A 144,179-nucleotide genomic window follows, 5' to 3' on the forward strand; every position below is an offset into this window, starting at 1 on the left:
AACTTGATAATATGTGATTCCTGGCCGGATTTCTAGAATCCTGTAATTACTAGAGTGAAAACTTCCACCAGCAAACAGATAATGCTTACGAGTTAGTGGATCTGCGTTTTTATTTTCATACCTAATCTCCCTTGGAAAGTAAATTGCTCTGCAACAATTTACACATAAAGAAAAATCCAACTGACAATAACAAACCATAAAATACACAGGAATACACTTAAAAAGAATTTTGCTAAGAATAATAAATATTTGAATTCAACATACATATGGCCTAGACTTTTTTAAATTTAAGTATTATAAATTAGTTCTTTCCTAATTTATCAATTTAACATTATTTCAATAAAAATCTCAAAGAACTTCCTTTTCAAAAACCTGAAAAATGCATCTAAATTTCATTTACAGATTTAAGACTATAAAATGTGGAAAACACCCTAATAACAGTAGCCAACATTTATTGACTCTTACCATTGCCAGGCACTGTTACTTTTGTGTGCGACGGGCATTATCACCACCCCATATAGTGGAAATGCTAACCACTGCTCCTCATGTCCACGGTGGGGGCTGGGAACTGATAGCATGACCGTAACACTGGATGCAGGCAGACAGGGGCAGTCACACGTAACTCAGTATAACCAGTAACCAGCAGTACAGGATTCCCAGCACCTTAAAACAAATGGCAGTAATAACACACACAAAAGTACATTTTAACTTCTGTGGTTAAAAATACTAGTAACTTACTTTTATTAAGTCAATAAAAAAGAACAAAGGGCCAATTTAAAAGCAATATTTTTTAAACAAACATTATGACAAAAAAGTCCTTGTTGCTAGACAGGTATAGAAAAATTGTGAATTAGTTTCAAAGAAAGCTTTCAGAACCAGTTTAATTTGACTTCAATATCTTAAGATTAGAGCGAACAGTCACCCTCTTTCACCAGTAGATTATTATTCAAAATTGACGACCACGGCATGGGTTTAACAAATACACAGGAGGATGGTGAGTCTCCTTAAATACCCAATTGGAGAGATATTATAAATGTAAAAATTTAACAACAAAAACACAGATACAGCTTGTATTTTAAAATACTTGTTTAAAAATTTTTTTAAATTATATGCTTGGAAAAAAACAGGATATAAAAATATTTCAATCAAAATTAATCTCACAGAATTTCACAAAATGAAAATAGCCAATTATCACGTGGTTCCTAAAAATGTTTTAAATAGTGCTTTACTTTCTTCAGATAGTGTTACAGTCACTAAAGAAGACAGGGCTAGAATACCCAACATTGTGACTTACAACTTACAACCACAGCAAGGTTTTTTAAAGTAAATGCCCAAATGGCATGATTTTTCTTAAGCAACCATTTACATTACAATGTATGTATGTATCAATACAAGGTAGTCTCATCTATTTTGAACTTCAAAATGTAGAAGAAAACTTGGCTTTCAGCATGATCATTTAGTGAGATGCTTTAAAAGCATCCTAGTGCAGTAACAGGGAGCAGATAACTGCATGTATGTGTGCTGGGGAAGCAGGTGGGGGGAAGGGGACCTGGAAATGCAGGACTCCAACCACCTGATTCTCCAACATCACTTTCTTCTTTGCTGGTTCTAATTTTTAAGTTACACATCCTGTTGACTTAAAAAGTCAGATATCTCTTTAAAACTTATGAAAAACAGCAATCCCTCCAGTCTCCGTGCCCTACCTCCAATTTGCCCTCCCCTGAAGCAATGATTTTTTTCAGAACTTACGTATCTGTATAAGCCTATGTTGCTACTTCTTGCTTTTGTAATTTTAGGCATTACTGATTTTCCACTGCCTTTCCAGCCTGCCCTCAAACCCTGAGTTCTTACTGCCAACATGCTCTCAAAAGGTCTACTGTTAGTGCTTGGCTTAATAGTCAAGGTTGACAACAGCACACTTAGGTGAACACTAGTCACAGCTTGGCCAAGGAGCATGTTATGAATACCTTTCCTTCCCTGATAAATTTATCATTGCTTGGTTTTTTCATCTGCCTGCTTCTCTGTCATGACTCAACCTCAAACTCTTGGCCAGTAGTCTAAATCTTTCCATACGTCCTGACCCATCAGGTCATCTACAAATGTCATCTTCTTCCAAGGCTTCTGTCCCAGTCCAGTCTGGCAGGAGTAGAGGGGGTGGTGGCTGCTACCCACTGGGGGAGCGTGGACTGCCGTGAAGACAGAACTGCAGGAGCAGGCATGAGCTCCACAGGGCCCTGAGCTGAACCATTCCAGGCGCTCCTGGGCTGCTTCTCCAGAGAAGCAAGCGGACCTTCAGCAAAGAGACAGTGAATTATGCAGAGTTCACTATGAATACATGCTGTCACATACATGGTTATTCTCCGAGGACAAACCTAAGGGCAATTACAGAAGCCTAACAGCTCAAGAAAACAGACTGAGGCTGCCTAAGAACTCCAGGAGAGCTTTGCATAGAAGTCTGCAGTCGTCAGCAGGTGCAGGTTCTAGGACAGGAGCAAAATCTACAACCACCCTGCAAATTTCTTCTTTGGTGACACAAGCCATCCTGAGCAAGAGAAGCCGAGATGGCTGGAAGTGCCCTCAGTCATCTTAAACAGCAGGTCATTCCACAGAGATACTGTGCTATGGTCCTCCACAAACAAGAGACACACTCCCTTCAGTCACACCCTCTCCAGTACCTGCTGAGGAGGGAAATGTGAACCAACGCTCACCACCGATTTCCTTACCTGCTCAGGGGACGTTCCTGCATCTACTGATGAGACTTCTATTTTCTTCTCTATTATATTCGGTGTTTTCCCAAATCCCTACCGTGGCATGTACTACTTTTTCTAACCTATAAAATAATCCTAAACTTTAAAAAAGTCAGTAACTACTAGTAACATAAAAATCTACCTGATCAATCTTTTACTCAATACAGCCATGGCATCACAATCTTTATTTTTAAAAAACAAAACAAGTCTCTTGACTGAGGCCTCAGAGGCATAAGAGGTGAGCCACTGTCATATTCAAAATAATGCATTTATTCAAGGCAAATCTGAATTTTCTTGTCTTCTTCAGAAGAGCTGCAACAATGCCTGAAAGACTGGAGGTGATGTCCGTTTAAAGCACCTTTACTGAAACTTGATTCCTTGGGCCAGGGGAAGGTCCTTACTGTAGTTGATGGTACTAAAAGAGAAAAAAATGAACAAAATTAAATGAAGGATAGCATATACATAATATAGGATATCTTATCCCAGTAAAAAAGTGTAGCAGAACTGTATATATTAACAAGGTGAAATGTCCAAGTTCTAAATTGGTGAAGAAAAAAAAAAATTAAGATAAAAACCATGTTAGTATAGATCCAGTTTTGTAAAGGAAAATAAAATGAGAGAGAAACCCAAAAGTCTGGAAAGACACAGAGCATAACTAAGTCCCTCTTAGTCAGCCATCTGGTTTTTCTCCTGAGAGAGAGGTGTCCCCATTGAATGGGTTCGAGAAAGGCCACAGCTACACACTTACCCCTCTGGATCTCAAGTGCACGAGAAAAGTAAAAGGGACATAACTGATTTCAAAGAATGGGAATCGGGCAAAGGGAGTGCATGCGTCTGAGACTAAACAAGCCATAGCCAAAGACCTCACAAGTTCCTGACATAGACTTAAAATTTGCTGAGAGTAGATCTTAAGCATTCTTACACACACACACACACACACACACACCCCCGTGGTGAGGTGAAGGGTGTGCTAACCTGACTGTGGAATCTTTTCACAATGTATGCCTATGTCAAATCATCAGGTTGCTGACTTTCAATATATTACAATTTTATTTATCAATTATACCTCAATAAAGCTGGAGGGGAAAAAAAATTCCTGGCAGATGTGAAGTTGCTGAGGGGATAGGAGCCAAGGTGGAGAAATCCACCCGAGGTTCCACAGCCAGTGAGAAGTAGGAAATAGGACTAAGACGGTGTCCTGGGTTCCGCACTCCGTGCTCTTTCTACAACATACCACCACACGGGCCTGACCCCACGTACCATTTATTGCACTTGGATAAAGCTACTTCTACCCAACAGGGAGGGACAACAGAACACAGGTCAAAGAAAATACTTCCAGTCAAAACCTCCCAGCTACGCCTGTGCTGGGTGAACATGCTACTCTACTTCCAAGGCTCGTTCGTGCTCACTATTCCCAGAGCTGTGACCCCCAGCTTGTGAGCCAGGCCCACAGGCCACCTGCCCACGTCCATGTCCTACTGCCTCTGCAGTCTGCAGGGCTGGTAACCGCACCTAAGGGGAAAACTCAAAGGACAGCCTCTTCCACTTTCTCCTGCTGGTGGACCCAAGCGTCCTGCTCCTGCCCTGTCTCTAGACAGAAACCACCCCAGGATGGTTTCACCATCTGACGCTGGGCACTAGCTGAAGCTGGACAAAGAAGGGTAGGGAATTATCAGTATCAAATGGATGCTTTGGGAAGAAAGAACTGTGGAATGTTAGAAACAAAATCAAGTCAAACTGCATGAAGACAGAGCACAAAGTCCAAGAGTGTAAAAGCACGTTCCAGAAGCTTTAAGGCTGAACCCATTTTCCCAAAGCCTTTTCTTACCAAGTAGATCTTCTCATGTACTGTTTCCAGGCATCACTACCGGACTCCCTGCCACCGCCAGTGTGCTTTTCTCCTCCTAGAGAAACACAGAAGCAGCTCATGAATCTTGGGTGGCGTCTCTGTGGGGGCTCCTAGTCAGTATCACCGAAACGAAGATACCAGAAGGAGACCAGAGCTAGCTGGCCAGTCACTTTACATGTAGCCAGAGTATCTCCCCTGCAAACAAATATAAGACAGACACCAAAACAAACAGGAAAAAGGAAACTAAGAGGGGAAATTAAAGGAATTAAGAAACAGATATGGCAGGAAGCAGAAGAAAACCTTAAAAAAACCTTACCATTAGACCAAGGTGTTAGGAGTGGATAGGAGAAATGTAACTTTATTTTCTTATTTATGCTTATGTATATATAATTTTCTACAATATACATAAGCTGATTTTATATTAAGTATTTTTAAGTGTTATATTACTATCTTTAAAGAGGTTATAGAAGATAACGATTCCATAAAACAAGAAAAGAAGTGTGCCATCAATGCTCACTTCATACCATTTTTTTTGTTGTTGCTTTTTTTTCAATAGAGGTGCTGGGAATTGAACCTGGGACTTCATGCATGCTTAGCATGTGCTCTACCATTGAGTTATATCCACCCCCTGATACTGTGTTCCGTAAAAGAAGAGGCAAAAAAAACTTAATAGAAGGATTAGAAGCTTGAGGAAATGTCCCACATAAAAAAAAAAAGATTTTTAAAAAAAATTTTTAAAAGGCAAATAAGAGGAAAAAAATAACAAAATTAGGTAAGTCTTCCAGAGATAACATTCAAATAATAGGAGTTCTAGAAATTAAAACAGACAAAAATTAAAGAGAAAAAATTGTCAAAGAAACACTAGGAAAACAAAACAAAACTATCAAAAACTTCCCAGAACTGAAAACCCTAAGCCCTAATATTCTAAGGCCAATTACTGGCCCACTGACTGTTAAACAAAACTTTTTATGAAGATCTCCACTGAGGCATATTATAATGGAATTTGAGAATACGAGATGTAAATAATGGACACAAAAATTTTTGAAAGAGGGTAAAAAAGCATCAGCTATCAAAGTGGATTATGCTTTTCAACCACAGTACTAGAAGTCAGAAGATAGGCAATACCTCCAAAAGTCTGAGAAAAATTACAAACTGTGCAGAAAAGGCATAACAGGAACCCCTAGAATGTTGCTGGCATTTGGGGACTTGTCCGAACAGTTCCCTACACTGTCTCAATGAGCCTAAACTGGTTTTGAACAAAATATGTGGTTTATGATAAAAGCCCACTTTCCTTTTGGGAGCCTGAAATTTGGATATGTGCTAGGCAGAGGGTGCCTGCGTGACCAGCCCCACAGAAAAGCCTTGGGCACCGAGTCTCTGCTTTCCTGGGAAACAGCATCTCACATACGTTGTCACAGTCTGATGCTGGAAGAATTAAGCACAGCTTGTGTGACTCCACTGGGCCAAGACTTAGAACCTGGCACCTGGTCTCCTCTAGACCTCACCCTGTGCAATAACATCTTTCTTACCAGTAGGGAAAGAGTCAAGAGGGGTTTAAGAAGCTTAAGCTACAGTAACAGAGGGTCAGTACACATCTAAAGTTGTGAAAGAGAGAGCAGTTAAAGCACATTACTTTAAATTCAGTTTTTCCTTTTTCCTTTAGTAAGAAACTCACAGGAAAAGAAGGAGGAAGAGGAAAATGTGGGGCACATCTGCTCTTCTCCAATAGAAGACTTTAAAACTTTAAAAGTTAACTGTCAAAGCTGAACTCAAGAGTCAGCTGGAGAGAGAAGAAATGGGTGGAAACAGGGACTTGAAGGCATACAGAAGGAGCAGACGCTCACTCAGCAGTGCAGGGCGGAGGTGAAGGGCCGAACTGAAACCAGGAACTTTTACCAAAGTCTGAGCCCAATACTAATTGTAGTACTTGCTCCAAAATGTGTACAAGAATGCAAATGATTTAAACTTCTATAGGTATCAATTTATGTTGTTTTGCTTGTGTGTGTGTATGTGAGTATATATATATATATATATATATATATATATATATATATGGCAATATGTTTTTACTATACTTTGCATTTTTTTTGAGGTATAGATTATGTACAATATTACAAGTTACAAGCATACAATATAATGATCCACACTATTTAAAGGTTATACTCCATTTATAGTCATTATAAATTATTGGCCATATGCCCTGTGTTGTATATCCTCGTAGCTTGCTTATTTTATACATAATAGTTTGTATCTCTCAACCCGATACCCCACCTTGCCTCTCCCCTCTTCCCTCTCTCCTAAAATAACCACTAATTTGTTTTCTGTACCTGTGAGTCTGTTTCCTGTTTGTTAATATTCACTAGTTTGTTTTACTTTTTAGATTCCACATGTAAGTGATATCACACAGTATTTGTCTTTCTGATTTATTGCATTTAGCATAATACCCTCCAATTCTACCCATCCTGTTGCAAATGGGAGGTTTTCATTCTTTTTATGGCTAAGTAATATTCCATTGTATACATGTACATCATCTTTATCCTTTCATCTGTTGATGGACACTTAGGTTGCTTCCTTATCTTGACAATTGTAAATAATGCTGTTGTGAACAATGGGGTGCATGCATCTTTTTAAATCAGTGCTTTCTGTTTTTTTCAGTGTTTGGGATTATTTTTAGTAAGTAAAAGTTAATACATGATTGTTGGCAAAAGCTTTTGTAAAAAAAAAATACTATTAGTATTGAGTTGAAGCATTAAGAGCTCGACGCTTATTAAAAGAGGAACAAGGCCTGATGAAAAGAAACAACCTGGCATTTTTTTCTAAGACAAATGATAATGTATAATATTTACTAAACCCACTTTGCAAATTTTTCATGTGAAATTTTCTGGCTTTAAAGCAGGGGGCTCTTAAGCTCTTTTTGGGTCTTGGATCCTCTCCCAAGAAAGCATGCCCCCATTTCAGGGGTTCACATATCTCAGGTTGGGAGCCCTGCTCTAACATGACGCTGCACCTGAGAATGAAACAGAGGACCGTGGACAGTGACTCTGAATATGGAGCACAAGCTCTCTCACGCATGTTAGACCAGATATTATATAATAATGAAATATTATTTCATTTCTTGGTCAAAGTTTTCTAAAAGCTACTACTACTTTTTCTTTGCTGCCTGTTATGACTAAATTGTGTGTCCTCCCTGCCCACAATTTCATAGGTTGAAGGCCTAACCTCCAAATACCTTAGAATGTGGCTATACTTGGCAACAGGGCCTTTAAGGAGGTAATTAAGGTTAAATGAAGTCTTTAGGGTAGGGTTTTAAACCAACAGGACTAATGTCCTTATAAGAAGAAAAAGACACACCAGGGGTGTGTGTGCCCAGAGAGAAGGCCATATGAGGACATGGGAGGAAGCAGCCACTTACAAGGCAGGAACAGAGGCCTCAGGAGGAACCAAACCTGCCAACACCTTGATCTTGGACTTCCAGCCTCCATAACTGGGAGATAATACATTTCTGTCGTTTAAGCCACTGGTATGTTGTTGCAGCAGCCCTAACAGACTATACACCTAGCAGACTAATACACCGCCCAACGTGGGAAAGGAGAAGCAATTCTCTACATACCAAATGCACCTCCAATCTCAGCCCCACTTGTTGGAATGTTGACGTTTACAATGCCACAGTCTGATCCTTTTGGTCTGTGTGTAAAAAGCGAGGCACAGTGAGAGCAAAGTATAGGAAAGTAAAAAAATACAAAAATATATAAAAATGAATAATCCAAACAAACCTCTAGGACTCTTAATGTTGAAAAATAGATTTTCACCTAAGTGGTTTCATTTTCTTTTTTAAAGTCCAATCAACACAGAAAACAGACTTATGTAAGTTTTCAAAATACACAAAGTTATACCCAAGCCAGCGGAAGATTCTGCCCAAATCCTTGGTAAAGATGCTACTTGAAAGTCCCTGTTTGACTTCATTATTCCACACAAAGACCTCATCTTCATTCTAAAAGGACAGACATTGGAAGCTGTTAGATGATACACAGTGTTCAGGTCCAAGTTCACTAAAGGTAAACTCATTTTGTGAGACTTAGCAGTATGATTTCAGTGCACAAAAGGAAACTAAAGAGTGAACACCTTCCTAATTCTGTTTCTCTTACACAGTGCTTTGTGGGATTTTCCCTTTATGTGAACTTTGAGTAAAACATCTGAGTCCATTCTTTCATTCAGGCCACTACTTGTAAGAGCTAATATCTACTGAGCTCTTACTATGTACAGCACACTGACCTAGACACTTAGCCTGCATTTAGTTATTTAATCCTCACCCAATGACAAGGGTTCTACATTATCCCCGGTTGACAGACTAGGTAAGAGAGGCTAAATATTCTGCTCAGGAACTCAGTCAAACACAGACACGTTACAAAACATGAAATTATATTCTCTAGTCACATGTAAAACAATGATAGACAATTTAAAGCAAGATTTTAATCAATGCAATCATATAATTGCAACAAGGTGTTTTTTAAGTCTCATTATCTCTTAACTGTTAATCATGGTGCAGTCAGGCCTTGATTCAATCTCTAAGTATCTGCTGGTAATGACAAGGGCCTGTCACATGCTGGGAGGGAGACCCTCTAGGTACCTTTATCTGTTAAAACCTCCGCAGCCTGTCCTCTGACAGGTTGTAACTGTAGATCTGTTGATTGCCCCTGTATCTCCTCATTTTCTGCACTGCTACTGAGCACTCAGACTATCAAACTATCTGATTCCTTTTGTGAAGAAGCTGACTTCATAGCCCACACAACTCAGCATCATGTGACACAGGGGATGAGGGCCACACCCACCATAAATTCCAACGCTGGCTCTCTGCTTGTCTCAATTCCCCTGGCAGCTGGCTTGACAGGCTCTACTGTTTAAAGTGTTCATCTCATGATGGTTTTTCTTTAACCTTCAAAAATCTCTACTAACCCGAGTGATTTTCTCAAACCTCCTTAATGGCTAATTGAGTGAAATTTAATACATCTTCATTTTCTCCTAGTCTTCTCATTTGCTTCAACATTAAACTAGAGGAAAGAGAGACAGAATCCGTTTTTTACCTTGAATTTAAACACATAAAGAATCGGGGCAAAAGTCTCTGTGTGTGCAATGGGCGCACTGTGGTCAAGACCTGTCACAATTGTTGGCTCTACATAGTTTCCAGGGCGGTCCATAACCTGCAGTAGGGAAAGGAAATAAAACCAGTGAGGGCGTCTGTCTCCTGGCACTTGGGGTCAGAGGATACAATCTCTGCCTATACCTTCGAGAAACAAATAAACACCATTTACATGTGAACTATTTCTAACAAATAACTTCCCAACATCAGTGAAGATTTTCTCTGCCTCCTATTGGTTCTAACCTAGTTGGTCAGAAAAAAGCTGAAATAAGGAGACAAGGATAGAGATCTGTGTCATGTGCTATGACCAAGTTACACTGAAGAAAGTTACAGGCAGTTATTTTTAAATCTACATAATTTAAAAAGAGGTAATCTATACTTACTGCGTTACAGACTGTATTGTGCCCAGACCACCCCTCCCCCACCAAATTTATATACTGAAGCCTTAACACACTGCCACCCCTCCCACCCTATCCCGTATGACTCAGTTTGGAGACAGAACCTTTAAGGAGGTGATCAAAGTTAAACGAGGTCATGTGGGTAGGGCCCTATCAGACAGAACCCATGTCTTCACAAGAAGAGAAAGAGCCCCAGAGACACTGGGGCTCTCTCTCCGTGCTGGGAGGAAAGACCATGTCAGGACACTAAGAGAAGGTGGTCGTCTGCAAGCCAGGGAGAGATGTCTCACCAGGAACCAACTCCGCCAGCACCCTGATTTCTGACTCAGGCTCCAAACAGTGAGGCAATAAACTTCTGTTGTTTAAGCCACCCAGTCTGTGATATTTTGTTATGACAGCTCTAGCAAACTAATATGCATTAATATAGAAATCAAAAGCTCCACACTTCTAACTAACCTCCACATAACCAAATTACTAGTTCACCTCCACTTAACTAACACGCACTTTTCCTTCTAAAAAATATTCTGCCGCCTGCCTGCAGCAAACTGCTTAGCTGGTGGTCAACTCTCCAGCATGCTGTGAAATCCTGCTCCCACCCTCTGAGCTGTAATATTTACCAAGAGTCATCTGTACTTATTATAATACTGTATTGTATTATGTAAATAAGTAAATATTACACAAAGAGCTACTTCTGAAGATTATGTTAAATACTTAAAAAAAAACTCGGTTTAAGTAACAAAAAATACAAATACGCATATACAACTCTATCCAATGAGATGTGGGTGTGTCATTGTTAAGAGACGAGGGAGAAGGATTCTGCCCTCAAAGAGCTTTGCAAGAGACTCAGTTCTCAGCGATTTTTAAAGAAAGTGAAAATAAAATGTAGATAATAAATTACAAGCATAGCTTATTCAAGGATGAAGATTAGTTCCTACCATACATGAAGAAAACACCTTGGAACTACATCTGAAGACTCAAACAAATATAGTGTGAAATAAAATTCATATTTTATGGCAAGACAAGAAAAATTAAAAAAAAAAAAAATCTCTCCGCCCTTTGGCCTCCTCTCTCCCCTCACTGTGCGTTGTGTGTCTGCATCACCCATCGACCAAACCTCCCCTGTGGGCAGAACAGCCGCTCAACCATAAAAAGCAACACTCTCCTACCATCAACAAGACAACTCCTTAGAAGATAACATTCCTTCTTGATCTTTAAGAGGCCATGATGACACTTAGATCTGGATTGTGTAACCTGTCAATAATTTGCCATTTAATGCACAGCCCTCTGTCTCAAAAAACTTATAAAACTGTGCCTTGACTCCCAACAGATGGAATGGTTCTCAGAGCCTTCTGAGATGCTGTTCCCACGTTATAATCCTCAAATGTGACTCGAATAAAATTTTCCATTTCTTTCTTAGATAGACAGATTAATTTTCATCAATAATAGTAATATGTGTTAAATTAAAATGTTTGGGGTATATATTTTTTTGATTCTCTGCCTTAGATGACTTTTATAAATCATAACTAAATATGGATTTTTTAAATTGCCCTAAATACAGTCTTCTACTGACCATGAAAAGGAGGTCTCCCTTCCATTCAAATTCCCAGGGACTGAATACAAAGGCAACTAGACTTTCAGTGTGTGTCCTTCAGTAATGTTCCAGGCATTTTATGTTGCCATTCTTTAAAACATGTACTTTCCCATTATAAAAGGGATGGAGGAAATCAAAATGACAGTTGGGGACCCTTCACCAGTTTACCCAGAGCCCTGCTTGTGTGAAAGGGAAAGTAAAAGCTGTCACTCCCGATCTCAAGTTGACATTACCTTGCCACCATAGACCACTGTGCCACCTTCTTTCTTTGCTTCCTCCACTGCTCCAAGAAACATGCTCACTGCCTGTTTGGTGTGGAGCGGCCCATAGAGAACATTAGCTGGAGAGAAAAAGGAATGCTCTTCACTTCACCATAAACGGCATCATTTTATTACTATAACAGCTTTCCCAATGAACAGACCAGTCCCTCATATATCCTCTTATGTTTAGAGAAGTCAGCACCCTTTCCCTGCAAAGAGCCAGATAGGAAATATTTAATGCTTTGCATAACATATGTGGTCTCTGCCACGACCACTCAACTCTGCCAATGCGGTACAAAAGCAGCCACAGAAGACACAAAAAAGCTGGTGTGGCTGTGTCCTGATACAAAAACAGGGAGGGCCAAATCCAGGGAAAGGGCCAGCAATTCATCAGAGCATTGCAGTAAAAACATAGGCCCTGCTTATCATTACAGGGGTGCTCATTCACCAAGACTTCACAGGCTCAGCAGTCAGTGCACAATTTAAGGGGAGGAGGATAAGGCTGCCCTCTGTGGCGGCCAGAAGCAGAGCATGAAAAAGGACAGAGGAAGAAGGAACATAGGTAGGCCTCAGTGACGAGGTGGGAACTGCTGGACAAAGAGCACCCCCAGCAGGGCAGAGCCTGGAACGCTCAAGCACTGAAAGAAGGTTGGAGAAGCTGGTGCTCAGGGAGCAACAGGGCAAATGGTACACAGACGGTAGGCGGTTGGGGAGGCAGCTGAGGTCAGATCATGGAAGATTGTGCATTTGCTAAGGGGCTCAGGAGAAATCCAGGTTTTAACTGAAGAGCAATGAGAAGTCACTGGAGTGCTTTAAACAGGAGAGTGAATTATCAAATTACATTTTAAAGAATCATTTTGGTTACTGTGAATGGCAGAAGTGGAAGGAAGGGGAAGCAGAAGTCAGGCAGGTGACTCCTGCAGCCTTGCCTCGGGCAAGATGGTGGTGCTTGGACGAGGGGAAAAGCTCGTCAAACCCAACCCATCTCAACACCATCCCCCAGGCTCACCCACCAGCCCACATCAAGCACTGATATCCTAACCTAAAAGTAGACATGACTCCCCAGATGCCCAACATCCTGCTTTATTCCTTCCGGCCTCTCAGTAAAGGGGAGAAAAACAGAAGCAGAAAATCAGGAACACTTATAACACCAGCTGTCAAAAAGGAACATCTCTGAAATCGACCAGACACTCACAGTCCCATGGGTTCCCGACACGGATCTGTGCGTAGGCCTTTTTAAGTCTATTAACAACTTCATCATGGATGCTTTCTTGTAAAAACTAAATGAAAAAAGAAACATTCAAGGGATTACTGCATATAAATGTACTATAAATACTACATATAAACATACAAAATTAACAATGTACAATTTTTCTTAATAGTACTGATTTATACAGTTGACCCTTGAACAACATAGGTCTGAACTACATGGGTCTACCTGTATAAAAATATTTCTGAAGAGTAAATGCTACAGTACTACACGGTTCCCAGTTGGCTAAACCTGCTGACATTGGAAGAACCATGGATACGGAGGGCCAACTACCAATCACGGAGAGGTCCGTAGCACCAGAATGGGTTTCCCCCTATAACACTACTGTCCCTGCAGAAACTGATCTGGGCCATGACTAATAGTATCCCCTAATACTGAACACTAAATACAAAGCATGGCTATGTGTATTTGTTCCAGGACACAAAGGAAAAATAAAAGTTGACCAAATAAAGAAATGTTTGATTTTTATGTCATTTCATAGTTTACCATGTAATTAAGATTATAATCTTTTGGAGTACCCCGTTTCCTTCTTAGCATTAATGGAATAAATGTTAAGGTGAACAAATTTAATAAATTATAAATACTTTATGGAGCCTGTAACTTAGATTTTTTTTTTTGAGAACTTCAACTGATAGAACAAAGGAAAGACTGATGTTCATTCATTGTAAAATATAGGAAAATGTGAATGTGAAAAGTTATGTGCAAATTAAAGACAACTTCCCTTTACCACTTACCTTATTTTAATTAATTTAGACTATGTCAACCATAGTAAAAATTTGTTCTTACTCATTGTGGGTGACAGGAAAAACCCAAAGACAATTCCTCTATAATTCAATTGTAAAATGTGTTTTTAATTACAGGAGGAAAACTCAACAATAATAATTTTTAAAAAGGCGAACATAGCCAAATTTTTGATCAAAACTTGTTTGTAGTTCACATAGTTTTCCAGTAGCATAAGAGACATGAAATTCAAGGTTGTATCCTACACAAAAACTAAAATCCAACTCAAATCTAAATGTGGAGATTAACATCCCAAACCCCAAACGCTGATGCTAAATCACTCTCATCATATGCACTCAATATTAACGCATCCTCTGTATATGGGTACAGACTATACATTTATAGAGAGAACACACATACATTTACTTTTCAATAAATCATGTCACATCAAGTCAAATTAAGACTTGACTTATAAACCAAAAATCAAAATTTTTAAAATATTTTACTACTTAATATGGTTTTACAAAAAAGCCAAGACTGCCTATCCAATAGCTAATTGTTTTGAATTTTTCAAATTTTTAGCTTGTTTTATTCTAAGTGACGTGGGACTTTGTCCACCTTGTTGTAGGTATAAGGCTGACAATACATCTCATCTCCCAAGTCCAACTCCAGTCAGTGAGGACGGGACAACTTTCAGCTTGGGGCGGAGGTAGGGCAGAGTCCCAGCTGACCAGCAGTGCCCGCCCTGAGCACAGGACAGAGCAGCAGGGCCACATACATGCCAACCACGTCCAGGGAATACATGTTTCCAGCAGCGTTTCTACGACATCTCTGTAACAGTACGATGCCTTAAAAAGTGGTGTTTGAAGAGGACAGCGTGCCCACGCAGCCACACTCACCAGGCGCCTCGCAGTGGTACACCTCTGGCCGGCTGTCCCCACGGCCGCAAACAGAGCTGAGGGAACGACTAAGCTGAGGTCCGCATCCTCAAAAGCTTAGGGAAGCACAAACACACTCATCAGTGTCATGAAGTAGGCAGACAAGGCACCCTTCTAACTGCTCTAAGATGACGCCTTTGGCAAGTGCAGTGAGAGAACATCAGAAGTATCCTGTAAAATAAGCAGGTTCACACCGCAGAGGCAACTCTTCTCCCAGGGGAAATGATGAGAACAGAGCAATGAGCTCTCCCTCCTCTGGCCTCCTCTTCTTTCCTGTCTCCAAGTGTCTGATACTCACTAAGCTTCTGCTGCACCCTCCTGTGGTCTCTTCTCAAAGACCACCATGTCTCTGGCAGTTTCACTTGCTTTCCACCTCAACCCCATGGCCCATTTAGATGGCAGCTTCCTGGGGCCCACAGAGAGCAATGGGACCCTTCTGATTTATCACTGCCGTCAAACCAAGCTCTCTAACAACATCAACACCCTCACCTGCATAATCCATTCCCTTCAATGCCTCCTGCTGCCCCCTCTCCAGAAGCTTCTTCCAATCTCTGAAACCCTTCAAGCTCTCTACTACTGCACCAGATGACCTCACCCTCTACTTTGTGGAAAATCTCAAAGTGATCACACACAAGGCCCTTTTCTGCTTCCTCTGCAATTATGAAGAGATCAATGCAAACATCGCTTTCAGATTCCTCTCTACTTTGGTCTATTCCTTCTTTCTCCTCTTCTGCCCACTGAAGAAAAAACTAGCACAGTGTTTACAAGGTTAACCTTTCCACTGATCCACTGTATGATTTCTAACGCTTCCTATCCCTTCCAGAAGCGTACAGTCCCAGTTCCCTCTTACATCTTCCATTTTCCCCTGTTTAATCTAACAGCATTCTCAGACCAGTATGATGGTTAAGAAGGTGGTTTGTACAACAGACTAGGGTTCTTATCCATCCCCACCACTTTTTAGTTGTGTTATTTTACCTTTTTAAGCCTCAAGTTTTCTTATCCGTAAAATGGGATAATATCTGGGGGTATTAATGGATGGCAGTAAGGAGTCAGGGAAAGAGCTGTGCTCTGCGGTCTGATGACCAGGATGCAAATGCCGGCTCTGTCACTTGCTAGCCTGTCACTTCAGGTCCATATCATTTTAAACTTCAGAGTGTAACCTTTAAATGAGATTATTAATGGTATCTGCTTCATAGGATTTTTGTGGGGATACACTGCATATGAAACAGCTGAGCACAGTACCTGGCAATTACCCACTGATCAGTAAATATGAAGTGTATTTTCTAAATCAACTCTCTCTTCCACAAGATTAGAAGTTCATCCAAAACAAACCCTTCATTGTGCACTCTTTAAAATTTCTGGTGATACTGATGGCAATATACAACTAACAAGTTTTTCCCTTTTTTTTAATTTAAAAAAAATTTTAAATTTAATTAATTTATTTTATTTGGGGGGGTAGTTAGTTTTACTTATTTATTTTTAGAGGAAGTACTGGGGATTAAACCCAGGATCTTGTGTATGCTAAGCATGAGCTCTACCACTTGAGCTACACCCTCCCCCCACCAAGTTTTTCTTTTTTACTACAAAATCCACAATTATATGAAGTCTCAACCAACTGGTGTTCACTATATTATCCAGAAGCTTTGCTGGTAGACTATTTCCTTTTGTGCCAAACAACTGAAAAAGAGAATGAAATAATCTCCAAGACTATAGGTAGATGATAAAATGCCTTAAGGAAGTGTTGTTTTCCAATATAAAAGTACTCAATACTCTACTAAAGACAAACTAATATTTTTGGAAATAGCAGGTCGTGTAAGAGTTATTTATTCTAAACACGTGGCCAGTTTTCAAAAAATAGGAGAAGGAAAAACAAGAAACAATGCCACACTAGAAAGTCTCATACACAAGTTTTAAGCCCCAGGTAACAGTTTCCAAACATGACCACCTTTCCCTCCAAGTTGTCTCTGCTTCAAACCACTGTGTCCTGTTCCACAGGAATGAGATCTCAAAGACAACATCAAAGGGATGAGTTCTTACACAAGTTCTAAATATTCAGAATGGCTACTAAAGAGATTCCGAACAGAAAACAAACAAAAAAGAAAGGGCGGCCTTACCTATGATGGCATTGTTTCCTCCAAGTTCTAACAAACTTCTCCCTTTAAAAACATAATAAGCCCAAATGAATGCCTATTTCAGTGTTTAATGCACACAGCTAGATGGCCTCAAATCAGCTCATCCCAATTGCTTTTACTCTCTGATTTAAAACATAGCATGAGCATAAGTCAAATGTACCTCAATAAAAAAATTTTTTCAAGACAAAAAACATAGTATGAGCATTACATTCATGTCCAGTTTCCTGATTTTAGTAATTGCATCATGGTTATATGACAGAATATCCTCGTTCTTAGGAAATACACCAACATATTTAGTGGTAAAGAAACACAATGTCTTCAACTTTCTCAAAAGGTTCAAAAATATTATGCTCTCACAATAAATATGTATATATACGTGTGTATGTTGCTTGAGAGAGAAAAAATGATTTTTAAAATGGGGCAAAATGTAAGCAATTGGTGAATCTCTTTAAAGGGTATACGGGAATTCCTCCTGTTAGTCTTAAAATTTCTCTCAGTTTGAAATTATATCCCCCTAAACTTGAAACACTTAGTGTAAAAGAGTGTAGTCACTGTGGAAAGCTGTGCGACAATTTCCCAAGAAATTAAACACAGAATAACATAAGATCTAGCAATTCCACCCCTGGGTACTTAAGCCAAAAGAAGTGAAAGCAGGGACTCGAACGTCAGTATTTGTAGCAGCATTATTCACAACAGCTAAAAGGTAGAAGCACTCCAAGTGTCTTATTAACAAATGCATGGGTTAACAAATAGTGGTATATCCACACTATGGAATATTTTTCAGCCTTGAAAAGGAAGGAAGTTTAACACATGCTACAACATGGGTGAAGCTTGAAGACATTTTCCTAAGTGAAATAAGCCAGTCACAAAAAGACAACTACTGTATGGTTCTACTTTATGAGGTTCTTAGAATAGTCAAATGCAGAGAGACAGAAAGTAAAATGCTGGTTGCCAAGGGCTAGGAGAAGGAAGAAATAGGGAGTTAGTTTTTAAAGGGTAGAGAGTTGAGAAGATAAAAAAGTTCTGGAAATGAATGGTGGTGATCGTTTCACAACAATGTCAGTGTAAACCTACACAATGCCATAGAACTGCAGTTAAAAATGAGATGCTTATAATCTACATAAAACAAAATATTAAGTTTTATGTTATACATATATTTACCACAAAAAAAGTTTAAAAATTAATGTTTATTGTAGAAAATTATTTTTCACAAGAAAAGCAAAAACAATCAAGCAGGCAAAAAGCTACAGCCCACAGGCGACCCTGAAATCTCTCCTTGTATATTGGTATAGTGCCTTCCAATCTATTTCCTATAGATTTATATTTAGTTGAGATCATACTAATTAATTTTGCTTTGTTTTCTGATTAATAACTTCTACCTTTTCCCTAAGTTATTAAGACCTTTTTTCTTAAATCAGTGCATAGTATTCCAAATCAGTGATGTGCAAACTTTTATTTAGCTACTTCTCTAGTGTTGAATATATTGGTTTTTGATTAGCTACCTCTTGATTGTCTACTTAGATTGGGGCCAAAAGGCGTGACTATCAGAGCTCCTGATACACACTGCCAACTTACATTCCAGGAAAGGTACACAGCAGGCGGAGTGCCATTCTAATACTCCCTAGCATAAAGGTTTGAGATTCATTTGCCTCAATTTAGAGCTGTGTTTACTACTGATCTTTTAAGTATAAATTTATCTTGCCTGAACTGCACTTTAAAATCAGCTTCTATGTAAGTAGCTTTTATTTATTTGTGGTATCAGGAACATATGTGACAGCAGGAGAATATGTTCTCCCCTCCACCACTCTGAAACAGTTAAGCATCAAGTGGGTATTAAATTATAAGGGGAGACGTGGCTGTCATTGCCCAAAGGCACTGAGGGCTGCGTCAGCTCTAGTCTCAGCTCTAACAGTCGATTTAATGACAGCTTGTTGGCTGAGCACTGTGCCTCAGTGCTAAGAAAAAGAAAGAAATAGAAGTATCTACACATAACACCAACTCCTCCTGCTTGGCTTCAAATAATATGTAGCAGAAGAGACAGGACCTACACCTTCTATATCCTCCCAATTCTCTATGTGCTCCCTAACCACATTCAAAACCACTAACCCTCTCCAGGAAAAGCACCTAGAACTTAAGACAGACAGGTACATCATTTTAAAATTATAATCCTACTAATGGTACTCTTTATGAGAGAACAACAAACCACAGCTTTGAATAAGAAGGGCAAGGAAGGAAGATTATTTATCTGCTAGTGGGAGAAGCAGGATTAATGATCTTGAGCACCACTGCACATACTTAATAGCCATTTGTTTTATCTTTGACCATTTTTTAATTGGATTGCCTTTAATATTACTGAATTTTAAGAGTTCTTTATGTATTCTAGATACAAAACCCTTATCAGAAACGGATTTCCAAATATTTTCTCCCATACTGTAGGTGGTTCTTCATTTTGGTGGTGTCCTTTGAAATAAAGCTTTTAATTCTGATAACGTTTAACTTATCTATTCTTCTGTTGCTTCTGCTTTAGGTGTCATATCTAAGAAACCACTGTCTAATCTAAGGTCATGAAGACCTATTCCTATATTGTCTTCTAAGAGTTCTGTTTTATAATTCTAGCTCTTATATTTAGGTCTTTGATACACTTTGAGCTAATTTTTGTGTATACGGTAGGGAGGGGTCCAACTTGATACACCTGTATTTGGATATCTAGTTGTCCCAGCACTATCTGTTGAAGACCGCTTTTCCCCAGTGACATGTCTTGGCACCCTTGACCATAAGCATAAGGGTACATTTCTGGACTCTCAATTCTAGAGCACTGATTCTTCCATCTTTGTGCCAGTACACATAGTTTGGATAATTATAGCTTTGTAGTAAGTTCTGAAATTGGGAAGTGTGAGTTGTCTCACTTTATTCTTCTTTTTCAAGATTGTTTCGGCTATTTGGGGCCCTTTGCACGTCTTATGAATTTTAGGATCAGCTTATCATTTCTATAAAGAAGCCAAGCAAAATTTAAAAGGGATTGCATTCAATCTGCAGATCACTTGGGCAGTTCTGATCTTGGGCAGTAATACTATTAAATTGTTTCCAAAAAGCGAAAATGGAAGGTCTTTACACTTATTTAGGTCTTTTAGAATTTCTTTCAATGATGTTTTGTTGTACTCTGCATGAAAGACTTGAACTTCTTTTCTTAAATTTATTTCTAAGAATTTAATTTTTGATGCTGCTGTAAACAAAAAGGTTTTCTGAATTTCACTTTTAGATTGTTCATTGTTAATCTACAGAAATACAAGTGATCTTTGCACACTGATTTGTATCCTGCAACCCTGCCGACCTGGTTTATTAGCTCTAATAGTCCGTTAATGTCTTCTTTAAAGGCAGTGCCCATGTAGCAAAGTAGCTGACAGATTAACTATTCAAGTCTCATCTTCTGCTAGGCTAGAGTCTAAATTCAGCAAAATAGCCAAAAAATGACAGTCAACATTATCTTAGAAAACCTATTTCATGAGCCATAGTGCAGCATACAAAGTTACATCTTACAACCCTTTTCAGTCATACATGCATGAAAATATAAATCAAAGAACAGGTGTAAGTCTTTTATGCCACATTCACTCTAGGTACTGCACTCACTGGTCCTATTAAAACTGCAAGTTTTCTTTTTTTTTATTTGTCAAGCAGGTCTGAGAGAAACTGATAAATATTTTTGGTATGATTCTACTATGGTCATTTAGAGGAAAAAATGACATCCTTTTCCAAATTACGCTATTAAATTTGCTATCTCCCTAATAGTAACCCACTCATAACTGTACCCTTCCTTTTACTTGGACACCGAAATAAACATGGCTGGTGTCTCCATGAAAAAACCCAATCTCTAGGTTTCACATGCATGTCTGAGGGAATTAAAATCCTCATTAGAAAGCCAACACTTACCAAACCTCTCCTGCACCATAAGGGCCACCTGTTTTCCCACCTGGGTGCTCCCGGTGAAGGACAGCAGGTTCACCCGCTCATCTTTGGCCATTGCTGTGCTGCAGAGGAACAGACACGGTCACCCAAGCAGAGAGACCCAGCAATGTCAGCACCTGACGGTACCAGCCAGAAAACTATGACATGGCCCTTGTCAGGGAAAGGCGGTCAGTCAAGGACACAAGGATCCGTCCCAAGGGAAGGTCTTCATGAAAACGAATTAGATTTTCACAAGAACCATACAGTGGAACAAGCTAACCCGTTCTGCAAGCTCTCCATAAACAGCAATCACCTCAAGGATGCTGTTAAGGAAGACGTTCCTTTCTGTACTGATAGGTCACTGGTCAGTATGACTTCAGCAATTCCTTGATGAGCATCCCAGTTACTTTGCAGACTCTTAAAACTAATTCCTAAAGTTAAAGACTGTAGGGAAATATCCTAAGTAACCTTCACGGAAGCTGACTTACAAAAGCTGTGCTAGGATTTCCAGTTGTTTCTAAGGAATGGAGACCAGACACTACTGATCTGAGCCTCCTTGCTCACAGTCCAGTGCTTCAAAGGGCTTGGGGTGGGCCAAGCAAGGCAGCCACAGCATTAGAGTAATGGAGGGCTGGAAATGCGGGGTGAGACTACGCAGGTAGTCCTCCCCAAGTCATCCCAGCACACATGAGCACTGACGCTCAAGGTGGCTGCTGTGTACAGCACTCCTGCACACACTGCTATTACCTGAGCTATTCCAAGGCCAACACGAAGGACTGGATGCCCGAAGTACAAGAGCAGAGTGGGTCAAGGATTAGACCGTGTTTTAAATGACATTCAGATAATACTTCACTATGCACTCTTTATGTGGGAGCTATATTTTCTATTTTCTCATTTATCTAAAAAAAAAAAAAAAACAAAGAACAAAAAGGAGCCATTTATTACTCCTTTTTGAGATTGCCCAGTAAGTACAATAGTATGGTACAAGTGCTGGAGAGAGACTTAACACTTTAACCACACCAGTAAGAGTTCTAAGACCTGAATCCTATGAAATGTCACCCAATCAAAGTCCAGGCTGGCAGAACCAGCTTTCACCACAGTTCAGAGAAATTACAGTCCGTTCCAGCTTAAAAAAGGTTGTGACATTTTGCAAAATGAAAGAAGCTAGACACAAGGGTCACATGTTATATGATTCCATTTATATTGAAATATCCTGAATAGGAAAATCCATAAAGATACAAAGGGGATTCCTGGTTGCCAGAAGTGGGGGGAGGGGGAGGGACTGCTAAGAGGTACAAGGTTCCTTTTGGAGGTAATGACAATGTTTTGGGATAAGGTAATGATGATAGTTGCACAACACTGTGACTATTTTAAAAACCACTGAATTGTACTTTTTTTTTAATTTTGAGAATTTAAAAAAATTTTATTATTGAAATACAGTCTGTTTACAATATTGCGTCAATTTCTGCTGTTTAATTATACATTTTTTAAGAGAGAACTTTATGGTATGTGAATTACATGGCAATTTTTAAAAAACAAATATAACTTAGAAGCTGTGTTTCCAGGGTTCTCTTTTTTGGTCAGTTGAAGAACCCAGAGAATAGGCTAGGTTCTTGGTGGAGAGTGAGCCACCAGAGCACAATTCCACAGCTTTGCTTTGTAAGTGAGCACATTTATAAATCAAGCATCAGGAAGCCAGGGACTGCCCACAGGCATAGCAGGTTGTCATTTTAGGATATAAACACATTATGATAGTAGTTCTGGGCAATGAAAAAGACAGTTCTTACTCATGCTCCAACAGAGGCTACACACCAATTAAGCCTAATGAGATCCACAAAATAACAATTACAAAAACTGTTCTCACCTCCTTAGCTATATGGGGTTTTGAAATTCTAGTAAAGATGATTGTAGTTGATCAACCCAGGTCCCTGACCTACCCGATATCTGCTCCACCACAAGTCAAGGAACAAATCGCACCAGGCAGCTCGTTGTCCTCCAGAACCTTGGCTATTATCCTAGGAAAGAAATAGCAATCAAGGAAGGGAGCTATTTAATTTCTTATCACTTTTTGAAAACAGCAATAAATTCCAACCACCTGACTTTTGTTTCTCAACTTTCTCTCTCATCCCTCAAATAGGCAGGCCTGGATTTCACCTCAAAATAAGAGATGAGGTTTTCCAACACTAAAAAGGAGAACCTTTTTTTTCCTTCCCCCAAAAAATCTTAAGAAGAAGAAAATGACGTGCAAAACAAATGACAGAGGTATGAAACGTGCTCATCTTATGCGTCTGAATTTTAGTTGAATTTAAGAACTCCCAGTGGACACTGAAGCACTCTTGGTTAATTCTGGCACAATTTAGCGTTATTTTACTTACTATCTTTCATTACAGTACCAGATAATATTCTAAATTACCTAAAGATTCAGCCATGTTCCTATATGAATGCCTCAGGCCCTTCAAAGGTTTAAAGCAAATAAATATTTAAAAGCTCAAACTTTAGAACATTTGAAACAGAATCAAAAGTAACAATAACTGAACCAGTTATTGAAAAGCAATTGGCAAGTCAGTTCACTACATCCACAGTTCTTTGAAAGGCTTATTTTTAAAAACCGCCTGTGGAATCTTATCATTTTCATGTGTTTTGTTTATCAGAGATCTACTTAATATTTAATTTGAACACCTCTGCCTTGAAGGATATTGTTTTCTCAACGTCACGTATCCTTTCAATTAACTACTAACATATATTACTCTCTTCTTCAGCCGAATTTCAATTCGTCAGTCAGTATTCCTAAATGATCTCCCAACATTAAGGAGCTTCTTACATATGGACTCCATCACAAGCTCTCTACTAATGACTGTTAAATCAGAGAATGCAGCTCACGCAACCAATGGAATATCAGGGCCCCTCATCACCCTACATGGAAAGGCACCCTCTTCTAAACATTGTCTAAATTCTGGAATGATAAATTAATAACACTGATTTTATGACCTAAAGAGTTGTCAAGTTCCCAAATATGAATAAACAATAATTTTTTAACCAAAAGATGAAGTGCATTTCAGAGTGTTAGAAGAATTAGTGGAACAGTATAAAACAATTTCTCTCTGTTTTGCTGGCTATTAAACAAAAGTAATAAATGTATCAGATGAGCAGAACCACTAACATACTCAATAGTTATAGCATATAGCCCCTAAATTGTAAAACTATTTCCTGTCTACTGGATTTGTTTTTATTTTCCAAGTGACAAAAAATGTTTTAAGAGTTCAGGTTCAACATTTGTATCAATATCTAGCATATTTCCCAAGACTTAAATGATATGGTTCTGAAAAAGTTCTATAAACTGCATAATGATACAAAAATGTTGTTACAACCAAAAGTTTGTCAAAAACCCATGCTAAAATAAAAATGACACTTCTGCGTCAGATTAAAAATCCAGTGCCTATCAGTCACCCTTTTCAGATTCTTCCCTACCCACAAAAAAAAAAAAAAAAAAAAAAAAAAAAGCCACATATACTTACTTTGTAACGGCTACACTAATGAGGGAAGTTGTTGGAGCTCCTTTCCTTGTAAGGGTCAAAAAAAAAAAAAAAAAAAGGCAGCTTAATTTGGCGGAAATCATCAATACCTTTTATCTTCAAGCAGAAGCAAAAAACTTTGTGAGAACAAGTTCCTTCAAATTAAGCAACTGAGCCTAGTTACTTAAGTAGAAATCTATCCTTCAGCTTGGTGTCTCTGGGACCCACGGGGCTGTAAAACTTTCAAATATAAAAATGGCATCAAACAATTTCGAACCTGCTTGCTGCACCAATCACAGGAGCTGTTACATTAACGTCTGCCACTGATGGGAACTGAGTGAAACAGAAATCAATCAACACAAACTTTCAGGGGAAGGCTCAGAGGGCTGAGGAAAATTGTACAACTAGCCTTTGGAAACATGGTGCCAAATCATTAACCCTCCCAACTATGCCTTGCTTTTTGAGTACCTTCAACTGAGTACAGCCTTGAGACCAGTACATATTAGTGTGACAGACGCAAAATGGGCAGACAACTCTCCTGGTTTTCCTAATCTACGTTCCCTTACCGAACACGAAAGCTAAAAGCAAACAACTGTTTTGTCATCTGTAAAACACTGACATCTTCCCAGCTAACTTTTACTATCATATATTTTACAGAGATGTAACATTTAATATATCAATGGGAACATTGGCCAAGTGCCTCAGAATCACTTGGGAATTCACTATCAAATTTTTATTGAACTTAAAAAAAAAGAATCAAATTTTAAAAAGAAGGTTGTGACTTGTATCACAAGTTCTTCTTTTCCTCTTACTTGTTCACTTAGTTTCCTGTTTGTGAAGTGTATTATAATAAAGAATGTTATCTGAATCGTCGCTCCCAGTTTCTGGCACATAACATGAAAACCCCTCAAATTTCCTGACAGAAGGGTTTTTGTTATGCTAAGGAGGTCACTAGTGGGTCAGGATGAGGACTGGTCACTAGAAAGATCAACCATGGAGATAGGAGGGGAGAAGGGATGGAGACTGAGTTCAATCACATATATAATAATTTAATCAATCATGCCTATGTAATAAAACCCCATAAAAACTGTGGACACCAAAGCTCAGTGGAGCTTCCTGGTTGGGAAGGGGATGTGTGCTGACCTCACAGAGGGCAGGAAGCTCTGCGTCTGAGACCCTTCTAGACCATGCTCTATGTGTCCTTCATAATGAAACTGCAGTCATTAAGTACTGTGCTTTCTTGAGTTCTGTGCATAATGCTAATGGATTACTGAAACAGGGGTTCACAGGAACTTCCTCATCTGCAGATTGCTGGTCAGAACTACAGATGTCCTGGAGACCTGAGGACACTGGCAGTTTGCATCTAACGTGGGGGCAGTCTTGTGAAGGACTGAGCCCTTAAACAGGTGGAGCCTGACGCTAAGACCAGGCAGTTAGTGTCAGAACTGAATTACAGTAACCAGCTTGCGGTAAAAACAACTGGGAGGGATAGGGGACAAGGCTGTGTTAAAAAACAAGTCAAAAAAATAAATTTTACCAATAACAAAATATCTAATAATTTAAAATCTACATTTCACAACTAGCAGGTGTTGACTTAATATGGAAGAGCAGAGTAGTAGAAAACACTTCGAATACATTTACAGTATTTTGAGCAGTACCTGAAAACGGCTACCTTTACCATCTAACTGCTGGATAAGACAGTGAGCCGTTCTTACCAAAGGCAGGCATTCCCACAGATCATGGCGATGGCGTTGTTCCAGCCGTACACCGCCACAGGGAAGTTGAACGCAGAGATGACTCCGACCAGGCCTACAGGGTTCCACTGTTCAACGAGCACGTGGCCGGGTCCTGAGGATAGGGAAAGCGTGGAACATTCTTAAGCACGTTACTTTAATGCCTGTCAGCTAAGTAAGCACTAAGTCTGGACCCTCATTTTCAGTCCAAAGGGGTATCAGACCAAGTGGGGACTTGTAGCTGATTATTCCACATAGCTGTGGGATACTGGTGCATTAATTAGCACACAACCAAAGCTGTTATCACCACAGTCTCATAAACCATAATGATATCCATGAGGCCTCTGCTCCTCATAGGAGCTCCGTGTGGATCAGAGAAATTTTTGGAGCTCTCTGTATCAGAATACAAAACTCTTAGCTGAACTGACTTCCTTGCTTACTTTCAGACGGCAGGATGGGTCCCCCGATCATCCGTGATAAGCCCACGGCATAATCACAAATATCCACGTACTCCTGAACTTCTCCCACACCTTCCACTAAGATCTTCCCCATCTCCAATGACACCTAAAAACACAAAAGACCAAGCAGCTTTTTTTCCAACAGAATTCATGCTTTACACATTAAATTTATGGTGGGGAAAGCAACACATTTGTTTCTGCTTTGTGAAGGTAATAAATATACTTCAGAAAGTCTGTTCATATTTTTCTAAAAGAATTTTAAAACCCAAGAATTGTCTTCACTTTTTTATGTTCATCTTTTTAATCTTTCCTCTAAAGATTTTTGCAATATATAAATTACTTTTCTTAAAAATCACAATCTTATACACAGAAGTACAAGATAGCCTCATTCCCCACTCAAAGGATTTTATGGACATAAAGTACAAAATGCTTTACCAAGCTTCCTAGTACTTGGATCTTCTCCCGCAAGGCATCACCAATCTGTCTCACTACTTCTCCTCGCTTTGGAGCAGGAATCTAAGAAAAGAATGGAATTTTAGTGTCTGATTCAAAGTGTAAACCTGCACGTGTAACACAGTATTAGATAAATGTGCTGTAAAAGAACAGTACAAGCACTTCAAAGACACCTGCTTTGATCCCAACAACAGGGTGACGTGGCAGGCCCTAAAATCCATACGGCAGACCTGGAAAATATTCAGATGATACTTTTTTTTTGTGAGCAACGGACTGTGCCAAGTACAGAGAGAAATTCAGATTGAACACAACTTTTTGGAGTGATTCCAGAAAGCTCAGAATACCTTACATACCTGTAAGCCTTTATGATTGCCAGTGATGTTTTCATATGGGTCAAACTGATTTCATGTCCAAACAATACACTGTTTACTTATAAAGCTGGTATTCCATAATCCATTCAAATCATACCATTCACTCACCAAATACTTTCTGAGAACAACAGTACTGCCACACACTGGGGCTAAAATAAGTGAGGCATTTGTGAAGCTAGTAATTATTCTCTAGCAGCATTCGTGGCACTAATAAGAGGGGAAAAGGACAACAAAGAATTACAAATTGCCACAAGGGTTATAAAGACCAAGGAAATAAACATGGTTCTGAGGCAGAGAGAATAGCAGGCTTGGAGAATAATTGGGTATGTTAACTTTATCTTCAACCATAGGAATATTCTACACCAGGGGCAAAAACAGTCTAAGAGATCCATGGAAAATAAACGCTTGTCATATTTGAGGAGCTGATTGGGAAGGACACCATGCCCACAGCTAGGAGGAGCTTTAAAGAGTCTGGATCTTATTCCAGGTACAATGCTAAATCTTATAGTTTTTAAGAAGCAAAGTAAGATGACTTGCTTGACCTTATTTTATAAGATCACTGCCTAATGTGTGGAGAATAAACTGGAGGAGAAAAGAGTAGAAGCAGGAAGACCAACTAAGGACACATTCTAGTAACCGAGGCAAAAGATAATGGTGACTTGGCCTTAAGATTGAAGCAAGAGAGACAAAAAGTAGATTCAGGATCTATTTTGTTGGTAGGACAGAACTCACTAAGGAACAGGTATGGGAAATGAAAGAATTAAGGATGACTCCCAGATCTCTGGCTTGAATAGCTAGGTAGATGGAAGTAGAATCACAGGGATGAAGATGACTTGGAAGATGAGTCCAGATTTTTTTGGAGGTGGAGAGTACAGGTTGGGCCATATTAAGTTTGAGATGTGATGAAAGAATGGAGACATACTTTCACCAACTATGCTATCACCCCTTTTTGCCTTTGCAGCTCTTCCTTTAATTCCACCTTTCTCTCAGAAAGCAACTAACAATACCATTCCTACTCCCGAGGCTGGAGCCTGTCCCCCACCCCCAACCCCCTCACAGAGAGGGGCTCCCAGAGCTTGACTGGGGGCTCAGGGCTCTTCTTGGCTCTCCTTCTCAAATACATCTCAAATGTCTTAGGATGGCTTTTCTGGAGGGTAGCTTAGCATTCTATTTACATTTAAAATGCCCCTACCCTTTGAATAGGCAGTTCTACTTCTGGAAATTGAGCATATATGTAAGTGTGCAAAAGTATAGGCTCAGCAGCATTTACTGTAGGGCTGTTTCCAGCGGAGAAAAAGAGAAACCATTTAAATGTCCATCAGTCTATGATTGGTTAATTACAGGATAGCCATAAAATGGAATACCTGACACTCTCTAAAAAGAGTAAGATAGATTTATAAGGAAAAACGTTTAAGAAATATAACAGGTCAACAAAAAGTAATAAAATAATGCATACTGTAAACAAACTTTTGCTTAAAATTAAAGGAATATACCAGATATTAACAGCTGTAATTTCTGGGAAATGGAATTATAACAGACTTGCATTCCCCACATTTTATGTCTGCAACATTTGCCATTTTTATGATCAATAAAAATTGTAACATTAAATGATGCAGTGCAGATCTTATACATTTTCTAATGCATGGAATGGGTTTAATAATGTTTCAGTTGAATTTAGCCCATCCATTTAAAAGCTTAGCAAATTGGTTAATTTCAACTGAGAATGGCCAATACAGCACACATGGCCTTTAACCTCCCATCCCGAATAGATTTATTCTATTAGTCTTTCTACCAACACTTACTGCACACTTTCTATGCATCAGATATCATGCTAATCCCAGGGACACAAAGGAAACAAGGCAGCTACAATTCACGCCCCATGGAGCTGACAGTCCAGTGGGGGTGGCAGAGCCACGACACAGGAGACTATGATCTCGGGTGGTAAGCGCCGTGATGGAGGAGCCAGACTGTACAACTGGACCACCTGCGAGTGCTAATCTGGCATTACCTGGGGGCAAGGAGGTGAGGAGGAAGGAGGCTTTTTAAAGAAGTTTAGAGTTGAGACCTAAGACCTAAAGCAGGATTGGTGTTTGCCAGCTGAAAAGGTAGAGAAAGTAGAAGAAAATTACAGGATCAGGGAGTAAAACACATGCAAAGGCTAAAAGTCAAGAGCATGCGGTGAGTTTGGAAAACTATAAAGCTTAAAGAGGCAGAGAAGAAAGCAGGGGCCACAATGCAAAGGACCATGTAAAGGATTCAAAGAGCAGTGGGGAAATCACTAAAAGGTTTTATATAGTGAAGAGAAAATCACAGACTGCATTTTAAAATACCACTCTAGATGTGGTATAGAAAATGGATCAGATGGAGAAAAGACTCAGGCAGGAAAACCATCAGGCCAGACAAGAGATGGTAGCTGTCTGGAGCACAAAAATAGCAAGAGATAAATATAATTCAAAATGTTCAAGACTTGGTAATTGATTGAGTCTTAGCTCTGACTATACATTAGAATCACCACTCAACATCCCACACCACTCCAACCCGGCATTTTATTTTCCTCCAGCTTCCAAGATGACTAGTAGGAGGAGCCATAGATAAGAAAGCCAGGATTAGGTATGAGGCAAAAGATATGAAGGGGGAGCAGGACACCGGGAAGACAGCCACATTCTCCATGTGGGCTTGATCAGTTCCAGCATGACAGGGCATCAGTAACCTCAGACCCCCCTGAGATGGGCAACGAGAGACCTTGCATTCATCCCTGCACAATTCCCCCTGAAATTTGGTCTGGAATAAGCATCAAATACTAGCCACGAGGAGGGAACCATGAGTCCTTGGGGAACTATTACAAAGATACCTATGTCAGAGAGCTACCAGGGTTCTGGTATTCCTCTGTTCAGCCACAGAGGGCCCATTCGCAGTTCCCTGCCATCAAGAGAGGAAAGAAAGCCTAGCTCTTCCTCACCAGAAATGGAGAGGAAAAATGATGACACACAGAGGATGCAGAGGGGCGGAAACAGGTACCACACTAATGCAGGGTGTTATTAATAAGGGAAACTTGTAAGACTGATGGAGAGTACAGAACGCTTTTCGTGGATGGGGTTCACAATAAGCCACCTCAGAATGTGCCAGTTTCGCATGTTCTTTGGTGTTATTTTGAGCTAAAGGCAATCAAGGCCCAGCAGCATCAGGGAAGCTTTCTAACTCCTCCTTAATAGCCTAAAAGAACTCAGAAAGGGACCTGTACCAGGACAGAGCTATCACCAGAGATAACTTCTTATATCATTATTTCCTTTGTTCAAGAATATTTTTGATTGTATATAATGGAACCTAACTTACAGCCAGAATTAGTGAAAGTAAAGATGTTCTTCCAGCTTTGCACAGGGGGAAACATCTTGGCAGATAACTCTGCATCCAACCCCGGGCTCTCCTGGAGTGTCTACCCCTCCTCAAGTCCCATAGCAATCACCGAATCAGAGAAAACACTGTGGGTCAGCAGTCCCAAACCCGCCAGCGTGTGGTTTTACATAACAAACTCACAGGTACTGAGGTTTGCCCCTGCCTGATTCACCTGTAAGCACTTTAAATGCACTCATTTAACCCTCAGGTCAACTGAGAGGTAAGCACATCCGGTCTCCCCATTTTACAAGACAAAGCACTCTAAAGTGAATCAATCTACCCAGGGGCAGAGCTGGGTTAACCATCCAGGGTATTCCTACAGCCTCAGGCTTAGTTAGAATCTTTGGTAGGAGATCTGAAACTCAGGGTGGGGGAGGTAAGGGGAGACTGGGAGATCCAGACTAAGCCAGTTCTTTATTCTCCCTTCCTCCAGAGCCTGGCCCTCCAGTGCCAGCTCAGCATGGCCCAGCCCAACTCCAGAAACAGTTCCTACACTTTCATTCATAACCCTTGTTGGAAACAGAGACAGAGAAGACAGAATCTGCCTCAAAGCCTCATCCGACTGTGGAGGAACTGGAGCCTTCGCCCTGTGAAAGAGCTGCCGCTGCCTGCACTGCCCTTTGAACCAGGAATGTCGACATACCACTAAAATCCCCTCCCCTCCTCCCCCCAGTAACACTGGCAGGGGGAGGGAGATGGCGCAGATGGGTATTTTTAGCATAGATATTCCTTCCTCTTTTCTAATTATAAATTCAAGTAACTCCAGTTGGAGAATAGAGTGCTCATAGACTGAGTTTATGTTACCTTAGCAGAGAGTTCTATTCCATTTAAAATTACCCAGTTACTGAGGGCCAAATATGGAAAAGGGACAATTTAGGACTACAGCAGAGGAGATGGTCTGAGCCCCCAAGGAGACTTTTCAGCACAGGGGCACTGGCCTAATCATCAGATGTCTCTGTGTCTCATGGTAATTACAGGAGGTAATCGTGCCCTGGCCTCCATACTTACATCTGCCCAGATTCTCCATGCTTCTCTTGCTTTCTTTACAGTTTCTTCGTAGTCAGCCATGCTGGCCTAAGTAAAGATTTAGAGGAAGACAAAGAGAAAAGGAAAGGGCAGTAATGATCTCCTTCTAACAACATAGAGATTATTTTTGGAAAAGAATTGAACAATCTCCAGGTGACCCTAGGATTCATGGTTTAGAATGATTTTCACAGCTTATGCTTCCAAAAACTTGCTGAACTCAGTAAGTTAGAACCTGTGCTTTTGTAAGAAATTGCTTCTCAAAGCAAAGTCCCTGAGCTTCATCGGGGAGCAATACCTAAGGTGCATTAGAAATTCAGAACATCAGGCTCCAACCCAGATTTGAGAGGTCAGACAGAAATCCCCAGGTGATCCAGAAGCATGGCCTTCAATGGATCCCTCCCTGGTCCCCTCTAGGGTTCTCCTTTTCAAGTGCATCTCCTCCCACAATGAGTGGAAAGTCTCTCTCTGACATTCTTAATGTTAAATTAAAAAGAAACATTCTTTGAGTTTGTATCACTCATGATCACTAGCACAAACTCCCTGTGGACAGTTTGCTTGCATTAAAAACAAAAACAAAAACAAAACAAAAAAAACCTTACCTGTCTGACTCTTGCTATCGGCTCATTGTTAGCAGGACAATAGGTGGTGATAACCTTAAAACAAAAAAGATGACCACCATAAATAAAAAATGTAATCCCAAATTCGGTGAGCAGAACAAATGGGGGAAGAAAAAAAGGAGCGGGGGTGGGGGGGAGATTAAGATACAATACCTAAGCTTGGAACCTTTACATTAACTTGTTACAAATAAGCAAGTCTACAGAGCTCTTTCATTTCTGACCTGAACATCCAGAACCACCTATTCTACAAAGCTCACCTTTGCCATCTAAGTATTAGATACAAACAAAAGCCTAAATGTAACCTGTTGTTTTGCCTCTTTTTCCATTAAAAACAGACCAAAGTTGTGAGTTTAACTTACTCTGTCTCTTACTCTACCCACCTCTGGTCAGAGGTGAAATGGCCAAGGCCAGACAATTATGGGAAAGACCTGTGGTTTTGTTTGTTTTTAAGTTAAACATCCATATGAATTTATTAAGTCCAGACTTTATTAATAAAGTGCAGCAGTCTGGGAGGAGGGGGGAGGTGGAGCATTGAGGGACAATATGATGGATGGCCATGGGGGTCCCACAGAGGGGCCCTGGCCCCTCCCCCACCTGTCCACACAAACTGGAGAGGTCAATTAGAAAGAAAAAGTCCAGGTGTAGCTTTAAAAAGATCTTCAGGAGAGGTACCCATGAACCTAAGGATTGATGCCACAGGAAAAACAAGATGAAACCACTAATGAGGGAGGCAGAAATTTGGGAAACAATGAAAAACCACTTGCATCTCCTGCAATCACAGATAACCGAAAGATGTGTTTCTTCTAACAAGGCAGGTGCATTCAAGAAAATGTTCGGTATTACATAACATTTTCTCATCAAAAGCTTTCTTCTGTATGCGGCTCCCAAAAAATCTCGGCGATAAAAACCTTACCTTTCCACTGTATTCTATAAAACATCTTACTGAACATTTACTGGGTGTCAGGCATGGAGTGAGGCTCTGGAAATAGAGAAATGCTGAAAACCTGGCCCTCAGAGAAGCTGAGCTCAACGAAAACATGACACAATTTCATCAAATCCGAACTTGCACTCCAAAGGATTTCAGAAAATATGTAAAACTATCCACGTCACATATAAGGAGCCATAGTCAAGCACAAAATTCAGGTAATTTCCACCGCTAAGCGTGTGGCATTTCTCACCATAGACAGAGTGTTTAACTATGCCATACGGTTTTTTTAAGTATGCGGAGGAAGTTTAACCCCAACCAGCTCCAAAGTGACTGATACTCCACAGCCCACGGGCCCTAAAATCTAACGGTATTTTAAAGACAGTATACATGAGAAAACTTCTGCTGTACAGCTTCAAAGCTTCCCACTCAGTACCACCGCCGACAGCCTGCGAGGGGACTGGAGCGGGGCAGTGCCCGGCCGGCCTCCCGGAGAGAAGTGAGGCCGCAGAGATTTCCCGGGACGCCCGCATACCTCTCCCCGGCCTCCCCAGCTGCCATTATACACGCCGTCGTTTTCCTCGCGGAGCCCCAGCTCCTTCAGCCAAGCATACTGGGGCTGATTGATGAGCAGAGTGGACATGAAGGCGGCAGGCCCGTTCCAAGGTCCGGAGAGCTTGCTCCTCCTTGCAACGCGCACGCACAGCAGACCGGGAACGCGCCACATACTAAGCCAGGGGAGCGCACCGCGCCTGCGGCCCGAGGCGCGGCTGAAATAGAGCCCCGCCCCCCGCCCGGGAGAGCCCATTGGGCAGACCCGCCCCCACCGTAGCCCTGCCCACCCGGATCTGGGGCCGGGGCTTAACTCCGGCCTGGACGAGGGGGCTGAAACCCAGAGGAAGTGAGAGGGCTACTGACCCCTGGTGAAGACGCCAGAAACGGCGGCACCAGCTAGGACTTTTGTTCAGCAAAATATTGGCTCTAAAATACAATGGGTTAGAGCAGGGCTTCTCAGACTGTAACGTGCACGTAGTCACCTGGCCATCACGTTAAGTGCACATTTTGATTCGGTGGGTCTGGACTGGGGTCTAAAAGTCGGCTTTTCTAGCCAGTTCCCGAGTGATGGTGACACCTGCTGTTTGGTGGAGTAGCTAAAGGAGGGTTTTTTTCCGGAGGGGAGAGGGTTGTATGTTTTCATTATTTGTTAAATTAATTACAAATTAGAGTTTTCTAATTAATGAAAAATGTTAAATTGTGGTACTTCCTTCTAAATATCCTTCTAAATATATCCTTGCTTTTGAAGAACAAAGACAGTTTTGAGCAATTTCCTTCATTCTCCATTTCTTGTACCTTCCTGCAATATCTTCCCCCCACCCCCCCTCCACCACCCATCTCCCATTTAATTCCACAATCGGCCTACCCTATAGTAAGGGAATTACTAACATCACAGTCAACATGATTGGGGCATTATTTAAAAATAAATACATACTTTCAAATCAGTTGAATTAATTCAGGTGTCTCAATGATTCCCAACCTACTTTTCCAAAATACTACTTCTCACTACTTGCTTTATGGCCTTCCACATTGCCACCAAAGTCACTTTATGTTTTTATACAAAGCCTGTATTTTCCTCTCACTGTGTCTTTGCCCTTGCTGTTCTTTCCACCTGTAAAACCCTTTCTTCCATTTCTGTATTTAAGCTTGAGCTTTATCTGTTCCATCCTTACCACACAAATGATTTCAACAAATTATGTTGAGATCAGCATGTATCAAGCACCTACCAGAAACTGTAGTTACAAGCACGAGAGATACATGAATGATACTTTCATTTGTAAATGTTATATTTTTCCCCATTAAGGCAAGGACCATCTCTGACTTGCCCTTGTATGGCTCCACAATTCCCAGCATTGTACCAAGCTCACATCAATTTACTTCCATAAACAAATGAACACACCTCAGGAGTAGTAAGCATGGATACCCTGTCCAGGACTGGTAATCACCTTCAATAACCCAGCTACTATCTTCTATCCACCCTAGGACTGAGGCACTAACTTCCTTCATTTTAATTCTCATACATTTTAACAGAGAACTGAATTCTCCTTACTTTCTGGCCAAAAGTAAGAGTCTTTGTACGTGTATCCCAGCATTGTATATTTCCCTTCTCTTACCCTCCATTTGATTCAAAGAATGAAAAGACATTTACAGATGCACTAAATTTTAGGAGCAACACGTAATGTTCCCAAGGATTGTCAAATTCCTTCTCCACTAAATCAAGGAGATAGATTCATGGCTGTCTCTCTAAACCACTTCTAGGGTGACAGACACCAGCAACTGCCTGTATGGAAGATAGGGACTGCATCTCTCTTTCATCTTCTTTTTTCAAAACTCACTTCTTAGCCTGCCAATATAATGTCAGGAAAAATCACCAACAATGAATTTTGATGGGGCAGAGAATGAACAGATAGAATTAAATGAATCCTATGAAAGTACATTTTACACATGAAAAAGAATTAAATGGATCATATATGAAAGCATATATAAAAACTGCAAAGACTTATAGAAATTTAAATGTACTGACTGAATTCAGGACGCCTTGAACCAATTCTGTATTGAAAAGTGGAAGAGTTAGCAAATGGCAAATTCTGCTTTTCAAATGATTTATCAAAGGCTTCACAGGGTGGTGATTCAAGCAAAGGCTCTGGAGTCACAGTATAAGTACAAATGATCCATGCTTGGGAAGTCCTCAGTGAACGCTAGTGGTCTTCATTTTCCAAGACAGCTGGCCAAAAGGTGGCGGGATGTGACCTGAGTATGCATGCTGGCCCCAAGGCAGCAGTAAACTGGAGAAATCACCACCACCCAGGATACAATTTCATTATTGCAAATTCAGAATCTGACTTAGAGTATGAGTGAGTGACACTAACTATTGCTCTAGGGAAACATATTAATCAAGCTCACACAAAAAAAATGATGCTGCAACTAAAATGCCGGCTTATTATTTTACAGCAAAAATTATTTTCAGAAAGGACTAAACATTCACATCCTCTAATTACTGCATTCTCTCCCAGGGTACATACTACGTATCTAGTGGTTTAATGAGCCCAGAGTCAGAAGAAGAGTTATTAATTAACAATATATGATTTCAAATAAACAAACAAAATATATGATTTCAGGGGGATGGGGGTACAGCTCAGTGGTAGAGCATATGCTTAGCATTCACAGAGGTCCTGTGTTAAATTCCCAGTACCTCCATTTTAAAAAAAAAAAAAAACCAAACAACATATGATTTCAGCATTCAATGGCATCAGGCTACAATAGTCTCCCCAATGTCCAAATTAACCTATAGATTCAGTGCAATCCAATCAAAATGATAGAATTGGCAAGCAGAGTTTAAAGTTTAAATGTAAATGCAAAGGATCCAGAATCGCCAAAACAATTTTGGAAAAAAGGAACAAATCTATATTACCTAATTTTAACAATTATTATAACAATTTTACAGTTATTATAAAGCTATAGTAATCAAGAAGCTGTCACATTGGTGTAAAGATAGACATAAAGATTAGAAAAGAATAGGGCACTCAGAAACAGACCTTCATATATACAGTCAATTTTCAATGGAGGTGTCAAAGAAATCCAAGGGAGAAAAGAGTCTTTTCAACAAATAGTGCTATATTATTTGGATATTCAGGTGCAAAAAAAAAGTGAACCTTGATTTTTACTTCACACTATATACAAGAATTAATTCAAAATAGACCACAGACCTAAAGCTTAGAACTGAAACTCTAAAACTAGCGGAAAACACTGGAGAAAGTCTTTAACGTGAGGGGCTGTTCTATGCATTATATGATATTTAGCTGCATCCCATGAAATGTTAATAGCATGAAAATATACTCCTACCTTACACCATACACAAGACTCAGTTCCAGGGGGATTGTAATTCGATGCAGAAAAGGTAATACAATAAAGTTTTCTAAGAATTAGTAGCCATGCAGTCAAGACTCAGGTCATCAATAGCTTAGCTGTGTAATCTCTTCATTTACCAAAATCAATTGGACCACGTGATTTCTAAATTCCTTTATAGGTCTTAAATTCACATTTCAAAAATCTTTATCATTCTTTTCCATACAGTCTACAGTCGTATCCTAAGGAAATACTAAAACAAGTTTGTAAAGAGACATGTAATTGCAAAACCGGTTACACCATCAATGTACACCATCAGAGACTAAATAAATGATGGTACCTCCATGCAATGAAAACTCGGAGTCATTAAAAAGAACGAGCTAGATCTTTATATTTCTGTATGGAAAGGAAAGGTGTCCAGGATAAACTGCTACACCGTTTCTTTTTTAAAGTACATCACTGAACAGTAAAAAGTAAAAGTAACAAGATCCCCTTCATGTAAAAAAAAAAATCAGTATGTATTTCTTGACCATCTTTATAAACAAGTCACTGGACTGGACACTGGTGGAAACAGCAGTGAATAAAACAGATATGTTAGTGGGAATTAAGACAAAAACTAAAGCAAATACATCTGTGATTATTGACCCCATGAAGAAAACAAAAGGGGTTGCGAGTGACTTTAGAGGACCCTATTTTAGTTAGAGCGATCGAAAAAGACCTCTCTGAGAAGGTGGCATTTTCTCCGACTCCTGAATCATGTGAGAGAACCTGTGGGAAAATTGGGTCGGGGTGTTAGAGGGGTCTGCCAGGCAGAGGGAACAGCAACTGCAAAGGCCTTTGGCTGGTAAAGGAGAAAGGGTGCCTGAGGAACAAGTGCGTGGCTGGAAAGTCAGGGAGGGACAACAGACCCGCAGCCTTGCTGACCGTGCTGGGAACTCAGGCCTTATCGTGAGGAGGAAAGCCCAGGTCTGAGCAGGGTGGCGACCTCCCATCCTGCCTGGAAGGCTCCCCGGGAAGCTACCTGCAGGGTGGACTGCAGAGGAGCGAGAATGGAAGCAGGAAGACCTGCCTCGAGCATCCAGGAGGGGATGGTGATGCCAAGGCAGGAATCCTCTACGGCTGCCATTCATGCACATCTTTAGGTATGAAGAAAACAGTTCGGAAGAAAAGGCGCCAGCGTGTCGGGGCAGTAGGGGATTCATTTTCCCCCGAGTAGCTTAAGTGAGCAGTTTGCAATGACGACGCACCATCTGTTAGTCTCCACGCAGGCGTCGGGGCCAGCCCCCTCCCGCCGCCGCCGCGGCAGCCCCCGCCCGTCGGCCCCGCCCGCCGCCCCGCCGGAAGTGCTTGTCCGGCTCGCCGCGCCGCGCCGCGCCGCGGGAAGATGGCGCAGGAGGCCGGCGATATGGAAGATGGGCAGCTTTCTGACTCGGACTCCGACATGACGGTGGCACCCAGCGACAGGCCGCTGCAGGTGCCGGTGAGTGCGGAGGGCGGGCGGGTGCTTCTGGGCTGGGAGCGCGGAGCCCGCGCTGTGACGAGGGGCGCGCGAGCCGGCGCGGCGGGGAGGGTGAGGGGCGGGCGGGCGTCCCCGGCCTGGCGCGCGGAGCCGTGGGCCGTACGAACCTGGCCCGGCATCTCGCTGCGAGGCGGGGCCCGCGAGGCGTGCGGCCTCCCGGAGGCGGGCGTGCAGCTGTCTCTTCCCCGCCTCCGGCGCTCCGCTCCTCGTTTTCTCAACCTACAGGCACCGCTAAGTTGTCCCGTAAGGACGGATTTTTGAGGAAGATGCAGAACCTGAGACTATCGGCCCGCAGACAGCATGGCGCTCATTGTCGCCCTGAAGAGATAGTGAGTGAGGACTAGGGATTAAGTTCATCAGTTGCTCAGGGGCCTGGTCTTCCATTTTCCTACGGAACCGAGCTTCGTCATGCCACAATGTGGCACCGGGTTTTGTGTTAGCCTCCCAGTTTTCTAAGTCGGAGTTTGTCTGGGCTGCCGTGCTGAGTAGCAAGCTCTTTTGAGAGGGCTTTACTGTCAGGCTGCCCGCGTTCGAATCCTGGCGCCGCCACTGTGTGACCGCTGACAGGGTATCTAGCCTTGCGCCCCTGTCTTTAGAACAGGAATGGTAGTAGGACGCCCCTGATAGGGTGGCTCTAAGGCTTCAGTGGATCCTGAGTAATGGCTGACTAGTGGTAGCTGCCATTATTATTTCAAGATACAAAGACTTACCTTCTTGACTTAACGTCACCCCACCCCCATTCCTAGTGCATAATAGGAACTCAACAAATACTTTGTTTAATGTTTGTTGAAAAAAGCAAAGGTGATTCCTTTTGCATAGAAATGTCTTAGGAAATCGGTTCCAATTTATTTTGTTTTTCAGTCTCTTTCAGTTTGTTTTCCTTAGATTGACCCATGACTTGGTCAATTTAATGCTATGAACTCTGCAGTTTTAAAAGCAATTTGTCGGAGATTCCTACCCAAAGGAGTACTGTCTAGTCTAAAAGGAATATAGTCACAAAACCACGTGAAGTTAGTTGATGTGTCCAAACGCATGACACGCATCTTTGGAAAGAAAGAAAACATTGTTTTAACTGCTAGTAACAGTTATTTTGTATGTCATTGTCAAACATTCTGACAGTAACTGAAGAAAATCTTCTAAAGGTGAGAATTAAGAGCTTTGGTAATTTTTTAGAAAGAGACCTTAGAACTAAGTGCTACATTAGCTATATAGAAATAAGAATCTATGGCTTTAAAATTGGAAATTCCATATGGATCTTTAGAAATACAAGAATTGGATTGGATTGTCTTTGAAGATCATTTCTGCTTCAAAATGGTCCAGCTGAATCCCTAAATAATTTTTTAAAATAGCACATGGTGGCTGGAGTTAATGTGTTTTGTGGAATTGATTGTATTTTCTTTCACTTGCAGAAAGCCCTAGGTGGGGACTGTGCAGTGAGGCCCTTCCAGGGCACTGCAACCACTTGTGCGCCAGTATCACATTATCGGACTGTTAAAAGTGTGGATTCAAGTGAAGAGAGTTTTTCTGATTCTGACGATGACAGCTCTCTTTGGAAACGCAAGCGACAGAAATGTTTTAACCCTCCTCCCAAACCAGAGCCTTTTCAGTTTGGCCAGAGCAGCCAGAAGCCCCCTTTTCCCGGAGGGAAGAAGGTTAACAACATATGGGGTGCTGTGCTCCAGGAACAGAATCAAGATGCAGTGGCCACTGAACTTGGTATCTTGGGAATGGAGGGCACTATTGACAGAAGCAGACAATCCGAGACCTACAATTATTTGCTTGCTAAGAAACTTAAGAGGGAATCTCAAGAACATACAAAAGAATTAGACAAAGAGCTAGATGAATATATGCATGGTGGCAAAAAAACGGAATCAAAGGAGGAGGAAAATGGGCAAGGTCACCTCAAAAGGAAACGACCTGTCAAAGACAGAATAGGGGACAGACTAGAAATGAATTATAAAGGCCGATATGAGATTACAGAAGATGATTCTCAAGAGAAAGTGGCTGATGAAATTTCTTTCAGGTGAGCATTTAAATTTGTCCTACAAGTGATCACTTGACCAACTGTCTTCCATTTGTAGGAAATAAAATAGATTCCAGATACATTAATGATGATGTTCCTTTCTGAGATTTTTAAATTTAAGGCACAAACTCTGGGCTTATGTGGTTATATGTATATATCTGGGTGTTCTTAAATTTGAACAGACTTGATTGAATAATTTTGTAGATTTTTATGAACTTTTAAGCAGCTCTTTGCACTTAGTGCTATAGAATTCTTTAGATAAAAAGGTCTTTTTAAAATCACGTGAATTTTTTGAGTGTTTTCAAGCATTCATGACTTTTTTCTTTTTACAACTTTAGTGAGGCATGTTATACATATGATAAAATTCACCCATTTTAGGTGTTGATTTTTCAGTAAATTTCCCAGTTGTCCAACCACCAGCATGAAGCATTTTTAAAATATTTCCATCACCCTTTAAGATCGCTCATACCCATGTGCCCATTTAAAGTTAGTTCCTGTTCCCATTCCCAGATAACTGCTAATCTACTTTTTACTGGTATCAGTTTGCATTGATACCACACACACACACATCCATATTGGCTAATACACTTTGGCAATTATGAATAATGCTGTTATGAACTTTCACATGCACATCTCTGGACATGTATTTTCATTTCTTTTCAATAAACAGAAGTAGAATTGCTTGATGTTTGGTAAATTTACATTTTGTGTATTTTTAACATGAAATTTTAAAGGTTGAAATTTTGTTTACTTTTTAGTAGCTCTAAATCACTAATGAACAGTGTCACAAATTTGAAAACAGATATGTTCAAGAGTAATATAGCTAGGAGGAAAACAAGTGTTTACTAGTACCAGATTTTTTAAATACTGAGAGAATTTGGAATTTGAGTGCTGGAAAGGAACTTAGAGATTTTGTAAACCAAAGCCCTCGCTTACAAATATGAACCAGTAGTTGTGTGGCTTGCTCAGAGTCAAACCTGGAACTAAATTCTAGCCCCTTGTTCCTAGTCTAGAGCTCTTTTCTCAATAGATAAGAAAGGAGCCAGGTCTGGTTAGGGAACACCTAAGACTTCTTCATCTTTATGAAGTATGGCTTCTGATATTAGAAGTGCTGCTTACTTAGGCTCCCTATGCTTTTACCTCTCAATGGTAAAATAAAAATAATAAAACCCACTTCATAAAGTTGTTAGGATTGTACTTATCCCATAATAAGCCTTTAGTAAATATTAGCTTTATCCTTTGTTCTGAGGCAGTGAGACTGTAAGGGGAAAATCCAATCCATTTTAAAGTTCCCAGACAGCTCTGGAGTTAGAACAACTAACTTTTAGGCATCGTAATTTAAAAGCATGGTGTATGTTTATTTGTTTTGATGAGAGTGGACTGGTTTTATCTTCTTTTGCTTTTAGGCTTGCATTCCCCTTGCTGTGTGCATGTCTTTTGAAATCTGCCATGATCCAATAAGGCAAAGTGAAGAGGCCAGTTATTAAGACCTGAGATGGAACCCTGAGATTACTGTCTCCTTGAGTGACCCCAGATAGGAATGTTTCCATGTCAGTGATTCCAACATTATATTGAAGGTTTCGAAAAACAAATGTTATTAGAATGAGATTTTAATTATAGTTGGGGACTGATTACAGACTAAAGGTAGATTTCCTCAACTACACAACAAATAAAGAGATTAATATTATTTTATTTGTTCCTTATCAGGTTGCAGGAACCAAAGAAAGATTTGATAGCCCGAGTAGTGAGAATAATTGGGAACAAAAAGGCAATTGAACTTCTGATGGAAACTGCTGAAGTTGAACAAAATGGTGGCCTCTTTATAATGGTAAGACTAACTGCTTCGTTGTTTCTGGTTTTGCATTGTATTATGTGATTTTTTTATACAATGAACTTGTCTTTGTTGGATTTCTTATTTGTGAATCATTACAGTGTGTTTCAGATTTTTTAAAACTTCATTAATAATGAAAACTGAATTTAAAAGTTCAGTATAGTCAGTTTTTGTAATTAATACTTCCTTACAAAAAAGCATACATAAATTGTAGCCTGTTAGTGTGCAGTCAACAACAAATCTCTTACAGGATTCATTAAAAGTAGGGGCTGAAATTTTAAGAGAAAACTTTGATGAGAACCTGGAAGCTCAGATTTTGAGAATATAAGTTTTGGCATTTGAGGTGCCTTGTTTTGATTTTGGGTCTGCAACTTACTAGGTATGAGATTTGGCTAAATTATTTGACTTCTCAGACTTCAGTCTTTCTTGTAAAATGGTTTCAATCCCATATTATAAGGATTAGATAAGATAATGTATATGAAGTAATTATCACAGTGCCCAATACTTAGCTACGGTGAACAGAAGTTACTTTTGGTTCATTTAATTCATACATTCTTGAAGATTGGTTCTTGGGGACACACAAAAATAAATCTTATCATTTAAAAAGCACAGATAGATATAAAGTATATCTGAATGTTAAAATTTCATGAGTGGTGGGGGTGAACAGAAAAGAAAATGTCTAAAGAGGCTTCTGGCATTGGGGAAGCAAAAATGAAAAAAGGGTTAAAAAACCACTTTATTGTTCCAGAATGGCAGGAAGATCAGTTCGCTGGCTGGGGCAAGATCACAAGCGGTAGCATTTTATGCCATATAATGAATTGTTTTGCGGATCTCATTTAATTCACTTTTCACCACAGGATGAGGATGAAGTTTGAGTGGCTTTCTTGTTTATTCCTCATGGATTTGAATAGTAACATCACAAGAGACCAAATTAATATTATGCTGTGGAAATGGAGAGAAAAGAAACCAGTTAGAATCCATAGCACTGGCTGTGGAAATAGCCTGTGAACATAGATTATGGAAGTTAACGAAACAAATTATAATAATCATGAATGTACTGGCACCCCTATTTGTGTCACTGTTTAAGTGACAATTTTCATTCAGCTGTGAATGAAGGTAAAGATTTTATCAATATTTTAGGACTGTAATAATAAAAGCAGTGAGTTAATGGAAATCTACTGAATGTTGGGAAAACACAAGTCCCCATTCACTTTTTTGATTCCTTCTTTCCTTGTGCAATTTATTGTTGTGTGTTATGGTCTAGACTCAGGAAGCTTATGTTGTAGTTGGGGATGAGGGAAATAGTCCATAAAGAATAAACACAGTATCTTCAAGTGTGCTAAAAAGTGATACATGCTATGGGGAAAAGAATAGATCAAATGAAGTATGGAGAGGAGAGAACACTGCGGTTAAACAGGAGTGGTCGCCGCTGACCTTGATCTCTCCTTAGGAATGCCTCTGAAAGTTGCTTTGGCCATTCATGGGAAGAGTCTACACAGGGTAATTTTTTCGGTTCCTTTTTGTAGAATGGTAGTCGAAGAAGAACTCCAGGTGGAGTTTTCCTGAATCTCCTGAAGAATACTCCTAGTATCAGTGAAGAACAAATTAAGGTAAAAATAATAGTGACCATGACTTTAAAGATCAGTCATAAGTTGACTTCCACTCAGCCTCTAGCTTCATATTCTACTAGTGTCCATTACCTGCTCTGCCTTAAATTGACCAGTTTTGTCATTGCCTCTCTTCAAGTAAAACTTGTGCTTTTTGTAAAGCTTTGCTTCCTCTTTTTCTCCCCTTTCAGAGCTAAGATCAAGATTTCTTTTATGGCAATTTTCCTGGTCTCTTAGCACATAACTATTTTTTCTACCCTCCTACAACTTTTATTAATGAAACATTTTACACATGCTGAATAGATGAAAAAATAATAGGATAAATATGCATATATCCTTCAGCTAGATTCAGGGGTGGTTATTATTTTGACATTCTTATTTTACCTATACAATTTATTTCCTGTACCATTTGCAAACATCTTGATACTCAGCCCAGTAATAAGGATAATATCCTACATAGTCACACCTAAGAGCAATGAAAACAGTGTCATAGCATTATCTATCTGGACCTGACTGCAATTGCCTAAATTGTCCCAAGAATGTATTTTTGAGCTTTTTTCCTCCCCCAAACCAGGATCCTATCTAGATTTCCACATGCCATTTGTTACATCTCTTTTGATCTTTTTAATCCCACGTTTTCCTCTGATTTAGACCTTTTGAAGAGTCCAAGGTCATTATCTTATAGAATGTACCACATTCTGATGATGGCCTCCTCATGCATTTGTTTTGTTCATTCCTCTATCTGTTGTTTCTTATATATTGGAATCTAGGCACTTTAGTATTCTTAGTCATTTTGTATTACTCGAATGCCGTATGGGAAATCTTATATAGTGTGGGTTTTTCACAGCTAAAAATTTGGTATCTTTTGATTTGTTAATCAAGGAACATGATTTACATTTAGCAGATATGATCAGAATTGAGAACTGGCTTCTTAAACAGGAAGGAGATGGCACATGTGTAACACAGTTACAATACTGGAGAAGTTTTGTATTCTCTTTATTATCACACTGGGTGATAAGGGTGATAGGATGTGCTTTAGCTGTACTAGTATAATGTTAGTGGTAACAGATAAATAAAAGCCATTTCTCTTGAGCTGATACTCCATGTGAGCATATTTTGCATCTATTCAGTGTTTCTTTTTTATTTTTTTCTATCTATTCACTTTCAGTTTTTTGAAATGTTATTAAAATTCTTATAGAAAATGTTACTGTTGTTGCACATTTGAAATCTCTATTCCATAACTACTTTTTCCCTCTTTGGAACAATTATTTTGATAGCATAAATTTGTAATGACATAGATTTCCTTGGAAACACACCTTTAAGTGATAGAACACAGTTTATACCTTAATGCTCTCCCTCCTCTCCCACTATAATCCCTGACCAAAAGTGTGTACTTAGAAGGAACACTCTTCTTGGGTTTTTGTTTGATTGTAATATGTTACTCTTTTCAAAGAAATAGCATGATGTGATGAAAAGAATTCTTTTAAGATTTAAAATCTGGGCTTTAATCTTATTTTTGCCATTTAATGATTATATGAGTATGAGCAGATTATTTACTCTTCCTCAGCCTTAATTTTATCACATAAAAAGTGGGGACTTGAAATATCTCCTGCCTATTTAGTAGTGCTATAAAAGAGTTAAATAAAAATGATGTCTAGAAAACCTTTTTGTTAGTAACTAAACCTGAACAATTCCTAGGAATAGGAGAGAAGAAAATGACATTTATTTACCACTCACCTGGCGGTGGACCAAATGTTTCTGACTTAATCTTTATCACAGTCTATTAGTGGGTATTACCTCCTTTGCAAATGAAGAGCAATAAAAAGAATATTTAATTTTAATTTGAGATCACATAGACCACTGACCGCAAACCTGTGTTGCTCTCACTGAATTACTGTCTTTGAAAGGGATTTCTTCTAACTCATTGTGGAGAAAGGGATTTAATGTTAGTAGTTTTTTAACCTTAAACTGCCAGAAACATTGCATTATAATAAAAGAAATGTTTAAAAGATAAACAAATGGGATCTAATTAAATAAGCTTTTACACAGCAAAGGAAACTGTAAGCAAAACAAAACGACATCCTGCGGAATGGGAGAAAATATTTGCAAATGATGAGACTGACAGAGGTTTAATTTCCAGAATATATAAACAGCTCATACAACTTCATAGCAAATAAATAAATAAATAAATAAATAAATAAATAAATAAATAAATAAATAAATAAATAAATAAATAAAAAGCAACCCAATCCAAAAATGGGCAGAACACCTAAACAAGCAATTCTCCAGTGAAGATACACAAATGGCCAATAGGCACATGAAAAAATGCCCAGTAGCATTTATCAGAGAAATGCAAATCAAAACTACAGTGAGGTACCACCTCACACCACTCAGAATGTCCATCGGTAAAAAGTCCACATACGATAAATGCTGGAGAAAGTGTCGAGAAAAGGGAACCCTCCTACACTGCTGGTGGGAATGTAGTTTGGTGCAGCCATTATGGAAAACAGTATGGAGATTCCTCAAAAAATTAAAAATAGACCTACCATATGATCCAGCAATCCCACTCCTGGGCATATATCAGAGGGAACTCTAATTTGAAAAGATACATGCACCCCAATGTTCATCGAAGCACTGTATACAATAGCCAAGACATGGATGCAACCTACATGTCCATTGACAGATGGCTGGATAAAGAAGTTTTGGTATATGTATACAAATTTTAAAAAAAAGAATAAAATAATGCCATTTGCAGTAACATGGTTGGACCTGGAGATTGTCATTCTAAGTGAAGTAGGCCAGAAAGAGAAAGAAAAATACCACATGATATCACTTATATGTGGAATCTAAAAGAAGAAGAAGAAGAAAGAAGACACTAATGAACTCATCTATAAAACAGAAACAGACTCACAGACATAGTGAACAATCTTATGGTTCCTGGGGAAAGGGGATGGGAGGGGATAAATTTGGGAGTTTGAGATTTGCAAATGTTAACTGCTATATATAAAAACAGATTTAAAAAACAATTTCTTCTGTATAGCCCAGGGAACTGTATTCAATATCTCGTAATAACCTTTAATGAAAAAGAATATGAAAATGGAACATATGTATATATATGCATGACTGGAACATTAGGCTGTACACCAGAAGTTGACACATTGTAACTGACTATACTTCAATTAAAAAAAAAACTAAAAAAAAAAGAAGAAAAGAAACATTTGTAATACCTAATAATAGGGGAATGTTGGCTTATAGGGACATTCTTAAAAAGACTGTTCTGTAAGCCTGTATCTTTATGAAGCAATTTTAAGAAAATTAGAAAATGCATTAATAACTGAATTTTTTTAAAGGCAAAGTACACATTTATAAAGAAAGTGGGGCAGGGGACAATAGATTGGTAGGTAAAACACCAAAATGTTACCAACGATTTGGTCTGTTTTGAGGGGCTATAAATGTTTTGACTTTTACGATTTTTCTGCATGTGTATGAATTGACTTGTTATTAGAGGGAAAACCCTGAAGGCAAATAGAATTTTATTATAGGTAATTTCATATGCCATTCAAATAAGGATGTTATAACTATTCTTTTAATTACTACATTGCTAACAATCACAGTCTGTAGAACTTGGAAGCCAGAACTGAACTGAGTGAGCTTCTTTTCAATTGTTATTCATTTGATTTTGGTTTGGTATGTAGCCTTATTTAAGTTTTGTTTTAGAAAATAAAAAATTTGTGAAGAAAACAAGGAAGAATAGTTAGAAGTTGATTTGCTGTATTTTTTAAAAAGCGCAACTATAATTGTCTCCCTCTGCAAATAGTATACGGTTTAGGTTCTTAACTTACACAGTTAATTATAGAGATGTGGATGGAAGGGGGAAAAATGCTCTCAGATTATCTGTTGTCTGCATTTGTTGTTAACATTAACAGTATGCTACAAAGACATGTCTTCGGGCCATTCCCCAGTTTGTTCTATTTAAATTCATAACTCATGGGAATGACATTCCTTTTTAATAAGGCTTGCCATATTTGGAGGGACAAGGGGCACTTCATAATTTTATTTAGTGTTGCAAAGCATTGTACTAGTTAGAATTGTTCTTATCAAGATATTTGGATGTGCTCCCTTAGAAAATGAAAATACCTCTGCTATCTCTCCACTTGAAAATACATAGACCCTTGAAAAAACTGTAAATTATCACACTTTGGGAAGGCCACATAATAAGGTTTCAGAATATGGATTTGGAGAAACCATGCATGACTTTAGACTTTATGCCTTAATGTGATACATCTAATCTTGTGCATTACTTTCCCCACTGAAAACAAAGATAATCCCCACCTTTTAAGGTTCTTGTGCGAATGAAGAGTTCAGACATGTGTAAAGTTCTTAGCATAATGCCTGGCTCATAAAAGTGCTCATTCAGGAAGTGATATCTGGCCTCTTTTTCCTCTGAATTAACCTTTTTTGTCCTTCCTGCGCTGTTTTCTCCCATATGTATCTTCCTCCTTCACCCCAGTCCTTCCTCATTTCTTAGCAAATACTTTTTTTCCTTCTCTTCATCAGAGCCCTCCTTTTCTGAAGGTTTCCCATATCGCCTTCATTTTAGGGTTCCTTACTCCTTTCCTTCCGTGTGCTGCTTATAATCACTTAGCGAAGGAGAGGACGCCCTTTATCTCACCATCCTCCATGTTGCTTTTTGTAAATAAGAAGGGATTTGCACTGTGTGCACTTAAAGAATATAATAGGGACTGGCTTGGCTAGTTATTAAGAGTCCCTTTCTAAGGAGGGAGGGTATAGCTCAAGCAGTAGAGCACATGCTTAGCATGCATGAGGTCCTGGGTTCAATCCCTGACATTTCCTCTAAAAATAAATAAGTAAACCTAATTACTGCCCCCTGCCAAAAAAAAAAAAAAAGTCCCTTTCTAGAACAGAAGAGGGTGTCAAAGTGTGTCCTGCCTATACTAGCTTCTTTTGTAAGCCTTTGAACCTTTTCTGTATTAGCACTGTCATTTTGGCCTTCTCTTTGGATCCCTGACCTACTGTTTTTTCTCTGCACTCTAAAATTACACTCACTTACCTGTATCAAGTTTCCCAGAAGTTATTTTATGTTTTTCCATGTAATGCTTCAGTGGACATGTACTTTCTACTTGAACAGTTCTCATATGCTCACGATTTTACCTCCATTTGGCAATGTTTGGAGATTTTTGGTTGTTACAATTTAGGGGTGGGGTGGGTATGTGCTAGTGGGTAGAAGCCAGGTATGCTGGTGAACACCCTACAAGGCATACAACAGACTGCCACACAAAGAATTACTTGGCTTGAAATGTGCAATAGTTGAGAATACATATACTTAACAAGATTCTCATACTTTCATGCTATGAAGTCCCTTTTCTGACATCCTGGAATGGATCCCAGTTCTGACTATATTATTTTTATGCCTTGTGATTAAAGTTTTTGACAGAGATTTACATTGTCACATGTTAACTACAGTAATGCTTCAGGGATGGAATTTTTCTTACATTGTGTTAGTTACATGATCATACTTAAATCACACAGTTCAGGCATGGCTCAGTTTCTTAATATGTGCAATCACATATAGTTATGATGACATTTCAAAATTAGTAAATTATTATACCAGAGACTTTGGTAAAATGCCTTCCTATTTGTGATAAATTATATTTTATTTAAATTTTAAATAGTATGATTTTCTACTTTATCTTTACATTTAAAAAACCTTTAACTGTAGATTAATATGTTATGGTAGGGTAAACATTGACCTTAGACCTAACACTAGGTTGAGTTTGAAACATAGCTTTATCCTCAACTTGCAATGAAGATGTATCTAATATCGTGGACTCTGTGTCTATCAGTCTAATGCTGATTTTTTTGTGAGAAATTGAGTATTTTGGATATCATGAATGTAAAGGGTCTGCCTTGTAACAGACTTTTAATAAATGGTAGTTCTTATTTACTACAGTTGTTCCTTTATTGTAGGACATTTTCTACATTGAAAATCAAAAGGAATATGAAAATAAAAAAGCTGCTAGGAAGAGAAGAACGCAAGTGTTGGGAAAAAAGATGAAACAAGCTATTAAAAGTCTGAATTTTCAAGAAGAAGATGATACATCACGAGAGACTTTTGCAAGTGACACAAATGAGGCCCTGGCCTCTCTTGATGAATCACAGGAGGGACATGGAGAAACAAAGTTGGATGCAGAGGAAGCCATTGAAGTTGATCATTCTCATGATCTGGACATCTTTTAGTACAGTTTGAGGAATAAGCCTTTCTAAAATAACATTGTAATAAGCCATTTCTACTGAGATTGTTTTCTTTTACTTTGCACTGATAAGCAGAAATCTGGAGAGAACTGTTTTCTTGTTTTCAATAAAACTGAATATGTGGGGAAATGAATGCGATCAATAGAAACATTGTAAAATTTCTCATGTCTGATAAAATACATAAAAATACATAGCAGAGGATTTAATTTCTCAATCTGTTGCATGTGTTAATTATTACTAGTTGATAGTTTTGTCCAGGTTATAACTGGCCATTCAAAGTTTGTTTTCTTTTTATAATTTATCTTTGCAATGAATTATGATTGGTTTCAAAACATTCCATTAAATATCCTAATAATATTGTTAAGCTATTACAGATGCATTCAAGTTTAGTTCTTCTATGATCTTAGAACTCTTAGGCAGTTTTAATGACAGAGACTAAAATTAAAATAGGTTTTTACTAGTGGTTCTTTCTACTTATTTGTCTGTCCAGAAGTAAATAAACATCAGAAGCTTTTCAAAGAAGTATTGGTTCTTAACTTTGTTTATGACTTCTTATTAGTTACCTTAGTCACATGCTAAATATTGAGTATGATCTATACCTGCATAATTACCATGACATTTAAAAAGTTCCTGGGGGTGGCCTGCCTAAGATTTTTTTACCTTATGTTAAGGAGTCTAGGTATTGAAAATGTTTCATCTGCATGATGTTTCAAATTACTCATTTTTATTTAAGGAAGTAAAGATAGTTTACTTAAGATGCTCCAAGAGTTGACTATAGTTTACAAAATAGATTAAGCAAAAATATTTAGGAAGCAATTATAAAGTATTCTTTACAGCAGTGTACTTGAAGTCTTTCAGTAGTTCCTAAAATACATGGTCATTGAAGTTGGATCTAAGGGTCTAAGCAGAGAAAAAAGAGAAAAATGGTTATTGGTTGCTTTTTATTATTAAAGAATGCAAAAATAAAATTAGAGTTTTGGCGGTCCTTAATGAGTTTCAAGTGACTTTATTTTTTAATCTCAAATATTCTTTCATAAAATTGTTATAACCAAGGAAAGATACATATTTTAAATAGGTAACTGGATATTGTCCCTGAGATTTTTTTTTAACTTTATTTTGGTGATTTTTTTTAATTGAAGTGTAATTGACTTAAAATAATATATTAGTTTCAGGTGTACAACATAGTGATTCAGTTTTCTTACACATTGCAAAATGATCACCGTGGTTCCTGAGATTATTTATTTTATGTGCGGTGATTTTAAAGATACACTATATTAGGAAAAATAAGCAACATTCAGAAATCTAGATGCCACATATCCATGTAAATACTGCTCATTTTTCTGGTGAAACTTACAGTTTTTGAACGACGTTAATGCCTGAGGCTACTTTATCGTCATTAAATGGATTGCTGCTCCCCACCACCTTTCTGGCTTGTTATCATCAACAGTTGTTTTTTTAATTTTTGCAGACTACACAGATTTCTGGCTTGTACTGTATCCTATGTTATATATAAAAAACAGTTCAATTTTTAAGGTTCTTTAAAGTTTTGTATATTAAAATTACTCTTCTCTAGATCTTTCTGATGATCCAGATCTAGGAATGTCTATCCAAAACTTGCCAGACATGTGTTCAGTTAATACTCTCACCAAATCAGTATACTTTGCAGTCATTCTTCCGGCTCAGCCTAACATTTTCCCTACTAGCTGGCTAGTAGGATTGACAATAATAACCTTCCACATCTCTGGCCTAGTAGTTGAGGTGCTCATCCTCACTCATAACCTTACTTTATTAAAATGAGCTTTGTAATCAGAAATACTCTGCGATGTAACTCAAATCCTAGGGGATAAAGTGGATTGGGTTGGTTTGGGTTTAGGCAAGTTAGGCAAGTAACGGTGAAACATAAACGGGACACGTATCGGCCATGTGCAGTATTTAAGGAGGAAAATCAACTAAGAAATAGTGTTCATATGAAGTGATTATTTGTGAATACTTGTTTAGTTCAATATATTTTTAATATCTTTGTCAACTTTGTAGTATGTCTGCAAGCATCCTCATTTTTTAATTATTCTTGATAAGAATGATGTACTCAAGAAAGAGTATTAACACTGAAAATAGCTGTATGCTCTGCACTCTTAAACTGCTGATGTAACTGCTGCAGGTTGCCATGAAGTTAGCAAAACATTGTTACATCTGAAGCAGCAATGTCATCACAATTAGATCCAGTAGGATAGTGACGTTCTGGATGAGAATTCCTGTCACTACTGGCAGTGATGGCTTCAGGCAAAGACACTTGTCCTATTCTACCTAAACTTACCAACAACTATTCTGATGCGAATTCACATAAGCCTGCTAACAAGTGAGGTCTCAAGGGTTCTGGGTTTTTGGGTGGGTTTTTCTGTTTTTTGTTTTTGTTTGTTTGGATTTTTTTCTTGTTTTCCAATCTGGGAGCTAGAAAGGTGAAGACAATAATTCTGTCCTTCCCCCGGCATCTATACAGAAAGCTTTATGTTCCAGAATGAAACTGTGTGTATACCAAGAAAGCAAGTCTGACCTGTGCACAAAATTCAGAAGCTAAATTAGTTGTTCTTTTTTTTTTGTGACTGGCCAGGGATTCCTTCAGGCGATGAGTGGGCCTGGGGCAAATGATAGTGTACTGCCTTCCCCCTTAAAATCAGGCCAAAATGAACATCATGAGCAAATTGTAAAGGACAGCATGCGGTTAGAGGTACAGATACCCCAGATTCCCAGCCCCGACTCTCAATCTTGGGGATTTAATGGCTGGTTATCTGTTAGGTGAGCCTCAAATGGCAAAGCTCTATCCTGCAGCTGTGGGGGTCCAAACCTCACAGATGCAACAAAACTGCCTCCATTTGCTCAAATGATGCTAAAATGACTCTATTTAACTCACAAGATATCCTTTCTTCTTGCTTTCCTAATATTCAGGTGTGATGAGATTCATTTGCCTCGGTTTTCATTAAAGCAAGGGATGATCCCAAGACGTTACGTAATGCCTTGGAAAGAAAACATAAAATTCAGGAGTGTGAACCTGAAGGTATTTTCCTATAAGTATTAATAATTTAAAAACTTGTACTGTTTAATATATCTGTGAATAGACATACATAACTATGAACATAGGTCCTTAGAACTTATTCTTAAAACTGAAGGTTTGTACCCTTTATTTCCTCATTTCTCCCTCCCCACAGGCCCTAGCAACCACCATTCTATTCTGATAAAAACTGATGCACTTTCACATAAACTTGCAAGTAAAACTTACACAGCAATACCTATTCAAATAACCCAGTTGCAATCTTAGATAAACTGAAACATTTCACAACTATATGTTCACCTTTTTCTCTACATAATGCCAACTCACAGGTTCATCAGAAGTAGGCGCCATTAATATTAAAGCTACAGTACAGTGTGTATTTTTAAAGTTGTACTGTATACTCAGGTTGAGAGCTATGGGAACAGTTAGGCTAGATTTACAGATAAGACTCCTTGCCCATTCAATGCTCCTATTCAGTAGTGAATAGTTTCAAAACATTTTCCAAATTTATATTGATGATTCACTTGTGAAAAGCTAAGTTGTTTCTTTAAACGAAAATAGAATATTTTGTAATAAACTGTAAGAGGAGATTTCAGGCTAGGATTCCTAGAAGGAAATGTGTTTATGTAACTAATTTGCAAATTTTTAATGGATAAGCAATTAATGTTGAATAAGAATATACTTTGCCAAGACAGAGATGATAGTACAAAATATAATTATTACATGATATATAAAGTCTGAAAATATGGTTCAATTTTCTTACAAAATACACAATACAGTATAATAAATAAAACTACCATTTGCCTTGAGATGATTATTTGATATGTATTTTTAGCTGATATTTTGAAAACAAATGTAAAACTAAGTATATCAAGACGTATAACAGACTTAAACATAAAATTTATATGGTTAGTAAGACTTTCTAAAATCTTAATATTGGGCTTATTTCGTGTAACAGTGTCTTATCAAGTCATTTTCAGTTTCCTAAGTAGGTTTAGCATGGTGACAGTATTACTACTGACTTTATCTTTTTCATTTACTAGAACTATAGGAACTACAGGGTATAAACTGAGTTGAAGTCAATAACGAAGAACTGTTTTGAATGCATTATTCTTGACCTTACTCTTTGAAACTGTAATTTGGCATGAGTTTCACATATTTATTACACTTCTGCCATTTAGTTGACAATGTTCCTAACAATTTTTAAAAGATAGTTAGTGACTAGGGTATGGAACATTCTACCTTACAGAGTAAAAATGAAAATTAAATGAGAATATTTTTAAGAGAAAGCAAGTTTATTTAGAGAGATACACACTCCATAGACAGAGTGCGGGGCATCTCCAAAGGTGACAGGCGAGAGCCAGCCCCAGAGCATGAGGTTGTCTAAGAAAGGGAGATTAGCCCAAATGAGAATTAAATGAAGCGAATGAACACTAAGTAAATGCTAGGTATGCTTTCCTTCCATTTTACCATTTTTCCTATAGGAAGTGATACAGCTATTTAACAACATAAAAATAAGAACACAGCATAGAAGAGATGGGGCACCCTAAGACCAGGCCAGACTACTATTCAGTAGTATCAAAGAATCAGAAATAGATGTACAGTTAAGACAGTAACCTCAAGTAACTCTTGTTTATCCAGCAGCAGTTGCAGTAGCAGCCACGTACTGTATGGCTATTTAACTTAGTACTCAGCACAATTTATTCACTCACATATGATGTTTTATTCAACACTCAAAGAATCCTTTAATAGTTCCCACTTTATGTTTGAGGAAACAGAGTCTCATGGTGGTTAAGTGATTTGTACAAGGTCACATAATTATCCAAACTAAAGTTCAGCGAGCTAACTCTTAAGTCTATAGTACTCACTCCACATCACTCGCTCTTCCTGGTAGTGAGAAGACCAATGAGGGAGCACTGCTCTTTAAAAAAGGATGTTGCTCTGCCCCCAGACCTACCTTCTCGGCAGGAACAGTTAGAAAAACTACTGGGCAACTTTCATCTCAACCTAATAAAGCTATGTTTGGTGTAATACACAGCAGATTGTTTTTTCCTCTTAGCATGCAGAAGCATGTGGGATCCACGCCGGCCCTTTGGAAGACTCTCTGTTTCTGAATCACAGTGAAAGGCTTTGCCATGGGGAAGATCGTAAAGTTGTCTTGAGGAAAGTCCCACCAGAAATAAAAATTGCAGATATGCCTCTGCATTCACCTCTCTCCAGGTACCAGAGCACTGTGATCTCCCATGGCTTCAGAAGGCGACTGGTCTGATGAAAGGAGAATAAAGTGATAAAGTATTTGTCTTTCTCTCCTATAGATGTTTAAATCAGTTGTACACTTGTATTTCGCCTACAGGTTCAATTTGTTCAAAGGCTATTGGTCAGTTGTATGCTTTATGCATTATAATAGTTTAGAAAGGAAATAGGCTCTGAGAACATCTGAGATGAAGTGGGGGAGCAAGGAAAACTATCTCACTGAAATTAATGTCACACCAAATAGTTAAGAAATGCATCTACCTTTACCACATTCCTCTACCTTTCCCCCTCACTCCATCCTTATTATTCATCCCCTTCAAAATTCAGTGTCAGGTGAGCCAAACTGAAATAGGGTTGCAGTGGGGTTATTTGTGCTACTTTTCTGAGTCCCAACACTCTTTTTTCTGCCCTATCCCAGCAACACACACTTCCCTAAGGCTATAGACACTGGTAACTAATCAACGTGGTAATTAGAAGTGTCTGGTAGACAACTCTATGACACATCATACAATTTTAGCTGAGGTGAGCTTTCCCTATTAGTTCTGTGTATCCAAGTAGCAATTCCCTATAGTGAAAAGTTGATTCACATGATTGAACAACATAAAAATGACCAAATGCAAAAATGGTGCACCATGTGTTAGGCAGTATGGCGGTTACTCAAATAATTACACACAGAATTACCTTATGATCCAGCAGTTCTACTTCTAGGTATATGCTCAAAAGAATTTAAAGCAGGAACTTGCACAGGTATTTGTGTACCAATGTTCATAGCAGCATTATTCATAATAGCCGAAAGGTGGAAACAACTCAGAATGTCCATCAACAGATGAATAGATTGTTGAAGAAGAAACCCTACTCTTCTTAGGTTCTTCTGACTGGTTTAAAAATTAAATTTACATGAGACAGATTAACAGGAGAAAGTCAAACAAAAGTTAAATAATAGGTATACATGGGTGATACCTAGGAAAACTGAGTAACTCGCCAAAATGGCTAAAACCCTCACCTTGGATACCATCTTCAGCTAAAGACAGAGGAGAATGTTGGGAGTATTGGTTTTTGAGACTTCAAAGGGAAGGAAGGCAATTGACATGGAGATGAAAAAGCAAATGTTTGGTAAATAAATGTTTGCTGGGCCAGGCAGAGACAATGGGACACAGAGTGGACTCTGATCTCTAAGAGTTCCCCTACCACAACTTGCCATGTTCTTTGTAGATATTTCTGGGGATAGCTCTGTTCCTATAGTGGACCCCTTATCTAAATTCTTTTAGGCAGTTGGGGGAAGGTCAAAAGTTCTTCCTGAGTCTTGTAGGTCTTGATTGTTTTCAGCTTAAAATAATTCATATGGCAGAAACATTTTAGGGTAGCGAATTTTGTTCCCCTACAGATAAACAAAACGTGATATAGGAAATGGAATATTAACCACAAAATGTAATGAAGTTTTGATACATATTACAACATGAAGGAAACTTGAAAACATGCTAAGTGAATAAACTGGACACAAAAGGACAAATGTATGATTCCACTTGTGTGAGATACCTAGAATAGTCAAATTCTTGGAGAAAGAAAGAATAGTATTTACCAAAGGCTGGAGAGGACGGGAGAATGAGGAGTTACCATTTAATGGGTACAGAGTTTCAGTTTGACATGAAAAGTTCTGTAGATGGATGGTTACACGATAGGGTGAATGTACTTAATGCCACTGAGTTGTACACTCAAAAAGGATGAAAGTTGTAAATTTTATGTCATACATTTTACCACAATTTTTTTAAAAGACCATAATGGGTCTGAGCTATGCTTCATTCAGCCAAGTGTTCATATCTGATAACAGCATCAAGGAAACGATTACAAAAAAAGATACAGCTGTCCATCTAACATCAGTGTATAAAGATCTGTAAAGAAAGCATAAATAAGGTAATGTACACACACATACCCACACACACAGTTAAAAAATGATTAAAGAAGACAATTTAGGTTATACTAAACTGAACTTGAGTCACTTGCCAATTTACTGACACCAGGTTGTGGTGAAGGAAAGTGCAGTATTTATTGCAGGTGCCAAGCAAGGAGAATGGGAAGTTCATGCTTAAAAGACCCAAACTCCTTGATGGCTTTCAGGAAGGGTTTTTAAAGGCAACATTTGGGGTGAGATTAGAGGGGATACGACTTTCTTCTGATTGGTTGGTGGTAGGTAACAGGGTGGTGTTTCAGGAATCATAATCATCAACCTGGTTCCAGCCAGTTTGGGGTCTATGTGCACCCTCCCCCAGGTGAGGGTCTTAGTTCCTGCAGAATAACTCAAAGATATGAGTCGTATTATGTATATCCCTTGAGGAGGAACTAGGACTCTGTTTTATGACTAAACTGTTGTTTCTTGACTGTTTTTCCTTTGTTTCTACATTCCTTCACGTTGCTAATTAGTAACTGCTTGTGCCTGCTCTTTGGAACTCAGGAAGACCTCTGAGACTAAAGCCTTTTTCTACAAATAAGAAACAAGGGACATGAAGGAGCTTTTATAGTGGAGAAGGTCCCACAGGGTCCTGCTTGGTTTCAACCTCCCATCTTCTCAGCTTGCTTCTCCCAGTGTGGAACCATCACCTTATGATCTAGGGCAAGGGGAATTGGGGACCCAGTGTTCTCAGAAGTCTCTGCCCAAAACAGAGCTTCTAAAACATGAATTGGGGCTGAGCAGAAGGGAGTGAAAGAGTAGAAAACTAACAAGATGGCTATTGAGTTGTTCAGGCCTGTACTTTTAGCTAAACTGATGTTATGACCAACAGGCTCCCCTCCCTGTGCACTGTTGTCTTAGAATAACTTATCCTTTTTTACCATAGAGGTCTTGAGAGAAGGTCATAGACTGAACCTCAAGAAAATGAACAGACCTTTCTAAATTCCTCCATAACAACAGCAATTTCCTATCAAGATGAATCTGTAAAATGCCCTGATTGTTATCACCTTTTCTGTTCCATCTAGTTTTTCTATGAAACCTCAAGACCTCAACCCCAAGATGGATTCACAGTTACTAAGCCATTAGCCTGCTGTGACTACCCTTTGCCTGGCAAAGCAATTAAGTTGCTCTTTTGTTTGCTGCCAAACTCTCTTTGAATTCGCCTTTTGGGGTGCAGAAGCAGATTTTTTGGTAACAGGAGTCCCCTACCTTTTGGCCACACTTGTGTGGGACTCAGCCTCAGAAACAGGCAGCTAGAATCAGGATGAAATGCTGATGTCCTGCCCCTCCTAGAAAGACAGCCCTCCAGCTGAGAGCTGTAGGGAGAGGAACCCTGTGCTCTTGGCTGCACCAGTCTGGCGTAGAGTTTTCCTGGTGGTGAGCTGGGAGGGGGAAGGGGAGAGGTGGGTCCTGGTTCAAACACCTCAGCATTCACTGAACTTTAGGAGATTTTCTCAAATAAATATTTCTTTGTTTGCTGTATGCACCCAGGACCATGTCCAGAGACTTCAAATATTTGTCCCTTTATAATTATCACTGATTTTTCTGAGTAGTGAGTCTGCAGAGCTGCTCATATTTGTCATGCTGAAAGTGGAACTCTAGCCTTACACTTTGAAAAATAGTTCTAAGGAATCCTGTGGTTCTGTTGCCAAAAGGTTAGCCCCTGTCCCTGATGAGCCAAATTGAAACTCAGAGGCAGGGTCTTGGAGCTTAGAAGAAAAGAAACAGCTTTATTACTTTGCTGGGTAAAGGGGACTCAGAGCAGGCTAGTGCCTTCAAAACTGTGAACCCATCTTGGGAATGGGGTAGGGTGGTTATATAGGCATAGCTCAAACAAGAAAACAATAACAATCAACAGAATTATTTTCTCATCATAAGACTTAGAATGGCGTCATGATTCCCCCAGGCGACCAGTTCTGAAGAGGTTACTTTTACTTTTCAATCTCTTTATCTCCTAAGTGCCCAAGGCATGGTCTTGATAATTTAGGCAATTTTGTAAGGTTACAGTTCCATGACCTTCTCCCTGGAGAACAACTTAGAAACCAAGTATGATTATTACTTTTGATTACTGGAATAAAGCAGAAACAGTAAAATCAATAGCTTTATTTAACAACGAGCCTGGAGCTGTAAGTAGCAACCGGTCAATCAGGTTAGTTAACCGTTTTAAGGGCAAGCATAAAAATAAGCAATCTGTTAGCCTAAATGCAGCCATGTTATTAATTCTTCAGTTCTTTAGATCCAAGTTCTCGAGAAAACGTACACTCCAGTCAGAAGAATTAGAAGAGATGCTAGAATAAGTCTGTTTCCTCACCTGAGAAGTACTGGAACCTAAGTAAAGGTATGTGAGGAAAAAGAACAGTGAAATATTTATATAATTATGTCATTTGACTCTCCAGTTCAATCCAAACTTGAGAAATTGGTGGGAGGACCCCACAAAAGAGTTATTTTATATGTCTTATTTAAGAAAGAAAAAGCAGGTAGTTCTGAACTTGTAAAAGCTATTCAGGATAAGTCAAAGATTTTTGCTTGCTACAATCTCCTACCTTGCTGCTAAAATATGCCTGAGCCAATTAACCCACTTCTCCTCAAGGGTAAGTATTGGCAGGACTCTGTTCCTGTCAAATATTTCTCCATTATTTTCTCTTCTATGGAAGACAAAGGAAAATTTAGCTGTCAATGGGATAATTTTCAGCAAGGTCTTCTAGTTAAAATTGGAGATACTTCTTTATGTCTGTGTCACTCAGCTAGAATTTAAAATTCAAGGTGACACCTGAGGCCCAGTTTCAGAGCAATGAGGCAGGACGAAGGGGTACCTGGAGCTGCAGAAGCTCAGCTGAGTAGGGTCTTTCTACATCTCTAGGAATAAAATGGGGGAAATAATCGTGAACAGAGGAGTTGCACTGAACAACGTACAGTGCTTGGTTCTTGCTTCATGAAAACATCTGATTATACTGCTCACATCCAGTTGTGCTAATAGTGAGGTCTGACTTAGTGAGTCTTATCACCCTGTGGTATCAGTTATTCTGTCTTTCTTCTTACTTTTCTCTAATTTTGTGTGACCCCAAAGTTATTTCCCAGTGAGTGATTCTCTTTCAGATTGTTCCTCATCTAATTTCACTCTCTTAAATGTAATTGTGCTTTTGGCCTCCTCCTTTCAAAGCTCCCCCTCTCCACAATGGGTTAGTTTGAGACTGTAAATTTCCTTGCAAGAGGGCTGAAATATCATGCTGCATCTTGGCCTAGGTGGGAGATCTCTGGGATTTCCCAGGTCAAAAATGCCAATACATAATATTTTCACATACTGAGAATTCTGGTGATCATATTTGACTGTTACTAATTAGCTTTCAGGCAGGCTGAGGGACCACCCAGAGCAGGTGAATAGGTGTCCCCCACATAGGGGAGTCCGGCAGAGAAGATGAGCAGCAGCTGGAAGGCAGCCAGTGCTTTACTCCCCAAGCTGTGTGCATCTAAGTGCATACTGGGGCTGTGGCAGTACAAAATTATTCACTGAAACTCCTCTGGCTTTTACATGATTTACCAAAAGAAGCCTGGCCCTCAGGAAACATCTTTTTCTTCTTTTAAGAATGTGGCCAAAAGACGCTGAAACGCTGGCAGCCAAAATGAAGTTCAATCCCTTTGTGGCTTCTGATGAAAGCAAGAACCAGAAGAAGCATGTCAATGCACCTTCCCACATTCACAGGAAGATTATGTCTTCCTCTCTTTTTTTCAAAGAGCTGAGACAGAAGCACAGTGTTCGATCCATGCCTATCTGAAAGGATGATGAGTTCAGGTTGGGCGAGGGCACCAAAAGGGCAGTGAGTTGGCAGTGCAGTCCAGGCTGATGGGAAGAAGTATGTCATCTACACTGAACAAGGCAGCGGGAGAAGGCACAGCCGTGCACGCGGGCGTTCGCCCCAGCAAGGTGGTTATCACGACTAAAACTGTACAAAGACCCCCAAAAGATCCTTGAACGTAAAGCCAGATCTCACCAAGTGGAAAAGAAAAAGGACAGAAATAAGGAAGGAACAATTGACAAGATGCAAGAAGAAAGTAATCTTATATACAACTTTCATTCAAAACTCTTAAAATGAAAAAAAGGAGAATGTGGCAAATTGTGTGTGATAGCACACTGGATGAAAAGTCAGGATGTATAACCAGTTGTGTGGATAAAAAAGAATGCATATGGCCAGAAAACAATGCTGGAAGCCAGTGCGTCAAAATGTTTACAGAATTATTTTTGGATGGCAGAGTTAAGAAATTATTCTTATTTCTTATATCTTCTTAAATTCTCTACAGCGGACATGTCTTTGATCCTGGTTCCCCATTTGTGGAATGCTCTCCTCTCTGTTCTGCTGTCAGAGTTCCAAATCCAACACAGATGTCAACTCTCCTGTGAAACCTATTTCATATTCCATTTTCTCCTTTACCTGCTCTCTCCACCTTAACCTTTTTCAAGTTGGTTCTCTGCCTAAGACTTCTACTTCTTGACCAGAAGAGGTCTCTGTTGTGTTGCTTAAAAAAAAAAAAAAAACAAACTTTTTTTTTTTTTTTAATGTTTTGTAGGTTTGCACTTTTTAAATAAGGGAAATCTTTGTCTTTACCTGTTAGAGATATTGTGGTATTATAGACATCAGAAGTAACAAAGCGTCAGTGCCTCTGTAATTGCTGAATTTTCAAATAGCATATTCTGTCTACAAAGGGGAGCTTAAACCCTTTGGGTATCCTCATCAGTAACTTGCACTTTACTGAGCCACAGAGGAACTTCATCTGATATGTAAAAATTTGAAAATTGAAAAGAAGAAAACAAAGGAGTACACGTTTAAAATAGGAAAACATCTTTTCTAGGGGCAAATTAAAAACCATCAGTAAAGCGCTTCAGAGAGCATGAACTTTAGATTTAGGTGGACCTGAGTTCGTAGATGAGTCTTGCCCACCACAAAGAAGGTAATTTAGGCTCTCTGGATCTTTGCACCAAGAAAGTTCTTTGAGATGCTCTTCTTAACAAAACAATACAAAAAAGTGATTTACACCTAGTTTCTCCCATCAGTAAGATGAAGAATTGGCAGAGGCTTTGAAATCACAGGGTTTTTTTTCCTGAAGATCATCAGAAAGAGAAAAATATACTGTCTTCTGTTCAGTATAACTCCACAAAGGAATCACTGGGACTTTTTGTTCTCGCTTGCTCGCTCGCTCTCTCTCTCTTATGCATATGCACACACACACCTATACCCAAAAAAACCACATGTATGTTTTCTTGTGTACCCTCTCAGCTATAGGGATATACAATTTATTTGGTTTTTGTCAGTTTTTACATGCAGCCTTTTTTCTTTTGGTGTATAGATCTATGAAATTTTATCACAAGTGTAGTTTCAACTAACCATCACGAACATCAGCAAGCAGAACTTCTCTGTTACCACAGAGAAACTCTCTCCTATTACTCCTTAATAGGCACACCTTTCCTTTGGATCTACTACTACTGATCTGTTTCCCATTACCTTAATTTTGTCACTTCATGGATGTAATTTAAGTAGAATCATACAGTATGCACCCCTTTGAGACTGGCTTTTTTCACCAAGAGTAATGCCCTTGAGATCCATCCAATTTGTTGTTTGTATCAATAGTTCCTTTTTATTGCTGTAGAGTATTTCACTGTATGGATGTACCACAATTTGTTTACTCATTCACCCATTGAAGGTATTTGGCTTGTGTGTTAGAGGTCCCCAAGACCTGTCTCCAGGTTCAATAATTCACTAGGAGGATTTGCAAGACTCAGCATATAGTCATACTCATGGCCATGATTTATTACAACAAATGGATGCAGAGCAAAGTCAGCAAAAGTAAAAGGCACATGGGATGAAATCCAAGGGAAAACGGGCACTGATTTCCAGGAGTCCTCTTTCAGAGGAGTTATACAGGACATGCTTAATTCCCCCAGCAATGAGCTGTGACAACTTTGTCCTTCCTTTGATCAGGAAAATAAACTTGCTCATCCTTTGGTCTTTCTGGGGAGCTAAGAGAATTTTTTGCAAGTACAGCAAGGTTTATCATCATCCTGGTATTGGAAGTTCAAGATCATGTTGCATTTATATGAATACTAGGGAATTAGTTCTCTGTTGTTGCTACCTTTCAGAGGAGAGAGGAGCTTTAGGGAGTCAAGGAAATCAGGGTGGATTCCAGGAGGATGCAGGATTTGAGCAATGGGTAAGATGTGAGCTAATAAGAACTAGAGAGGACTTCCTACACATGGGAAAAACATAATGGAGGCAATGAGGAAGGGGAAATCTGCTCTCTTTACGGAATGGTGAGAATATCCGTGGCAGGGAGAAGTTTTCTGGTGGGAATAAAAGAAGGTAATCTTAGGAAAGGGAATCTAGTTCACTGAGGTCTTTAAATCCCCAAATCAGTGATTGAGGTAGATTACTATAGAAAGTTATGTTAATGATCATGACAGTTTGAGAAAAATTAATTATCTGGCAATAGCTGAAAGGATAAATTGGAGATTAAGAGATAAATAAACTTATTTGAAAATAAATCCAGGTGAGGAGCCCCAATTAGGATCAATGCTATGGGAAACGGGGCTCCCTCGAGACAGTGTTTATTGGGGTGAATGAAGTGCACAAGCAGGGCTTGAGCACACAGAGATGCGGTCAACCTGCAGGGGGAAGGAGGTGAGTTGCACTTGGTAGTTACCTTTACAAACGAGGTCAGTAAGGCACTATGAGAACCATTTTAAACCTCCAAGAAATGTTATAAAACACTTTCTACTTGAAAGACATGATAATGCAGTGGGGGAAGAAATCAATGTGTGGTGTAGGAAGTAGCAAGAGGTGCAGTGTTTTTTATGGTGAAGTATTTTAAGAAAGCCACTTAGTGTGACTAATCTGCTTTCTCTTTCAAAGATGGTTCATTTTAGTGTAGCCTACTTATGAAGGAATAAATAAAGCACCCAAAGTCAAGACTGGACCTCCTTGTTACTTTATACAAATTCTTGAGAGCATGATATCCAAGATCTGATGACATTTATATCTAAGATATGATACATCTGGAATGAGCTGTGAGTTGATGTGTGGGTGTGTATTTTTAATGAAAGCAGGAATAACATTTCGAATCATGTCACTAACTCAGATTCCTCGTGCACAACCAAATATCATCGTTAACATGCTTTGAAGGTGTAAAGTGCCTTGAGGAAGCGGCAGTCAGAGTCAAAGCCAGCTCCTGTCTGTTTGGTACTGCTCCTTCAGATTCACAAGCTCAGTCTCTGACTTCCTTGCCTCCTTCACCTCATCCCACTGGCTCTGGCCTTCTTTCTGCACTTCAAACATGCTGAGTTAGTCCCCATCTCAGAACTACCTGGAATGTTCTTGCCAAGATTTTCCCAGAGATACTTCCTCATCATTCAGTTTTTCAACTGTATCATCTCCTCAAGGAGATACAGCAGATGCTGCTGGGTGCCCTGCCCATGTGCCCTTCAGAGGCTGTGCATTCATCCCCTGCATGCTGTGAGTGTTGGCTGCTCATGACTCAGGCCTTTGTCCTTTTATAGGGAATTGCCCTTGGCTGGCAGGAGCCTCCTCACCTGGCAGTAGTCCTAAAGGTAAGCTATGTCCTCTACCTAGGGGAGGGCCGTGGACAAAGACTAAGTGATGAAAGGATGTAGTGGTCTCCTCACCTCTGGGTGGAACAAACTTCTGTGGTGCAATTCGAGATTTCAGGGCTTCCCATGGAATCAGGCTGAGACTAGACTTCTCCTAAAGTTCTGTCTCAGCGAACTTCATCCCCTGCTGTTTCAGTTCCCAGTAGGTTTCTCCTTAAGATCATTTAAGCAGGAATTCCCACCTCCGGCTCTGCTCACAGGGAACATAATCTAAGACAACTGGTGACAGAAATGGTCCCAGGAAACCTACTAGATCCAGATTTGGCATTGGATAACTCCTCCACTAGATGGCAATGAGAACCTCATCATTGGTGGTGCACAAACTATTATTAATCCTTGACTTGCACTTGGGGTGGTGCCATTGCTAAAATTTTAACCTGCAGCAAACTGAGACAAAACATGGGTGGAAAAGGCTGCATGAAATTGAGCAATAATGCTGGCAATTAACATGCAGGAGGAAAACAGGGGAAGGCTTAGTTCACAGGAAGGCTTATATGATTTTTGCCACTTCTTGGGAGTCTATAGTTGTTTCAAAATAAAAAGTTAAAAATGCAAACAAATAAGCAGCAATACTATGAAAACAATATTGTATCCTAGGGGGAATGGCAGACATTGGTGCCCTCCTCAAGGACTTAAGGGATGGAGAGACAGTCGTTCCCACGTAGCCCCACTTCATTCAACAGCTTGACCTCTTCAAAAACCAAACGAATTGTGGCACAAGACAGGGACTACCTGAAACTCAGTCAAATAGTAGCCCCAACTAAAGATGCTTGATTGAAGGTGAGCTCTTTATCAGAACAGATTAACATACTTTGATCTGTGCTGTACAGCCATAACCAGCATATTTATTCTTTTCTACTCCCATCAGAAAGGTGAATCATAAGCTATGTGCATTCATAAGGAAGGAACAATACTATACATTCACAACTTTACCTCAAGGTTTCTTTGACTCTTCTACTGTCTGTCATAATGTAGTCCACAGGGCCGTGGATCATGTAGCCATTCCAGAGAATTGCACATTGGTCCACGATATCCATGCCATCATGTTCAGTGAACCTGATAAGAAGGAAATGGTAAGGACGCTGGGATGCTGGTAAGACACATGCACTTAAGAAGGTGGGAGATGAATCCTAAAAAAAAGAAGAAGCCCGCCACATTGGTGATGTTTTTAAGAGCACAATGTTCTGGTGCATAGCAGGACTTCTCCTTTCTGGTAAAGGGCAAGTTACTGCACCTTGTGCCTCCTACCACTAAGAAAAAAGTACAAAGCATGGTGGGCATTTGGGAGACAGTATTAATCACATCTAGGGAACACTGCTCTGACCTGTATTGCATTAAAATCAAATCTCTTTAAGGAATGTAGAGCAGTGCTCTTTATAGGTCAGGAGAAGTGGGAGCACAGATCTTTAGTGCATTAAATATTGCACTAAACTTAACTTATAGTAAACCCTTTAATCACAGAGTATATTTTATTATTGGACTTCAATATTTGGAGATGAGTCAAAGACACTAGATTTTTTGCTTTTGGCTCTAGATATGGTCCAGTTACCTCAAATAGCTCAAATACTCCATTCATTTGAGGCAGTAATTGGGGATGATTTGTTTCAGAGGAAGGGGAAATGGGGCCAAATGGGCCCAGTGGGAAATGGCTGTGTTTGGCAAGGCAAGAAACACTCCAGGGCACTTGGCCATGGCTATGTCAGTGACACATGGCCCGGGCTGAGACTGAATCCGACAGTAAGCTATAGGCTGATTGAAACTTTGTTTCCTTCACAAATAGGCATGGCTTAGTTTCAATAAAACTTTGTTTACTGGCTTCAGTAATTATTTTTTTAAAAAAATTAACAAACCTAAAGAAAGTCATTTAGAGGGCACAAAATTATCAAAGAAAAATTTCTGCTGGCTACTACAGATAATTCTATTTCCCTGGTAAACATTCTATGTCTGACATTCTGTGTCTGAATCATATAGGGGGTTTTTTTTCTTTCTTTCTTTTTTTTACTGTGAAGGGTATTTAACTAATCTCCTGGTGTTTGTGTAAGAAAGCTAGGACAAGTGTAGATAAGGAAGGCATTGGAAAGTATCTGGCACTTTCTCCGACCTTTTCCTGGGCTGCCTTTAGTCTTACCCATTGTAGAATATGCATATTTTCATTAGGCTGATTTTCTCACAGGTGAGGATGATAAGCGGTTCTCAGAGGTTGGAGGAGCTGCTGGATTCAATCTAAGCTGTTGGGTTGTCTTTCTGAATAGCCATGCAAACTTCTGTCAAGTTCTAGGGAGCTGCAGCTCGAGCAATGACATCTGGTAAGTCACTTTAAGGGACAGAAAAGGCAGATGATTTCCTCAGCCTCTTTACCAAGCGTTTGGCTCTGGTCAGCTCCCCACAAACCTGGCTCCCAGTGTTGGACTATTGATTCCTTGCACTCCTATTATTGCATAAGGGGAATGGTTATTTCCTTAAGCACCGAGAGCTAAGGCATTGCTGGATTTCTCTGCTGAGGATCTGTGGAAAAACTCATGTCTCCTTACATACAAAGGTATCAGACCAACAGAGGACATGTGGAAGGATCCAAGACCTGGTCCCATAAGATGTCTAGGATAGACATCACCCAGGATTTAAGGATCACCCAGACTTAAAATCTCAACACCATCTGCCCCTACATCCCATCCACCTTTTATCTTCTAAAGCCAATTATTTGCCAGTTTATGTTTATTCAAGATACACAAGGTTTTCATTCCTTTCTAGGGCCACTGTCACTTACTTCAAACTCTCTCACTGACACTGAGCATTAGATTCTAAACTGCCTTTCCAGCCTCAGTACATCTTAGACATGCTAATAGACTGGGCATTTAAAATCCATTTCTCATCATATTAATTTCTGCTCAATCCTTCTCAGTGGTTTCCTATTGCATATATGATTATGTGTAACCGAAGACTGGCCTCTCTTAAAACTAAGCTCAAATTTGCATTTTGCAGCCTTAATTTCCTAGTACCTATTTCACACATCCGACTCTAACGTAATTACCTGGAAAAGCTTGAGCTTTCTTACACATGTGCCACTTTTCCTACTACACCTCAATTCTCCTTTGAAACTTTTTCCATAAAAGTAGGGTCTGGTTTTGTTTTCCTTCACGACCTCCACTGCTTCAAGTGCAGAGCCATTACATAGCCAGTTTTCAGTACACTTTTGCGGAACCGAATTAGAAAATGAAGTCCTTTGGGTATAATTCAAAATTCATTCATAGTTCCCTGGGTAGCACTCTTTAAATAGACTACTCTGACTTCAGTTTGACTTCCTGGTGTTCCCATCTCATCCAGGGGGTTCCTTGAAAGCACCCATTCTCCTTCAGGTAACAGAGGAGGAAAGAGAAATAAGCACAGTAACTGTGACTTGAGAAAGTAATTTACAACTCTGTTTTGAATGAAATGCCGTATTTTGTCTCCCTGTCTAATTTTAGTTACAGATTCTTAGCTGCATCTAATTTGAATCCATTACCTTTTAAAATAGTTTGGCATTCTTATCTTTTTCTTGTGTCTCTTTTCTTAATTATGAAATTAAAATATTCATATATTACCTGGATTTACCAAAAAACAAATGTGATTAAAAGAGATTTAAGAGATAAAATCAGTGGAACTCATTTGAATCGTGAGGAAAAGAAAAAAAAAAAAAAAGACCACTGCAAATGAATAACTGGTTTTTTTGTTTGGTTTGGATTTAAAATGGAGATACTGGGGATTGAACCCAGGACCTAATGCATGCTAAGCATGCCCTCTACCACTGAGCTATTACCCTCCCCTGCTAAATGAATAGTTTTGAGATGATCAGGGAAAGTGGTACATGGACTGCATATTAGATTATATCTAGAAATTATTTACCATTTTAGTAGATATAATTTAAAAGTCTTTCACCAATTCATATTGAATTATTTGTAAGTGAAATAACATCTGGGATTTGTTTTAAATACTGCAACTAAAAAGAGGGACAGAAAGGCAATGGGGTAGATAAAAAATTGGTAAAATATTAGTAATTGTTGAAGCTGGGGATGGACACCTGGGGTTTAATATGCTACACTTTCTAGTGTTGTTATATTTTAAAATTTTCATAATGAAAATGACAAAATTTCATATATCTAAGTACACATATTAACTGTGTCTTCTCCCTGAATTATATCATTAAAAAATGATAATTCTCTTTTTTGTTTTGTTTTGTTTATTGAAGTATAGTCAGATTACAATGTTGTGTTAATTATGCTGTGTACAGCATAATGTTTGTCATACATGTACATACAAATACTCCTTTTCATAGTTGTCTCTTTTTTTAATTGAAGTTTAGCTGATTTACAATGTTGTGTTAGTTTCTGGTGTACAGCATAGTGATGCAGTCATATATATACATATATATATTATATTTCATTATAGGTTATTACAAGATATTGAATATAGTTCCCTGTGCTATACATTAGGACCTCGTTGTTTACTTTATATATACTAGTTTGTATCTGCTAATCCCAAACCCCCAATTTATCCCTCCCCCAAATGATAATTCTCTTTTGGCTTGATGTAATTGGTGGGTCATCAGGTCTTTAATTGTTCACACACCACTGACTGTATTAGGCTATAACGTGACATTCTACCACTTGTCAATTCCTGCACACAAGCATTACATAGACGACAGTCTAGGCTAATGATCGTAGCTGTGAAAAACAAGACAAAAGACAGTGTTTCCTAGTACTTGTCAGACTGAAGCCTTACTATATACTTTTTAGTTGGTGGCAGAGTCTCATGTATTGGCTTATAAATCTGTCCCACTGAATTAATTTATTAATTAGTTTAAGCAAAATTACACATTCGAACCAAAATGAATAATAATAAACTCACATGTTAACATGTTTTTTAAGAAAAATAACTGTTTTTCTTAAATATGAGAAGAGTGACCAAATTTGTACATCTCTATAATGTCTTGATTAATTGAAGGCAGCTGGAGTCTCATAGCTGCTTCTGCTTTTACTCTGATGCTGTTATCACTTAACACATAGTCTTCAGAAAACACCGTGTACACTAGGGTAAGAATGAGAATGAAAAAGATGAATAGTGTCTTATTATTATGCAGATAGATTCAACCTCACAGACCCTCCCCAAAAGGTCTTTGGGACCCTCAGTTATCCCAGGACCCCTCTTTGAGAACTCCTGCTAGATACCATGTGTGTAGGGAAGGAAGTATGCCCATGTGGGAAAGGTAGGAAGAGAGCGGGCCCACCTGACTCTGAGACCCATGGAGACCCAGTGGTCTCAGGCAGTTGGCTGTCGCCACAACCCACATTACAACTACCGCAGAAAGGATTCCTGAGAGACCATCTAAAGAGAAGGACTTAACCCTTGCTGTCTCAGTCTGTTCAGGCTGTGATAACAGAATACCATGGGGGGCTTAGAAACATGAAAAATTTATTTCCCACAGTTCTGGAGGCTGAGAAGTCCAAGATCAAGGCACAGGCAGATTTGGTGTCTTGTTTGTGTCAAACGTCTTTTCAGTGTGTCCTCACACTGAGGAAAGGAGAGGGAGCTCTCTGCGGTCTCTTTTTTAAGGGAATTAATGCCATTCATGAGGACTTCACCCTCATGGCCTAGTCAGCCCACAAAGGCACCCCTCCAAATACCCTCACATTGGTTAATTCACACTTATATCAATTTGGCAGGAAGGTGACACAATGTTCAGTTTATAGACCTTACCTACAAGATGTTCTAACTGAGAAAGGTTTTTAAACAGGGATTTAAAGTGCTCTCATGGCACAAAATCTTAAAAAAAAAAAAAAAAAAGGAAATTAGTTTTAAACTTAATAGTAAAGTTTTAAAATTCCGTTATGACTTTTATTGCCAGATGTTTTATTTGCCTAACATCTAAAACTTTTATTTTACTAGGTAATGCTGGGCATAGTTGTGGTTTTAATCTTTCCAATGCATTATTTTCTCTGCACTTCTTATTACAGGATGGTATTTACTTCCATTCAGTAAGAAGTGTTTAAACAAGCAGCTTTGGTCAACGTTCTGCTAGGAATGCATTATGTTTTTAAAAATAAGTTGTATTTATTTATTTCTGATTATGAAAGTAAGACATACTCACTGAAAAGAATTTAAAAAGAAAAAAGAACAAATAAAGATTACACAGAATCCCAGGGAGAAGGGTATAGCTCTGTGGTAGATTGTGTGCTTAGCATGTATGAGGTCCTGGGTTCAATCCTCTCCAGTACCTCCATTAAAAATAAATAAATAAGTAAGTAAATGAATGAATGAATGAATCAAAGAAACTAATTACCTTCCCCACCCTGCAAAAAAGAAAAAAAAAATACATATAAGCCCAGCTTCCAGAGACAACCGTTGACAATACTTTGTGGCCTAGTCTCCAGATTTTACTATACAATCACACCAGTTTGTCATCACAGTACACAGATAGGTCTTAAACTCAGATGTAGCAAATAATTAAAATGTGACCCCTTTGCTTTACTGTTTGGAAGCACGATGGTGACAGACATTGGTAAAAACATTGGCTTTAGTTTATATCAAAAGAGCATCTTGTGAATCTAGGAACTTCCTGTAAGAATATTTTTTTCACAGTTTACTAAGGCTATGAAGAGTTAATTTTTTGATGCTACTAATCTATCTAGATTTTGGTCTCAAGGTCAAATGCTTCATCATGGACAAATAAGCCAGAGTTTACCAATTTGTTGGCAAGACTGTAGCTTTGCAAATTATAGACCTGATACACACGCTACATAATTTTACACCGGTGCTGTGGTAAACGATCATCTGATGAGACCTTCCAAATTAACCAGATACGCTCTTGTCTGTCTCACTGTTGCTGAGCTTACCCCATCCATTACCCTTTTCATATATTTCCTTTGAAGTGTTCATCCAGTTAGTCTTCTGAGCAGATGGTCTCCAGAAGTTACTTCATTCAGAATAGGGTAATTAGGCATGAAAATTATGATACAAAATACAATCCCATCTTCCACAGAAAATACTACAAAATCCTGCAGACGGTGTGGATTTAAACAAAGTGCCTTCAGGGGTGTTGTGCTTAGAATGGAGGGTAAAAGACGCCCAGACTTGGGTGAAACAGGTTCAAGAAGAATAGAAGCTGTTGTTCCTGTATTTCCAGTTAGTAAGAGAAGAACTTTCAGAGTTCACTGGCTATCCAAATCCCTGAGGTTTTTAGTGGTAAGTCCCTAGTGAATGTGTCAGGTTTTGCTAGGGCCTGTACCTTCTGCATGATGAGTAAACCCACTACAAATATAAATCAGTGGTACTTTGGTAGATTTGAATAATGAAGAGCTTGTTATTATCATTGTTGCTGCTTTTCCAAGAAGTTACCAAAAATACCGTGTAATTTAGGGTAAGGTATTGTGGAGAAGACAACACAAATGGATGAAAGACATAGTCTTTGAATGATTTGCTAAATAACTCTGAGCTTCCTTCCTATATGATCTATGATTATAATTCTTAAAAAACTCTTAATAAATAAACTGGAAAGGAAGCTACTGGTATTTATTGAATAATTGCCCTTTTTTTAAGAACTTGGTAGGCATCCTATCATGTCACTTGTAGTAGCAGTTAAAATTATGTAATGGCATAAAAGTGTTTTGCAGATCTGTCTGACAGCCCTGGTAGGGTGTGAACATTAACACTATTCACTTATGCATTTGTGAGAATAAAATACCTCCTTATTTTCTCCATTAAGACAGTATGTTATCTTGGCACGTTATCCATCGTTTAAATTTCTTCCTCTTATCTACGAATACGGATCACATTTGTTCCCCTGCTATTTCATTTTCTGTTTTTCTTGTATGGAATATCTTCTTAGTTCTCTTAAATCCTATCCTATTGATGACAAGTACTTGCAAGGATCTGACTACTTCATATCCAGGTATGGTCCCAGGGCCAGCAGCCTCAGCCTCACTGGGGAGCTTGTTGGAATTGGAGAATCTCAGCCCCCTCTAGAACTACTGAATCAGGATCTGCATTTTTTGTCCTTTTTTCCCCTTTTTTCTTTCTTTTTTTTTTTTGTGGGGGAATGGTTATTCGATTTATTTATTTATTTACTTGTGTGTGTGTGTATGGGGGTGTGTGTGTGTGTGTATTTTTTTAACGGAGGTACTGGGGATTGGACCCAGGACCTAATGCGTGCTAAGCATGTACTCTACTACTGAGCTATATGCTTCTCCCAGGATCTGCATTTTTGGCAAGATCCCCAGGGCATTCACATGGACAGCTAAAGTTTGAGAAGCACTGTGATAATGTCATCATGCCTTTTGGCTCATATACTAAAAAATTATATACTTTTTTATTCTTTTTCTTTTGAGCTTCAGATACAGATTTTATTATTTTTTGTTTTTTTATTGTTTATTGAAGTATAGTCAGTTTACAATGTTGTGTCAATTTCCGGTGTACAGCATAATGTTTCAGTTATACATGAACATACATTTATTTGTTTTCATATTCTTTTTCATTATAGGTTACTACAAGATATTGAATATAGTTAGTTCCCTGTACTATACAGTATAAACTTGTTGTTTATCTATTTTATACATAGTAGTTAGTATCTGCAAATCTCGAACTCCTACTTTATCCCTTCCCATCCTCTTCCTTCCAATAACCATAAGTTTGTTTTCTGTATCTGTGAATCTGTTTCTGTTTGTAAATGAGTTCATTTGTGTCTAAAAAATTACATAATATTTTATTATAAATTGTGTTATGGGATGAATTGTGTTCCCTCAAAATTCATACGTTGAAGCCCTGACCTCCACTACCCTAGAATGGGACTGTATTTGGAGACAGGGCTTTTAAGATGTGATTAAGTTAAAAAGAGGCCATTAGGATGGGACTTAATTCAGTCTGACTGGGATCAAAACAGTATGGTACTCTCATAAAAATAAACATATCGATCAGTGGAACCAAAAGAAAGCCTAGAAGTAAGCCCATGTATTTATAGTAAATTAATTTATAACAAAGGAGCCAAGAATATACAATGGGTAAAGGAGAGGTTCTTCAATATATGGTGTTGGGAAAACTAAGCAGCCACGTGCAGAATAAAACTGGACCCTTCTCTTACACCTTACACAGAAATCAACTCAAAATGGATTAAAGAATATAAGATCTGAAACTGTAAACTCCCAGAAGAAAACACAGAGGGTAAGTTTCTTGACATTGGTCCTGATTGCTCCTTTCTCTTCTACTGGTTGGGAAAGTATACATGCAATTTATTTTTTTCATTGGTAATCCCTAAAATTTAAATGTTCTTATATTATCAGACAAAGTCAAAAACTGATGATTTGATTTTCCTCCTGAACAATTCAAGAATTTCAATATACTTTAACTTTGAGTGCACCAGTCTCATCTCCACTTTTTGTGGTTGCCTAGTATTTTAGTATATCCCTCTTGATCGTAAGAGGGATAAGAGTTACCTAAGGAGAGGGAGGGTATATAGCTCCTGCTTAGCTGGATGAGGTCCTGGGTTCAATCCCCAGTACCTCCTCTAAAAATAAATAAATAAATAAATGAACCTAATTACCTCCTCCCACCAAAATAAATAAATAAATAAACAAGAGTTACCTAAGAGAATTTCTTATCTTTGCATATTTCAGTAGAAGGGCCTTTAGTTTGTGACAACTTCAGTAAGCATAGTTTTCTTGTATTATAATTAGAGAATGTGGCCTGTATTATTTCTACTGATCAAAATTTGTTCAGGTTTTTTTGTGGACCTGACCACAATATGTAGTCAATTTTCAACGGGCACTTGAAATGACAGTGTATTATCTATTTTAAGGGAATACAGCATACCATGTTTCATTGAATCTAGTCATAATTTCTTTCTTTTACATTTTAAAATCCCTGCTTGAGATTCATCTTTCAGTTTTGGCATCTTGCAGTACTTGAGGCCAGATGGTAGTCATAATTCAGTTGTTACTGCTGGCACATGTACAGACGTGGTCACAGCTGTTTACATCATTGACACTTGAACTGAGTTATGTCTACATTGCTGGCCTCATACATGTTCGGCTTAATTACCATTTTAAATGTGGTTGAAAAGGTTACAGTATGTTTTGGCATTGAAACTAAAAGTTATTGGGTGCACAGAAAAGCTTAAAAAAGTGCAAATTTGATATTAGTAAAGCAAATATTATTTATGAAAGAATTACTACAATTCATATTTTCTTCCAAAAAAATTAAGACTTGACAGAATCTTAATACAATAAAGGACAGTACTTGTGAGTAGACGAATTTCTGTGGCATTTTGTTCCTGAGACATATGTGAGAATTATTCACCGATAAAAGCAAATTTATTTAGGAGTAATTGCCAAATCCCTCAAAATAGATGAAATAAATTTCATAACAAGCAGAGGGTAGTGAGACATCATGCATTTTGCAGGGCCATAATTAGGGCACTGTGTCAGGGTTGAATTGATAGAATTTATTTTCTGAGTGCTGTATTAAAAAACGACCTTTACAAGTGACAGCATCTTACATTCAATGAAATACAATATATTCACCACCTCTACCTTATCATGTTATTTATGTTGTCTGTATCCTCACATCCTTTTCAAAATTTCTTTGATCTGCCTTGGACTCAGATGAAAATTGAAGTCTCCTAATGTAGGTGTTTCTACTTCCCCTTGTATCTCCTGTAATTTCTGCTCTTTGAATACTGCTACCATGCTTTAAAAAAGTGCAATATACCACAACTGTTATATCATCATTTAAATTGTATCGTTCTATAAGTAGCCCTAGTTGGTCTCATTTCATGGTTTTTTGGTATGAATTTCTATTACCTGATATTAAGATTGCAGCTCCTGCTTTCTTTTTATTTGCATTTGCCTATTTACTTTTGCCCTTCCTCTTATTTTCAACCTCTGTGAATCACTTTGTTCTAGGTGTGTTTCTTTTATGTACTTTAGAGCTTGGGTTCATGCCTTGTGCTCTGATCTAAAAGTCTTTATATTTCTATAAAGTAAGTAAGCACATTTTCATTTTTTGATATGACTGACATATTTGGTCTTTTTTCTGTCATTTTCTTTTATAATTTGAAATTCTTTCATGATGTAATTTGTTTTCCTTGCTTTTTTAAAAAATAATTCTGATACTTGGAGAATTTCATGGTTTGGGGAATCTTTATAATTAAAATTATTACTTTAGAAAATATATGCTTTTACAAACCATATATCTGATAAAGGAATTGTACCTAGAATATATAAAAAACTCAATTCAATAATAAGACAAAATCCCATTTTAAAATGGACAAAGGATTTGAATAGACATTTCCCCAAAGAAGGGACATGAAAGGCTAATAAACACATGAAAAGATGCTCAGCATCATTAGTATTGGGGAAGTGCAAATGAAATTCACAATGAGATATTACTTTACTTCCTATATTATGGACTGAATGATTGCATCCTCCCAAAATTTATATGTTTAAGCTCTAACCCCTTTGTGACTAAATTTGGAAATAGAGCCTTTATGAAAGTAATTAAGATTAAATAAGGGCATAAGGACAAAGCCCTAATTCTATAGGATTAGTGTCCTCATGAGAAGAGGAAGAGACCAGAGCTTTCTCTTTTTGAGCACACAGAGAGGTCATGTGAGCACACAGTGATATGGAGGAGAGTCTCACCAGGAACCACCTTGATCTTGGACTTCCCAGCCTTTAGAACTAAGAGAAATCTTCCTGTTATTTAAGCCATTCAGTCCATGGTGTTTTGTTATGGCAGCCTGAACTATTATACCCTCCAATAGCCATCATCAAAAAGACAGATTGTAATAGGTGTTGTTGAAGATGTGGAGAAGTGCAAAACCCTCAACACTACTGGTGGGACAGTAAAATGATGAAAATAGTTTAGAAATCAGTTTGTCAGTTCCTTAAAATGTAAACACTGACTTCCTATAAGACCCACCAATTTCACTCCTAGGCATCTACCCAAAAGATACATACGTGTGGAAAGCATAAGTACTCACAAAACTTGCACATGAATATTCATAGCAGCATAATAGCCAAAAGGTAGAACTAACCCAATCCCAAATCAATTAATGAATGAATAAACAAATGTGCATATCCACACAAAAAAGTAGCATTCGCCAAAGAAAAGGAATGAAGTATTGATACATGCTATAACTATAACATAGACAAACATTGAAAACATTATGCTAAGTGAAATAAGCCTTGAGGGAGGGTATAGCTCAGTGGTAGGGTGTGTGCTTAATATGCACAGGGTCCTGAGTTCAATCCCCAGTACTGCTATGAAAACAAATAAATAAAAACCCAATTACTTCCATCCCCCAAATAAAACTAAGTTTAACAAAAGTGAAATAAACTAGACACAAAAGGACAAATGCTGTATAATTCCCCTTACATGAGATATCTAGAATAGTAAAATTTATAGAGAAAGAAAATAGAATAGTGGTTACCAGGGGCTGCAGGATAGGGGGAGTGCGGAGTGACTACTAATGGGTGGTCTTTTTGGAGTGATGAAAATGTTCCACAATTATATTGTAGTGATGGTGGCACAATTCTGTGAAAACTATTGCACTGTATACTTTAATTGGATGACCTTTATGGTATGTAACTTATGTCTTGATAAAACTTAAAAGCCAAAAAGAAAAAAATACTTTTTTCCCCTAGTAGAATGATTTAAAGTTCCATACATTTCAAATATGAAAAAAATATATACAAATAATATTTAAAACTGAGGGGGCTATAATAATATCAGATAGACTTTTAGGGAAAAAGCATTACCAGAGTTTAAAAAGATCACTACATATTAACAAAAGTCTCAATGAATTGATATACAAGTAGAAGATATGCAAGTTCTAAACTTTTCTGTATTTATTAACATTGCACCAAATATAGAAAGCAGAATTTATTAGCACTAGCACAATAATCCACCATCCAAGAGATTTTTTTTTTTGACAACAAACTTGAATAATGTTTATTTTGTTTCAGGTACTATTAACTTACTGAACACAATAACCTATGAGTGACATGTTTTGTGCTAAAGTAGGAATTCATTTTTAAATGGGTATATATCATGGTAGACACAATATCTTTTTTCTTTCCATTAGTGTATATTTGACTTTACGAACATTTACATATTATGGCACTCGCATTTCATAAGCCCCTTAACTTTTTCTTTCTTTTTTTTATTGAGTTTATAGTCAGTTTACAATGTTGTGTCAGTTTCTGGTGTACAGCACAATTCTTCAAGCATACATGAATGCACATATATTCATTTCAATACTCTTTTTCCCCATGAGCTACTACAAGTTATTTAATATATTTCCCTATGCTATACAGTATAAACTTGTTTATCTGTTTTCAAGAGATTTTAATATATCTCTCTCAGTAAATGGTACTTCACGCAGGAGAAAATCAGCAGGACAATAAAAGATTTAAACAACACAATTAGTAAGCCAGATCTAATGGGCATACAATCAGATACAATCTTCTTGAGTGCATATGAAACACTTTAAGATTAGGGTATGTGCCAGGCCACACAATAAAGCACAAAAACTGTCCAAAAAAGACCACAGTCTTTGTCTGTAGCACATATAAGTCACATCTCAATATTTTAAAAAATAGTGAATTTCTAAATTAAAAGGATTCTTTGAAAATAGCAAAAATTTGACTACCTTCTGCAAAATAGATCAAGAAAAAAATAAAGAAGACATAGACAATATTATGAATGAAAAGTATATTTGTAGGAGAGATTACTAAGGAAGGAAAAATTGAAAGTAATGTTATACTAATAAATTTAAAATTTTTCACAAAATAGATAAATGTATATAAAATACAATTTAATGAAGTAGATCAAAACAAAATAGAGAAACCAAATAGTCTTATAACTATAAAAGAAATTGAGTCAGTAATTTAAAAGCATTCCCTGCAAAATAAACCAAACAACTTGGTCCAAATGATTTTACAAGCAAGTTTTACCAAAAATTCAGATGCCAGGTAATTACAATCTTATTCTAGAACACAGAAAAATAATAAATCCTTCCCATAACATGTTAATAAACTAGTATAATCTTGATACTTAAAGAAAGTATAAGAGAAAAACATAATTTAAGTCCAAATATTAACATAAAGACAATAAAAATCTCAAGAAAATATTTGCAGACTGAATTTAGCAATATGTAACAAAGATAATGTCTCATCATCAATTAGGGTTTCCTCCAGAAATACAAGGTTGAGCCAACATGAGACAATGTATTGAAATATTTCACCATACTGAAACATTTCAATATATACAGAAAATGTTTTTCCAGATGCAATTCCAGATGAGAGATAAAACAAAGCTTTTAGAGGATAACATAGGAGAATATCTTCTTGATCTTGGAAGAGGGTAAGATATCTTAAACAGTACCTAAAATGCATTAATTGTTAAAGAAAAAAATTATGGGCTATATTAATATTTAAAACTTCTATTCACCAAAAGACACCATTAAGAGATGATGAAAGCAATTCACAGAGAGAAGATATTCATTATATGTACATCTATCTGATAAAGGACATTTATCTGGAATATATAATATTTTCTATAAATCAATAAGAAAATGACAGACAATCCTAATAGAAAAATAGGAACATGATTTAAACTATGACTCCACAAAAGAAGATATCCAAATAGCCAGTAAGCATATGAGAAGTTTTATAACTTTATTAGTAGTCAGGGAAATGTTAATTAAAACCGCAGTGAGGTACCATTACATACCCACAAAAATGGCTACTATTAATAAGGAAGAAAAACCAAGGGTTGCCAAGACTGTAGGGAAACTGGGATTCGCAGACATTCCTGGTGGAACTATAAATTAGTACAACAACTTTGGAAAGCTTTCTGGCAATATCTATTAAATCTGAACATATGTATCTTCTATACCAGACATTTCACTCCTAAGTTATACCCAATAAAAATTCTTACAAAGTCACCACAAGACACGCACTAGAATCTTTATGTCAGCGCTGTTGGTAATATTCCCAAACTAGAAATAATTCAAAAGCCTGTCAACAATAAAATGAAAAAGAAAAAACAACTGTGTTACGTTCACACAGTGAACTACCATACAGCAGTGAAAAGGAGAAGGTATTCATGCACCATTTCTCAGGAGGCTAACGGTGGATGTGGCTTTAACAAGAGAGTAAACCAAGATAGAAGAAGATATATGTTCTGAGAAACCAAGGATTCAACACAGTAGAGAGACGAAAGTGTTCTCCAGAAGGATGGTCAAGGGAGATCCCAGAGCAAGACCCCCTCAGCAGACCTGGAAGCCACCTATCCTGACACGCCCTCATTGGGAAGTTCCAGGAGGGACTTCTGCACAGAGAAGGAGCTGACTGAATATCTAGCGTATCTGACCTTACAGAGAAGAGAATTCCAAAATTGAGGAATGTTTAGGGTTTGCTATGGTCTGAATGTTTGTGTTCCTCCAAAATTCATATATCGAAATCCTAACCCCCAAAGGTGATGGTGTAGGAAGGTGGGCCTTTGGGAGGTACTTAGGTCATTTGGGTGGAGCCCTCGTGAATGGGGCTTTTATAAGTGCTCTTGTAAAAGAGACCCCATAGAGCTGCCTAGCCCTTTTGGCTATGTGAGGATACAAGAAGTCTGCAGCCAAGAAGAGCTCCCTTACTCCACCATCCTGTCACCCTGATCTCTGGTTTCCAGCCTCCAAAACTGTGAGAAATACATTTCTGTTGTTTACAAGCTACCTAGTCTGTGGTACTTTGTCATAGCAACCCAAATGGACTAAGACAGGTTTGAACTAGTAAGAAATACATTGACTCTTGAACAACAGGGGTTTGAAATATATGGGTCCACTTTCACATGTGGATTTTTTTCAACAGTAAGTACTATGACACTACACCATCCGTGGTTGGTTCAATATGTCGCTGTGGAACCATGGATAGGGAGAAAGTGCTGGTACAAAGAGCTGACCATAAACTACAGGCAGGCTTTCAACTGGGAGGGGCAGTGCTGCATCCACTAACACCTGCATTGTTCAAGGCTCAATTGTACTATGCAGAGAAAATTACGCAAATGGGAAAAAAGGTAATTATTAAAGCTAGGCGAATGGAGTGGAGTTAGGGCAGGATGGAATGCTGTACAGGAAAGGGAGAACATTCAAAGTATACCACCTGGCTCAATGGTAAATAGTGTTTACACAGTCATAATAATGAAATTTTGGTTACTTATATAGCACTCTTAAAATATAACTCTATTTGGAGACAAGGGGAATGAGAAGTGTGTGTGAGAGAGAGAGAGAGAGAGAGAGAGCTAGACTCATGTTAATTCCTCATCTCCCCATAATGCGAAATCAATAGATAATGCCTAAAATTGGGAATTCGAGAAATGATATTGTAAGCACATAACTTAGAGACACAGAGATATGTATCAAAAGAATGTGCAAAAACAGTTTAAAAGCATTGTTCTGGGAAATGGAAAATGGAAGTAGGATGTTGGGGTGACATGTGGAGGGTGGGGAATAGCTGGGATTTTAAAGTTAAAAAAATTTTTGATTTGCATTTCTCTGATAATTAACAACATTGAGCATCTTTTCATGTGCCTATTGGCCATTTATATGTGTTCATTGGAGAAATGTCTGTTTAGGTCTTCTGCACATCTTTTGAGTGGGTTGTTTGTTTTTTTGTTGTGTTGTAATGAGCTGTTTGTATATTCTGGAAATTGAACCCTTGTCAGTTATATCGTTTGGAAATATTTTCTCCCAGCTCATAGGTTGTGTTTTTGTTTTACTTACGATTTCCTTTGCTGTGAAAAGCTTATACGTTTAATTAGGTCCTATTTGTTTATTTTTGCCTTTATTTCTATCGCCTTGGTAGACTGCTTTAGGAGAACATTGTGACAATTTATATCAGAGAATGTTTTGCCTGTGTTCTCCTCTAAGAGATTTATGGTGGTCTGTCTTATGTTTAAGTCTTTAAGCTATTTGGAGTTTATTTTTGTGTATGGTGTGTAAGGGAGTATTCTAACTTTACTGATTTACATGTGGCTGTCCCATACATTTTAATTAAGTATTACCTTCTTTTTATGTGCTTTTTCTTATTTATGTATGGAACCTAGAAGAACTATCCATATAAATATTTTTAGTTAATTATGAATTACAGGTTATCCATTGTCATTCTCTCTAAAGTCATTTAGTTGTAGGAAACTTAAAGGATAAATAATGCGTAGTTTCCGTTCCTTCCCACCTGCCTGGCACTCACTGAAGTTCTTCACTTGTACCTTGAGGACCTCTCCCAGCAGCTACAAATGAATCACTCTTGCTTCAGAGGGTGGGTTCCATTACTGGCATGTTGAAGTTATAAAGCCAATGGTCTCGGTAAAGACTGAAAAAATTCAGATACACTTTTATAGTTCCCTGTGCTCTTCTCGCTACCCACCCCTTTTGACCTTCTGACCAAATTAAGATTCCACTGAAGGAAAGGAGAGAAAGAGGGGAGACACCACACAGGGCAGAGAAAGGCATCGGTGTTCAGTCTGAACAAGGAGGCCCAGTGTGAGTGGCAGGTCAGCCTCCCAGAGGCCATCCAGTCTCCAGGCAGGAGTGGATGATTCTGTGCTCTGCCATGTCGCCGTGTCAGTTATCCTCGTCTGGGCATTCCCCTTCTCCTCTCTGACACCCAGAGCAGTCAGTCTACTACCCATTGTTTGTCTGTTGGGAACGATTAGCCTCTTTCCCAGGAAAGGATTTGCCGTCTCCCACCCCACTGGCTGCATGGGTTCAGCTGGCCTTTCTGTAGCTGTCACTGAGCCCTCTTCTGAGCAAGACTGGACCAGACACAAGCAGGGAGCCATCTCCCACTGAGTTAGGTATTGGGGAGACACACCCTCCAATGGGTTCCCACTGGGGGTTGGGCCATCAGGAGGAGGCAGAGCTTAAGGACAGGGAAGGGTGGAGGGGCTCTGCAGTTACTTCTCAGCTTGCATTTTAAAGAACACCACATAACTCTGCAAACTCCACCTCCAGAGATTCCACCCAGGACCTTGGTCTCCAGGGAAGCTGGAGAGGAACGGCCAGTCCTAGACGTAACCTGTCCGTCTGCCCACCCGTGAGTAAGACAGTTGTCTTTTTGCAGGGTGACTACTTTAACATCAATAGTTTTGTTCTATTATTTGGTATTTTTTTCAAAAAGTTTTCAAATGAAACATGTTGCCTTTCTCTGCTTTTAGAAATATGAAATATTTCAAGTACATAAACACAAAAGTTGGCCCAAAATACCCTGTAATCTTCCCTTTATGACATTACATGTTGGATAAGGTTATGATTATCTTGAGGCCAAATGTGATTTAAAATACTGAAGAATGATGAAGTATGAAGTAATGTGTTTTGAACTCATAAACTAGTTTCAGCTGAATTATTTGTAAAATTCTTAAATGAACCAAATAGGCTTTTAAAAAACCTAGAAACTTGCATATTTGTAAGAACTTGACAAATTCCACTTCCTCTGCTGGACAGATATGCAAGCCCTGGCAGTTCCCAGCACCATGATCTTAGCGCTGACATCCTGTGTAACATTGATCTCTGAGGTTTTTAACACTTACCTAAGCTAAACTTAGACAAAGGGGCCACAATTCAGTGCTTGGAAAAATCCTGTAAGGTTTCCTACACATTGCACACACTTACTCTAATTTTAATCTTTTTAAAACCCTTGAAGACTTAAACTGAATTTTAGTTTTCTATTTTGAGTTAGACTTTGTGATCATGAAAGTAGCTGGTTTCCTGACAGGATCTCAAAAATTAGTCTTTAAGCTTAATACAAATATTCTATATTTTCCTAAGACTCTATTGTTTTCAGAACTGAAATAGTAAAGATACTTCTACATTAAACCTAAATTCTATGTGAAAACCAAAAAAATGACTTTAACTCAGGCTGTTTCTATATTTGCATAGCAAGGCATAATTGCTAAAACATTAGAGAAACTGTCATCCTCTCTGGCATTTTAAAAGGTACTTAATTATTCTTTTCTGAAAAGATCCAACTGGTGACTGAAAACATTAGATTGTTTGAAATCTGGAGACAGAGACTTAATAATATTGGATAGACTGTTTCCTCTATTGCTAGAACTTACCCCTGAGGGCATTTGAGTCTCACAGGAGCCCAGCAGCTGCCTTGAGCAAAGCGAAAGCAGGGTTTAGCAGCAGCTCATGTCAGAGTGATTCAGGGAATGCGGGCAGCGGTTATATCAGTATAGACCCATTTTGGGGTTTCCACCAAAAAAAAAAAAAAAAAAAAAAAACTATGATCTTGATCTGCACTAATAGAAAACCAGGGATGATAATTGCTCTCTCTCTCCAGAAACGTGACGTTCAATTCTGAATGTCGTGTCTATAAGGAAAAGAGACAACTGCAAAGTACTCTGAAAAATCAGGAGCATGGAGATCCTTGACACATGTCACACAAGGAACAGTGGCACAAACTAACCTGAGCACTAACGTTTAGCTTTGAAGAGTGATGCCTCAGCTAGACTGGCTGCCTTTACATTTTCGATGGTATTTTGTAGAGGATAGATTAGACTTAGCCTTTATTGCCTCAAGTTGTAGAGCCAAAGGGTGCATATTACACAGGGACAAATGCAGGCTTAATTTTCAAGACCCTATTTTATTAATGTTTCCAAATGTAGAATGAGGTGCTTCAGAACAGTGAATCCTAGTCTTGAGATCTGTTGAAATAGGCTGGACAACTCCCAGTAAGAAGGTTTAAATATTGGGTGTGTCATTAATGACACAATCTTTGAAGTCATTGTCAATGTCCAGAGTGTAGATTCCAGGACCTCAGAGCAACAGCACAAATGCCCAGTTCTCGTCATAATGTAACTGAGTTTACTTATGATGATTTGGGGTGGAAGCAATGTCTCCCACTTGCATATAACCTCAGATTATCACCAAGTTCAATTTCTACCGCTTGGTCCCCATACCCCCAACCCCAATATGTTTAGGAATCTCTCAAAGTGCTGCTATGAACCAAATTTGTTTTGCCCAATGCCCAGCAAGCCAAACAGTGCTATGCTGAATTCTGAAGCAAAGAGAGGGTTTATTTTCAAGACAGCCATGCAGGAGAAGTAAAAACAAGTCTCAGATCCATCTCCCCAAAGACAAGGGCTCAGGGTACTTAAAGAATAAAGCAGCATGGTGGTCTGAGGTGCGGGAAGGGTGGGGAGACGGGAGCCAGGGGAAAGGTGTGGTAATCTACATTCTGCGCAAGCGTGACTAAGCTACGGGCTTCTGCACATTCAAAAGTGGAGGTGCTTAGCACTATCTGAGGGTGGAGTTTTGGGCCCTCTGACTTCAAAAAGCTCACCAAGCAGACACTCACGCATGCCCGGTTGGAGGGCCGGTAGTCTTGTCCACTCTTAACCAGCTCAACTGGAACTAGACACAGCTGACTGTGTGACTTCCAAGTTCCTGGAAGACAACTTGGGCAAGCATCTCTAGGCTAGGTGCTGCTTGGAGGATATGCGTGCCTTGAAACCACCTTAATTAATGAAGGCAGGTGAAATGGACTTGCGCGGTTTCAGTGCTTCACTTCAAGGGGCAGCCCTCCTTGCTCGGGTCTCATTGCTGGAGGCAAAACTCATTTGCCCACCCTCTACCCCCTCACTTGCACTTGGAGACATCCACAGTCTAAAGATAGTTGCTCTAGAGTAGAATGAGCCTCCATGATGCTATTGCTGCAGCCATAGGGAGGAGGCCCAGTACCCCAGCTGAAACCTGGATAATCAGAGCAACCTCTACACGTCTGTTGCCATGACATGCCATTGTTCATCGTATCCAATGCAACGTGGCTGAAATTGTGTCTCACTAACACAGACCCTTCTCACACTCTTAGCAGTTCTGCAAGGTGTTTCAGGGAGCAAGGAGGAGCAATACTCGCTCTGATTAGTCATAGTGCCTGAACTCCCAATAGAACAAACAGCCTTTTAGGCTCAAACACACAGCCAGTCCCCAGGTGCAAGCTAAGTTCTAACCTGTGTGACCCCAAGGCTTAAACTCTTTATACTATACTGGGCTGCCAGGAGAGAGGCGTAATCAAGAAGCGTGGAAAGACTTGATGCGTCCCCAGGAAGGGTGCTGGAAAAAAGGCAAGGATGCCCATATTACATTACTGAACCAAGCTAGGAGAGCGGCAGTCCCTTTGACCCAGATGACAAGTTTTTAAGTTCATTCTGGATTTTTAAACTAGGAAATTGCCACTTAGTGGTTAGTATTGGGGGTTCTGGGGGCCGATCTGCCCGGGTTCACCTCCCAGTCACATTACTTCTCAAAGCCTCTTCTTCCTCATCTTGGCATTAGAGATGATAACAGCACCTACCTCACTGGGCAGCTGTGAAATGATCCGTATAAAAACAAGGTTTAGAAGATAGAATTCAGTAAACTCTAGCTATAAAACAGATGCCTCTGGAGTAGGTTCATGGTGCTGGGAATCCTAAGATTTCCAGGTACAACCTGGGAATACCTGAACAGAAGAAGGCTTTCTGCTAAAAACCTTAATTAGTGATTTAGGATTTCCAGTCAAGATGGTGGAGTAGTAGGACCAAGAGCTCGCCTTCTCCTCGCGATTACAACAAAACCGCAACTGACTGCTAAAGCAACCATTGGGGAAAAAATAAAAGAGACTGGAACCTAGCAAAAAAAAGATCTTCAGCTGGAAACATAAAGAGGGAACCACAGCAGGACGATAGGAGGGGCGTGCTTGCGATATAATTGGACTACAAACTCCTCTGGGGTGGGCGACCCACAAGCCGAAGAGTAATTAAGTCACAGAGGCCCTCCCACAGGAGTGAGAGTTCTGAGCCCCACCTCAGGCTCCCCAGTCTGGGGTTCCAGCATTGGGAAGAGGAGGAGACCCCAGGACATGTGGTTATGAAGGCCAGCAGGGCTTAACTCCAGAAGCCCCACATGACTGGAGGAAACAGACTTCATTCCCTTGGGAGATGCACACAGAATCTCGCAAGTGCCAGGTCCAAGGGCAGAGGCAGTGATTTCGGGAACCTGGGCTGGAACTGCCTGCCGGTTTTGGAGGGTCTCCTGGGGAGGTAGGGGATGGCTGCTGCTCACCCAGGGGACATAAAAGCTAGTGGCGGACATTCCAGGAGAGTTAATCTACATGAGCTTTCCTGGAGGCTGACATCTTGTTTGGATTATTAGCACCAAGACTAGACCCACTCAACAGCCTGTAGGTTTAAGGGCTGGGAAGCCTCAGGCCAAACAACATACTGGGTGGGAACTCAGCCCACCCATCAGCAGACTTCCTGAGCCACAAACACCTCTAGACATGGCCCTACCCACCAGAGGTCTCGGACCAAGCTTCATCCAGCAGTGGGCAGGCACCGACTCCTCCTGCCAGGAAACCTGTAATTTAGGGGGTCATCTTCTACATTACCTAGTTATCTCCTTTTTCTTACTAACATCTTTAGGATTGTATTTTTCCCTCTTCAGTATGCCTGTACTCAGATATCCTTGTACCCATAACAAGACTGCTCAAATCACACGGGAAACAAAGCTTAAGACAGATCATCCTCAAAAAGCTTTTTTTTGGATTTGATCCAGTACTTGAACCAGACCTCTCCTGAGAGGTCCCTTTCTGTCCCAATTCCTCCTTCAAGTGTGCTCTGCATATCCAAAATTCCCTGCCCAAATTGCCTTGAGAAGTTCATTTTTGAGCTCTGACTGACTGGGCCCTGTGTCCCCCAGTCTGTTCTCCCAAGAATGGACCACACCACTGGTGTGTTTGCTGTTAGCCCCGAGGGGAGGGCAAGCATGTGGTTAGAACTCGGACATGAGGATAAGATGTTCCCACGTGTGCACACAGCCCCCTTATGGCCAGAATAGAGCTGGGAACTGGAAGAGAAAGTGGATGGGCCACGAGGGACCCAGAGCTGGGGCTGGATCTGTCCTTCTCCAAACTGTGGTAGGGTGGACAGTGCGTTTGAGAATTCTGACTTGACATCTGAAATTTCAGGTTGTTTTGAAGGTAGATAGGTCTGGGTATACATAATGATGTGCTAAATACTCTTGCACATATGTAATTGGAATGTCTCCAAATTCCCTTACCTTCAGGATTAGCCTTTTCTTCACTACAGAAACAAAATAACTGTGTCTTGTTCCCATGTGAATGCAGGAGGCTTGGTGCTCTCCCAGCAGTTGTGAGAACTCCTGGATGGGAGGCGGTGTTTAAATTCCCCTGGAGGTGTCCTGTCATCTCAGTCCCGCCTCCTCTCTGCTTACATTCTCAGGCCATTTCCAGATCGTCCCTGTGTGCTTCTGTTTGCTCCCCACGAACACAAGCTCAAGACACAGCCATCTTTAGGCTTTTATGTTTTATAGATTTTAACAGAAATTCTACGGAAATTACTTGTAGAAGAAGAATGAAATTTGAGCTGATCAGACATTGCTGGTCCTCCAGTTTACTAACTGTTCTTGGCCACAGAGCACTTCCTTACTTTTCATCTCTTGCTCAAAGCTCCCAGTTGCTTCCAGGATCTTGGGGGTCCATTTCCCCATCCTGAGAGTTCTTCACCACATTGTCTCATGATTCTTAAACCAAGAGCTTCCACCACTTGGAACTTCAAAGTCAAACCTAAAAATTCCCTAAGTAAGCACTTACCTTATTACTTTTTCAACCTATCCCATTCAGACTAGCCCAAGACTTCTGTCTTCTAACTAAAAGGCTTATTAAGGTAAGATAAAATTAAAGAGAGAGTGAGGGGGTGGGGAGGAGGAGGAGGATGAAGGAGAGGAGGACCAGGAGTGGAAGGAAGGTGGAGAAAAGGGGAGTGGAGGAAGAAGGAGACAAAAAAGAAAGTAATTTCCTACTTAAAAGACAGACTGCTTGTTGTCTATCAGGACCAGGTGCAAATTTTCTCCTCTTGACACACACAAGTCTTTGTTCTCAGCCTTGGTTATTTTATTAGGCCAAATCCCAGGAAGTAAATTGCTGAGACAAGAATATGAACATTTGTTAAGCCTTTTAAGACATGATAAACCGTATTATCAAGTTTCGTCTGCTGTAGCTCCCGTGGCCTGGTATGTGGGGCTCTCTCCTTGACTTGATTCAGGCTTTCGACTGGCCACTCAGCTTGCTTGCCCACGCCCTGTTCACAAGGCTTTGGTGAAATGAGAGCCATTCCCTGACACCCACTCCCTAAAACAATCTGGAGAGTCATGTGGTAGATGATCATAGAGACCGCCTGGCCTTATTGCTGACATTAATGGCAATGTTTCCTGATGTTTCATCATTAAATAGGAATGTTGGCTTTTGATTTGAGATATACACTTTCTAAGTCAGGTCAAGAAGATATTCATCTTGCACTAGTCAAAATTTTTGTTTTCAAAACTCCAAACAGAATCTGGGTAGCTTAAGGGAAGAAAATTTTGGAAGGCGATTTGATAGCCCATGGAATTCCTGGGAAGGCTAAACATACAAACTCAGGGAGGGGTGTGGGAAGGGATAAACTGGGAGTATATATACACACACAAGTTTATACTGTATAGTACAGGGAAATATATTCAATATCTTATAGTAGCTCATGGTGAAAAATAATATGAAAATGAATATATGTATATTCATGAATGATTGAAGAATTGTGCGGTATACCAGAAATTGACACAACATTGTAAACTGACTATAACTCAATTAAAAAAAAAAGATGCAAACTCAGCCCAAAAGAACAAGAAAGACTAGGAATCATAAAATTGGGGACTCTTCTGAAATTTGGGGTTTTGCTTATTCTTGAACTGAGAAGCATCCATTAATAAATCTCTGGTTTGCAAACATGCATTTATCTGTCCAAGTACCCAACTGATATTTGAACCTTCTCTGCAACTTTCCTACCAAGTGGAGACCAAGCATCCTCTGTCTAAATGCCAGCAATGGTCTTGCCAATTTTCTTTGACTTTCTGGAGCATTTACACATTGTTACTAGTTTTATCCCTTGGGTCATCAGAACAAACTTAATGCATTCTATTACCTCTACCTGGAATGCTTTTTTCCCACCTTCGAAAGACACAGTAATAGTGATCTTTTTAACATGAAATTCAAATTTTGTCTGTTTTGCAGGAAAAAAAATGCCAGGAAGCCAGACTGCAGACAAAATTATGCCCCAAGAGCAGTCAGTTTGAGATGCCTCCTGCCTCCCCCGCAGATCCTATTCATCTCTGCTTCTTTGCATTACTCACTCCTGACTCAAAGTCCCAGGCAAGGGTCTCTGGTTGACCTAGTCTGGGTTGGTGCTTGCTCTGTGGCTCCCAGGGTCAGGGAAAGCAAGTGCCTGGCTTTTCTTGTGGAAAAGATATAAAGACAATGTCCCACCAAGATTCACACAAACTCCATACCTCAGAATAGGAAGCTGATGCTGGATAGCTAAAAACAGAAATGACAAATGTCTACTATTCATCTATTCTGACTTCACTAAAAAATTTCACCAGGAGTCAATATTGATTATCTTTCCAGCATTTGAAATGATTGTATGATTTTTTTGCTTCAGACTTATTGCTGTAGTAACTATATTAATAGATTTAGCTGAACTAGCTTCCCAACTTGGGAATAAAACCCACTTGGTTGTGATATTGTATTTTTTTTAATGTATAGCTGGATTCTATTTGCTAATATTCTATTTAGGATTTTCATGGTTAATTCATAGGTGGGACTGGTGTGCATAATCCTTTTCAGGATTTGATTTTAATATTTTTGATTCCATTATAAAATACTTTGTATGATTTCTCTTCTATTTTCCAGAGCAGTTTAAATACTTGGAAACACTTGTATGTTACATACATATTTATACATCACATACTTATATATTACACGTACTTTTAAGTGTATTACATTAATTCATTTAATCTCTGCAACAATCATGAAGTAAGTACCATTATTTCCTTTTCACACGAGAAAATATTGGCAGGGTGGATAAGTAACTTGCTCAAGGCCACAATGCTAATTAGCATCAGGATGACATGTCCCTTGAAGACTGGAGAGATTTTTACCTGAGAGATATATCAAGGAATATTTATTTGGATAAGAAGCTCTTTGACAATTTAAAAAGTCAATCCCAAGACAGTGGTTCTCAACGTGTGGTCCTCAGATAGCAGCATCACTTGGAAAGAGACTGCGGACCAGAAACCCTAGGGTGGTCCCCAGCGATCTGTGTTTTCATAAGGCGTCTAGATGTTTCTGATGCGTGTTAAAGTGTACGAACTAATGAGCCAGAATATAATTGTATTAGTCAAACATTCAATGGAACATAGATGAACCAAAAAGTAAGGGCAGATTTGTAGTTGGCATCTTCAGGAATGTCTTTTGGCTCTGTCTATGTAGCTCTTCCTTTGGGAGACTGGCTCTCTCCCACAGCAGTGCAATTGTGTGATTTTGGTCAGGCAGCTAAACCAGGACCCTGTTCCATAGTGGGCACAGAACGTTCATTCCAGACATTCCCAGTATCCCATTTACCTGACTTCAGTAGTCAAGGGCATGCAACCCAGTCAGGCCAATGAAAATCCCTCTTGGGATTTTACATTTAGAGTTGGAGGGAAAAGCACTTTGCTTTTTGCTTTATGGATATGGGGGCAGATCTTAACTGGGGGAGATTGTCTGATAATTTCCCTGCCTTGTGGAAAAAGCCCACCTGCATAGAAGGGAATAGGTCCAGAACAGTGAAAGAACTAAGTGGAGAGACCTGACAAGCTCATCTGAGACCCTGGATCTGTCATTCTGAAACCAGCCACACCCTGAATTTACCAGTTACACACAAGATAATACACTCTCGTATGCTCAAATGGTTTCGAGGTGGGTTTCTGTCACTTGCAGAGGAAAGCACGCTGGTTACTACACTAGAGGTAGGGAGTATATGGAGGGTGCTAACCTATTTCATAATCACAATATTTTAATTTTCAAATCTACTAGTATTTTGGCAACACCAAATGGCTTATCTAAATTATGCTTTTATACAACTGCATACCTTAAGCATTGTGTCACCAAAGTAATTTGCTTTTTGTATGTTGTTGGTCTATAAACTTGCAATTTTATTTTGAACCCAAGCCATTACTTCCATCTGTCACCAGTAAGCTCTGATACTTTGTTTCCTCACAGCTGGTGGCTGCCATAGAAAACATCAAGTCTAAACTGCGGACTCCTTTGGCAGTTGGTTCACTTGGAAGAAAACCGAACAGGGCAAACCTCGGCTGCTCTCTTTCCTCTATTTGACTTAACCATAAAGAAAACCCTAACACATAGGAAGCACTCAATATATATTTTTTGAATACATGAAACAGAACTTGGGAGAAACTTAAAGTTCCAATTAAAAATGAAAAACACTGAGGATTTTATTTCAGCAGCTATATTCGGTATCCCTGCATGAATTTAGGAACATTTATTCACTTGGGCAAATGTTATGTATCTGGGGTGAGCGTAGTTACAGTAACAGAGGTTGGATCCTGGAGTCTCGGAGCCTTAGGCAGGCACAGCCAGGACACCTGTGCTGCACAGACCCAGGTCTGAGCTTGTCAGGTCAGCCAAGTGCTGCTTATCTCTGACCCAGCTTCACCCTCGCAGCTGTCCAAGTGGATTACTGTATTGTCTTGGCTTCTAGCCGAGGCTGGCTTAGATGCATATTTTTGAAATGTTTATGGACGGTGAGATTCCAGCCTGAGTGGTGCTAAGCACTTACTCCGCTGAGACATCATCCCTAATGGGCTATAAATTCCAGTGAAAAGAAAGCCCAGGAGACTTCACTCCTGTTGGAGCACTGGGAAGATTCCCTTCACAAGTTGCAGTTTTCTCTGGGTTTCTGGCAGTTTTGAAAATAGGACTTGTTAAGAAGAAAACAATTAGATCTCTTGGCAGATTCATTGGTTTTTTCCCCCCCTCTAAAAGCATATTTATTTAACCTTCACCTATAAGTATCCTTTGACTATTTGAGTCTAAAATGTACACGCTTTAAAAATGAACTCTTTGAAAAAGTCCATTACTGCAACTTTTGTATATTCTAGTTGTAGTTTGCTAATTCTTTCTGCATATTCTGGACATTCAAAGAACAGAAAAGAATTTGTCTCATGTTCTTTGAATCAATAATCTGTTTTTTAATCAATCTGTTTTTAAAGAATTTTGATGAATTGATACTGCCACTAAATCAACACTTTAGTCTGCTTTTGCTATTATTTCCTTTGGGTAATTCTACTAAATGTCATAAGGTTTTGATTCTAAGTGGATTTAACTGAGTAACTAAAAGAGTCCAACTATTTATAAATATGAAACCTAGCCAATATTATTCCAGAGTTTTCACTGGATATCATAACTGTAATGGTCCCTATAGTAGACCCTCAATATTTGCAGAGTCAGTCCAATTTCTTGACTCAAGCAGATTATATGATGTCTATGTTTGAGAGATTTTCTGTAAATGCCACACCAACACAACCAAATTGATATGGCTCTCTGATGACATTTATCTTTTGTTAAGATAAAAGATAATCCTGTAGATCTGTTTCAGCAGGTTGGAATTTGATTTTGGGGAGTAGACAGTTTCACCTTTCTTTAAGTAGTTGAGAAATAAACAGGTCACATTATTTATTACAGAAATATACAAGTTCTAATTTGCCAAAATAAAGTGTCTGACACATACCTGGGAGGTCTTGGCATGCCCTGAAGATGCAGTTTGCCTTTCCTCATTATACATTTACCAGATGATCATGGGTGTCTTTTGTACAGTGTAGCAGGCACTCCCTTTTGGGCATGGAAAGCTTCAGGAATGAAAACTAAGAAAACAAAAACAACACCTCTTCTTACAGAGTATTTGATACAGATGTGTACTATGACAAAACAGAAGTCAGTTTCTTTTTAAAACTTTAAGAAAGTAACATAATACCAACAATGACGATGAAGAAAAGTTAAACGATTTTTAAGAAAAAAATTACACTTTAAATAGAAATATCCAATATCCTCATTTCTTTAATCCCGTATGCCAGCTCTTAAGCCAAGTTCAAGAGATTTAAACCTACTTAAACACTATTTTTCAAAATTTATTAGAACCAGCTCTCTCAAATAACTGAATCTAATTCATTTTGGTTTGTTGGAGCCACATGCCTCTGCTCTGTTCCATGTTTTGTGACACTGACCTCAAATGTCTTTTAAACTTTCTTATTCTTCTTGTGTGTTCTATTCTGGAACGTTTCAAAGCATTCAGCCTACCCAACCAACATTCTATTAGTAGAGCGTAAAGCTCTGCTTTAGGCTCCAGAACTTTCTCATTCCTCTGCTCTATTGGACACGTTCCTTGTTCTTACCTCCTCAGGCATCTGACTCCCTTGACTCTGCACCTGTCCCAGTACCTGCCTCAGGCCACTTGCTCTCTCTGACAACTCATTTTAGACACACCTCCCTGGATGATGCTCTCCTGGATGGATTGGATCCATTCACTGTAGCTGAGGGTGAAAAGTGCTTGTCCCAACCTGACCCTGAGGACAAGCAGGACCAGAAGACCAGCCAGTAGTGTCAGCGGGCCAGCCCTGCCCAGCTGTGTTGGATGCTCCACCTTTGCTCTTAGCTGTTTCTAATGAACCCTTTCAGGCTCTTTGTGAGTGAATAACTCAGACCTTATCTTTCAGAAAGTAAGGCCAAAAAATTCACACTACTTAACACAAAAATAACAAATTAAATCTATTAAAATAGGTTTCTTTAAAGTACCTTTTATTATGTCAAAAAAGCTAAAAGCTATTTAAAAGGTATTTAATATATGTAGATATATGTAGATCAAAATAACTTAAAATTTCTTCAACCTCTGGATTTCTGTAGTTAAAGAAAAATCCACCAGGCTCTTATAAAGCACCAATGTCATAAAGATTCTGAAAAGAAGTTTTTAAGTTTTAATAACCAAATAACCAAATGTGGAAGAGAGGAATTTTCTCTGCCATGCTCACATCCTACTTTCCCTTTTCCCCAAGTTTTTTTTTTTTTAAACATGATAAGACCCTAGAACTTACGTCATCAAAAGTAAACAATTTTAGCAAGAGAAAAGTTAGCTTTCTGCTTGTGGATGCATCTGCAAGCCAAGGAGAGAAGCCTTAGAAGAAACCAAACCTGCTGACACCTTGATTTTAGACTTCCAGCCTCCAGAAGTGTGAGAAAATAACTTTTGTTTAAGCCACCTAGTCTGTGGTTTGTTCTGGTAGCCCTAGCAAACTAATACACTACGTGTTCCAGCAATTTCACTCCTAGGTATACAGCCAAGAGCATTGAAAACATACAACCACACCAAAATTTGTACATGAATGTTCATAGCAGCATTACTCACAACAGCCAAAACCCCAAATATGCATCAACTGATGCATAAACCGTGGCATGTCCATACAATGGAATATTATTTAGTAATTAAAAGAAATGGAGAGAACTGATAGATGCTACAACATGGATGAATCTTAAGAACATTATGCTAAGTGAAAGAAGCCAGACATGAAAGGCTATATATTATATGATTCTGTTTAAATGAAATGGTGAGAATAGGGACATCTACTAGAGGCAGAAAGTAGTTGCCAGGTGTTGAGGATGGAAGGGAATGAGAAGTGACTGCTAATGGGTAGGAGGTTTCTTTTGGAGATGATGAATGTGTTCTGGAAATAGTGATGATGGCTGCACAACTAAAACCCACTGAATTATACAGGTAAAGAGAGAATTTTATAGTTTGTAAGTTATATCTAAAAAAAAATCCAGGGTGTCCCACATTGTTGATCTAGATAGAGAAGCAGTAAATACCCAATAGTCAAAAACCTGACCACACCAATCTGGGTTTGTATTCTAGCATCAACAGGCTCAATCTGAATTCCTTTTTTCCTCTTTTTTTTTTTTTTTTTTTTTCCGGTAGGGGTGGGCTGGGAGAGTTAACTAGGTTTATTTATTTATTTTTAGTGGAGGTACTGGGGATTTAACCCAGGACCTTGTACATGCTAAGCATACACTTTACCACTGAGCTATACTCTCTCTCCTCTCCCCTATCTTTTAATTTTGGTATAAAATCAAATTTTAAGTTGCAGTGATAGCACACTGAATTTCCAAATATCTTTCACCCATATTTAACAAATGTTAACATTTTATCATATTTGTTTTATTCTTTTCCCCTCCACTTACACATATACACATACTTTATGGGGAAATACTTGAGAATAACCTGCAGACATGATGCCCCTTTACTTCTCCCTTCAGTGTGTATTTCCTAAAAATAAGAGCATTCTCTCACGTAACCACAAAATCAAGAGATTATCATCGATACAATATTATTATATAAGCTCCAGATCTTATTCAGATTTTTCCAATTGTCAGAAATTCTTCTTTATAGCAGAAGAAAATCCTAGATCATGTATTGTTTTCAATTGTTATGTCTCTTTAGTCTCTTAATCGGGAACAGTTGCTTTTTTTTTTTTTTTTTTCCCATTCATGACAGTATTTTTAAAGCGTCCTAGTCATTTATTTACTTTGCGGAGTGTCCTTCAGTTTGGGTTAGCCTGGTGCTTCCTTATGATTAAAATCAGATTTGGTACTTTGGGCAGAAATTCCACAGATTTCTCAGTGCACTAGATCAGGAAACACATGATGTCAATTTGTTCCCTATCGAGTGATTTTTAACTATAATCCTTGGATAAGAAGCTGTTTTCCAATTTTCTCCACCGTAAGGTAACTAATTTTCTCTTTGTAATTAAGAACATCGTGGGGATCTCTGTGTCCGCTGCCAAGCCTGAGCTGCTCTTAGGTCAGATGGGAAGAATAATGGTGCTTACGGGGCTGTTACCCGCAGCGCACCTGCTCACCCGCCCCGCCCCGCCTGCGCGGGAGTGCTCAGCCCCGCCGGCCTCCCGCGCTGCTGTGCCCGCGCGGTCCACCTCCTTTCCCAGCTTTCACCGCGCCCTACTCCTGCTCTGATCACTGCGTTTCCCTGGCTGTGCTGTGATTAGTCCTTTTGTAAATGTTTACGTAATGGTAAATAGACTGCTCACTTCTTGGGAGCAGACTTAGGTTGTATTAATTTTTGTGTCTTGGAATGTGTTAATTTGTTGTTCTTTTCAGTGAATGTGCGTCTAGGTAAGGAGAGATCCAGGGAAAGCGATTTGCTTGGGTTTCGGGGCTTGTGTCCCGTCACTGGGCCTCTACAGTGAGTGATGAAATGTGAAAGGAGCTCTTGTGGAAGATAGCAATAAAGATGTAGATGCCTCTTGCTTTTAAATCAGACGGTTTACTTCTGGAAGAGACTTAGGTGACGAGATATTCCAATCCTGGATGATGATGGTGATGATGATGATGATGATGACGACGACGATGACGACAATTTTTTTTTTTTTTAAAGGCATAGAGAGGTTAAAGGGTCCTCAAGACGAAGCAGAGCTGGGATTTTAACTCCAATTCTGAGCCCAGGACTCCTCAAGGTGCTAAATTCCTTTTGGACAGGTCCAGCCCTTTACAAATGCAAAGCAGGATGGACAAATTTCATGGCCTTGGAAAGACTTTAACTGCAAATTAAGGTTGCTTGATTCATTTTTTTTTAATTGAGGTAAAATTCATATAACATAAACTTAATTATTAACCATTTTAAAGTGTACAAATCAATGGCCTTTGCTGTGTTGGGTTTTTGTTTCTTGTTTTCTTCTTAAAAAAATAAAAATTTCACATTTGAGATTCCATTAGACCTGGCCCCACTTAAACCCCAGATAAAGAGTTATTTTCAGAGGCAGATGAGTGAAAGCTTATGTAGAGAAGGAATGAAATCACCTTCTGCTACCTGCCTCCTCTCACACAAATCACAGGGAGGGAGAGATGCAGTGTTAGACCCTTCAGTGGACACTTGCCAAAGATAATAAATAAGTCACTCCTTCAAGCACACTTTTATTACAAAAGTTTTTGTTGTCTTTGTATTTTCCCTGTTATGCCTTAGATGCAAAAAGAAAGAGGAGGGAAAGCCTATTAGCTTTCATGACAGTTTTAGTTTGACTCAACATCCAACTGAAGAGTGGGAGTGGTGACTATTTCTGAGGCCCCGGGGAGGTGGGAGTGGCTGGCTTTGTCTGCCTCTCACCCAGTCATTGCATTTCCAGTGGGTTCCGTCTCTCTTTTGAAGCTTTCCTGAAAATCCTCAGCCCAGCTTGGTTTTCCCCTTCTGGGGCTTGCTTTGGGGGCCACTCACCTGGTTCCTAGTGCAAAGTCTTGAGTTTTTGTGTGGTCTTTTTATATGCCTTGTTCAGACTCTCCAGTTTGCCTGAAGACTCTGTATTTAAAATCTCTTTGTGTTTGCCAAACTTACTATTTTTTCTTTAATTTGATAAATACGTATTGGGATATGTCTTAAGGTCTTTCCTTGTGCATGAAATTTGTCTGACCTGTATGGAATCTAACGTTTAGTCTTACTCCCATTGAGAACTAAATTCTAGTAGGAAAGACAAAGAAGATATGCTTATTTAACAAATACTTATTGAGCTTCCTAATAGCCCACATGATGGTAGGTGCTAGGGATGCAAAGATGAACTGGACAATGTTCTGGCACTCAAGGACTCATGCGCAGTGTGCTGAGAATTGTCACTGGGCTGGCAATAAGACTCATTAGTGAACTTAACCAGGAGACTCCTAGGACGTGTTTGCGTTTCTCATTTAGACTAGGGAAGGTGTGGTATTATTAGACATCTTTACAAAAGCGCAGGTCTGGGAATTCTTTTAATATCTTCTTTTATAAACAATCGAGTGAGAAAGAACCTCAATTAATTGATGGGAGGGGCAGGAGTCCATGAAAGGATGTTCTAGACAGGGACAGACTGGAACTCTAACCCAAGTCACTACATCTTATCTTATCAAACTCTGTCCCCAGCTTTAGGCCATTTCTTTTTGTGCAAAAAGGAGATCAGATGTGTACCTGTGCCCTGGATGGAGATTTTCAGGTACATCAAGATATTGCTGCTTCCAGATACAAACTACTATACATAAAATAAACAACATAGAGGGATAGCACAGGGAACTGTATTCCGTATCTTATAATAAACTATAATGGGAAAGAATATGAAAAAGTATGTATATATGTATATCTAAAACTGAATCACTTTGCTGTACACCAGAAACTAACACATTGCAAATCAACTATATGTCAAATAAATAAATTAAAATATTATAATTGAAATTAAAAAAAATGCTTCCAGAAGAATGGGGGTGGGAGGGGGAGGAGCAGAACCATACCATTAGTTTTTGTGATTGAGATCCTGAAGAAGAAACCAGAGGTGCTTGTTATGATTTTAGTTTAATTGGAGACACACCCTATATGTTAGACAAAACCAAAATCATTGCTTTCATCTGAACTTGAGAAGAATTAAAGACTATGGGTTTAATTACACTGCTCACCCCCACTCTAAACAATATATACCTATTAAGTTCTTCCAGAGTTAATGGGCCTATGAGACAGTATAATCCAGCCCAGTGAATGTGGCTGAACAGGATACTACATATTTTGTGGCTGCTACTGTAGTCTGCATGTGTTGGTAAAAGTTCTGCTCTATTTCCTGCTGTTTAAATTTTTTTGAAACCTCACTACCCTGTAATGACTTAGGACTTTTACATCCTGAGTCAGTCAGCAAGAACATTTATATCTGACACTTAAGCCAAACCAAGATTTGCCTTTGGTTATAAGAAATTGAATGGCTTTTAGTGGTGGTGAGACTGGGATACTGAAAGAATATCAAACAGACGTTTTTACTCAAAAAAAAAAAAAAAAGAAGTTAGTGTTTAAGTTAACAATTTCTACATTTCCCCACAAATTCCATTTTCTCTGATGCTGTTTTAACTTACTTCACATCATTCTAAACACATCAGCTGTGGCTATTCAGAGTTCTTCAGATAGGACAGAGTTAGATGGAAGATGACTCTATGATCTTCATTTTATCATAAACCATAAATTCCACATTAGCACTGAAATAGTATCTTATTAAACATGTGTGTTGTGTTATGTTAAATTGAGATTTCTCTGTTTACAAGTGAACAAAAACAAAGAGAACTTAAACAAAAAAAGAGAAAAAACGTGAGGGGTGGAGGCACTTGTGGGAGACTACTAGGGCATGGCCTTGAACGCAGTGGGGAGGGGGCACCAGGCCTTCAAGGGGCAGAGCCAGGGCATCTCTGGGGACCTCGCTGAGCCCAGACAGTCAGAGACTTACTCCTTTGGGTGCTTGCTGCTGCAAACACTTCTTGGTCAAAATATCCACTTGTAGGAGAGAGAGAATGATTTCCCTCTTTGCTCTGGGTTCTACTCTGGACTGATCAGCTAGTCTTGTAGAAAAGAACCACACAACAGAAACAACACTTAGGAGAACCCACTTGCCTGGGCTCAGTGGGAAGTTCTTAAGGAAGATGGGGGCAGTCTACTGCCCACCACACCTTGAGTTTAATACTATAAGCACATATTACAATTAAAGACGAGCTTTGTTTATTTTCCATATGAGTGATGAACACATTAAATGATGTGTTCTTTCCTAATATTCTATTTTCAAGACTTTGTAAGAAACAAATTAAGGCTTACTGCAGTGATATGAGTCAGAGGTGTGACCAATGGAAAACATAGGATGAATTTGGCATCTTGCTATGCAGTGGGAGAGATATGAGAGGCAAACAACTTGCAATTACTATGAACATACAAGGACAGATCTCTTATTTAATTAGCTTTTAAAATAGGATTTAAAAAGAGATTTAAGGTCCAAAAATGTCTCATTCTTGTTCTATGCCATGGATACTAATTGGCTTCTGGTCTTGAATATGTGTATGTATATAGACATATGCACATATATTTTGACATCATTGTCCTTCATCACATCCCAAAATTGTACTATCTACAATCTCTCTAAATATATAGATGGAAAACCATAATTAACTACCTATAATTATGTACTCATAAATATAGCTGTTTGAGTCACTATTTCAGTAGCCTGTCCTTGTTTGAAGTCCCACACAAATGTCCTAAGTGTATTTCCCATGGCTATATGATGCTTTGGGTGTGATACATCTACTCCAAGTCCTGAGGTGAAAATGCTTTTCTGGAAATCCAGAGAATGCCTCATCACACCTACGGTGACCCCAGGTTTGAACACTTCACTACTAGGAAGGGAGTTGTCAGACCTACTCTGTCTTCAGTTCCTGGTGTTGTTAGAAACTCTGAACTATAGGCCAAGCATGTGCGGATTAGCTTCCTGCCTGGTTAATAAACTGTCTGCATTTCTAGAGACACCTATAAGCAAATGTTTCTTCCTCTCCTAGAATTTAATATAGACGAGAGTCCTGGAAATCCTCACTCCAGACTGCAACAAACCCTTACATTTCGTGTGAATAAATGAAGATGTCATCTTTTGAGCTATTTATCTCCTTATCGTCCCATCAACTGGGATTTTTAAAATAATTCTCTAAAAAAAAAAAACTTTCCCCCTTCCTTTCCATTTTTTAGTAACAGAAAAGGTGCCTATTTTACTCTCTCTGTCAGCCTCAACGCGCAGACTGTGAAAACATATTAGTCACTCACTTTACACCTCTGGAGGAAAACAAAACACCAAATAGGAAAAAATCTATCCAAGCAAGTTCCATGATTCTTAGATCATCAGATTTTTCCAAACAAAGTTTACATGTTTGTGTCTCAACTGCCAGACCAAAATTCCAGAAACCTGGGGTCACAGGACAAAAGAAAGGGAGCCATGCTTTCCTGGGAATCTGCAGTATTCCTGGGAGAGCCCAGTCCCGGAGCCTTTAGCTCTGTACATGACACTCCCAGGTTCCCCAAGGAAGCAGGGTTAATTTCTCCTGCAGGCTTATTTCTACCCTTTGTTCTTGCAATATCTTCCAGGAGGGCATACAAAGAAATTGTGGTTTGCAGTCAAGCAGGCCTAGGTTCCAGTTGCCCCTCAGACCCTCTGCTGTGAGGCCCTACCTGTGTCACGTCCTCAGTGTTTACTTCTCCCTTAAACTGGAAATAACAATATTTGGTTCCAGGACTGTGGCAGGATGGAAAGCAACAGCATCAGTGGCAACGGGAATGAGTGCTGGAAGTGTTGGTGGCTGGCTGGCGGCGACCCTTGGTTCTTCTCCTGGTAGACACCTTCACACCTCCAGGGAGGCGGAACAGTAAGTCCCACCCTGAGAAATTTAACAGTAGTTTTTCATTCCACATAATCCTGAGCATTGAGTTAATTTTTTTAAGAAGGTGGTGGGAGGTAGGGATGGAGGACATCCTACTCTGGCATTTCCTTCTCTGTGTCCTGGTGCAGAGAAATGCCTCGAAATGGGTTATGGGCCCCAAGGTGTTGATGCTTCTGCCCCAGGGAGGCTGCAGGGATGAGGCTGCAGGAGTTCAGAGGCCTATTTTCTTCCAAGAAGCAGCCTCATCTTTTCTCCCCAGTGTGCTTCACAGATATTCTCCTTTTCATGCCAAATGCTGGTGGCACTGTAGGCCTCTAGGAAACCTTATATACAGCTTTTAGAGGAGTGTAGTCTAGAGAGCAATAGAGGGTACGTAGTCATGATGAATGTCTATGTACTCTATGATCCGGCCGTTCCCTCCCAGGTCCATAAGGGGGCATGTAGGAGGGTATTTATCATGGTGGGGTCTGCGGACCCAGGGAGCTGCTGCAGTCAGGGTGCCCCTCACTGGGGATGGGTGCTCATGTAGGCGATGGCCACCATGAAGTCCTGTGTAAAAGACTAGATGTGCACTCAGCAACACTGTGGGTCCCGTGCTGAGGGAGTGAAGGAAGAAATGGAATGAGATCTGCAACCTGATGTCACACAAATTAAAAATGCAGGAGTACAAAATAACGCTACACTTTACAATAATACAGAAAACAAAATAATATACAGTAAACACGTCAAAATGGTTGCCTCTGGGAGTGGGGAATGGAGATAAAAAGGAATGGATGGACAAGGGGATGGATGGATGATTGAATAAATAAATAAATATGCTCCCTGTGCAGAGGAATTGGGGATGGGGTTGACTCAGCCTTTTGCTTCTGTGTTCCCAAATTAAAAATTATTTTCTATGCTTGTGACTTTTAAAAGATTTGGAAGCAACTGCTCCAGGTAATGCAATTATTTCCTTGGGAGCCACTAACATAAGCATTTAAGAGCAATTCAACAAAAGTTAAATGTCACACCAGGAGAGAAAAAATGTGTATACAAGGTGTTTTACCATAATAATTATAGAAGACTAATTTGTAAAGAAAGGTCATTACCTTGAATTAAGATGTTAAAATCACTAGCTACACTACATGAATAATTATTTTAAAATGCCTCCTTTGATATTGAAAGAAGATCCTTAGGTGATCTAGGAGGTCTAAACTTGTAGGACGGTAGGGAGCCATAGGGATGGTATTTTCCCTTCTCAACATGATTTTGCTGGTCTTCCCATGCCAGCAATTAGAGTCATGTTACACTTGTGATCTCCACCGCCGACCCCCTACCTGGTCAAAAATATCTGAGAGGTGTGTCTGCAATCATCACTTTGGCTTTTTTTTGTTTGTTTTTTTACTTTAAAAAAACTTTATTCTGGAAGTTTTCAAATAAATGCAAAGGTAGTAAGAATAGCACAATGAACCTTGTATATCCATTATCCAGCTTCAACACCTAGCAACATTTTGCCAATCTTGTTTCACCTATCCTTCCCACTTTTAGTTTTTCGTCAGTATTCTAAAGCAAATTTAAAAAGTACACATGACATAATTTCATCCTTGAATACTTCACTATGGACGTCTAATGCATAAGGGTTTATAGATACGTACACACCCCACACCTGTGCCATTATCATGCCTAACAAATGAGTAATAATTATGTAATTTAATACCCATTCTAGGTTTACCTTTTCACAATAATGTAAAAAATTTTGTCATTTATTTGTTCAAATCAGATGCAATCATCACTTTGAAATCAATTTGTTTCAATCCGAACGTGACTTTCCAGGTGGAGAAGGGAGAGAATGCTATTTTGGCTGAACCTTGAGTGATTGGTGGAATTGGGGCACCTGCTGGTAAGTGGAAAAGACATTCCAGATGTAGGGAACAGCATGATTGATGGCAGGGACAGAGGAATGGCCAGGGCAAATACAGGAACCGGTCCAGAAATGAAGAGGCTACGCTGCGCAGCTGTGAGGTTTGGCCTGGGCGCCCGTCGCAGCTCTGACCCTTCCAGCTGCGGCTGATCCAGTTTTGGGAGCTTTCAAAGGTGTTGTCTGACATTTTGTGGACTTGAAGCCAGCAGCTTCTCAGTTAACCTTCATAGATTTTAAAAAAGAAAAAAAGGATTACCAGCAAGTAACTTGAATATTCTCAACTTCCCTCTGACAGGGCTGCCAAATCTCTAGGTGAGGGTATCTATCTATGTTAGATTCTTGATATTTACTACACTTTATTTCTTTTCAGTGATAAACTTATGATGTATTCCAAACCTTGGGATGTTCGTATTACTATTGTCCCTGATACATGCATCTAATGTGCTGGGAAAGGGAAGTGATCCATTAGACAGGAGGGACAGTTTCTCAGTTCCCAAAAGGTTGCAGTGTTCAGCACCAGGTGCCAAATGTTTAAAAGTGAAGATCACTAAACACTTAGAATAATTTTTAACTGCTTTGTTGAGGTATAATTCACATAAGATACATTTCACCCATTTAAAGTGAACAATTCAGTGGGTTTTGGTATGTTACATTATTAATATTTTTAGGTAGTGGTAAAGGATATTTAACAAAATTTGCCATCTTCACCATTTTAAGTGTACAATTCAGTGCCATTAATTACATTCATGATGTTATGCAACCATCACCACCATCTATTTCCAAACTTTGCAATGGTATCATTATTAGGTCTAGACTAAAAGAGTTTTGTTTATGAAATAGGGTATTTGATATCATCATACTCGGCCACAATTCCCCACCCAGGCATTCTTACAACCCACTGCTGCCTGTTTTTACCTGAGCTGGGAGTATCAGCCTCGTGGTGAATCCCATGAAAACCTTCAGGCTCTGTTCTGCTCTGCTTCTCGCCAAGCTGAAAGGAGGGTCAGCTGGAGTTTCTTTCTCTTCTGGAGATCTCAGGGGCAGAGGAAGTGGCACCAAATATGTGGACCAGATGTCTTCAGATAGAGGCCCTGCATTTTGCGTGAGTTTATTCAGCTATTCCTTTTTTTTTTTTCCCCCGGGGGGAGGTAATTACGTTTATTTGTTTGTTTGTTTGTTTGTTTGTGGCAGTACTGGGGATTGAACCAGCGCATGCCTAGCCACTACCAGCTACCTCTGAGCTATACCTTCCCCCCAACCGTTCCCTTTTATCTCCACTCCCCACTCCTATTTCCAACTCCCATAGGCAAACATTTTCATGTGTTTAATGTACGTTATTTTGTTTTATGTTTTTGTAAAGTGAATACAGTTTTGTGCTCCTGCATTTTTAAGCGGTGTTAAGTTATCTAGGCCTGGACCTAGATAAGAGGATAAGATTTCCCATCCTTGTTTCTAGATTATCACCGCCACTGGCCTTGCCCCATGTATCCCAGACCCATGTCCCTGTCTTACATTAAAGGAAAATATACACATATCTCTTCACTAATGAACTTACCTTCAACTCTTTTAGGGGCAGCTGATAGCTTATAAGAGAAATTATACTCCATTCACTGGTTTCTCTTGTAAATTCTAAGTCACTATTCCAGAGGCTCTGTGTCCCTTAGGGTTCTTGGCTGCAAGCAACAGAAGTGAATTCTAACTTAAGCAGAAAAGGAAAATGCTGGAAACATACTGCGTAGCACGCAGAATGATGGGAAGGCTTGAGGCCCTAGGTCAAAGGAGGCTACACGCTGCGGGGTGTGTCTTGGGAACTTGTCTGGGAAGTTCATTAGTGTTCCAAGCAAGAGTAGATTCTGTAGCTCCTATCCCCATAAACCCTGCATGTAGGACGGTGCTCTGTCCCCAGTGCCTTTGGAAATTGGATGTTGCTACCAGAATGGATTCGCCAATCTTCCCATTGGTTTATGTCGAATTCTGGAGCTCCTGCATCTGATTGGCTAAACCTAAGCCTGCAAAAGAAATGACTGGCTGGCTTTTTTAGCATCTAGAGTGAGAGGCTGTCTCTTGCTAAGACTCAAATTGTTAGGAATTCCCCAAACATAGGAAGACAGTTCAGAGCAGGCAACCAAAAAAGTTACAGATGTCTCCTACAGGTAGGAAGCATCTGCTGTTCTGTACAGATCTGAGTCACAGCTTAATTTTATCCAGCTTTAAAAAATACTCTGAACTGGTTGGCCTCTTTTTCCTTCTGTTATTAAAATAAAAAGATACACTTGGGCAATTTCTTTCAGCAAGTTCTTTTAGTAAGGTAAAAATTCTGACATCAAAACCTCACAGTATTTTTGTCTTTTTCAAGTTTACATTGTTGTGTTGAAATATAACTATGAGGCAAGTCTTTTCATATTAAGCGTAACTACAGCTTATCTCCGAGATTCTAATCAAATTCTTACTCTGACCCAATATTTGCAGTTTGTAATTTTCAAAGGTTGTTTTCTATTGTCTTTCTTCTTTTAAACTGGAACAGTTAGATTTTCTTTTTTAAACAGTATATAGCTTGTATTAGTTTACAAAGTAGAAAAAGAAAAAAAAAAGTCTGACCAAGAAGTACAGGGAAGTACAGGGGGAAAATACTGCTATTTGTGTAACCAAATCCAAGGTTAACAAGGATTTTTGTTAGTGAAACATCAGTTTATCCAGACTACATTATTTCTCAGGTAAATAGAATCATATTTCTTGTGTGTTAATAGCTAGTCTGTATTTGTTTACCAGTTAGAAGTCTCACTCTGTTTATTCTTCAAAGTCTCAAAATCTTTGCTTCACTGATGTCCCGTGTATCTGACATCTTTTTAATGAGTAATAACTTACGAGCTGTCACGGCCATTTCACATTAAGTTTACCCCCTCATCATTTCCTGTGGCTTTACGGTGAAATATATATTTACTTAGTGACTTGGTATCCCATTTCTGCCCCTAAAACGATGGTGAACTTGATGAGAGACTCAGTGTGGGAATTAGGTACTTGCCTCTCAGATAATTGTCAATTACAAAATAGATTGGATTCCAGACCTCCCAATTTTCCTGGCCAGGGTGAAAAAGATGTTTTGAGGAAGATCTGATCAGTGAAAGAGAAGATTGTTGGTGGGAGTGGGGGAGGTAGTTTGCGTAATTTCCTTTCAAATTTTAGAAATTCATGGCCCAGGCTGTTGCTGAAGCTCATTGTTGTTGCTTCCCAGGACAGGCAAACGTCTCTGACCTCCCTAAGCCAGAGAATACAGAAAGAAGCTGGTGAAAGAGGGAAGGGGAGGCCGGCCAGCTGGTGGAAGCATGGGTAGTGTGGGGGTGGGGTTGTTAATTAGCTTTACTTGTCTCACCAAGAGCCAGTGGCAAGCAGATGGCTGCACCCTTAATACCACCCATTTTTCGTCTTGTAGTAGTTGATCTTGTGGTCAGGCAGAAAGCCTGCACTTTTTTTTTCTCTTCAAAATGTAGAAGTGGTGGATAAACATAAAAAGGGAAAAATCTATATTTAAATATTATACGTATCTAAGAAAAATAGATCTTATCTCCTTACATCTTTTGCAAAAAGTAGATGCAGATTCATATTTTGACAAGTGAGAGTGATTTGTTCTTTCTATTACAAAAATCAGTCTAAACTAATCAAACTGTGTCTGGATGTCTAAAAAATAATCAAAAAATGATAAATCTGGCTGTGAAGTTCAAACTCAATACCACAGCATCTTGTATTTGGAGGAGAGGTTGACTTAAAGATAACTATAAGATTCATCAGAACACATGTCACATGTACTAATGCTGACCTCTTGGACACATACTAGCAGTTTCTAGGGGGTGGGGACTGTGGCTTGATTATTTTATAATTTCTCTGGAGCTGGTAATAATGATTAGTCACTGAAAATTTATTAAATGGAATGAAGCTGTGGTAAGTCAGTTACTACTACATGTACTATTCAATATTTATATAATTGTTGCCTTTATGCCAAGTAAACATTAGTGAGCATGACAAAGTAAACAGTTAACATTCTGAAAATGCAGTGTTGTAACAGGCACTGATTTTTCTCAGTGCTGATATTGTACTTTATATGCTAAATTAAAGAGTTTTCAAAACTGGAAAGTACGGACCCTAATATCTATTTTTGTAGAAGAAGGGAAAGGAATAACTATTTACTGAGCACTGACTATGTAACAGGTAGACCTTACATACATGATCATATTCAATCCCTTCAACATCCCTGTATGGTAGTTCCTACTCTGCTTTTTACAAATGAGGAAATGGAGGTTCACAGATGTCAAGCAAATTGCCAGAAATAGCATAGTGAGTGACTTAGCAGGATTCACCCTTGGGTATGCCTGACTCTAAAGCCTACACTGTCCTGCCTTTATTCTACCTGAACCCCAGTATCTCCATTGGTCCCCCAGTGTTCTCAGTTTTATCTGCCCAGTGATTGATCACGTCAGCCCACTCTACCTCTAAAGCAGTCTCCACATTCTTTCTCGCCTCCAGCCCCAATGGTAGAAAGAGATCTGGCATCCAGATCTCCATCTAGTTAACTCTCCTACACATAAGTCATTTTTGGAGCTTGAAAAGACAAATGGGAAGTGAAACAGTGTATTACTGGTAATCTGAACAGAGCATTAATTTTGATCCTAAGATGCAAATCTGCAATTCCCTTCTACCGAATTTCCAACCTTCACATTCACCTTGCGTTTGCTAACATGTGATACATGTATCTTACTCTTGTGTTTGATATTTATCCTATGGGCTGAAATGAACATCTTTTAGACCTAGCAACATGTAGGACGTTAACTAGATTCCATCTGGGGCAGGTGATACATCTATTGTTCTCTTTCTCATTGCTTAGCATGCCACACTCAGTTGTTTTAATATGCATTTTAAATCAAGTGGTTGATTTCCTCCAATTTCTTTATGACCAAGTTTCCTGGAAGCATTTGCCATGACATAGTAAATCTGAAACTGAGATAGGCTGTTGGTATTTAAGGAGAAAAAGTCTTACATTGTATGTCGTTTACTATTTTATCAGCAATAGATAGTCACAGAAATAAACATTACAGATCAGACACTTATTTTCAGACAAAAGTAATAGAAAATCTGTTTCCAAATGGAATTCTTACAGTCTTTAAATAATTGTTTTGAGAAGTTTTGAGAGTATCTCTTGACTTGCCTTCTAGAGTTCGTTGTTCAAGGAAGTATGAAAAATATCTTTTAGATGAGGTAGACTCATTATGAGAAATGAGAGATTAGTCAGGGTACTTAGATCATTGTTGTATGTTGCTCTACTCCTGTATGAATGTCATAGCCAGAAAAGTGACAAAATTTTATCCTTTGCACTGTCCCCTGGGGAAATTCTGCTACCTTAAAGAGTCTTATAATTTGGTCATAATGATAGACCAGAAGCAATAAATATGCTTGGTTCCAAATGACTGCTATAGATGATAATGCCATGAAGGTTCATAGGAGGAATGACATCTTAATTATTTGGGGGTGAAACAGACATTCTGAATTCACTTTACTTTTAAAAATGAAAATACTGGACTCACCCCTGTCACTTCCTTTTCCCCTATGACAATTGAGATTTTGTTTCTCCATCGTTCACTTGAGGTCAACCCAACCCAAATCCCTTAAAGGAAGTATATAGTAAATGAAAAAAAACTAAGAAGTTAAGACTGGGAAATGAAACCAATTTCTTTTAAATGACAACAGTCTTCTGAAACCTTGTGAAGAAGTTGATTCAAGTTACCACAGGGTGATTTTTCCAAGCGAATGTCACAGTGATGGAACTTTTCTGCAGTCATGGCTGTCATGGTGGGCTGTCTGACTAGTTATGGTCTGTAATGGTAAATGGGCTTATATAATTCTGGCTGTAACTCAAGAGTCCCAGAGAGACTAAGGGTAGAGTTATGTGCTGTATTTCCTTTATGTTCTCCACTGCAGTGTCTCATAACTTTATCATCCAATGATCTCTCTCAATAAACATGAAAAATCCCATCTGCCCCTCAAACCTGAGAAAGCCCTTTAAAAACAGGGTGCTTTCTGACTTTCTCCACCACACCAGTTGAGAATCACAGCTTTTGAGAATCACAGACTGAAGCTTGCCTGACCACAAAGATTCAGTCAAACTTTTAAATAAATATGTTTATTAAAACAATAGGTAATTTTTTGATACCATAGATTTTGATAATTCCCCTTTTCTTCCCTTCTTCCTCACTCTCACCCGTTTGTAAATTATTTCTCTATCCTTATTGAATTAAACTTGTGGTGTGTCTTTAGTGTTTAGAAAGTTGTTATAGTAATAAAAGAATTTAGGTCCTTGGATGACTAGAGATCTGTATTTGTATCTGGTAATAGAATGATCGTGTCCAAATAGGAAATCTTATAAAATAAAATCAATATAGTAGTGAAAAACAGAATTTCATAGGTAGAAGCTATTATTTTAGGCTTAGTTTTTCTTTACTAAATTCTCAGTTTTTTAGTATTCATATTCCAACCTTATCAAGACAAAAATGTCAATAGCTCTCAAGTCACCAGTTTTACCCTTAACACCTGACTTCATTATTCAAATGCATCTTTTAAATCTTATTAAGTCATAGGATTTAAAAAAAGTGGTTTTATATAATTTCTGGCTCCTGAAGAAATCACACAGGTTTACAGTAGGGTTTAAAAAAATGAAGAGTCCACAGGAAATTTAGAATTCAAGCAACACATAAAGTGGAAATGTTACCCACTTACAAAAAAAAAAAGCTTAAAAGTATATCTTATGAGTTTTAAAATCTAATCTGTAAGAGACCAGATTATGCTTTCATTGTGGTAAAATTTACATATAGTGAAATGAACAGATTTTAAGTGTACAATTTAATGAGCTTTGATAACTGTATTTATCCATGTACCTATGAGCCTGTCACTCTAGAAAGTTCCTTAATGTCTCCATCCAATTAATCCTTACCATGGTAGACAACCACTGCTCTGATTTCTATCACATAGATTACACTTACTTGTCCCTGAATTTCATATAAACCAACCACATAAAAGTACTTTGTATTGCTCAACATAATGTTTGTGAGATTCATCCATGTCATTGCATGTATCTGTAGCTCATTCTTTTTAAGGGCTCAATAGTACTTATACCATTATTTATTTGTCTATTCAGTTGACAGGCATTTGGATTATTTCCAGTTTGGGCCATTATGAATAAATCTACTATGAAGACTTCTTGTGCAAGTGTTTCAGTAGACATGTGCTTTCATTCTTCTTGGAAGTAGGACTGCTGGAATACAGGGTATGAGCATTTTTAACTTAATAATGAGCATTTTTTACTTTATATATATAACTTTATAAACAGTTTTCTGAAGTGGTTGTGCTATTTTACATTCTCATCAGCAATATATGAAAGTTTGAGTTCCTATTTTACTCAATCTACGTGTAAATCAGAGAGTTCACTAATTACTTTTCAATGTCATCTCTTTGCAGAGACTTTAACAGAATGTTTTTCGTATTATTAAATCCCAGGTATGTGGGTATCCAAATTCTGGATAATATTTGCCCATATTCTAATATACATACTAAACATAGATAGAAATATTCCATATAAAGTGTAGAATCATTTCACTTTATGGAATAGTTCTATTCCTGAAAAATTATATATAAAGATAATTTTTTGTAAATCAAACCACTTACTGAATAAGACTATCCCTACTTCAATGTCCAGTTAAATCTTCTTTTTCCATGTTGTCCTCTTATTCTCTAATTTCTTCATTCTCTAAATTTTAGCAGCCCCAGAGATTTGACCCTTGCCATCAGTGTCACTCCTTTGGGCCTTTGTCATTCATGGCTTGATTGCCTAACCTATTTATTTGCATGTATACATTTCATTTCCACACACAAAATACAATACCTCTATAGAGGGAATGTCCCACACTTCATGCTTTAAAATTTTTCTTTGATAGCATGTGATGCTGTGGCTTACACTCAGGAGCTACTCAATTTCCTGCTTAATTTGTTTTCTATTTTTGTTTTGCTTTAGGCAAGGCATAACTGTGATCTTATGAATCAGCTTAAGTGATGTACTTGTTTTAATTATATGATCACTTCCTCCATTTTCTATTTTTCTTGCCTAATGTCAGCCAAGCCTAAACACTGTCGACTAAAATCTGCTTCCCTTACCACCTTACTAACTCCCAGTGTAAAGGACAACTACACAATGGTTTGAAATAAAAAGCACACCATGAGGATGTTGGGATTCCATCTGGGGTTTTCCTCTAATTCTCCCTGGAGGTGTGGGTTGCCATTTCCAGAGCTCTACAAAGTACTGAATCCATTGACCAGTCTCTGGGGGCTGACATTCTTATCAGCCCAGCTCAGAGAGCATCTGTCTGTAAGTGGTTTCCTCTTCCCCACCACAGAGGCCTGACGGGTCCTGAGTGCACCTACATTACTTTGTTCATGCCTCCTTTTTAGTACTGGGCACTGTGAGGCAGAATTTATGTAAGTGAATGCTTGGTTATCCACAGTTGAACTGGTGAGCGCCTCAAAGTGGGGATCATGGACTTCAGTCATTTTTTAAAAAATACATTTTTATTGAAGTGCAGTTAGTTTACAATGTTGTGTCAATTTCTGGTGTATAGCACAATACTTCCGTCACATAGCAATATACATACATTTGTTCTCATATTCTTCTTCACCATAGATTACAAGACATTCAGTCATTCTTGTTCTGCATATAAGTCTGCAAATGTCTGCTGAGTAAGTGCATGGATTAATGACTGAGCAAACGAGTATGACTTTTCAGGTATCGTGAACTTTAATGATTTTCTGTTTTAATGGTTTTTATATGAGAATTTTTAGGCCAGAAAAAGTACTACTTTATTAATTCTTTTGCTCTCCTTCCATGAGGTTGATGTATGCTGTTTTCGTTTGTACAGCATCCCCTCTTCTCTTTTGGGGATGAACTCCTCATTCTTGACGGAATCCCACCCTATCTGGTTTGGTGATACCACGCTTGATTCCTGACTCTCCCCCTCACTCCTGCCTATTGAAGGGTGGGTTTTGGGCCTAGACTTGGCCCATCAGAGTACCGCTTAGCTCTGGATGCAGTAGTCAAGTCACAGGTGGGCTTGTGACCCAAACAGTAAAATCTGTTTTCCTGAGATTTGTTATATGTGAGTTATCAGGAGAACTTAGGTTTGGGTGCTTAGAAGCTTTTTAACCCTATGGGGAGAGCTTAGGATAGAATGAAACCTACTTGGGGGGAAAAGCAGTGTGAAGAGATATAGGAGACCACTCTGATGATGAGATTGCAATCTCCCAGAGGCATGGACAAGATGAGGTTTACATATCAATCATATTCAAGTTCAATACCCCATAGATTCTTCATCTTTCTGACCTACCTGAAGCTGACTCAAAGTCCAAGGAGATTCTTACCAATGGTAAGGAGAGCCTCTTGGTTTTGCTCTGTCTCCATTCTGCGCTGGCCTTCTCTATATGTGACTTACTGTAGTTCCCCAGGACGTTGGCCTCTGTCACATCTGTCCTCAATGCTTCTGCTGAGTTTTCTGCAGTCCCACCATCCCTCAAGGGGCCAGTTCACTCAGCTCAGCCTGCAGCTTCCCTGTCCAGTCCACTCATTTCAATCTGTTGGCTTTCCTTAGCTCCTCCACATCCTTCTTATGGGCATAGAAAAGGTGTATTTGCCAGGGTTCTCCAATAGGAGATCCAATAGGAGGTGTATATATAGACAGATTTATTTTAAGGATTTGGATTGTCTGATTAGGAAGGCTAGCAAGTCCAAAATCTACCAATCTACAGGGTAGGCTGGCAGGCTGGAGACATAGGAGGAGCCGATGTTGCAGTTCAAGTCGGAAGGTTGCCTGCTGTTAAAATTTAATATTGCTTGGGAAAGATCAGTCTTTTGTTCTTTTCAGGCCTTTAACTGATTGGATGAGGCCCACCCACAGCAGGGCAGGCAATCTGCTTTCCTCAGAGTCTACCGATTGATTGATTGATTGATTTTAACATTTTTGATTGATTTATAATCATTTTACAATGTTGTGTCAAATTCCAGTGTAGAGCACAATTTTTCAGTTATACATGAACACATATATATTCATTGTCACATTTTTTTTCTCTGTGAGCTACCATAAGATCTTGTATATATTTCCCTGTGCTATATAGTATAATCTTGTTTATCTATTCTACATTTTGAAATCCCAGTCTATCCCTTCCCACCCCCCACCCCCTTGGTAACCACAAGTTTGTATTCTATGTCTATGAGTCTATTTCTGTTTTGTATTTATGTTTTGTTTGTTTGTTTTTAATTTTAGATTCCACATATGCGTAATCTCATATGGTATTTTTCTTTCTCTTTCTGGCTTACTTCACTTAGAATGTCATTCTCCAGGAGCATCCATGTTGCTGCAAATGGCGTTATGTTGTTGGTTTTTATGGCTGAGTAGTATTCCATTGTATAAATATACCACCTCTTCTTTATCCAGTCATCTGTTGATGGACATTTAGGCTGTTTCCATGTCTTGGCTATTGTAAATAGTGCTGCTATGAACTTTGGGGTGCAGGTGTCATTTTGGAGTAGGGTTCCTTCTGGATATATGCCCAGGAGTGGGATTCCTGGGTCATATGGTAAGTCTATTCCTAGACTTTTGAGGAATCTCCATACTGTTTTCCACAGTGGCTGCACCAAACTACATTCCCACCAGCAGTGCAGGAGGGATCCCTTTTCTCCACAGCCTCTCCAAAATTTGTCATTTGTGGATTTCTGAATGATGGCCATTCTGACTGGTGTGAAGTGATACATGATTGTAGTTTTGATTTGCATGTCTCTGATAATTAGTGATACTGAGCATTTTTTCATGTGCCTATTGATCATTTGTATGTCTTCCTTGGAGAATTGCTTGTTTAGGTCTTCTGCCCATTTTTGGATCGGGTTGTTTGTTTTTTTATTAAGTCATATGAGCTGCTTATATATTCTGGAGATCAAGCCTTTGTCGGTTTCATTTACAAAAATTTTCTCCCATTCCATAGGTTGTCTTTTTGTTTTACTTCTGGTTTCCTTTGCTGTACAGAAGCTTGTAAGTTTCATTAGGTCCCATTTGTTTATTCTTGCTTTTATTTCTATTGCTTGGGTAGGCTGTTCTAGGAGAACATTTTTGAGATGTATGTCAGATAATGTTTTGCCTATATTTTCTTCTAGGAGGTTTATTGTGTCTTGTCTTATGTTCAAGTCTTTGATCCATTTTGAGTTTATTTTTGTGTATGGTGTAAGGGAGTGTTCTAGTTTCATTGCTTTACATGCTGCTGTCCAGTTTTCCCAACACCATTTGCTGAAGAGACCAGAGTCCACCAATTTAAATATTAATTTCATCCAAAACACCCTTACAGAAACATCCAGATAATATTTGATGACATATCTGGGCACTGTGGTACAGCTAAATTAACACATAAAATTAACCATCACAGAAGGTTAGGCTATTCCTGCACTCCCCTTCTTGCTTTTTTTTTTTTTTTTTTGAGGCTGCTAACTACAGTGGTTCTAGAGAAGTCTGCTCTTGGATTTTGTTCTGTTGCCCCAAGATGGAAGGAAACAAGAGACTTTGTTGTGAGGCACAAACCATCTCTATTCTTGGATCTTCCACCTCTATCCTCAACTCAGCTCAGGGATGGGTCAAGGGACCGTGACTCCCACAATGCATCTAGCTTCATACTCTCCTTCCTTTCCCAGCCAAGAGGTGTTTATTGGGGTTGGGGTGGTAGGGATGGGAAGATGGGGTGGAGGGGACTTGTTACCTTTCTTTTCAGGTATTTCTTGCCCCTATATCAAGGCTATTAAACTTAAAAGCTGAGAATGGTATGATTGCCTTTAGCCCTAGTTTGACCATGCCATTCTGGGAAGAGTGGCACCCCAAAATTGCGGTAAAGAGGAAGAAGAAATGAACACACACTGACACCTGGTTGAAACTTCATTCTTTTATTTTACCATATCAGCTATGCAAATATTGTATCTTTCTTTTCCTCTACTTTCTTGAACTCACCTGTGGGGTCTGGAAACAGTGTCCTTACTTTTCTAGATTGATCTAAAAGACTCAGTTTATGGGGAAACTTCTGGCAAAATGAGACAGGAAGGCTGATGAGGAAGATAATTTGGCAAGGAAAGTCTCACCTCAACAGTCTAAGAACTAAATGAATAAATTAAAATGTTATTGAGACAGACAAACCATTCAGCAAGATAAAGTGACTGAAGATTGTGAAGAAGGGAAGTTCTTAACTCTTTGAGTGGGGTTAGTTCTAATTAGAGCAGAAACAGCTTAATTACATGTAAACCCTACACTTAGACTCCAGTCTTTATTGTTATTTGTATCATTCTAAAGGCAGAGATGCAGAATATAGGGTGAGGGGGCATACTTTTATGAGATTAAAAAAAACCTTTTAAAAATCAGATGCATAGGGAATAGTTTAACAGATGCTTTAAAGCTATCCTCAAAAATAATTTAAAGAAAAATATTGTAGTGTTATGACTATGTTTTGGCATAAAAATAAAATGCAAAAGTGCAAATTGATATTTCTTTTTGACTAAATCATGAACTATCAGTAAGATGGAACCACTGAGTTCAAATAATACCACCCATCCCACTATTGCCATGTCTCTAGGTCTTAACAAGCAATTTGAAAAACAATTTTGAACAGTATATAAACTTTACGGGGCTATGCTAAGAGAACTCTATTGAAGATGATAAATACACTTTCACACTCTTAAGCTCTTTTTAAGACACAAAAATTAAAATCAGAGTTAGAAGGGATTCTGGATAGTCATTCAACCTTCTGAAACATGATTTATTCTTTTTTTTGGAAAACATGATTTATTCTTAAACCTGCATGACAAATGAAAAAAGTATCAACTTTGCAAAGTATATTAAATAGAAACAGTCTGGCCTAGTGGAAGACCATGTATTAATTTATTCCTTAATTTATTTCTTCAGCAAGCATATATCAAAGAGATACTACTTTAAAAAAAAAAAGAGGGATACCACTTAGCAATTTTTCTTCATTTTGTACTACAGCCCTAGCTACCCCATTTGTTTGCACTGTGTAGTCAGCTATCTGCTAGCTATCACTCCCCTCTCCTGGGACAAAAGTGGGTTACTGCTAGCTTTCAGTCTCTCCTTCTTTACTCCCTTCCTCCCCACCTCCATCCTAGTCTTTGTCTCTTCTGCCCAAAGATGATAGGTATCCTGTATTTTTCTGTCCTAGATCCAAATGACACTCAGAAAGTAGGGTAAATGTCAAATACATTCTATGTAGTGAGGTAGCTGTGTGTGTTATGGGAGGGGTTTTAAAGAGTTTAAATGATATCATGGCAAGTTGAGGCTTGGTTGCGATAAACATGGCCTAACCGATAATCAGAACATGTGCACTGATAATTAAGTGAAGGTTTACAGAAAAAATGAGGCAAAATATTTGAAATCACAGTTGTCCCTGAAAATGCAAATATATCATCACCATACTCACGTAGTAATTGTGACTTCTCGTTTACTGGGGAAAATATTGGTGGTGATCAGACTGCAGGAATGATTTACTTTTTTCTTTTTCTTTTTTGTAGGGGGAGGTAATTAAGTTTACTTATTGAGGAGGTACTAGGGATTGAACTCAGGACCTCACATATTCTAAGCATGTGCTCTACTACTTGAGCTATGCCTTCTTCTGCAGGAATGATTTAAATGAGGAGGGCTGGACACATTTAGTATGAAAGAGCAGGGAAGAACTAGGCCTTACGCCAGGGTCAGAGTTAAGCATGGGAAAAGCTGAGAGAATAAGGGAAGTTGTACATTTAGTAAAGTACCTGGCCAAATGTTTACACAATTGCCTAATTCTAAGGCTAAGAGATTTCCATTTTTTTTCATTGCTTTTGATTGGAGACATGCGATTACTATTAGTGAGAATTACTAGTTAGCCATCCCATATTATGTCTAACACATTATATATATATATTTATTTAATTACTGCAAACCCCTGACAAGGTAGGAATCATCCCCATTTTCCTATGAGGAAACCAAGGAATAACTTCTGTAAAGTTACATTGCTATCAAAAGCAAATCCTCAACTGTCTGACTCCAGTGTATTTGTTGTTTCAGCTAATAGGGTATAATCTGAGTTTCCAAAAACAATCTGAGATTGAGGGATTCCATCACCAGAAAGTTTCATGGGGTTGAGAGCAGTAGAGATCACGCCTGAAATCACTTCATACCTAATCTTAAAACTTCGAAAACAGAGAGAAAATAGTTTTTTAAAATTTCCAAAAAAAGTTTTTAAAGCCTAAGTTAAAAGGAGAATAAAGAGTGAAAACCAAGCCATCTGGATTCTACGACATTGGGCCCAGTGCTCACCTTCTTTAGGCCTCATTTATTTATAAGTAATTTAGACTTTCAAGGTCCTTTTATGTTATTAAAATTATCTGAATACTTACTTATAAACTACCACCAGCTTCAAAATCGAACCTTTCCAACTCTCTGTCAATGAGGTTAAGGAAGGAGGTATTTTAGGTGACAGGACAGAAATAGAACCATTAATAAGGAGAGTATCATCACTCATTGAGTGAAATGCATGGAAAATGATATGCAGTTCAGTGACCTTCACTAATTCTTATGTACAAGACATGATTAATATTTTAAAAACATTCTAGTCTCCATTTCTGCCATTATTAAGGTAACTAACTTGTAATTACTCTACACATGCGTCCCTAATAGGTTATGAGGTGGCCTTCTAGTTTTAGTTAAGGGCTCTGGAGGCAATTGAAACCGCCTGGCTTCGAATGCAGTCCTGTTCCCTGCTGGGTGGCCATGAGGAAATTAATCTATTACATGTATACATTTTCAAATGGAAAGAATCCAGTTCCCACACCACAGAGCGGCTGTGTGGACGGATAATCCATGAAAGCCTAGTGCAGTGCATGTAGTAAATTTCAACAACTATTAGCCTGAAAGTTAAAAACTTTTCCAAGGGACTAATGGACATCCTATTAAAACTGTTGTCAATTACATTTTAAGGGATCTCCTTTTAAAGCAAAAAGTCATTTCTGTTAAGTTTTCACAAGTTTAGATTTTGATGCATCGGATTTCAGTGAAGCATGACAATGAACAGTCTGTTCTATTTACTTAGTTGCATGTTAATCATATCACTTGTGAGGTGGTTTTGATTTTTATAAGACCCTAAATTGTTAAGTAAACGGATCAGGGGCCGCCCAGCAGCACTGCTTTTTCTGTGGTCTTTGCCGGCTTCGAGACACGCGTGCGTCAGTTTATGGTTGGAGGTGTTAAGACACACAGTTTTCCATCTGAGAGAAAAATAAAGGCTTCCTGCACTTGGAAGCAGCACACAGTGGGTTCTGAACCTGGGACACTAGCGCCCATTACGTAACTCCACAGCGGCGGGGCTTCTTGGCAGTTTTCCCAGCCCCTTCGCGGGGCGGGGACAAGGTTACGACGCCCGCGGTCGTCTCGGCCTCTACGAGTTTGCGTGTGGCTGTTAGAGACGTTTATATTTGAATTTCCCTGAACCGCCGGGTGTGGGCGGCAGCGCGGACCCGCCCCGGAAACCTCTAGGCTCCTTCCCGCCTTCCGCCGGCCCGGCCCCTCCAGGGGTCCCCGTGGGGTGGTGGAAAGGCCCGGCCGGCGCTGGGCCCAGGGCTGCAGCGCGAGCAGTCCCCGACGCCCCTCCCTGCTGCCCTCTGTCCTTCCCCTGCCACGCCCAGCCGGGCGCGCTGAGCCGACGGTTGCCGGAGGGCTTGAGTTTGAATTTACAGGCCCGGCCCCCGAGCTGCCGGCTCCCCATTGGCCGGCGACGGTCACGTGGAGTCGCCGGCGCGCGCCGGCCATGTTGGGGAGCGCGGCACAGCGATCCGCGCCACCTCCGCCTCCCGCGGCTCGCCGCCAGCCCGCCCCTCCGCCCCCCTCAGCCCGCCCCTCCGCCCCCCTCACCCCGCCCGCGGCTCCGCGCCGCCTGAGAGGAAACAAAGTGCTGCGGGCGGGAGACTCGGCGGTGGTGGCGGCGCGCGGACTCTGCTCGGCCCTCCTGGCCACCTTCGCCCCGTATTTCCCGAGCGTGTGTATGCGTGCGTGAGTGTGTGCATGCTTTCTTACAAAGGGCGATTTACGATTGATTCGTAGTCCGCCCCCTTGGCCCTTTGTGCTGTAACCCCTCTCCCGCCACCCCAGGTGCTTCGTCCTTCCTCCCCACGCCGGCCTCTCCGCGAGCGCGGGTCGCCGGTTCGTGCCTTCCGTCCAGCTTCGCCCCCTGCCACCCCTTCCGCGGCCTCCGCGCTCCGCTTTCCCCGCCGCTCGCCCCTCCGCTCGCCATGGCGACCTCGACCCCCGTGCCGCCGCGGACGGGCAGCCGCGCCGGCGGCCCTGCCACGCCGCTAAGCCCCACGCGGCTGTCGCGGCTGCAGGAGAAGGAAGAGCTGCGCGAGCTCAACGACCGGCTGGCCGTCTACATTGACAAGGTGCGCAGCCTGGAGACGGAGAACAGCGCGCTGCAGCTGCAGGTGACGGAGCGTGAGGAGGTGCGCGGCCGCGAGCTCACCGGCCTCAAGGCGCTCTACGAGACCGAGCTGGCCGACGCGCGACGCGCGCTCGACGACACGGCCCGGGAGCGCGCCAAGCTACAGATCGAGCTGGGCAAGTTCAAGGCCGAGCACGACCAACTGCTGCTCAAGTGAGTGCTCGCCTGGCCGCCGTGGTAGCTCACATGAGGAGCGAGAGGCGCAGCTCTCGAGGGTGGACGAGTGCCAGGGTGCCCACGCCTTTCGGGAGAGGCAGGGTCTTCGTCTCCGAGAAGGAGAAGATTCTAGTGTTTTTCAGCGGGGGCCTTGAGTTATAGCGATGGTGGGACCGAGATGTACATTTCCCAATCCCGGATACCCAGTAGGACCCGGCGAAGTGCGCGCTTGGGGCCGCCAAGGAGGAGCGCCTAGCTCTGGGCCTCGGACCCCAGGATCCAGAAGGCTTTTCCGCGCGGAGGCCAGGCGGGCGCCAGGTGCGGGGAGGTGGCGTCTGGGCGCGCGCTCGAATGCGCGCCCCGGTTTCCGGCCAGGCCGGAGACAAAGCGTCTGGTGGGTTTGCGGTGCAGGAATGGCCGGCCGGGGAGGACGGGTTGCCCGCCTCGAGAATGAATGAGCTCTGCGCGGGCGGAGAGAGGAAGGGGAGGGACCTGCCTCCGGCGTCCCGGTCTCCCGGGGGTGGGTCCCGCTTTGGCGCGCTCAGTCTTCGCCCTGTGACATCTTGCGATCCTTCTGCGCCTGCTTTGGGCGAGGAGGGAGGGGCGGAGTCTGAACTGAGCGCCACTACCGGCACAGGGCAGGATGGGTTTTCAAGCTCTTTAGCTTTCTGTGGAGGAAGATGTTCTTTAGGCCAAGATAGGCGCGGGCCCTTGGGTGCTTCTATGCACCGGCCTCCGCAAGCTGGGTTTTTGGGTGTCCTGGCCACCGTTCTCCAATCGGCAGACCACCACCCCCCTGGCAGCTGTCCCGTTCCCTAGCTTTTGCACCCCCAAGATATAGTGAGTTCGGTTTTTTGGAGAGACCGTGCTCAGTCCTCACGTCTGTCATTGTGCTGACAGGCCAGGGCAGGTGAAAGGGTGTTGTGGAGAGTTGTGACAAGGGAGACCCACGTAAGGGGGTCTGAATAACTTGCAAGCCTTTGCTGATCCTACCTTGCTACCTTTCTGTTGAGCAAAATGGCATGATTGTCATCAGTAGGCTGCTAGTGTTGATGTCATGATTTAGAAATATGCTAAATTTGCCTCTAGAATTCATGGTCTTAACCCCCCATTGCCAGCTGAAATTTCTGGAGATAATCTGATTCAGATTTTGACTCTTTGTTACTCTGGATGTCTTTTTGTTTATACCTATGTTAAATGTCCCAATCTCTGTGATTTTGTATAAATGAATCTCTACTTGCCCTTCTTGTTAAATACTTGAAAACCAGTTCATAAAGAACGTGTGTACTTAGTAAAAATAAAATAGTGTAGATTAGCTTGTAGTGAAAAACGGTAAGCCTGCTGCCTTTTTCTAGGAAGCAATCACATTTAGCCCTTTTTGTTTTTATTTGAGTATTTAGTTCTGTAGAACAAAAATAATAATAAACGTATATTTCTGTTTCCTGGATTTACCAACTTCTGGAGTCACCTTTTGAAATGGATCACTTCATTCCCTCCTGTCTGCATCTTCCTCCACATTCTTTGTTACTGAATTTCTTCAAATCTTAGGTGCTATTGCTTATGTGATTCGCCATTATCATGTGTACCACTAAGAAGAAAGAAACTGCTGGGCCAACTATGTAGGATCCATCCTGTTGGACCCATTCTGCTTTCAGAGATGTTAAAGTGTGACACATACTAAATAATCTGTTATGTGCTAGTCAATATTCTAGTTGGAGGATATAGAGATTTGAAAAGATAAGTTACTGTCCTTATGTTGCTAAGTGCAGTGGGCGAGATGCCCAGCAAGCAAATAAATATTATATTTTATCAAATCTGAAGCATTTTGATGCTGATGCTATTATAATCTTTCCAGAAGATGTCCACTGAAGGTTTTTGACCCAGTAACAAGACTGCCACCTGGCTGGTTGTAGTTGTAAAATGCTCTGTATGAATTGTAAAATGCATACTAGTTTAAGCAGGATTAAAAGATGAAGAATATGTGTTCTAGAATCAGTGAAATCTTTGTATATGATTATAAAATAAAGCAGAGTGAAGGGATAGTGTGTTTAAGGAAGACCTGTCTGAGGGCTTGACAATTAAAAACAATTTTCTTTAAGATGACAGGTTGTGTGTTGGGATTATGTATATTTTTTAATCAATTTCTTTTGTCAGGATTAGATGTATTTTCTTTTCTAATATGCTGTCAGTTCCTCAAAACGTGCCACATTTTACTGTTATATTTCAACTTTGACTTTCTTGCACAATTTTATCCCTAAATAATCTTTCATTTTTCTTGATTAAAGAAAAATTTGCCGTCCGCATATATTCAACCTTTTTGAAGATATCTAATCGTATCTGTTACATGAATCTCCTTTCTTCTCTGAAGCTCTCTGCGTTTAAGACATGCTGTGCAGCTGACATTCTAGGAATTTACCCAATTTAGATCTAGTTTCCTCCTGGATCACAAATTTTCCTTTCCTCATTTTGTTGAAGAACGTCCTTAAGAAACTTACTCAGAAAAGATGGCAGGCAGTAAACTTTCCAAGTCTTGTGTGTCTGAAAATAACTTTGATTTTTTGTCTGATGCTTGATCGATAGTTGGGCTAGGTATAGAATGCTTGTTCACAATTTTTCCTCAGAACTTGGAAACTATCTTGCCATGTTATCTTCGAGCCCTCAGAAGATTAGGCTAATGTCTACCTCATGCCAGTCACAGTTATTTTCTGTTGGTAATTACTTTGTTTTTCCTTTTTGGAAGCTTTGAAATTTTCTTTTCTGGGATTTGGAATTTGTTTTCTGGGATTTCATGGTGATAGTTCTAGGTATAGGTATTCTGTTATGCATCATAGTTCTTGTAAGTGGGTCCTTTCCATTTAAAGTCTTGATATTTAGTTAGCTCTTGGAAACTTACTTTGTTCCCTGACTTTTCTGTGCTCCATTTTCTTTGTTCACTCTTGTTGGAATGTTGAACCCTTAGGTCTCTTGTTTTCTCATAATTTTTTTTCATTCTGGGAAATTTGACTATTCTCCAGCTCAATAGTGACATTTTAAGGGCAGAAATTATACTTTTAATTCCAATAAATCTTTTTGTACAGATATTTCTTTCATTCAGCTTATGTCTATTTTAAGGATGCATTATTTTCTTTAACCTGTCTGAGGGTAATATTTAGGGTTTTCTTTTTAAAATTCTCTTCTGTTAATTGGGTTATCTTTTTCCTCCCTGGTCACTTGTTCTTTTCGTTTGGCTTAGTTTTTTTTCTTCCTGCTGATTTTTGTCACTTTCCTTGGTTGCCTACATTTTCAAGTGAAGGGCTAGATCATGCTAGAATGTTACTGCTCCTGTTGTTTAGGTGGCTCCTCCCCCCTTTTCTGAATGGAAGAACAAGTTAGAACCTCTTTATATATGAATAGGTGTACTCTTGGCCAGCTTTTGGGAAGGCCTGCAGTTCCATTAAAGGGTGCTCAGGAGGGCCGGGTGTAAAACTGTCTCATGAGTTAGTCCCCCATTTTAAGTTGGTCTCACTTTCTCCTGTAGCCCCCGTGTGCATGTTTGTTATAGGTACTTCTATCTACATTTCATCCATTTGCAATTTGTTGGAATGTCTGCTAATGATCCCTTTTCTGTTCCTTTGGGTACTGTGGGTTTATTCTACGTTGTCTACTTTACTGCCTTTTTATTGGGGTCTAGTGGGGAGGTCATTGCCTGTGCATAGTAAATCTTGAAAATCTTGGAAGTTATTTAATTTTGAGCAATAATTGAAGTATAATTTTTAAGATAAAAAGAAGTGTTTTATTGTCTGGGTCTATTGAGTTCTTTTGTTTAAGAATAATTTTCTCTATTTAACTTTTTATTTGGAGTCAGTCTTTGTAATTAATCTATCATTTAGGTGGACTTAGATTAAGAATGCAGTCTTGAGAGAATTTATAGATTCCAAAATTACTTAGTCCCTTTTTGGTTCTTCAGCATGCAACATACCTCAAAGACAAGAATTTGTAGATACCTGCCCTGCTAGGAAGAATTTGACAGCAGCTTCTGTGCAGGTGGTCTCTCACAGGGAAACTGATCTCAGATCTAAGATTTAGCTACTCCCATTCAGTCCAAGCCTAATTATATTTCGTTGGAAGCTTCTTGGGGGAACACTTTCCCAGAATGATGGTGAATGCCATCAGTCAACAAAAAGGTAAAGTTCTTATTTTAGAATTTCATTATTAACTAATGATGCAGGAAAACTAAATATAAGAGAAAATTAAGTATGTTGATCAATTGTTCAGCAAGTAATTTTGTGGATACATGCCTTTTTTTTTTTCCCTTCAGTGGTACTGGTCCACAATCTTTTATGTAAAACCCTTATGGCCACATATGTTTGGAAGTAAAAGCAGTTCCAACTTTAAGAAGGTGTTATGATGTGTATGCTGTATATAACACCCCTAGTGGGGTCTGGGGTCATACTGTATGTGAAACAGATATGTCTGCAGGGAAAGATATTAATAGTCACTGTAAGTTGAGAAAGATAGCTAAAAATAGCCTCACATCCATTCCGGTCAGGTTTATCACCAAATGGATTAATGAAAATTTAGGTTTTAGAGCACTGGAATTACATATAATGATTTATGTTTTTAATTGACTGCTTTTTAGTAAGTTCACTTGACTCATCAGGTTCTAGAAGTTGTGCTTTATTTCTCAAACACAAACTTTATTGGTTGATTGATTCATGGTAGATATTCAAGCTTGAAAGTCTGCAAAATTAACTCAAGTGATTTTCTCTTTTGAGAATTAGAAAAGTGGAGATGGGGGCTCACTGGTATATAACTGATACAGTGGCTGCTGTAGGATTGTTTAAGATGTTGAGCAAGTCAATCTATTGTCCATTCATTTAAAAAAATTTTTTTTAATTTAAAAAGGATGTCCCAAGAAATATAGTTTAGGGTCTTATGGGTATTAGGCCTCACAGCCAGTGTTTTCAAATTAATCTTTGAGATCCTGGACAAAATTGTTGTTATTTAAAGTGGAATTTCATATCTTTTCAAAACTTGGTGCTTCTTTTTAAATATAATTTTATGAAAATAACAGATTTTTTTTTCTCTAAACAGAATGAGGTATAATGTTGATTGTATTTTTTCCATGGTATATATGTACCTGAATATTGTAGGCTTCCTGCCCCCGTCCCCAGGCATTGTAGCTGTTAATAGGATGGGATTGAGGTTGAGGGGCTCAAGCCTACATAGTATGTTCCTTTGGGAAAGGGGCGTTCCTCTGATTTTACTTTGTTAGTACATTAGGAAGGAAACATCTATTGGGAAATTTGAATTTGTATGTTTTCATTAAAAATGTGTACAGATACTGATGTGCCAAGTATGTTTGGGACGTTTGTCAGTCACAGTAGCCTGAGATAGGGTAGTATTAAGCAAGAGCACTATGTGAGGTTGCAACTTCCTACTTTTTGTGACTTGGGATGGGTACTTGAATTCTTTGAGCCTTCGCTTCCTCATCTGTACAAATTGGGATAAAGTGTCCCTAGTAGTTTTCTGAACCTCAGGAAGAATTAAGAAATCTGTACCTTTTTCTAGCCTAGCAAATGGGTGAATTTTTATCAGGATTGGCAATTTGAAGAAATTAAGAAGCATACTGAAATGAAATGTAAATAAAATAAACTATTTCTCTTTCTTAGGGGAGAAGAGGGTGGTGGATATTTACTGCCTGTTTGAACTTACTATAAATATTTACTCTGTGACTTTCTACATATTTTGGTCACAATAAAATTTTGGTGCAAGACTAAGCAACATCTGCAGGGTTTTTTAATTAATTACTTTCTTTAATGGAGGTGCTGGGGATTAAACCTAGGGCCTCATGCGTGCTAAGCATTCACTCTACCACTGAGCTATAAACCCTTTCCCCTTGCAGGGTTGTTTTAACTTGTATTTTTCAGTTTTCAAACCTAAAATAATAAATGCTAATCTGCTTTAAGGCCTTTTCTTTGTATGTAAAATATTAATTAAAAAACAAAAACCTTGATCCCATGCATTACTTGGTCTTTTGTTTATGTTCTGATTTTGCCCTGGTAGAATAAAGTTGCCAGTAACACCCTGGCCTTAACATGAGAGCTGTAAAACTTCATGGTAAATATTACTTTAATTTTTAAGGGAAGAACGGGAAGGATGAGACTCCTAGAATTGGTGTTATAGTCTGGGAGGCAGGTCCTAAGTAATTAAACAGTCTTGGCACTTCCTTCCCATGCTTTCAAAGGATGTTTGGTAGAGCAAGATAATCTTTTTGGAGTTGTTCATTTAAATAGGAGATTAGACTAGGTAATCTTTTGGTGTACCCAGATTCAAGGAAGTAAATACACAGAATGAAAGATAAAGTACTATAAAAATATGTCTCTGAATCTCTTTTTTTCCTTCTCATATTATTATGCTTGTTCTTTTCATTTGTCCAGGTGACTTCACCACAGGTATTTCTGGGTTAGGGATCTTTAGACTTGTATATCATCACTGTCGGTCTAGTTCATGCACTGCGAGAATGAATGTTAAATGTCAGTTGGGTGATGGGACCCTAACTGAAATTCCCAGTCATTCTGGGATCCAAGGAAGTTTCCTAATCGGAGTTTTTAACTTCTTCCCCCGCTTCCCCCCACCCCCCGCCCCGAGTGTATCTCCCTGATAAAGGGGATTGTGTTTTGGCTGTTACATTTGGAGAATTTTAAAAAACTTTTTTGGTGTTACTCAAAAAATTGTATGTTCATTATGGAAAATTAGAAAATACAGATAAACACCAAGAAGAAAATAAAAGTCACCCTTAGTTCCATGAATTAGAGCTCTGAAGTTTTTCTGTGCATATCCGTATTACTAACAAAAATGCGTTCATGATAAATACTGATATGTAACTTTTCATGCTACATTACTTTGTGAACTTCTTTACATGTCAGTAAATGTGCTGTATCATCATTTTGAAGATATGTCAACAACCTTTATGGGCCACTTAGTTTGCTGTGACCAAAGATGTTGGCTTTGCAGTGACTGTATATACCTAATTTCCTAAAGGCCATAGAGGGTCACGATTATCCTTTTTTCTTGCTGACAGTATCAGATTTTTCCTCCTGGTTAACTTAATGGTTAAATATTAACTAACTTACTGGTAAAATGTTGACCATTGCTTAGATAATTACAACTTTGCCAATTTTTGATGCTGCTAACAGCAGATGAGTGTCCATTTCCTGTTTGGGGGAGTTTTTTATTTTTAATTTCTGGAGGTTCTTTCTAGTTCTTGATTGTTTTTATTGTTATGCTTATGTTGCTAGCATAAAGGAATAAAAAGATCCACATTTGGGTCATAATCTTAGGTTTCTGCTGATGTCTTTTTTTTTTTGGTCTATTTTTTTGAGGGAGTAATTAGGTTTATTCGTTTATTTATTAACGGAGGTACTAGGGATTGAACCCAGGACCTTGCACGTGCTAAGCATGCACTCTACCACTGAGCTGTACCCTCCCCCACTGCTGATATCTTTGCTGTAGTCCTAGATGATAACACTTTCCCTAGCTAATATGGTTACTTGGTCCTTTTTAAATCTAATTTTTTTGTCTTTATTTCATTTGCATTTATTGATCATAGATAGAATTATAGCAGTTTTACTGCTAGGAGGGGTTTTGGATCATCTGATCTAACCAGCTTGTTTTGTAGATTCAGACACTGAAACCTAGAGAGATGAGAATACTTGTGCAAGATGCAGGACAAAAAGAGCTAACATTTCTTTCATGCTTATTGTGTTCGCCAGGTACTCTACTAGATGCTTTACAGACACTGTCTTAAGTCTTATGATAACCCTGTTTGTTGAGAGAAGAAACTGAGGCTCAGAGAGATTAAGTATTTTGCTGGGACAAATTAGCATATAAATGGCAGAGCTAAAACAGATCTCAGCTCCATCTTCTAGCCTTGTTATAGGATTTTTGTATGGATCCCATCATTTAATACTGACCTGAAGCAGGCTCATGGAGTACCGTCATCTATTCTTGGAGTTGAAGTCTTAACATAAGACAGTTGACTTTCATCAAGTTCCTTTGGGTGCTACTTTTGGAAATGGTACTAGATGTAAGATTTTCACAGTGATAGTTGAGATAGCTTTTATTTTGTCAGGAGGGTGCAGTAACTGAGGCAACTGTTTGAAATACTGAGGGCTTTATTTGCTAATAAGGAAAGGGTGAAAATGAATTACTGAAAGAGACTTCTTTTGTTTTTTCTTCCTTATTGAAAAGCTACTTTCCTACTTGACCCTGTGCCTTAATAATAACTTTAAAAGAAAATAAAATCTCTAAATAAGTCTTTAATACTCACGACAGAAATATTCGTTTTTTTTATTCAGCACACATTTGTGGAACACGTACTGAGTCCAGACTCATACTACCATCACACAACAGGTCATTAAATCGAGAGGAGTTGTTGGGGCCGGAAATAGTGACTATTTGGAAAGCCAGCAAGCCAAGAAGATGGTGGATTAGTGTCCCAAAGAAACATCTTGCTGGAGTTTTGATGCTAGTTTCTTTAATAGAACAGAGTGGAAGGTGAGGAGGTAGAGTAAAAAAAGGCAAGAAATTGTTGCAAATATTTCCTGGTTCCGAACTGACTCTGGATGGGATGTATTAATTTCTTTCCTGTAGCCATTCACAGGTGGGCCTGGTCAGGATGTTTCCTGTGACTTAAACAAAGGTATTTTAGCTTAACACTTAGGTATGGGAGGCAGAGTTCCTGCCTGGAGATGGGCCCTTATGTAAATAGGCAACATTCCTTTAGTGATTAACTTATAGCAAAAACAGTAGAATACAAAGGTTAAAGTAAAAGAAACAAATCCAATATGGGGTCAGATGTGTTCTCTGTTACAGTACTATAATGGCAGGCCTTGACTCAGATGCTGGTAATAGGGAGATGGGACGCTTTGTCTCTGTTACCAGGTTGCTTACAGTCTAGTGAGGAAGACAGAAACAGTACAGTATTGTGATCCTGTAACTGCTGTACACTGATACAGTGTAATACGTACTATGATAGCAGTATCCACTGGTGCTGTGGAGGAAGGGGCTACCTACCACCCAAGGCAGAGTAAGAGTCTTACAAAGTTTTGAGAGACATCCCAGGGAAACTGGGGAGGCAATGAAATCTGAGTTGAGTGTTGGGAGGTAAGTAGGAGTTGGCTTCTAAATGCAAAACATTAAGAGAGGTGTTGTCCCAAAGGACAAATAGTTTATCTGACCAGAGCCATATGTATGTATGTTAATATGTGGTGGGGGAGGGTTGGATTTTTAAGTAATGAGGAACCTCAAGAATTTCAGACAGAAGAGTGACAGATCAGTCTGGCTTTTGTGTGGAAGAAAAAGAGTAGAGGTAACACTAGTAAGAACACTTAGGGAATAATGAGATACCCCTTGAATTGAGATAGGCAATAGGAAAGGGCAGAAGGTGGAATTAAGAATGTGGGAGATCAGGGAGAATGGAATCTGGGGTGACTGCTTTCATGCATGGGTACCTAGGGACATAGTGTTACTCTTAACAGAGATTAGTAGGGAAGGAACAGATTTGGAGGCCCCTACTCAGAGTTAGTGGTGAATTAGTGGCATTAGTGAGTTAGTGGTGTTTTTTGGACTTCTAGGTGGAGATGTCAGCTGGCAATTTGGAGTGTTTCTCTGGAGCTCTGAAGAGAGGCTTGATTAGAAATAGAGTTTTTGGAGCATGGATGATATTTGGGGGTAGAGAGAAAAGAGAAGAGGGGCAAAGTCAGAGACATGGAAAACACCTACATGTGAGGACTAAGTAGAGGGTGGAAAACCCACAATGAAGGTGGTAAGGAATAGCCAGAGCGGTAGGACAAGAATTGAGTCATGGATGGAGGAGATTTACGAAGGAATGCTAGTACTCACTTGGTTTGATAAGGCCAAAAAAGTATCCATTGACTGGTTTCTGGGAGCTTATTGTTGACTGTGAGGTGTGTCTAATGCTGGTAAAGGGCAGTGGGGTCAAAGCCACTGACCATAATTAAGGAAGGAGTGGGAATGAAGATCATGAGTTTAGGTCACAAAGAATGTTTGATGTGAAAGGAACAAGACATTCTTAAAGGTCAATTTAAAGTAGATTCTTACTCAATGTCTATGTAACAAAACGTTAGATAGGGTATGGAAACATCCCTCTAAGATTCTGCACTAATAAAAGGTGGTCGCTTCACTGCCTTTGCATAAAACACTTTAAGTAGTTTCTAAGGTAGTTGCATCTAGGTACAAGGAATAAAATCCTTGGTATTGCCTAATAGTAGGGTGACCATGCAATTCAGCATCCAAAGAGTGATACTTCTATGTGTGAAAGAAAGAGCTATTAATATTTATGCTGGGACAGCTGACATAAATGGAAATTGCCCTGGACAAACTTGGACGTAATGGTCATCTTTCCTAAGAGTTAGTTCTTCATTGTGTGAGCCGGTTGCTGTCTGATTCTCCAGCTTCAACTCACACTGTCCTTGGTCTTGCTCTCTCTTACCCAACTGCAAAATGTTTTATTTAGTCCTGTTTACCATGCTCCCTCTTAATAGGGCCCTTACATGTGTGGTTTCCTTTATCTGGATTTCACTCATCATTGGGTTGACTCCTCCTAATCCCTCAGATGTCCACTCTATTCATTTCTTAGGGAAATCTTTGGTATCAGGTTTTTCTAATATGAGCCTTGGGGGAAAAAAAACCTGTGATTGTCCAGCAACTTGTATATGTGTACCTATTTTAAGGACTCAGAGATTTCTAAGTCTTTTCATAAAAAAATTACCTTCAACTGTTTTCACTGCTTCTTTGGTATTTATCTTGATGTATTGTTGACTTTGTGCTATGGGAGATGAGGAATTGAGTTTTTTGTTTTGTTCTCCATAACACAATGTATTTTTCATCATATCCTCCCGTTACATTTTGGTTGAGGTTAGTTTGGACCAGTTTTGGTATATAAAGTATTAATTCAGGATACTCGACTGCAGATACTTCTGTACACCAATTTGCTTATGTGTGACTGGTAAGTAGAGAAATTGTATCATTGCACTCTGAGGTTGTCCTAGTAAAGGGAAGCCAGAATATCGAGAGTAGAGTTCAGAGGGAAAGAAAGCCCTCAGCTCCTATTCAGCTCTATTTTAAGAAAATTATAGGAGTGCCTGCACCCTGGGTCCCTCCCCTAGAGAGGTGCACCCTTTGCTGGTACTGTGTTCAGAGTCCGCTTCTATCTCTATTGTCTCAGCTCCTGCAAGCCAGCATGGCTGCCTAATGTGCATCTCCGAGCATCTCCTGAGGCAGCTCTTGCCACACTAAGCTGACTACCTGCATTGTCCAAGTCATCTCCTGGGGTACTAATTATAGTTATGTTACTGCTGATTCTCTGGTTACAAGGCTGCATTGAGTTGTTTGTTCCAACCTTATTTTTCCCATTCTTTTTTATTTTTAATGTGTACAGATTGTAAGAGTTTTCAGGAACACTTGTATTGTGTTATAAGAGAAATGCATATACTCTTAAGAACATAATCCCCAGCAGAACTCCGTAGTATACTATAGTTTGTTTTTCTTCCCTTTTGATTATTTGTGAAAGTAGTGTTTTCCAACTTACTTAGTTTTGTCTAATTATAAAGAAAGTAGATACCAGTTGTTAAAACACCAAGTCATTCTGAATCAGGAGGCTTTCTGTTAGTTTTATCTTATTAAAGGAATATCATTTGGAGTCTGCTCTTTTCTAGTCTAGTTGCATTGCATAAGCGTTGATAGTTTGGGCATAGAGTTGTAAGTTTTGAAGACCATTTCATCAGGAGTTTGAAGGCATGCTCTACAGTTTTCTAGCTTTTGTTGTTGCTAATAAGTACTAATTGTGAAAAGTTAAAAACTTGTAGGATCTTTGTGGCTTAGTTCTTAAATTTCACAAGGATGTTCCTTGGTGTGAATCTCTTTTTTCATCCATTGTGCTAGTCATTTGGTGGGAATTTTCCAGTCTGGAAATTCATGTCCTTCAGTTCTTGGAGACTTTTCTTACATTGTTTTATTGATGATTTCCTCCTTTTATTACTTTCTAAGACTCCTGTTATTCAAATGTTGGACCTCTTAAATTGATGTTTAGTTTTCTTATCTTTAATTTTTTTTCTCTGTTAAATGTTCTCAATTTTATTTTCCAGTTTTTGCTACCATATTTTAAATTTCTGATAGCTTCTTTTTATTCTCTTGATGTTTCCTTATAGCATCCTGATCTTGTTCAGTTTCACTGATGCAGTGGTTTCTTTTATCTTTTCAGAAGCCTCAGTTTTTCTTCATAGTTCCTATTTGTTCCAAGTTAATTTCATTTTCTGATTGTTTAGTTCTTTGTATCTGTCAGTGCAGGGAATGGAAACCAATAGATATTTTAAGCAGAAAGGAAAACAATATGGAATGTAGGTGCTTATAAAAAGTTATCAGAAGGGCCAGAGAAGCAGGAACAATACCTAGAACACTGTAGAACTGACCTTCTTTGGGAACTTTTACGTCTGAGGCCACCACTGGAACCACTGAATTAAAAAAAAACCGTGAATAGTTTTAATTCAGGACCAGGAAGCTGCCACTTCTATTATTGTAAGAACAACTGCCTCATGACACCCAAAAACTGGAGAATGGACTTGGAACATTGTTTCAGAAAAACTTTACAGACCAATATCCTTTATGAATATAGGTGTAAAAATGCTGGCAAGCCAAACCTACCAACATGTAAAAGGATTTTACACCATCACCAAGTGAGATTTATCCTGGCAATGCAAGGCTTATTCAGTCTACAAAAGTCAACAGTGTAATATACCATATTAATAGGTTGAGGGACAAATACCATTTGAGCATACCAATAGAGGAAGAAAAAGCATTTGACAAAACATACCACCCTTTCATGATAAAAATATTTAAATGAGGGATAAAAAGGAACTTTTTGACTTAGTAAAAGGTATCTGTGAAAAACCTATAGCTAACATCATTCTTAATGGTAAAGATTGGCTACTTTCTCCCTTAAATCAGAAATAAGACAGGATTGCCCACTCTTTACCACTTAAATACAACATTGTACTGGAGGTACTGGCTAGGGCAATTAGGCAAGAAAAATAAAAGGCATTCAGATCAGAAAAGAAGTAGTAAAACACCTACGCAGATCCTTGAACAATGTGGAACTTGGGGGCACCGACCCTCTGCACAGTTAAAAATCCATATATGAATTGCAGTCAGCCCTCTATGCAAATAACGCAGATCATGTAGCACTGTAGTGTTTACTATAGGAAAAAAATATGCATTTAAGTGGACCCTTGTAGGTAAAACTCAGTATGTTCAAGGATCACATGTATCTCTGTTTGCAAGTGAAATGATTTCTTAGAAAATCTGTAAAAAAAAAAAAACCAAAAACTAAAACAAAATCTAAATACCGTTGAAAGCTAATAAACAAGTTCAGCAAGTTTTCAGGATATGAGAGCAATATACAGAACTTGATTGTATTTCTCTAAACAAACACTGCACACTTTTTCATTTTCAATAGCATCAAAGACAGTGAAATACTTATGAAGTACAAGATTTGTGCACTGAGAACCACAAAACATTGTTGAAAGAAATTAAAGGAGACTTAAATAAGTGGAAAGATACCCCATATTCATGGATTAGAAGACCTAATATTGTTAAGATGCCAATTCTCCCCAAATTGACCCATAGATTCATTGTAATCTCTATAAGAACCACAGCTGCCTCTTTTGCAGAAGTTGACAAGCTGAGCCTAAAATTTATATGGAAGTGCATGATATCCAGAATAGCCAAAACAGTCTTGAAGAAGAACAAAATTGGAGGACTCAGTTCGTGATGCCAAAATTTACTATAGTAATTAATGTGTGTGATATTGACAGGAGGACAAAAAAACTTCAGGTTTTAATGACTCTGCTTGTCAGCAGAAAAATTACCACAAAAACCAGGAAGGTGGCCCCATGATACTTCCTTTTTTCATATTGCTTATAAATGTATTAGTTACATTACCTAATTTGCATCCAGAATCCTAGCTGCAAGAGATTCTGGCAAATGTAGTTTTAAGCTTTTCAGATTAAGAAAGCACAACTAGAAGGGTGGAATGGACGTTGGGTAAGTCAATTTACAATGAGAGTTTTTCTCAGAGGTCTATTGACTGTTGTGTGTCCTCTGTATTCGGAAGTAGGGCTCTAAAAATCTGGCGGGAACTCTATTCATGAGTGGGGCTTCTTTACTAAGCTTCATTGTAGTGTAACGGTGGAATCATTTCATTAAGAGCATCCAGTATCAATGTCTTCAAGTCTTCTCAGTTCTATTACTGGATAAAATCTGGGTTTGAAGGTGATTTTCTGACTTGAAAAATGGCTGTTGGCATAAAATCAGTCTCTTTTTGACCACATGATATAAAATGATCATCCTCCCCTTCCTTCTCTAACTCTTTATAATGATTTATTTTCCTTCAACGTACTAATTACTCCTGCCGTATATGTATTTGTTTATTGTGTGCCTCCCCCCACTAGAATGTCCCTTAAGATCAGGGGCTTGGTATATTTTGTTCATTGCTGATTTCCTCACACCCAAATCAGTGAACTGACATATGTAACAAAGTTGTGATTCTTGGTGGTTCTTTTCCCTAGTAAGTCATTTTTTTTGTTAGGATGTAAACTGTATGTGTCCTCTCCCCACTCCTGTGTCTGTTTGTGTGAATGGATCTCTTGTTCAAATAAATGGTTCTGTGATCCAGTGTCAGTTTTAATTTAGTATTTTTCCTAATTTTAATCCGATTGCAATTAGGGTTTGCCTGATTTTGGTTGGGTTGTTACTAATTTGTTGACTGCTCAGTTTATTGAATACGTAGCAGAATTTAATTACCACCAGAAATTACCCATTGAAGCTTTTGAGGTTGTGCAAAAGCATTTTAGTCTTTTTGCTTGTGCCAGAGGAGACCCTTGTTGTTGGAAATAGTGATCACATGACTTTCTGGAGATTTTTGTGTATTAAATTATGTTTATTTTAATTGCAGAGAGGTTCATTCATTTTCCTCGGTAGAAATATTGTGGATCACATCTCTTCTCCCTTTGGAAGGGGAGATGCTTTGAGGACAGTATTGAAGATGATGAATGAATGTTGGGGCAAACACATTTAATATGCAGTTTGAGTCTGTTACTATTAGATAGATTACTTAGTTTCAGGAGAGAAAGTTTTTGTTTGGGCATATTAATAACCTGTACATTAAATTCAAAATAAAGTTTCTTTTTCCTCAAAAGTCTGGACGGTGGCTGGATAATAAAAGGCATGTTGATTCTGAACTCAGGGTATGAAGAAAAGCCTCAGATGCTGGATTATTTGATAGTCACTTGAATAACTACACTAGTGTTGAGTGGTGTTCAGCTGCTATGAGACAGCTGTTCAGAAGAACCTTACCATACATTAACGCAGAGCTCCAACAGCTGGGCCTGATTGGCCTGGTCTCCATGTAGGGTGGGTCTATTTTGGGGGATTTAAAAATCTTTGTTTTGTGGGTATGATAAGAAATAATTTTATAAAGAATGTTTTCTGTTGTGTTTTCTGATTGCAGGTGAAAAATGAAATGGCTTTTCCCTTTCATCCCCTGTAATTTATTTGTTTTTTTAAATAAGAATGATCCTGAAGTGAAATGTTGGTGATGAATGCTGAGTTAAGAAAGGTAGCTGGACACAGGCAGAGAAAGGGTGTCATTGGCATGGAGTTCTTTTTGTTGGTCTTTCATGTTCCTTGATAGTTTCATTTCCACCTAGGAGATTATAAATAAGGGAAAATTCTCACTCTTGTTTGTTGAGTATCTACTCTTGTGTAAGACAAACCTGACAATGTATAATAGCTTCTCAGAATTGCTAAGAAGTGATCTAAACATCCAGTGAGTTGCCTAGTATTTTGCTATAAAATGAGTGGAATTTAAAACTTACTTGAGAGTAGTCCCTTTTTGGTTTCTGTAAGCTGTTATGTCTGATATGTGAAGGCAATAATTTAAAAAATCCAGGTACTTACATTTCTAATTTTTATCTTTAGAAACATGAACGTTTGTTTGTTTTTTCATATATATAGCTTTTAAAAGTCTATATTCTTAAATCTATCAATATTATACCTTGGATGAATTTTTCCCTAAGAATACACATCTCCAACAGACTTTACTTATTTAGCAAGCATTTAGTGAACACAAATTCTTGCTCTAGTCTATTGTATACATGCAGTATAATAATCTTTGGTAAATTTCATGGAAATGCCATTTAATATCCAGAAATGAATTTTGTATACCTCTTCCTGGATATGTGATTATTCCATCCTTTAAGAGACCATCTTATAATTTAGGTCTCTTATTTTGAATTGCTTAATGTGACGCTTTGTATTTATATTTCTGTATATGAGAATCAAATAACAGGGACAGAAGTACTTGAGAAAATAGTGAAAATTAATGGCACTTGTAGAAAAAGGAAACCAAATTCAAGCATGTATATGGATCCTGCCCTGAAAATGAACATGGATTCTTTGTTCATGGGTACATACTGGGTGATTTAGAGAAGGTGCATTCAGGGACTTTTGTGGTTATGTTGTTAGTCAGACTAGACAATTCATTCAGCTGAGCATCTGTGATATAAACTGACCTGTATGGCATAAACTGAGCAGTGAAATGTTAACAGCAGGGCAATAATTTGCCAATACCTGACTAATTAAAACTGTTCTGTAATGAGTTTCAGATTATGTTCTAAGTATGTATTTGTCCCTCTAGTTTTGCTTCTTAATTTCTGTTTCACACTAATTCTTTGTTCCCTGTTTAAGTGGTCAATCTGATTTTTCAAGTGTTATAATTACAATATGATTACTAATTCATTTTCAGGTAGTTATTATATACTTATGTAAGGTCTTAGGTGATTTTCTGTGTGTTACATGTATGTGGTATGACTTTATCTAAAGTGTGCAGTACGGTTACTACCTAGTAATGATGCATTTCCCCTAGGAGCTCTGTTGAGCATTCATTTTCCAGTGGTCCTGTAATTGGTTGCATTTTCTAATCTCTATTTCCTTATTGGTGGGACTAGTCTGGCGTGGGGACTAGTCTGGAGTAGGGTACTTAGAAAAATGAAGGATACCAAGGAAGGAGATTTGAGTCACCCCTTGGTAGTGCAGAGACCTAAGCAAGCAGACACTGAATTCCAGAGCCAAGTAGTTCAGTGCAGAAGCCATGGTTGAAATGATCCTAAAACAAGTCAAGTTCAGAGAGTTGTAGGTTGAAAAAGCACGGTGATTGAAGCAGTGAAGTACAGTGGTATTGCTGGTCAGAGGTGGTCAGGACTGATTCAGGAAGGGCCAAGTAACGAATTGCATTTAGTTTAGTCCTACAGGTCTCAGGAGATTATAGGGACAGGTCCCAGATTGTTAATGGTACTAGGTTCTGTTGGGGAAGTACATCGACTCTTTATCACTGAAGCTGTGTCTGTTACTCTTAAGTGACTGCTATAGAAAGTTAACAGAAATGTAAATATATCCATTCCAGCTGATTTTTTTTTAATGGTCAGATATTTAATTACACTTGGTTGCTTGCTATGTCTGAAATTCAAGGTTACTTGAAATGAAAACTAATTTTATTAAAGGAGGAAATTCTTGATTATTAGAATAGAGTGTCGACTACATTTTGTAAAATCTTCTTCCTGGCTGCAGTTAAAAGTTTTGGTTCTTATGTAAACATCTACATTAAATGAGTGTGTTTCCTGACTTACATTCAGCAGTGTGCAAATTTGTAGCGTTAGATACACATACTGAGTTTAAATGAAAACATGGGAAGGTCTCCTTACATGGAGGTAGGAGTAGGCAGGTCAGTTACCGAACAAGTTCCAGATAGGAAATGCAGGCAAAGAAAAATGCCCGTCAGCCCCTTAAGTGACAGCTTAAGTGACAGTGGTAACTTTGGATTCCTGTCTAAATTACTCTTTGTTCTGGAGCCTTGTCAGATGTCACCCTGTGCTTCGGTGATGGCTACAGCTAGTTCATGCGTGTATGCTTTACAATATCAATTTTGCAGGATTCTACACTTTGACCATGTGTTGATAATTGGCCCAAGTCTTCCTGTATTATTTTTAATGAATGAAAAATAATAATACAATTAGAAAACTGTGACAACAGTTCTGTTCAAGTTGTTATCTTGTTACCTGGCCCCAGTGTGTCCCTGTTACTGTGTTCATATGACATATAAAACTCATTGATTTGTGGCTTCTTATCAGATGGAGACTTGAGTGTAAGCTTAAGAATTTTTTCCATGATCCATCTAGCCTTGGGAATTGGCAGGGTGATAGGGATGACCCCTAAGAACATGAATTTTATAGATTATAGAAGTGTCAGCTTTTTCTTTCTTTTAGGAAAAGACATATTTTTACATAGCATTAAAAAAGCCAAGTAGGTTTTTTGGCGTAATGTATGGGGAAGTTTCTTTTAACAATTTCCAAAACACTCATTTGTCTACAAGTTGTCTATGTAGTAGATACAGGAATAAGTCATGGCCTTTGCCCTCCAAGAGTTCTCAGTCTCTTGAGGTAGCAAAGTACATCCACAAATAGGATCGGTATGGTAAGTGCATTATAAGTACGTGCAGGGTGCCAGAGGTAGTATTCAACTGTCTTCCCTCCACCAAGGGCATATAAGGGGTTAGTTTTCATTTGTAATTTTAAGCGCATTTCCAACTTCTGATTTATATCTCCCTAATTTGTTCAGTAATATTAAAGTTACAGATTGAAGAAAAAATTTATAATGGAACAATTTATATTTTTACAGAGTAACAGCAGTATAAGTGACTAAGTACTTGACATCAACTTTCAGCTGGTACCATTGGATGGCTCGGTACCTACTACAGGATAATAGCATGTCCTACTCATTCCTGCTAGCCCTTGTCTTACCTGGTCTTGATTTTTGTTGAAGAGATCACCATATTCTAGTCACTTAGGTGCACTCTCCTAATTTTTGGCTTCTCATATTTCCTGTACTCCATAAGACATTGTACAGTATCTTACACTTGTGCTATAGTGTTCTGACTTTGGAATCATGACATGTGTTATTGTCCATTAAGTCAGTGAAATTAAACACACTATACATGCAGTGGCGTGTAAAATTGTTTTTTTTTTTTTAATTCAGTATCCTTCTTGATGGGTTATTTGCAGTTTCACTCTCCTGCCTTGAGGTACCACATTGAGAACCACATTATGATCTGAGACTTAAATATTAGACAGACATGCAGTAGAATTTTTGTAACTTAAAGTAATTTTGAGTCAGTAGCTTTTATAAATATTGTGTAATACTCTATAAAATAAGATCTTGTTTTAAATATAAAATAAGATCTTGTTTTAAAACCGTATGTATTACGATGCCTATCTCTGCCAGCCAGCTCTGGTAATTTATATAGTGGGATAAAGTAATAGCTCCTGCGTGAACATTGATTCCCTTCTATGGAGATTCCAGCTTTTGGACCCAGCACTTGTATGAACTAGACATTTTTATTTTAAGTTAATGACTCTATGGGATTTTTTTTTGAATGGTTGATTTTATTTTCCCTTCCTAAGCAAGTCTTCGGTGAAAGGCTGCCATCTTGTGGTTTTTAAAAATACAGGACTAAAGAAAAAACTTATGATATGACTGCTGGGATTTTGTGTGTGTGTATGGTTGTTTTATAGTACCAAAATGAGTAAGAACTGAGTACTACTAAAATTTAAATGATATATGCTTATCCTTCTCTTTAAATCATACGTGCTTATCCTTTGGATAGTTTTTTCTTCATTTTATTATAATATTACAATATTTTAAATTTCTATTAAGTAACGATTCCTCTCTTGGCCTACTCTCAAACATTAGTAGTAGAAATATTCTTCTATAATAGTAGTTTGAAAGAATAAGTATTGTGAATTTTGATATTATTAAGACTTTTCCATGTCACTACTTAATAATGGAATTATTTGGATTTTAAAAATACTGATCTTTATAATTATTTGACAGGATATATCCTAAGGAACCTTAGTTTCATAATGTAGAATTCCATATGATAGAAATATTTAGAAGTAAAAGAAACCTTAATTCAAACTTCATTTTGGGCAGTTAATAGTATAAACTGAAAAAAATATGCTATCTTCAAAATACTAGGAAGACCCTTATTTGTAGTTAAGGAAATCTTAAAATCTCCTCTTACGTAAGAAATGGAAAACTGCTTGCAAACTTGGGGTCATTTAGTTCTTAGGTAATGTCCAGGGAGTTTCTGTATGTATATCATCAAGTTAAAACATTACATTTTAAAGTAACTTTTCATTTTCATTTATTTAATCTCATGTATCTTGATTTATGTCTCCTGTACATCTTGGTTGATGATATTCCTTGTATTTAAAAATAACAAATTTCCATTTCTTAAAAAATGTCTTTTCTTAGTGAAACATGTAAGTACCTCCTTAAAGAACAAAGAAGGCTTATGTTCTCCCTCAAAGACAACCAGGGTTCTGGTACATTGAATCAGTGGACTTCTTAGACCTACAGTCATTCATAATCAGGGGAGGGGAATCATTGAAAGAGAAAGTTATTATCTACCCAAAACTCTGGACATAGTGCTCTGGAACTGCTCCTGTAATTTTAGTAGGTTATGGTAGCCTGCCTTTAAACTGCCTCTTCTCTTGTTTCCCCCTTAAGCAGGGTGGGAGAAGGCCTCAAGTCAGGGGTATTATTTGATGTCTTATACTTTTTCAAATATCTTACAGTTATGCTAAGAAAGAATCTGATCTTAATGGAGCCCAGATCAAGCTTCGAGAATACGAAGCAGCTCTGAATTCAAAAGATGCAGCTCTGGCTACTGCGCTTGGTGATAAAAAAAGTTTAGAAAGTGATTTGGAGGATCTGAAGGATCAGATTGCCCAGGTAAGGGAAACTCTGCCCTTGAGCCATATTTGGCAGGTTAATTACCCTATCTGTCTTGATTGATTGATTGTGTGTGCGCGCGCGTGCATGTGTGTATATAGTTTATTTTATGTTTTTTTATTTTGAAAAATTTGTTTATTTTGGGGGGTGGTTTAACTCCAGAGTCTTGAGCTAGCTATCTAAAGCATCCCCACCTCTCTGCCGTTGTGTCTGGGTTATGCAGATCTTGTTGCTGCCCTTCCTCTCTGTTGTGCTTATGCTCACTCTGTTTCTTGCTCTCACAGCCTATTTCATTATTGTACCAAAATGCGAGGTAAGAAGAGAGAAGGTGTCATAATGGTGCTCTGCACACGGGAAAAAATGAAAGTGGTAGCTAAAATCGTTGGTTTGAGTTTTGAAATGTAAGTCATAGGTTTCTGTTCATTCCCTGTTGCCATTTATGAAATTTGAGAGGTGTTTTGATGTAGTACTCTGTGGGTGGGACTAGTAGTTGAACCCACATTCCTGTGGTAAAGATTATCATGAGAGACTCTCATATGTTGACAAATACATAGAAATTATAATACTTGATTTGATTCAATCCATAGGTATCTATTAAGTTCATTACTAACTGATTGCTGTGTAATTTTCATTAATTCTTTTTCCTTATATTAGTTGGAAGCCTCTTTAGCTGCTGCCAAAAAACAGTTAGCAGATGAAACTTTACTTAAAGTGGATTTGGAGAATCGCTGTCAGAGCCTTACTGAGGACTTGGAGTTCCGTAAAAACATGTATGAGGAGGTAACTATATATAATTCTACTTTTTTAAGGAACGGGGGGATCCCAGAAGACTTTATTATAACGATATGTGTGAAAAATGGGAAAATTTTTGTAGACAGATTATTTACGGCATTGCTGCTAAAAGGCTGCATGTAAGAATGCAGGCTGCTATGGTAAGCGGATATGATTTTACTTCATCTAACTTATAAACGCTTGGCCATAGCAGTTAATTACTGTCGACCTCTATAAGCATTTGTATTTGTAATCTGTTGCTGCCTAGCAAATTACTTCAAAATTTAGTAACTTAAAACCACAGACCTTTTATTATCTCATAGTTTCTGAAGGTCAGGAATCTGAGAGCTGCTTAACTGGATAGTTGTTTCAGGGTCTCTCATGAGGTTGCAGTCAGACTTTCAGCCTGGGCTGGGGGAACTGCTTCAGAGTTCATGTACAGGCTATTGGCCGGAGGTGTCAGTTCAGCCTGGGCTTCTCTGCAGAGCTGCTCATGATACGGCTGCCCTCAAAAGTGAGTGATGACAGAGCGCAGGGCAGGCCCTATTACCTTCTGTAACCTAATCCCAAAGTGATACACCGTCACTCCCCATCACAGACCAACCATGGTATACTGGAAGGGGGATCACATGGAGGGTGAATACCATTGAGGGGCTGCCTACCCACAGCATTTATAGTTATGTATATATTTTTAATTTTATTTTTTGATTGAAATATAGTCAGTTTATAATGTGTTAATTTCTAGTGTACAGCATAGTTATTCAGTTATACATATATATATTCCTTTTTATATTCTTTTTCATTATAGGCTGTTACAAGTATTGAATATAGTTCCCCGTGCTATACTGTAGGAACTTGCTGTTGATCTGTTTCATACAGAGTAGTTACTATCTACAAATCCTGAACTCCCACTTTATCCCTCCACACCCACCCCCCCCCCATAACCACAGTTTTGTTTCCTATGTCTGTGAGTCTGTATGTATTTTGTTTGTTTGTTTGTTTGTACACCGACAGGTTTATTCTTTTCTTAAATTTTGAACAAATACATCTTCACACACACAGAAGTTGGTAAAAAGTAAACCTTTACTGCTTTATTAAAAATAAAACCCATACATACAGCTTTCTGGCCGAACTCCCAAGGC

The 144,179-nt window shown here is 39.0% G+C and overlaps 4 protein-coding genes, 1 long non-coding RNA gene and 1 pseudogene across 5 annotated transcripts in view; 5 read left to right on the top strand and 1 right to left on the bottom strand.

The window, feature by feature from the left end:
* Nucleotides 1–717: 717 nt before the first annotated feature.
* On the bottom strand, nt 718–34,244 carry ALDH7A1 (aldehyde dehydrogenase 7 family member A1). The gene is made up of 18 exons (XM_006191451.3): nt 34,008–34,244; nt 32,530–32,583; nt 31,913–31,978; nt 27,123–27,203; nt 26,670–26,793; nt 26,212–26,344; nt 24,500–24,544; nt 22,922–22,999; nt 20,970–21,067; nt 17,025–17,066; nt 14,872–14,966; nt 13,178–13,262; nt 11,956–12,062; nt 9,678–9,794; nt 8,490–8,587; nt 8,207–8,280; nt 4,576–4,651; nt 718–3,162 (listed from the first exon to the last, which is right to left on the bottom strand). The coding sequence occupies exons 1-18, from the start codon at nt 34,197–34,199 to the stop codon at nt 3,108–3,110; spliced, it is 1,620 nt and encodes a 539-aa protein (XP_006191513.2). The 5' UTR covers nt 34,200–34,244; the 3' UTR covers nt 718–3,107.
* A 4,454-nt stretch (nt 34,245–38,698) lies between these two features.
* On the top strand, nt 38,699–51,593 carry PHAX (phosphorylated adaptor for RNA export). Its single transcript, XM_032476623.1, has 5 exons — nt 38,699–38,852; nt 40,301–40,914; nt 42,622–42,742; nt 44,272–44,355; nt 50,341–51,593. Exons 1-5 carry the CDS (start codon nt 38,757–38,759, stop codon nt 50,608–50,610), a joined length of 1,185 nt encoding a protein of 394 aa, XP_032332514.1. The 5' UTR covers nt 38,699–38,756; the 3' UTR covers nt 50,611–51,593.
* A 145-nt stretch (nt 51,594–51,738) lies between these two features.
* On the top strand, nt 51,739–55,966 carry TEX43 (testis expressed 43). Its single transcript, XM_006191453.2, has 3 exons — nt 51,739–52,981; nt 53,569–53,677; nt 55,731–55,966. The coding sequence occupies exons 1-3, from the start codon at nt 52,896–52,898 to the stop codon at nt 55,938–55,940; spliced, it is 405 nt and encodes a 134-aa protein (XP_006191515.1). The 5' UTR covers nt 51,739–52,895; the 3' UTR covers nt 55,941–55,966.
* A 5,523-nt stretch (nt 55,967–61,489) lies between these two features.
* On the top strand, nt 61,490–67,750 carry LOC102516144 (annotated as a pseudogene).
* A 15,734-nt stretch (nt 67,751–83,484) lies between these two features.
* Nucleotides 83,485–105,948, top strand: LOC116662691. Its single transcript, XR_004318687.1, has 4 exons — nt 83,485–83,633; nt 102,564–102,695; nt 104,470–104,589; nt 105,493–105,948. It is a non-coding gene; the product is annotated as an uncharacterized LOC116662691 (long non-coding RNA).
* A 14,547-nt stretch (nt 105,949–120,495) lies between these two features.
* The window catches only part of LMNB1 (lamin B1), a 45,112-nt gene continuing 21,428 nt past the window's right edge, over nt 120,496–144,179 (top strand). Inside the window, exons 1-3 of the mRNA XM_032476624.1 lie at nt 120,496–121,356; nt 142,110–142,266; nt 142,921–143,046. Of these exons, the coding sequence (XP_032332515.1) occupies nt 120,998–121,356; nt 142,110–142,266; nt 142,921–143,046 (642 nt within the window). The 5' untranslated portion in view covers nt 120,496–120,997. The remainder of the gene's footprint in view (nt 121,357–142,109; nt 142,267–142,920; nt 143,047–144,179) is intronic.

This window comes from Camelus ferus, chromosome 3, assembly GCF_009834535.1.
Source record: "Camelus ferus isolate YT-003-E chromosome 3, BCGSAC_Cfer_1.0, whole genome shotgun sequence".
NCBI lineage: Eukaryota > Metazoa > Chordata > Mammalia > Artiodactyla > Camelidae > Camelus > Camelus ferus.

Excerpts from the sequence above, each read along its gene's own strand:
- ALDH7A1 (XM_006191451.3), bottom strand. The coding sequence starts at position 34,199 with ATGTGGCGCGTTCCCGGTCTGCTGTGCGTGCGCGTTGCAAGGAGGAGC. Across the intron at positions 23,000-24,499 it reads ATTAGTGTAGCCGTTACAAA|GATAATAGCCAAGGTTCTGG; the intron begins GTAAGTATATGT and ends TTTCTTTCCTAG. Across the intron at positions 12,063-13,177 it reads TGTCGGGAACCCATGGGACT|CTAATGTTCTCTATGGGCCG; the intron begins GTGAGTGTCTGG and ends TTTTCTCTCCAG.
- PHAX (XM_032476623.1), top strand. The coding sequence starts at position 38,757 with ATGGCGCAGGAGGCCGGCGATATGGAAGATGGGCAGCTTTCTGACTCG. Across the intron at positions 38,853-40,300 it reads ACAGGCCGCTGCAGGTGCCG|AAAGCCCTAGGTGGGGACTG; the intron begins GTGAGTGCGGAG and ends TTTCACTTGCAG. Across the intron at positions 42,743-44,271 it reads ATGGTGGCCTCTTTATAATG|AATGGTAGTCGAAGAAGAAC; the intron begins GTAAGACTAACT and ends TCCTTTTTGTAG.
- TEX43 (XM_006191453.2), top strand. The coding sequence starts at position 52,896 with ATGGCTTCAGGCAAAGACACTTGTCCTATTCTACCTAAACTTACCAAC. Across the intron at positions 52,982-53,568 it reads TCACATAAGCCTGCTAACAA|GTGTGATGAGATTCATTTGC; the intron begins GTGAGGTCTCAA and ends CCTAATATTCAG. Across the intron at positions 53,678-55,730 it reads TCAGGAGTGTGAACCTGAAG|CATGCAGAAGCATGTGGGAT; the intron begins GTATTTTCCTAT and ends TTTTCCTCTTAG.